We start from the raw sequence: 144179 nt of genomic DNA, 5'->3' as shown, positions 1-144179 counted from the left end.
GATGGTTGAGCTAGTTAGACAGGGATGTGAGATCCCGGAGGTAGATACACTATCCTCCAACTAGTAATAGGAGATAGACTAATTGCATTACTGAACTCCTATGGCCCAACACCAATGACCTGGACTTTATTAGATGCTTATGGATTGAATGTTAAGCCCTTGCACCTCAAACAGCTCTATGGAGAGGTGACTTTAACTTGATCCTAGATAAGAATCTCAACTTCTCAAATGCCACAACATGCACTCACCACTCAGAAAAAGATGCTCTGGTCCCCATAATGAACACCTATGACTTGAAGGATATCTGAAGAACATGATCCCTCACCCAGACGGAGGGCACACATATCTCCACAGCACAGACGACCTGCGCGATACTAGATCACTGACCATGCACATCAGACATTTGTGGGTGAATGATGGAAATTGAACAACTCCCGTGCACACTCTCTGACAGTGACCACTCACTGATCAAACTGATCATAACCACTCTGGCCTCAAAACACATTGCATTCAAATGGCGACTGCTGCCTCAGTCTCTTATCAATACTGGATATGCAGCAGACCTAAAAAGGTACTGTTAGAAATTGGGTCTTTGGTTGACAGTCAGGTTACCCCCTGTTCAAGCAAGGACCCTCACTCTAGTCAGTGTAAAAGAGAATCACCCTCAGCTAACCCCTGCTTACCCCCTTGGTAGCTTGGCAGAGCAGTAGGCTTAACTTCAAAGCGCTAGGTGTAAAGTATTTGTACCAACACACAGAGTAAATTAATGAAAACACTACAAAATGACACAACAACAGTTTAGAAACATAGGACATATTTATCTAAACAAAACAAGACCAAAACCATAAAAATCCACAAAACACAAGTCAAGTTATCAATTGAACCAAAAAGAGTCTTTAAGTACTTTTAAACACACACTAGCACTGCTAGTGTGAAAATGTACTGGTGCACGTCAAAAATAACCCGGCACGGGCAAGCATGCATCAAAAATAACCCCGCACGGCGGTACGTGAGTCGGAAATCCAGCCGCACGATGATCCGAAAATCCCACAGCGCAGGTTGTGATCACCCAGCCTCCGTCAGCGATGCTGCGTGTCGTTTCTCCTGCTCCGTGCATCGATTTTTCGTCACGTTTCCTGCGAGCATAGTTTCTCAGCTGCAGAGCCGGCGGCGCAGCGTTTTTTTTCAGCCGCAGATTGGAGTTGCGTCAATCTTTTCCCTGCACGGCGCTCTGTGCATGGATTTTCTTCTCTTTAGACTGCCAGCTTCTCCTTTCAGTGTCCCAGGAACTGGATGGGCACCACAGGGCAGAGTAGGAGTCTCTCCAGAGACTCCAGTTGCTGGCAGAGAGAAGTCTTTGCTGTCCCTGAGACTTCAAACAACAGGAGGCAAGCTCTAGATCAAGCCCCTAGAGATTTCTTCTCAAGATGGAAGGCACACAAAGTCCAGTCTTTGCCCTCTTACTCTGGCAGAAGTAGCAACTGCAGGATAGCTCCACAAAGCACAGTCATAGGCAGGGCAGCTCTTCTTCAGGTGTAAGTGACTACTCCTCCCCTCCCTCCTAGCACAGATGGCTCATCAGGAAATGCAGACCATACCCCAGCTCCTATTGTGTCACTGTCTAGTGTGAGGTGCAACCAGCCCAACTGTCAAACTGACCAAGACAGGGAATCCACAAACAGGCAGAGTCACAGAAATGGTATAAGCAAGAAAATGCTCACTTTCTAAAAGTGGCATTTTCAAACACACAATCTTAAAACCAACTTTACTAAAAGATGTATTTTTAAATTGTGAGCTCAGAGACCCCAAACTCCACATGTCCATCCACCCCCAAAGGGAATCTACACTTTAATCAGATTTAAAGGTAGCCCCCATGTTAACCTATGAGAGGGACAGGCCTTGCAACAGTGAAAAACGAATTTAGCAATATTTCACTGTCAGGACATATAAAACACATTACTATATGTCCTACCTTAACCATACACTGCACCCTGCCCTTGGGGCTACCTAGGGCCTACCTTAGGGGTGTCTGACATGTAAGAAAAGGGAAGGTTTAGGCCTGGCAAGTGGGTACACTTGCCAAGTCGAATTTACAGTCAAAAACTGCAAACACAGACACTGCAGTGGCAGGTCTGAGACATGATTACAGAGCTACTTATGTGGGTGGCACAACCAGTGCTGCAGGCCCACTAGTAGCATTTGATTTACAGGCCCTGGCACCTCTAGTGCACTTTACTAGGGACTTACTAGTAAATCAAATATGCCAATCATGGATAAACCAATTACATACAATTTTACACAGAGAGCATATGCACTTTAGCACTGGTTAGCAGTGGTGAAGTGCTCAGAGTTCAAAAGCCAACAGCAACAGGTCAGAAAAAAATAGGAGGCAGGAGGCAAAAAGATTGGGGATGACCCTGCATAAGCAAAAAAGTCCAACAGGTACATTCACAAGGCATGTTGTGGGTAGCCTTCAAAGCGTTTATGAGAAACATTTGCATTGTGAAATAACATGGCATCCACAGCGCTCTTTATGGCAGCCTTTTGTGACTTGAAAAAGATTTTAAGGATCTACAAGACTAAAAAAGCAGTATGGTGCCGGCACATCAACTTACTGTTCGGGATTAGGCTCAACCACACTGAACAGCAGAGCTAGAGGTCAAACACGCACACAAGTGAGCTACAGCTAGGGAGTGCAGAGAAGCAGAGAGACCAAGCAGGAATCTCATTGCAATGGCTCAACCACCACATACAGGACACACAAGCAATAGCAAGCTTCCTGAGGAAGGATGGCATGATATCGCCCTGTTCTGATGCAATAGTGACTAAACTTGCAGACTATTATTCTGGGCTGTGCTCATCGTGTATGTCCTGCCTCGCAAAGGAGTCACTGAGTACTTTGAGCGTGTTGCTCTGGCCTGGATTGAGGCATGGTGGAAGCAGTTCCTGGGGATCCACTTATGACTGAGGAAATCAGGGCCTCAATAGCAATGCTCCGTATATGCAAAGTGCATAGGGGGATGGGTTTCCAGTAGAATTTTACACATCACTATTTGCCCCTTGATTCTTACAGATATATAATGATGCACTACAGCAGGGGGACATGCCCTCCACGCTCCTCAAATCAATGCAGTAAATTTACTTAAACTGGGTATCTGGACTCCTACAGCCCACTGCCCTTAATAAATCTATCTGCAAACATTAGAGCCAAAACTCTAGCCAATAGACTAACTCTCTTGATGCCTTCTAGAATACACGGGGAAGGTGCCGAATACAGTGCGCCGTTTTGTTTCACTGGCATTGTTGCTGGCACAGCGACACGTGTCCTTTATGTGGGACGGTCATCATAGTCTTGGTGTTCGACACTGGGTGCAGTATACGTTGTTTTGTAACAATCAGCTGGAACTATACTACACTGTGATAGCCCCTACACAACACCGCAGAAACATTTGGGTCCGCTACAAACATATCTTTTAAGTCAATATATATGATACAGTCGGGAGCTAAGAGCACAGAAGTGTACTTGGGACAGTGGCACTGTATCACCACTGGTGGTTGGATTTGGGGCTGGGGACCAGCGGATGTCGCAGTCAGAGATGCTGATCAGGCCCGTAGGATGAGGGCCTAAACTACATAACGGTGGATAATAGACTGTGCACAGTATGCACTATGCAAGAGTACAATATTAAATTGAGATTGCCTTGCACTGTCAGTAAATATGCTGCTGAGCAGTGCTTGTTTGTTATTTCTTTTTTCTTTATTTCTTCCCTTTTTTCTTATATTGTGTAAAGCTCATAAATGCAAAAAAAAGCGAAAGCACTGAGAACAACAGCCACTCGCATTCTGTTGATCTCATATATTTGCAGTCATTTCTTACCGGTAATGGCATGTATTTAACGTACAGTGGCATATTATCAGAATTGTCCGTTTTTTTCGCGTAGCAAGTCTAATGTGAAAATCCAGAAATTAGTCAAATTATGCCAGCGTAGTTTAAATTTCACCCAGCCCCATATAGCAGTTGAAAGGAGTCGTAAATGATTTTGGGGGAACATACCCAATATAATGTTATTCGAGAGTCAAAAAGTTAATAACCAGGATGTCTATTAAGTCCGGGATAGGAGAGATATCACATACTCAGCTACGCTCTCGTTGTCAGTTTTATGGCACTCAGAACTCCTTGGTGAAAAACATCCCCGTTATTCTCTGTTACCTATGTATAATATTATATACCTTCCATAAGATTACTTACCATTTGCAGTTACATTCTTTTCCGTGACATTCAACCGTGTGAGTAGTGCTGAAATGTGGAGTAATTATGAACGAATGATTTTGACGCGCTCCTGGTGTCCTTGTTTGTCTTTTAGCAACGCATGCGACATAGTTTATTACCATATGTCCGATTTGGATCTAAATGCCTCCACTATTCCTTTGGCAAGAAATATAGTAGGCCCTAGTCTTCCGTTTGATTGGTTTATACCTGGTAAACAGAAGCCAACACTAAAAAACATACATTTTCTGACAGTGAACACACCAGGAATCAATTGATTTGAAGTCTTGGGCGGGACTCTCAGAAGAATGTAGTGCTTTTTTGTACCTTAGCATGGAAAGTCTTGAAGCACCATGTCCATAAGGGTCGACTGGCCAGTACATCCAGAGGAAAGGAAGCCCATTCCTTAGCTAGTGGTGCACTCGAGAATTTATGCTTTGATCATTTTTTACTTCAATCCTGAAATTATGTAATAGAAATTAGAGAAATAATACAAAATAATGAAGGGAAAAAGGGATAAAAGTAACATAGATAAGAAATTAAGTCAGATCATTAAAATTTTACCCAAACACCCTCCCCCCGTCATCAAGTTATATGTGATCAAGTTAGACGTAGGTAGTCAACGGGTGTCTGTAAGAGGCAGGTGAGCACAAAAGGAGAGGTGTTTAGGGGACTGAAGTGAAACAATGGGGTGTTTGGATGAGAGGGGTTTCCGCCGTAATTTTTGAAGAAACTGGTGATCAAGTGAAAAAAGGAGGCATATGAGTAATTTGAATGTTTGCAAGCAAAATAGGAGATGAATAAGGGTAATGAAGGGGCGCGGGTGTGTCCTCCTTGCATGTTTAAAAGTGAAGAATAGATATGGAGATAAAGGGGAGTGGTAGATGACCATAAAGTATTTAAAAAAGAAGAGCATTAAGTTCAACCAGTGCTTAATTTGTGCTTGTTTTTTCCGGTGCTGAGCACTGACACTTATTTTTGAGGGCCGGGGCTTAGTCTTCTGCCTCAAGCATTTGCTGCGAGCAAAAGACACATACGGGGAAGACGGAGGACGGGAAAAACGAAAAAGCGTCACAAAGAAAGATAGTAGAAAGCTGCAAGAGTGAGCTGAATGGGCAGGGAGTAGCTTTATAAGGATTGAAGAGGCCCGAGATGGGTTCAGGATTACGGCGCCTCAGTATTACGTGTTCACACATTTAATTGCAGCAGCCGTGAGTTTAAGAGGAGGGCTTTGGGCCCCGGCACCTCTTTATTTACAAATTAAGCACTGGGTTCAACAGTCTATTTGCACAGAGCACGGAACAAAACTAAATTATATTTGGAAATGTATAGATATGTACATTTATTAGTACAAGGTTATTCACTTACAGGTGAAGATGTGCATATAGGAAAGTATTGAGAGAAATACATTGTGGAAGATTTTGTCCTACATCTTTCACCGCCACACTTCTATTCTTGACTTGAACATCAACACACGAAGAACGTCTACCAATTCAAAATGGAACAGCTAATAGGAATGTGGATTGAAATGAAGGTAGAAATTCATGCATGTTCTCATCGAATAGCACAAATTTACAATGTGCATGCAGGAAGATATAAAATATGACCTGGATTTACAGCACACTCAAGCCAAATAACCCAGTAACACAATTGAGGCAATATTAACCGAGCCACCAGTAGGACATCACACAATTAATAATACTCAACAAAATAATCAAAGCTATGGAGGCAGACTGGCTAGATTTCCCTGCTCCCATCTTTAGATTTGCCTTTTTCTGTTTTCAATACTTAAGGTGGCACCCTGTGTTTGAGTCTGTTAATTTTACATCTATTTTTTTGCTCCAAGGGTAACCACGTGCTTTAAGCAGGTTAACACACCATATCATGAATGACATCCGTGGAATAGTCAAGATAATAAAATCAAAGACTTACAATTGAAGGCACTCCCATTAAATTCTCACACCCTGGGGGTATATTTACGAACCCTGTGAGCCACCAGTATGTCACTTATTGTGACACACCAGCGGCGCATAGTGTGGGCCCATATCTGCGTCAGGGAGGTGTCCCTTCCTGCACAAAAACAATCCTGCATGCAACAGAGGCACCCTTGCACCATGGTAACTTGCTGCGCTGTCCTGTTCCACTATTCTAGTAAATATGCCCCTCAACCGTAAACATTTTCTTTGACCATAACTGTGCAAATTACTTCTGTCTTGTCACTCGCATATTGTATTCGGCGAATCTGTTCTCACATTAGCTCCAGGCACATGTAGCACACTTATTTATTACATCGCTATCTCGGATTACACGTTTTAACATATATAGAGTTTACAGGAATCCTATATCGCTACAAAAAGCTAATTCTCTTGATCTACTATCATATTGCCCCTTGGTAGAGCAGTAGTTGTCATATTAGGACGACATGTGAAATTCTGTGTTGGCTGCTCTTCCTGCCTCAGATTATATTCTGGTAAAAAAAAATTCTCACTGTTGCAGTCTGGTCCATTTTTAGGAACCATGATTTATCATACATCTTGAAATCACACAGTACCTTTAGTGGTTACTTCAGAAGTGAGGACGAAGTTTAAAACTCTACAATAATTTATAAAGTTTAGGCCTCTGGTTAACAAGCAATCTCTTTAAAGTAACGAGGGATCTGTAGTCGGAACGTTTTTTTTTTAAATATATCTAAATTTAGAAGCAAAAGACCCAGGATTTCAGGAAATGCTTCATTCAAGTACGCATTCATATAACAACAACCCACACAGAAACATGCATGCCAGCACACTAGGAATCACTGACATTCATCTATATGCACACATACACACACATATTCATACCTGCACACACGCACTAAACGCACATAAACACGCACACATATTTCTCTCATATCTTTAAGATAATTCCTAAAGCTACTTTTTAAAAGAAACATATATTATTTATTTTTATTGTGTTCCTTCAGTAATAGAAAATTATAATATTTTAATACAAGTTGTATACAAAACACAAATATAAATAAAATGTGCAAGTAACGACATAACATACAACAGCATATTATCCAATAGGGTATTCCATTGGAAAAAAAAACGTTTGCCCTGAAAAATGATGGCATTGCATGTTGCCTTGATGTGATCTGCCTAATAGAAGTTCTAGAATTTAGATTCATAAAGGTGAAAGCGGGTTTAATACTTATGCCGTACATCAGCCCCAATTACCTTGCAGAAAGTATAATATCTGATTTCTATTACATAACTTTGGGCATTTCTTTAAGCTTTTATGACTCATGCTATCTCTTGTTTCTTAGCAGGTCTTATAGAGCATGTATTCTCTGGTCTTGTTAGAGACTGACCAGGGGATCAGGTTCAAAGTGCTCCCTGATCCACAGATCAATGCCTGGCCTTGGCCAGCAACATCTGAGCAACATGAGAAATGCTTGCAGCCTTTATTCCTGGCCACCAACCGACGCCCGCAGGTATTATGCTAATGCCAAAGATAGATGTTCTTGGAAAAGGCAATACACATTTTATATCCTTCCTTCTTTTGGTCTCTGCAATGTCAATTCACCCTAAGGAAGGTGATATGTGAGCAGTGGCAGAACAGTACTTCCTCGGTTGCTATATTGAGCTAAACAGTAAGAAAAGTAACACGCTAAAATTATATAAAATAGATAGATAGATTGATAGATAGATAATTAGGCTCACAGGGTCCACAAATATATGCAGTATAGATTGACTACATGTATATGTGCGTGTATTGCCCGAATTGGAAATAGTGTAGTACTGGATACAAGTCTCTGGTTTACTGTAATGTGAGTTATATAGTGCACAGTTTTAATACCAGTAAACTTTTAAGTGCAAGTGCAAACAGCAGTGGTTTATTTGTTAAAGAATGATTGCTGGTCCCCAAAGGTCAGCTCAGAAGCTGTTAACGGTGCATTTAAATGTTGGTTCTTCCAATACCAGGGGTGTGTAGTTTTGCATCCACCTCATGCCTCTTTAAACCACTACCAGATACTCCCAGGACCCTTTATCTCACTCTTGAAGGTCCATGCATTCTCCTTTAACAATGTTTTTTCTGTCTTTCTCTTCCTTATTCTTTCCCTTTTGTTTGATTATCTCTCTCTTATTCTCAGTAAATGTCTGATGTAGGAAAATAACTGGTTCCCAGAAATAAGTGCTGTTATACCCTCCAGGAACCACTTGCGCAAATTAAGCACAGGCAAAAAGTCCTTCAAGGTAGAGACTGAGCTCCATGGGTGTGAGTTACCGACATACATTACAAATAGGCTACTACTTAAATCAAAGATCTGCTGCCAAAATATGAAGAGAAAAAATAAAGCTTATACTTACAATACATTATTCACTGGTGGACGTTTGTACACATGCTGGCATTAAAAATTTGCCATTTTGTGCTATCAGCAATTTCTACTTAAACTGGAGATTTATAATCTGTATATATATCCAAAAGTCTGGTGAAAATTCATACACATACATGTTGTATAATGTATAATGTATGTGTTACTTAAAGTAGCATTATGATAGTAAGCATTATTCTAATTATGTACTTCATTCTGCTCCCAAATATATATATAAGTGTAAGGTATTTTTACGAACTACAGATGACTGTGCGTAGGACCTGTTTGTGCGTACCTTATCAGTGGCTAGTGTAAGTAAGTTGATTTAAAAATCTGTGTCAAATGAGGTATCTAACAGGTACATATTACTAAGGTAAATAATCAGCAAACACTCTTTTGAATGGCATTCAATGTTTAATACATTGCTGAGTGCATTAATGTCTATGGAGCTATAACTGGGCTAATACACAAGGGTATCTTACACTTGTGAGTTTACATTTACATAAATTACTGATCACATTCATGTCTACAGAGTCATTGCATTTATTACACATATAATAATATTGAAAAAAAAGGGCATAATATCAACTAAATTTGGGGGATCTGTCCTGCATGTTGTGAAAGGTTACACCCATCAACACATCAAAGGGCATAGAAAGTTGGGTCTTAATGCACCTCACAGAGGTACAGGTGTTTGACCCTCGGTGTTTGCACCTCGCAATTTGCATTTTTTTATGACTCGCAAATTGCAAGTATTCATGTACAGCATCAGAGACACTGTTTGTGATTCACAAATGGATCACAAGGGATCTGCTTCAATAATATGCGTTAGGCAGGTCGCAATTTGCAACCCATTGGGAACGGCCAGCACTCACCGAGATGGTGGCCCGCTAAGTCTGTGAGTGATTTTTAAATAAAGCATTGTTTTTAAATGCAGCCCATTTTCCTTAAAGGAATACAGTATTAATATAAAAAATAAAAAAATGAACAGAAAATATTTCATTTTTTGACCACTGCTTGCTTTAAAAACATGTTCCCGCCCCGTTCACAAAGGGGAAGAGGTCCCTTGGGATATATATTCCTATTAGCCAATGGGTTACCGCCTCCATCAAGGAGTTGCTAAAGTGTTAATGTTTTGCAACAGCACTCCTGGTCACAAAATATTCATACATACCAGTGCGACTCGCTATTAGGAAGGAATATCCTGTACATGCTCCTTCCTAATAGCGACCCGCAAATCCTATTTTGCGAGTCAGTAATAGCTACAGACTCATAAAATGGGATTGGTACATGCAAAAATGTATTTTACAAGTAACAATCGGCTCGATGGGCCATGTGCGACAGATAAAAAACATTGCACATCTGGCCCAGAATGCCTTACAGGATGAAAAGCGTATAGCAAAAAGTCACACTCATTGAATTATGTCATCATTGATTTAATCAACAATGCCACTTAACATATCCATGAGTGACATAAGATGTGTGGTCATAAGAAGTGAATGGCTGGGCAGAAGTTCAGTGAATTATAACTGGTGATTGTCAGTTTTTATTGTTTTTCAAAGTCAGTTTTTAAACCATTTTAACAGGTAACTAGAACCTTACTGAACCTTTGACTTTTTTAGTGAATCTCAGGGTTCCTCTAATGAGCAGTAAGATCATATTACTATACCTTCCTGTACAGTCCCTTTAACTTTTCATTTCTTATCAGTGAACTTCAGACTTTTTTTTAACCATACTCAACTAGCAGCTCACTTGCACACAGACCTTAACCATGTGCAGTGGAAGGTTGGACCAGGGCTGCCCACCCACCTCGGTCAGCTTGCTGCCCCTTTCTCTTTCCTACCTGCAGTACATTCTATGTCTCTGTGCCCCTGCCACCTGCATCCTGCTCTCACTGGTCATCTACCCCTGACTATCTCCCCTTCCCCTGCCCTCTATTCTCCATGTGATTGCCCCTGCCTTCCTGCCCTCCTTGGTCAGTTGTGTTGCCTTGCCCATGACAGCCTGCCTTCTTGTTCAGTGTGCTGCCTCTGCCTCCCCTTGTCTGCACTCTGTTCATATCTGCATGCACCTGCCCCCTGCCCTTTGTGGTCAGTTAGCTGCCCCTGTCCATCAGGTCTGCCATCAGAGGTCAGCTTGTGGCCCCTCCCCATCCTACCTGCACTTCATTCTCTGTCTGCATGCAACTGTCCCCCCCCCCTATATTGTTCATGGTCAGCTTGCTGCCATTGTCCCTGCCTCCTTACCCAGCTCTCTGTGTCTGTGCCCCTGCCACTCCCCGACTGCCCTATGCAGTCCCCTAACCATTTTAGGAATTGTGATGTATTCTAAAGTGGTTTGTAAAATGCTGATCCTGTTGTTGTATTTGATGAACCATGTCTGCGACAAAAACGTGTTCTCTCATAATTTCTCATATAGGTTATAGAAGGTCCTCCAGAATCTAAAATGAGAGCACATTTTCAGCAAATTCACATTGTCTACCTCAGCCATGTGAGAATAAAATCTGAAATGTTGAGTAAATCATAAACTACCAAGAGCAGCAGCCGCCTGTCAGCTGATGCTCATTGTTTTACTGCAACCCCTAGAGTGTTCTAAACAACAACTAGAGTGCTGACAGTTTTACTTATGACAAAAGTGTGTCAGACCTCAAGTGATCTTGATGGAATAAAAGATGTAAAACAATTGCTTTAGAAGTGAACAAAATCAGGGGGGTTTATTTTCTCAAATATCATCCTCATCCATTTCAGTTAACCATTCTGACATGCAAACTGAAACATAGTTTCAACACGAGCAATAGCCTGCCAGTTAACTCCTCGGTGATCAACTGCAGCTTTACCAGAGTGTTTTAATGATAAACTAGAGTGCTAACATTTGGGAGGGGGGTACGTGCAGGTACTTAGACAACTGATGGTATAGAGAAGGGGCAGGGCAGGAGCAGCGAACTAACCATGCAAGTCAGACAGCAGGGGCAGTAGAAGCAGAACACACCATAGAGGGCAACAGTGATGGAATACGAGGGTGCACCAATGGCAACTGAGGGTGGAGGGAGGGGGACAGAGCAGCAAGCTGACTAAGCTGGGCAGGCAGGAGGGGTAGTGAAAGAACAATGCACTATGATGTTTTAAGGTGATGTTTTAAGGTGAGAGGGGCTCAGGGTCAGAAGCAGCAAGCTGACCATGCAGGACTAGAGTGAGGGGATGTGGCAGCACAACAGAGCATTCATGGCAAGCAGGCGGACTAGTGGCAGTAGAACAGACCATGGTGGGCAAGAGGGAGGGAGTAGGGACACACATAAAAACAGGGCAGAGACAGCAAGCTAACTATGGAAGGCACACAGGAGGAGCAGTGGCATCGCATCAGACCATGCAGGGCAGCAGGGAGGAGCATGGGCATGGACTCAGGCAACAGAGAGCAGTGAGGAAGTGGGAAGGGGCAGCAAGCTAACCAGCAGGGCAGGCAAAAAGGGCAGTAGCAGCACAATGGCCATACAATGCTGGGGTGAAGAGGCCGTGGTATGGACAGAGGAGGGCAGGCAAAAGGGGCAGAGGGGCACCAATCTGACCACAGCAAGCAGGACAGCAGGGTCAAGGTCAGCAAAATAGACCTTGACAGGCACGAGCGGGGGGCAATGGCATGCACATGGAAAAAGGAGGGAAGAGTGGTAAGCAGAGGCAGCAAGTTGACCACAGAGGACAGGACGTAGGTGCCAGAAGGCATAGGTCAGGAGTGGGGGGTCAGGAGCACATAGATAGAGAACAAAGGGCAAGCAGGAGTGGAGCAGGTACAGCAAGCTGACCATGGAGGGTAGATTGCTGTGGGATTGCCATCAGCAGGGGGGGGCTGTGCCAAGCCCCTGTTGCAAATGGCTGAAAACTGTGCACAGTGGAGATATTGGCTGAATCTGTTAAAAAATAGGTTAGATATACATTATAATCAGGTATAGTAATATGATCTTCCTTATCATTAAAAACACCTAGAAATTCACTGAAAAACAAAAAAGTTGAAGTAATTATAGTTAGGTGGTCAAACGAGTAAAAAAATAATAATTCAAAACTAAAAACACTGAAATTCATGAGGTATAATTTATTAAGCTAACTATAATTGGTGGTCCCACCATGCACTGCATATGACCTCATATGTCAGCTATGACATGCCAAATGACATAGGGGATGACAACACTGATGGCCCTTATTGGAAATGACGCCAACAATGCAAGGCCCCTCAAAGCCTTACCCCACAGCTGAAATATTCATCAGAACCAACACCAAGCAATGCAAAGCTTCGCAAAGCAACACTGCTCAGACTTCAAACAAAGGACATACCATACAACTCATAACGGACCAAACTCAATCCTGTGCCCTACCTGTGCTCCATGGTGACTAGCCTGAATTTGTGGTGGTGCACGACCAAATATCCTCAATTGGCACCACCTTTACCTACAATGCATAAATTCTGTATCTTTGGTTCTACTGATTGAATTTATTTTTCTGGTATCATTTTATTTATTAAAATGACTCTTTTTTCCTAAATTGGTTTTGGCTTTTTCTTGTGTTGTGTTGTCCAATTTATTACTCTTTCAGTGCTCCACAAATACTTCAGGCATTGCCCGGTAGTAGAGGATGACTGCTTTTATGACAAGCTACAAGAGGAGTGAGCACAGAGTAGTGAATTTTGTGGTTCACCCTGACAAGGATTGCAGTTGTTGTCTGAGTAAGGCTTCCACCTCCATCAACAATAAATAATCATAATAATAATAATATCAATAATGATGATAATTATAATAATAATAAATAACTAGAACTATAGTCCCTCCCACTACTGATCAAGATGTCCCTCTACAAGTTTTGAGCAGCACCGCTGACACCTCTGTGAGCCTGGGGAAGGTGGAAAATTATCTTGCGTTAGTTCAACTTACATCAATTGGAACAAGTACCACAGAAATTGCTGATCGATTTGATTCAACTTCTACACAGACGGATGCCATCATTTACAGTGAACCTCCTTCAAATACGGCTCCAGTTTTTCACAAACTGCTTCTGGATACTTTGCCAACATCAATGACACCTTTTTGGACTCATTTGCCTCTTCTACACCTGGACTTCCAAAAACAGGTAAGCTGATAAATTGGCTTAAATAAATGACTTTATTTTCCCATGGATCTATCTGTGGCTTTCCTTGACTGTATTAGCTTTCCTCCTTTGGATTGGCTTTGCCATTACATTCTTCCTATTGATACATGGTCTTTACCTTCCTGAAAGATCAACAGTTGAACTGGTAGATGAGGTACTAAAACCCAATTTTTCTTCTCACAAGGTCCGCAGAGACTTGTCTTTCATGAACATTTCCACAGTATCAATTCCTGATGGGATTGTTTGGGATGAAGGCACATTTTTTATTTACGGCCTCACGGAGGTCATTCAAATACCATATGTGTTTAAACTTTCTATGAACGATGTAACAATACCCAGAGTTGTTTCTGATGACTGGGATGTGAAAACAGTTGATTCTATGATGACTGAATTGCAGTATTTGACTGTATTTGAAAGTGAGGATGTGTTAGACCTGACAGCCTTAGGGTGGTCACCCCTAACTTTTTGCCTGCCTCCCTCCACTTTTAGGATACAGTTTTTGTTGGTTTTAGGACTCTGCACACTTTACCACTGCTAACCAGTGGTAAAGTGCATATGCTCTCTCCCTTAAAACATAGTGACATTGGTTAATACCCATTCAAAAGGCCAGGGCACTCGTATGAAATAAGATAAGAGTCTGTGAAGTTAGGTTCTTGGTCTTCGGAGAATCAATATATAATCCAAACAGAGTTAAAGTTCAGTGTCTTTATTCTTGTGCGAGGTTTTCATACATGTTCATCACATCAGAAAGATTCCATATGTGGTCATCACAACAACATCCAACAGCCAACACGTGTTTCGTCTCAGAGAAATTAATCTCATTGACTTCCTCAGGGCAAAGTATAAGTAAGGTGTTATCATGAATAAATGGCTTATCCTAATCAAGTAAAACTCTTCAAGATAATGTACGATCTAGAAGTATAAGATATAGAAGAGAAACAGAGTAAGGTCTCAGGAGTGTGTGTGAATAAGAATAAAGACACTGAACTGTAACTCTGTTTGGATTATAGATTGATTCTCCCACAACCAAGAACCTAACTGCACAGACTCTTATCTTATTTCATACGAGTGTCCTGGCCTTTTGAATCAGTTTGGTTTTTCCTATTGGAGAAACACTGGAGGTGCTGGGAGGACCCTCCAATCGGGAGCAATGTATTTACTATCTATTGTTAAAGAAATGCTTTGGTGATATTCTGTTAGCGCCTATCCCTATGATTTTCCCCCCTTTTCTTCACAACTATTGGTTCATACCCAATTGGCTTATTTAATATACTTGTAAGTCCCCAGTAAAGTGCACTCACTAAATGGCCCAGGGCCTGTAGATTAAATGCTACTAGTGGGCCTGCAGCACTGATTGTGCCACCCACATACGCAGCCCCTTAACCATGCCTCAGGCCTGCCATTGCAAGGCCTGTGTGTGCAGTTTCACTACCACTTCGACTTGGCATTTAAAAGTACTTGCCAAGCCTTCAACTCCCCTTTTTCTACAGATAAGTCTCCTCTAAGGTAGGCCCTAGGTAACCCATAGGGCAGGGTGCTATGTAGGTAAAAGGCAGGGCATATACCTGTGTAGTTTAAATGTCCTGGTAGTGTAGAGCTCCTGAATTCATTTTACACTGCTATGAGGCCTGCTCCTTTCATTGGCTAACATTAGGGCTACCCTCATATACTGTTTGAGTGGTAGATTCTGATCTGAAAGGAGTAACAAGGTCATATTTAGTATGGCCAGAATGGTAATACAAAATTCTGCTGACTGGTGAAGTTTGATTTAATGTTTCTATTTTAGAAATACCACTTTTAGAAAGTGAGCATTGTTCCGCACTTAAATCCCTCTGTGCCTTACAATCCTCATCTGGCTGGGTTACTTGATAGCTCCCTTGTGCATTTCACTCAGACAACCCCAAACACAGGATGCTCAGTCACACCTGCACACATCTGCATACTGAATGGGTCTTCCTGGGCTGGAAGGGTGGAGGGCCTGACACTTACACGTCAAAGAACAGTGGCCTGCCCTCACAGAATGGACTGCCAAACCCCCAAATGGAACCCTGGCAGACAGGATAGAACTGAAAGGGGACCTTGTGCACTCCTAAGCCACTCTTTGAAGTCTCCCCACTTCAAAGGCACATTTGGGTACTCAAACAGGGCCTTTGACCCTTCCAAATCAGACAATTCTGGACAAGATATCACTGGTGAAGAAACTCTGAACCAGACCCTGCAACCTGACAAGAGAAGCTGCCTTGCTGCCCAAAGGACTCTCCTGACTGCTTTTCTGCAAATGACTGCTGCCCTCCTGTCACCCTGCTGCCTTGCTGCCCTCTGTCTTTGCTGAGAAGTGCTCTCCAAGGGCTTGGATAGAGCTTGCCTCCTGTTCCTTGAAGTCTCAGTACCCAAAAGACTTCCCCCTGCAAAAAGAACTCCTTAAATGGTGAAAATTTTACGCACACCCTGCCAGAAACAATGCACAGCCTTCATCGCAGTGAGAAAAACACCGCACGCCAAACTGGAGTGCCACAGCCCAGCTCCCTGAGAAAAGTTCCAGTCACAACGATGGCACTGTATTATGTAAAGAGTAAAGAGTATTGTGGTGACATGTTTTTCTATAATTGTTATGGACACCATTTCATTCACAGATCAAGTACCCCAAGGACAATTTTTAATTACACACAATGGGAACATTGTCCAACTCCACCACACGGGAGTTCTAAAACATATTCTGAAATAAATTGCATATTTCTCTGGGCACAATGTTAAAAATGCTGAGTCATATTATTTCAAGTTGTTATTTATGGAAAATGTACATATATTATTGACATATACAAATTACATATACAAGTCCTTTGTTTCCCAGTTGGCTATAGAAGGCTATGAATACTGGTTTAAGTCAATTGACTTAAAAAGTGTGTGGGGAACAAAAAATTGCCAAATAAGGGGAAAGGAAGCTTTATTCAGAGCAGGCCTGATACCTGTTCAAATGACATTTTTAAATGAAACTGTACAACAGATAAGCTGTTTAGGCTTAGCAAAAACTAAGGAATTACATGCGCTAAGTATTCCTGCCCCTGCAAAATTTTACAAATGGCAAAAATACATAAATGCAACTGAAGATCAGCTCGATGAATGGGTCAAAAATTACACGTTTAATTCTTCACTTTAACGTCCTGGTGGGTGGTTAGTGTGGCCAATTGATAGCAATGGGTGTCATAAACGTTTTTTAAACTGTACAGGGCTTTTAGAACAAATAGGCCTGACCCTCGCTATGTGTCATCTAAACATGCGGGTATAGTAACAACATACAATGTAGGGAAGCCATGCCAGCAATGGTTGAGGACTTCCTCACTAAATACATTTGCGGTCATGTTTTATTGTCTCTATCTAGCTGTTCTTTGCCTAGGCCAGCACTGTGTTCTTAAACAAGACATTGTTTTCACTACTTTCACCCATGTACGTTAGAGGGAGATTCCAGCTAGATGACCAAGACTGCATGCTGATTGCTGAGTGCTTCACTGCATCTGCTTATGTACACTACAGGCCTCCTGCTCAGGTATGAGGGATGATGTCTTCCCAGGTGAACCTGAAGGGCAGAATTAGAGCTTAATATGCTGTGCTTTAACATAGCCTAGGTAGGAGCTATTCTTTACGATTTTAGTGACAACATGGTAGCATTATTTTTATGTTTCACTCTCCTTGTCACAACTTTAATCGTGTCCTGTTTCATCATCCTAGTTTTTGCAATATATGCTTTATTATCTAAGACAGCTATAACAGCTGAATGTCTATGGGTTTGTACGTTTAAAATGTGAGCCGAGCTACAACGTCCCTGTAACCTTTGTTTTTTTAAAGTAAATTTCTATGTTTTTTAATTCTATTTCCTAACTATATTGTCCCTGTAACTTTTGTTTTTTTCAGTGAATTTCTGTGTTTTTTAACATAAAGTAAGATTAGCACAGCCTTTGGCCATGCACAGCAGAGGTTGGCTGCAGTGCCTGGCCAACCCACTATAACCACCCAACCCCATGCCTTCGGCCATGCTTGGTGGTTGTTGGCCACAAGGCCTGACCTGTGACCATCCCCTTATATAACCACCCAATCCTGTGCCACTTGCAATCAGAAATGCTCTGATAAATTGAAAAAAAAAAATTGACAAGTTAAAAGAGTGAGATCACCTTTCTGTATGTACCTTAAATATTTGAAGTTGAAAATAATTTAAAGCTGAGAAATGACAACTGACACACCTAGCTTGAAACCCTCAACCTTCAATGTGAGGGTCTGATACCTTAACCACTAGGCTGCTGGTGACTCCTTAGGGTGCAGTGTCCAGACATATCTATGACATTTAAACCACAGATTATTCATGGTAAAAAGATGTAAATGTTCCATTACTAATAATATTTAGAATTAAAAACACAAGTACATAAACAGACACACTACCATCAGATACTAGGATTTGAACTTTCAACCTACTGAGCGACAGTCTAAGAGCTTTACTAGTAGGCCAGAAGTGACTCTGTTCAGATGTCCAGGCATGCATCAAAACCGAAATGTCACATTTGTACCAAACATGTTTCTGGTGATACGCTTTGAAGTCATTGTATGGAGAGACCATTGCACTAACAATCTCTCTATCTCTCTCTCTCTTCCATCCTGTTTTGGAATGAAAGAGAGAAGGTGAGAGAGAGAGCGAGAGAGAGAAAGTGACAGGACCGAAGGGGATCCTCAATACCCCTTCAGTCCCAACCTTCTCGCTGCCTCCTACGGGAGCTAGCATTGTCCCTGCACACAGGGAGCTACTATAAATAGCAGCTCCTTGCGTGCAGTAGTAATGTTTGCATCTCTTTCCCTGCCCACTTGTTAGCGGGCAGGGAAAAGGATGAAATCCCCACTTTCAGCAAGCAGGAGCATTTTGACAGCTCCCGTGAGGTGTCAGCTCCTGCCAAACAAAAGTAAACAGCTACTTCCTGAAGGTGGGCACCTCAGGCGGTATCAGGAGCCAGCCTTGGACAGTAGCAGTCCCCAGGGCCATATAACTACCTAGCATATATATATTTCCAATTTGATTTGTAAGGGCAGTGTACTCTCTGTGCCGGTGCTCCGGTATTCTGTCGAGGTAAGACCACCTTCAAAATCTGTTTCAACAAAGGAATGAGTGGCACTCTGAAGCAATTTTTTTTCTCTCTCTCTCTGTCTCTCTATTCACTTAAAAAGCAACAGTTACAGGGACCCTGTAGTTGGGCTCATATTCTAAATATACAGAACCAAGGAAATTCATGTTTTATAGTAAGAGTTATTTCAAGTAACTATAACTCGTACCCCAAGCTAAGTAGAACTCGTGCCCCTGCAGAGCACAGTTTTTTCATTAAAAAATGTACTGGAAATATTAAATTGATATTATCAAGTGTGTTATCAAAGATGTCATGGGTGCTGTAATTTGTGGGGTCATTAGTGCATGTTGAGGGCGTGAGTTATAGTTACCTTAGGACACAAGTTATAGTTACTTGCGATAACTATAACTATAACAGGTGTATTCCTATGGTTTTGTAGGTTTAAAATGTGAGCCTAACTATAACTTCCCTGCAGTCTTTGTTTTTTAAAGTGAATTTCTATGATTCTTTTAATTCTATTTCCTGTCTATAAAATCCTTGTAACCTTTGGTGTTTTCAGTAAATTTCCCTGTTTTTTTTAACGTAAATAAATTTGAATTACTATATGTTAATCCAACCACTGCTGTGAACAGCCTTCAGCCAGACCCTGTGGCCAAAACCCTACTACCACCCAAACATGTACCACGCACAGCCTTTGGCTATGTGCCATGGGATTAGACCCTGAGGCCAAGCCCCCTAACCACACAGCCTCATGCTGGACACAGTGTTTGGCCATGGACAGAGGGAGTTGGCTGCAGGTACTCGTGGCCCCAGCCAATTTCTGCCCAGTGGACCCCATCTTCCAGAGCCTGGCCTTCTAAATTCTTTTTTTTTTTTAGAGCCGATAATTGGCCCCCTTACTCTGGCTGATTTTCAGTCCTGTGGATCCAGGGAAATGATGACAGCACACATACACTTGAACCCTCAACCATCAGTGTACTCATCGGAGACCTTAACCACTAGTCCAAAAGTGACTCATTAACCTGGGGTTTCCAGACTTAACTATGAACCCAAAGATTTTGGGTGGAAACAATCTTCAGTGTTACATCACTATTGGTTTTTAATTGTCAGAACACTTGAAAATAAACAGACACTTTCATACAATGAGTTGAACCTTTAGCCTACTTAGTGACAGTCCAAGAGCTTTACCATTAAGCCAGAAGTAACCATGATCTGCTGTCCATCTAAACGTAACTATAACATTCTTACTAAACATCTTGCTAGTCTGACTCTTTAAAGTCATTCTGTAGAGAGATCATTGCAATAACAGTCTCACTCTGTCTTTTCCATCCCATTATGGGATGGAAGAGAGAGAGAGAATGACTGGACCACGGGGGAGCCTCAAGGCTCCTCCAGTCATAGGTGGCTCACCACGTACTGGTAATTGGGAACTGGTGTTGCTCCCACAACCAGGGATATTAGCTCCCTTCTTGAGGGAGCACTGTTTTCATCTGTTTCCCTGCACGCACATTTGTGTACAGGGAAACAGATGAAAACTCTGTGTTCAGCAAGCGGGAGCTGTTTGACAGCTTTCACTTGCAGAAAGTGGAGTGGTTGCTCTTATTTGGAGGGAGCTGTCAAAGCTCCCGCCAAGTGAGAGCAAATAGCTATGTCCCAGACGTGGTCCCCCTGGGACTTAGCAGGAGCTCCTCCAGTGTTGCATTTACCCCGGGTAGGTGATGGGCCCAGAATGGACCCCCTATCTTATTTAAAAGTAGCCCAAGGGAGTTGGCCATCCCAGAGGCTGCAGTGGAGCTGGGGGGCCCCACATTTCATTATATATTCTGCCCCGGGGAGGTTGCAGTATCTGGAGCTTTGGGGGGTCGTGCTGCCCCCCCACATATAATTAGATGTCAGACCCGGAGAGGTGAAGGCCCCTAGGACTGTAGGGTCGAGCTGGACGGCCCCCAGCATTTTATTATATATTCTGCCCTAGTGAGGTGGCAGCACCATTGGCTGCAGGGGGACAAGGCGTCCACCCACATTTCATTATATAGCCTGCCTCTGGGACGTGGTGGTCCCCGGGGCTGCGGGGGGCGGGCAGCCCTCTGCATTTAATTAACTGTTAGCCTCAGGGAGGTGTCACTGTCCAGGGCTGCGAGGGCCCGGGCACCCCCCCCACATTAAATTAGATGTTAGCCCCAGAGAGGTGGAGGTTCCTAGGGCTGTGGGGGCGAGCTGGACACCGACTGCATTTCATTCTATATTCTGCCCTGGTAAGGTGGAGGTCCCCGGGGCTGCAGGGGGGCAAGACGGCCACCCACATTTCATTATGTAGTCTGTCTCTGGGAAGTGATGGTCCCCAGGGCCCCATGATGGCTGGGCGGTCCCCCACATTCAAAATTTCTAAATCCTCGGGACCTGACCAACCTGGGAGCTTCATTTAAACAAGTGCAGGAGCCCCCGCTTGTTTTCTTGGGGGGAATTTCCATTGGATCCACAGATCCGCTGCAACTCCTGCCGAAATGTCTTTTAAAAAAATGCTTTCTTGCTTTAGGGGATCCCTCTGGGATCCAGCACCAGAGCTAATGGGTCAGGGTGTACCTACCCAGGCCCCTTTTCTTTTTTTTAATCGTATTTTCTGGGGCTTGGCTGAAGCTGAGTCCCAACCTGGCTGCCAACCCTTCCTTGGCCCGTGATCAAGGTTGTGTGACTGAAATGCGTCAGGTTTTAACAACAGTCTCAGCTAAATAAATCTGCGCAATACAGCCACTGGAGAGTGCGTTCCTTTATTTCTTTTCTGGTTTATAGTTCAGACCATGTTTCCATAGAAAAAGCATTTTTTGACTTGCCTACATCTTTGGTGCCGTTTAAAGAATATTCAAAAAATGTTCCCTAAAAAGTCTTCCCAAGAATCTTGTTGTAGATGGAACATTTAGGGGTGGTCCATCTTAGCGGGGGAAGATACAAAGAGGGAGGGGTAAAAAAAAAAAGTGTGTTTCCCATTATAATTCCCAAATAAGTGTTTTTAACATGACTACAGCACGAACCCCTGGATAGAATTACACCAAATTTGGTAGTAAGGTAGCTTTTGGTCCAGAAAGAAGCCTTTTTCTTGTGTGGCGTAAATCAATTCAGTAGTTTTTGAGACATTAAAAGAAACTAAATATAGATATAAATAGGCACCAATAGTTCATGAATATACTTGCGATGTAATCGCGAATACCGGTGCCATAGAAAGACACTGATTGTGTGGCCGCAAACTGATCCAAAGGTTGCGCCTGCTATTTTGTGAAGCAGGTATTGGTCTCTGGGGCTGAAATATGCAGTGTAGACGCCCAGCACAGCCCCTGTGCAGCGTCACAGCAAATTCACAAGTATCAGAAAACACACAAAAAAAACACATTGGTACACTGAACCACCCACTCAAACAGCCATGGACATTCTCACAGAAGTACTCACACACTAATGCACCCACTCACAGACCCACTCAGACACTCATGCATCCAGTCACAGACCCACTCATACACTCATGTACCCACTCACAGACCCACTCAGACACTCATGCACCCACTCACAGACCTACTAAGACACATGATGCACCCACTGGCAGACCCACTCAGACACTGGAACACCCACGAATGGACCCTCACAGACACCTATGCACCCGGTCGCCACTAGGTAGTTATAGTAAGGAACTAGTCTGCATAGAAAGAGCGTTTTTTTTGTCTTGCTAATAATTTTTGAGCCGTTTGATAAATCTGCACACAATTTTCCAAGACAATACAATGCTCAATTTAGCTGCTGTTTGGAAAGTTTCGAGGTGATCTGTCTCGAGGGGGCTGAGATAAAGGGGGGTCCCAATCCAGGTTTTCCCCATTCATTTTACCATGGGGATTTTGCACAGTGATAGCGCCAAAACTACTGGACGGAATGACACCAAATTTGACAGAAAGGTAGCTCTTGGTCCAGAAAGAACCCTTTTTGTTATTTGATGTAAATCCATTTAGTAGTTATTGAGAAATTAAAGAAAATTCGAATTTGTATACATAGGGCAGTGAAGGATCTGCAACCCCTCCCTATCTCATGCTGAAATCTGATTGGCTGTCAAAACTTTTACCAGGAAGTGTTGGCAGCAATGTTGGGACTCAGCTTGAGTCGAGTCCAATGTAAAAATCTAAAAAGGAAAGGTGTCAGGATACAGCCACTCGGACTTCTTAGCTCTGGTGGTGGGATCCCAGAGGGACACCCCGCATCAGAGTTAAAAAGCTTTTTTTAAAAAATTTACATTGGAGGTCATAGCGGTTCTGCCATAAATTAAACAACAAAAACAAAGTGAGCTTCCTGCACTTCATCTTTTTCAGCCCCTGGGTGAGCCAAGTCCCAGGGGCACAGTTTATTTGTAACAGTGGGGGTAGCACAGCCTTCCCTTTAGCCCCACCTACCCGCACCCTGAAGATCATCACCGCCCTGGGATTGCATGTTTTATTTGTGTGGGGGAGGCCCATCAGTCATGCCGGTTCTGCAGTAAATAAAAAAAAAAACTAAGGGGCATATTTATACTCTGTTTGCGCTGAATGTGCGTCAAAAATGTTGACACACATTCAGCGCAAACCGTGCACCATATTTAAACTTTGGCGCCCGCGATTGCCAAAATTACACTGTGTGTGTCATTTTCTGGATGCGTGAAACCGTCTTGCGTTAATGACATGCAAGGTAGACGTTCCCGTCCAAAAAATGACTTAAACACCCGTGCACCTTATTTATCCAATCGCGCAAAAATCCTGCACAGCCGGGAGTCAGAGTAGGAAAATGACGCACAGCCCGATTTGCGTAAAAAAAACGCCTGGGTCAGCGCAGGTGTTAAAATGGGGCAAACACACCTGTACTTAATGAAAACACACAGAAGCAACAGCAGAGCTCCAAAAGGAAGACATGGAGGTGCTTTTCATCCAGTATGCACGCAGATGCAGACCACAGGACCAACAACAGCAGCTTCCACAACACCAGCAGGAACTCCAAAGGCAACGCAGAAGGCAGGAGAAGATATTTTGCACCAGAACAACCCTTCTGGGACTCAGGCAACAAGACATCATCCAGAGGTACAGACTCAACTGGCAAGCCATTCAGCAGCTGCTGCGCAACATTGAGCCACAGTTGGCACCCAGCTTACAGACACCTTGCACCATTCCACCAGAAACCAAGCTGCTAGCTGTACTCCACATGTTGGCAAGTTGGCTCCTTTCAAACCACTGGTGCCCTGGTTCCTGGGATCTCACAGCCCTCATTCTCCGCCTTCCTACCCAAGGTATTGGATGCCATTAGCTCCCTCACACCCCGCCACATCAGCATCCCCAACACGCAGCAGAAGCAGCAGGAGACAAAACAGGGGTTTTACCAAATTAATTGCTTCCCACACGTGCTTGGTGCCATTGACTGCACACATGTACGCCTTGTGCCACCTCCTGCAACCGAGCATCTATACCGCAACAGGAAGCACACACACTCCATCAATGTGCAGGCCATTGTCGATCAACGTGGTTTGATCACCAACATCGTGGCAAAGTGTCCTGGGAGTGTACATGATTCATTCATCTTCCATCACTACACCATCAATCAACACTTCCAGGATGGACGATATAGAAATGGCCTACTTGTTGGTAAGTACAGAAACCTACTTATATACACGCAGTACAGCAACCCTCTAGGACACACAACACATACACCACAACATCGACACGTGGCCAGGCAGACACTGAGGTTGTGACACTGCTAGGCATGCGTGATATCCTGACCCATTTGGATATAGACCTATGGACAAATGACAGTACCAAATAACAACAGATACCACTCCACAGACACAAGGGAACAATTTAAAACAACACACCAACAATGACATGGCCTCAACTGGCAGTACAACATGGAAGATTAATCTTTCAATATCACATCAGTAACACTCAATCAAACACCCTTCCAACCAATACGTACTGTGTAAGGGGTGTGTAATGTGTTATTCTGCAGGTCAAACACCATAACACACATAGCATGATGGTGACTACAATGAAGATGACATGGAATAATTGAGGCTGTACCAATATCTCACACCACTCCTGCTCTCACATTGCCCACTAGCAATAAGTAAGTGGATTATGGGAAGAACACATATTGATGTGACAATAATTAAAAGCACATTCCCACACATACGCATTAAGACAATTTCACACACACACAACAGATGTACAAGCATACGGCCCTTCTGACACTCAAAATGACAACCTCACAACCAAGTTAGCCAGCTGAACTAGAACATGTTCTGATGTATAGGTACACGTTACAACCTGAGTCGACATGGCAAGGGCAGAGAAATAGGTCTGCTGAAAATTTGTCACACATGTGAAATTTCTGCATAGTCAATTGTCAACACGTTAGTGCTGACAACATACGGAGATGTGTTGTACATTGTCACCTAGCCAAGTCTAAGGGTCTCACTGATGTGTAAATAATTCAATTGCATATGTGAAATTGGATGGGATGTCCAGGGTATATAGATGCAACTGTGTTACCACCACTGTGGAATTGATTCTGTGTATTGAAGTATCATCTCTCCCCTAGTTAAGACACAGAGACACCTCTTTCACATGACATAATGCAAGGGAGTACACAATGTACTGCAACGCTACAAAAATACTGTTGACATCCGGACAATCAGCCAAACACAGTTCAGATAATGAAACAACCCAATGCTGATGGTACATCCTAGAAGCATAGGATTCCACACAATAACACAAACACAGATGAGTCACAGACAACACAAGAGAACAACTGTCATGCAAAGTGATAATCATGGTGTAAGCTACATCAACATGTTCTCACTCATTTTCTCTTTCAGTTGATCAGGGGTATGGGATCCATCCAGGGATCATGACTCCATTTGCAAACCCAAGCACTGCAGCAGAGCGTGCCTATAATGAGGCACACCGGAGGACACGCACCATAGTCGAGAGGACCTTTGGAATCCTAAAGTCAAGATTCAGGTGCCTCGACATCATGGGAGGCAGCCTCCTATATTCACCTGAAATGGTGTGCAAAATCATTTTGACTTATGCCATCCTGCACAACATATGTGTAAGAAGGAACATTCCCCTATATGAACCCGACCCACAAATGCCTGAAGAGGAGGAAGAGGAGGATGCTGTCCATCAACATGAGGGGGACCATCCAAACACAGCAGCAGGATTGCGTCGGAGACAACATATTGTCCAAAATTTCATTTAACTATACTCATCCATCACCACTGTCTTACCATATGTCAATAAACACCTTTTCTAGTCACTATATCATGGTCTGGATGATCATTTTTGCATAACATTATTCCTAACTATCAGAATCAGAGTGTAACCTCATGGAGCATTGCAGAAATGCAGTTTAGGATACAGAAAAATGCACATCAATTTTTATGCGTATGAATGTACAGCCAAATTCACAGACACTGCAAATGACATACATCCTGTACATTTCACACCTGAAGGGCAATAGCAGAGGACCACAGCTATTTCACACATACATGTTGGCAGCATGGTTCATCGCAGCATATCGCACACAACTAAGACACCATCAGTCAATAAGGGAAAATAATGCCTCATACATGAGGCAGTGATGTGCTATTGCATTGGTGACAAGAAGGTATGAGCAGACCCTTGTAAGCAGTAAGTGTTACATCAGCTATCTTTGCAAGGAGTATGTGTGACAAAATTTCCATTTAAGCAGCAAATTGATAGCACAAGTGCCCCAGGTATGACTAGCATTGCTCACAGGACATCCCCTGCACATGGCAGCCCAGGTCCTAAGTCCTGCCACATCCATGTTCTCTGTCTCACTCCACCCTTCTTCAGAGGTCCCTGGAAAGGGAATATGTATACCCAGATAACCCCTCATCTACACACACCAAGACTCACAATGTGAATCCAGTGTGCTTCCCTCTTTAGTATGGTATGTCATAGTCATTGTACTTCTGTCTGCATGGCCTTCTGGTTAAATAATGCACTGCCTTGTAGTCTGTAGGACGTGTAATCACCTGGATATTGCTTCCCATGTGAAAGGTACTGTTGGCCCTTTGAACTTGATTCCCACCTACAGGACATGTGAGAGACTGAAGCTGTACACACCTGTGAGCACCTCCATGCAGAGCAGCCATTTGAACAGAACATGCACTGCCATTGCAGCTACCTGGAACAGCATAGAAGTTGCCCTTTTATGTGTAACACTGGTATGCATTGTCGTAGAAATCACTTGTGTAACACAGCCCTTGGGTTACTGTGTTAAGTTCCAACAACAGGACAAACACAGTTTTCATTTTCCACAGTGTTGGTCCACCTTTGAGCAGTCTCAGTCTGCTCACTGTGTACTTGCCTTGTTAAATTTATTGATCCTGATTGACCCTGCATCCTGTTAGCCCGACGGTTCCTGTCTTTGCGTTACCATAAAGGTTCCCTGTGGCTATATTTGTATCATAGTTGCTTTCCCAGCCCTCACTTTCGTCCTGGGGTAGTGTGTCAGGTGGGTCTACAATGCATAGTCAAATACATTGTATAGCATAATCAGTTTACTTATCGTACCAAGGGGGTGGAACTTGACTACAAATAGCCTAATCATGGCCCATCCCTTGTCTGGGTTTCATGTATGCATGAGTGACAAATAGTGACAGTGTACCATGGCTGTGTGCATGGACTGGGTATGGTGCCTCCAGGACAACAAACAACGTCAAATAATGTGCATGAAATGTCAACACATGTTAGGACCCTGACAGTCCACATGCTGATTCACATTGCCCCCCACATATTGATGGGGCTTGCGTGCTGAATAGCTGTGAGATTAATCAGCACAGAGGCACTGATGTTCCCGGATGCAGTGGGAATTTTAGTGGCCAACCTGTGTACAAATGTTGTGATGAAACTTCCTGATCCATTAACTTTGTCAGCACATCAAGGTTGCCCTGTTGTCAGTCTCATAGCACGTCTGCAGTGCCATAGCTGGACTATTCCCATGTGTGTTCTCAATTCCTCATTGGATTTTCTTCGAATCAGTTGTGAAGGATACTTTTTAGATGCAGGAAATGGCTCCACAGACTCATGACTAGACCTGCACGTAACTGTGACTGGGTACTGTTGGTTTGGGGATAGTTGGGCTGTGTTCTGTTATTTTTTTTGCATTTCACTGTCCTACTTTCCCTCCATTCTCCTCTGTACCTGATTATTCCCTTTTTTTGGTGCAAGCATGTTGGGTAGGCCTCGTCTTGGCAGGATGGGAGAGGAGGAGCTGGGTGGCTTTATTTGGCTGGTGTGCCACTTCCTACCCTTAATGATTGAAGCAGGTGGCCATGTGATACAGGGCTTTCACACAGAGGCAAGGAGGCTCCGGTGGGCAAAGGTCCTGTACCATCTACACCGAATCTACAACACACCGTGCAACGACCACCAGCTGAAACACTGTTGGGCTGAACTGGTTCCCCGAGAGCAAGACCTGCTAGACCAGCTGGGGATTGTGATTGGTGGCCCTGTTGGTGAGTACAAATCAGAGTAATGTGCACATTTAAATGCTCTGTAGTGACAGTAGCTGATTTGATCATATGCTGCAGGCAATGTTTTTGAACATGTGGAATGCAAGTTAAACATACAGGCCCATATTTCTACTTTATTAGCTTCGCATATGCGTAATTTTTTGAAGCAAAATCTGCGCAAACTTACAAAATACAAATGTATTTTGTAAGTTAGCGCTGCTTTTGCCTCAAAAAGCGGCACAAATGCTGCGCGAAAAAAAAGTATGAGTATGTGCCACAGTTGCCTGTGAGATATACAATAATTCCCACACATTACCTTCATTTGTTGATGCAACAGCTAGACTAACTTACAAAACACAACAGGAGCCTCTAAATTAGTGCTGCCTTCACGTCAATTGATGATGCAAATGTGGCTCTAACATATGCTTCATGCATGGTCTGTGAGTGTATCAGGAAACACATGTTTTAAATTCAGATTTTGACAAGAAATGTTGTGTTCCTAGATGTTTTCAGATACATGTCTGAACTGGATTGTGACCCATACGTAACAAGTTATAGCTGACCTCAGGTAACACCTTAGACTGATATTAGGACTTTGGAGTGCCACATTTAAATTAGGGATGGATGCCAAAAGGTATGCACACAGGTTCATATCTCTATGGTTGGTGCAACTTACGATAGCTGTGGCACAGAAAATGAAGAAAATTATACAAATGGAGGGCTAACAACTGTCCCTGGCCCTTTGTACATTGTACCTGTGTGTTTTAAATTGGTCTTAGTCACAATAGCTGGGTGCCTGTATTGCAGTCCTCCAGGACAGTGGCTTGGCATGTCTCTCATGGATACACATGATGAGAGGAATACACTCCATGAATTAATCTGCTAACTAATGGTGAGCATGTTTGCCACCACATGATAGTTAGGGCCACTGCATGTGTGGAGATATGTGTGTATCGCTCACAGGAGTCTGTACATGTTTGCAGTGGTATGTAGGATGCAGTATCATCATGTCTGAGAGGCTTGAATTTCTGAGTTAATATTACACATACTATTTGTATTTGGAAGTGTTGTTCAGTGCACAGACATTGCACATATTTCTCCCTTACATGCCTTACAGGTGGGCCTGCACCCTACACTATCGGAGAGGTGGCTTGATTTGCGGACCCTGTCATCTCCAGTAAGTGTTGATATTTCTGTTCTGTGTTGTGTTTGCTGATGATGTGTGATTGAATCCTGTGTCTTGGACACATAGCACGGTGTGATGCGCTGGTCAATGATCGTATATGTTCCTTGAGTGGAGTATCAATTTTTCCCCATCTTCGAGTTGGCCAATCATTAGCGTATTGTCATAATTTGGGATTGTAGGTCAGTCCTGTAGGCACGGCCATGTGAATAGGGATGAGTTTTGTGGATAAAACTTAAAATCAGAAATTGTAACAGAGGACTATATTTGTGATTTAATCAACAAGTCAGACCCTGATTGTCACAAAATAGGGCTGCCAAAGTCTTACCCACAAGTTTCAGCTTCCCTATTCACTAATGAACATGTTTGACTGTATGTTTGACTTCCTAGCAGCATCTAGCTCCACATGTTGTGCTACGAGTATGAGGCACTTGAGTACAATGGCCTAGGTGTGCATGCAGCTCATGGCCAGATGTGTGCTTGCATCTAGCCTGTTGTTAGTCATGTGTCACTGGTAGGAATTGATTTTGACAATGGTCTGCATTTCCAAACATAAGTGTGGATGGGATTGTCCAAGGTTTGGGTGTATCCTAGTTGGACTTCCTCCTTACCTGTGGTGGGCTGCCCAAACCCATGTACAGCTGTCCAAACCTTCCTGGGTGTCCTTGTTGTTTGAAAGTATTTGTTGCCTGCCCCCCCTGGCACAGACGTAGGGTTGTGAAAAGTATACCTAGGACTGATGATCCAAGTTTAGTACACAGACATGTAAATCTGTAAGTCACTTGTCCAAACCTAGGATACCTACTCATGATTAGCAACTGCATTCTATCCTGGCAATTCCATTTACAAGTCGCAGATCTTGTGGCCGTTGATTGTCATCAAGAACAGAGGGGGTTATTCTAACTTTGGAGGAGTGTTAATCCGTCCCAAAAGTGACGGTAAAGTGACGGATATACCACCAGCCGTATTACGAGTTCTATAGGATATAATGGACTCGTAATACGGCTGGTGGTAAATCCGTCACTTTTCCGTCACTTTTGGGACGGATTAACACCTCCTCCAAAGTTAGAATAACCCCCATAGTAATTAGTTGGCCTGTCAGTGGTGGAGGACTTGCAGCATTTTTTTACCTGACAAATGGCTGAACAATAATGCATAAGTCATTCAAGTTGTTACCCATCTTTTAGAGTATTGCTGTGCTGTTTGATAGGACATGTGTAGGCTGCATTGGCATGTACTTCCTCAGGGACAATCAGTGACCTGTATGGGCTGTTTCTGGTATATTAGATGCATTGTCTGATTTACTTCCGGAGTCATATCACACAATGAAGTACCTAAGGTTTGGTTTTCTATTTGTTTTAGTAGCTGTCAATATGAATCCCATCCAGATTCAGGAGTTTCAGTGCAGGGCAATGCGTTACCGCCACAATCTGGATGTGGAGTCGGGGTTCCGCAACATGGGAAGGCGTTATTGCCATGAAAAAGCCTCCGGAGCGTGGAGGGCATTTGCCCAAGGGGGCCCTTCCGTGTCCACCACAGCCACCAGCACCACTACCACCACCCAGGTGGCACTAACATTAGCAGGCACCTTTGCTGGACCGTCAACCTCCACTGCACCAGGACCTCTCACAGCACTACCTGAACCTCCTCCTACAGACATGGCACCGACAAGGGGACATACTTCCTACACTAGCACCCAGACCACCCCTGCTGCAGTCATAGACTTTTCAACGGATGCAGCTGAACTTGGACCGTATGTTGTGGAAAATGACCAGGCTGCAGCAGGAGGTGGCAAAAGTAAATCGGAGGGTGCGTGCCATCAAACAGACCCTGAAGAGAGCCAACTTCTAGACAATATACACTCTGCCATGAGTCTCCCATAAGCAACCATGTTAACCAATGAGGAGTTACACAGCGGTTTAGACCACCTATCACCACAACGTTTTATGCCGATGGGATGAGTACACTTCAATCTGTCCAGTGCATGCAGGACAGGCAGCTGCCATTTTCCAAGTGCAATGTGTATTCAGGGTGCCTTTAAGGTGCATCATGAGTGACATATAGTGACCTGTACACTGCTGATAAACATCTGCACAGTCAATGCTGCACATCATGATTTCTACTCCCTCCCATTTGCAGGTACAGTGGAAGGTTGAAGATGAGGAATGCTCCGGTGTACAGGCCCCTAGTCGACCTTGCCACCCTGGAAGAGCGACACGTCATACAGACTTATCGTCTGAACCGTCAGACCATCATGGATCTGGTGTCCCAGTTGGAGCCGGAACTATTGCCTGCCATTCAACATCCCAGTGCTATCCCTCCCACAGTACAGGTGTTGTCAGTCCTCCACTTTCTTGCCTCAGGGTCCTTCCAGATGACAGTGAGTTTGGCAGCAGGGATGTCACAGCCCATGTTCAGCAACTTCCTGAAGGATGTCCTATGTGCCCTGCTACAACATATGGCCAGCTACATCAGGTTCCCACATAGTGCTGATTTGCCCACTGTGAAGGATGCCTTCTATGATCTGGCACTTGTCCCTCATGTGATAGGGGCCATATATGGCACCCACATTTTCCTGGTGCCACGCAGGATGAGTGAACAAGTATATAGCAACCGTAAAAACTTCTATTCCACCAATGTGCAAGTAGTGTGTCTGGCTTACCAATATATCACACAAGTGACAGTCAGGCTCCCTGGGACTGTGCATGATTCCTACATTCTACAGAACAGCACCATCCCACACATGATGGTGCCACTAAAGAGAGACCGGGTCTGCCTTATCAGTATGTATCCTCATATATGTGTGCCCTTCTGCTCTCAACACACTTCACACCCTACACTACACCCTCCTGGTCCTGACATGGAACACACCTCTGTGCACACATGCGACTCTGGCCATCCCAACCTTCCTTGGCTACTGAAACCTGTGAGGCATCCGACTACAGCTGCTGAAAACATGTACAATGAGGCCCACGGTAGTACAAGACGGGTGACTGAGCTGACCATCTTCTACATATGGGCCTCTCTGGCAGTTTTTTGCATCAGAGGGGTGTGCAGCAGAGATGTGCAGACACTCAAATCTAGCCTTCAGCAGACTAATGGTCAGCTCAGTCACTTGTCTTGTACTACCATGGGCCTCATTGTACCTGTTTTCAGCAGCAGTGGGTGTTGCTGTGGACATTCCACAGCAACACCCATTGCTTTCGATGGTGCCTCGGATTTACAAGTTGTCGTAAGGCAGCGCCAAAAACTAACGCCACCATAGGGGTGGTGATAGCAAGGCAAAATGAGGAGGAATGCATTTATTCCTCCTCATTTTTTGCTTTTTCTACATTTGCTGCATTCATAGAAGAAGCAAAATGCCATGGACAATTGTTTACGTGCAGGAAGGGACACCTTCCTGACCATAAACAAAAATTCAAAATGAAGCTTAGGTACTTCTATGTGTGCTGCATTTTGCAGCACACATACAAGTGCCAAATCGCCATTATAGATTCCCTCAACGCAGACAACCTTGCACTTTGGTGAAAGGATGCTTGCGTTGGCAATAGGCATCTTAGTTCAGTGCCAGCTTTGGGGAAAATGCAGACACACCCCTGTGTTTCAAAAGTGGTGCAGTGGTGTTATTTTTGGCGCAGCACCACACTGCATCACTTTAGCATAATTCTGGGCCCAAATTAATAACTGGAGGATGATGAATTGCCTTTACATGTTTTTATTTTAAGTGGTTGCTGATTTTATTTTACCTTACGGATACTTTGTGGGAACTGTCATTGGGTCTGTCAGAGCCCTTTTCCATCTTTTAGGTGCCATTTTTGCCCGGTCCCTCATTAGGCACGGTTTAGAAATTATGAATTGATTGTTTCTGCTCACTTGGACTTTTTATTTGCGACTGAAACATGGGCAACAGAGGATTCAGGGCTGGGCTTTGTAACTGTGACCCCTCCTGGTTACTGTGTGACTAGACTGAACAGAACTAGGCATGGGCAGGTGTGGGGGGTGTTTAGCAATGATATTTAGGGATCTTTGGAGTGGTACCCTGGAGTCTATCGGCACTGGTATATAGGGATGTGAGGTTTGTCAATTTACGATTAAAAGTAATAACACTACCATGATGGAAGGTGTCCTGTTATATCCACCTCCTGGCCTGAAAACTCAATTTTTTCTAATTGACACAGGATACTGGAACCATATATTAGAGGTAAAAACATCATTTTTGGGGGGAATTTAACCTACATCTAGAGGATAAACAAGGCCGGCATATTAAAACATTTCCAGATCTTATGACCACCTTTGGCCTGACCCAACGGTTGTGTTCACCTACTCTTGAGGCAGGTCACAGACTGGATGGGACATTTGCCAGTCTGGAGGTTTTCATGACAGGGGAGTGTTCATAGATAAATTGGTTAGATCATAGGCTGGTTACTTTTAGGATGCAGGTGTCAGAACCAAGTAGTCACCGCCATAGCAGGCAAAAGAGCAGAAGAAACTGAGAGGAAATTAATATTGAAGAATATAGCCAGGCCTTAAAAAAATGTAAAATGACGACTATGCTAGAATTAGGACCCCCAGGAGAGGATTTTAATAAATAGGTCAAGGCAGCAATGGAGGAGGTAGTCCCCTTGACTAAAGGTAGTACCAAGGGAAGGAGAAAACTCTTGGCCCCATGGTATTCTGAAGGGTTAAAGGAGCTACAAAGGCAATGTAGGAGGAAGGAAAGGAAATGGAAGTTGCACATGCATGGGGTACAGAAACTTAGGTTGAAAGAGCTACTGCTAAATATAAATTGCCAATCAAGGAGGCCAAATCTGCCTTTTTTGCTCAGAAGATAAGCGCTTCCCTGAATGGCCCTAAGGAATTGTTTCATACTGTACACTCCCTCATGTCCCTGAGGTTGCAGCTTGATGTGGAAGATCCCTAAGAGTTCTGTGAGTAAAAGGCTCTGTACTTTAAGGAAAAAAAATTGAAGATTCATGGGGAGTTTCCCACCTCTGTGGGGGACTCCAGATTCCAGTTAGCTCAAAAGGAAGCTGGGTCTGTTCTGGGACTTCCTGTTTCTGAGGGACAAATAAGATTCACCCCCGTCTACCTCTATGATCAAGTCCCTGCTTATGAGTACCAACTCTGGCTCACCGAATAATCCTTGTCTGCAGAGGGTTCTTCAGACGGTTCCTTACCTTATTGTGGATGCTTTGGAAAATACTTCCTCAGAGGTACTGCAGATGGGGCTATATGCCTAGGCTTGGAAGGAAATCCCATTAAAAAAGAAACCAGACAAGGATCTCAGCGATTTGAAAAATCTTTGCTCAATCTCCCTTTTACCTCTCCTGGCTAAGATCTTGTAAAGACATTTAAAGCAGGAGTCATCTAAATTCCTTCAGGATCACGACTTCCTGGACCCTTCTCAAAATGGGTTCCGGAAGAATCATAGTACTGAATCCGCTCTTCTTGCCACAGCAGATACCATCCGTTTGAACGTGGACCAGGGAGGTTTCGCTGTACAGTTTCTGTTGGATCCCTCCGCAGTCTTTGACACCATCTCCCCTGCTTTGATGGTACAAAGGCTGTAGCAGGTGGGTTTGAGAGTTGAGGCCTTGTAGCTGCTGGAATCATTCCTGCTTGATAGAACTATAACGGTAAGCGTGAGTAATTATAAGGCCACATCCTTCCAGCTTCACCCTGGGGTGCCGCAGGGGTCCTCTTTGAGCTCAACCTTAATCAACCTTTATGTAGCCCCCTTGGCTAAACTAGTTCAATCCTTTGCATTCCAGGTGTCGTCGTATGCTAACAACACCCAGATCATTGTGTCCTGTGTGACTAACTGGGGGGAGGTTGTGGAAAGGTACTGGGCCTGCATGCAGGAAATCCATGGCTGGATGAATAGGAATTGGTTAAAATTAAATGGGGATAAAACAGAGATTGTTGTGTTTAGCAGGGATAGATCCATTTGAGTTGAATGGTGGTGGCCTGAAACCTGTGGTGCATCCTCAGTCCCAACAGGTGCGGCGAAAAACCTGGGTGTGATGTTTGATAATACCTTAAAGTTTGACACCCAGGTCAACAGACCTATCAGCTCTTGCTTTGGGATGATTCGGATTTTAAAAAAGATCTTGCCTGTGTTGCTCTAAGAGCTTAGGGTGTCAGTGGTACTGGCCCTTATTTCATCCCGGCTGAACTACTGTATTGCCTTGTATCTGGACATCAATCAGCACCCTTTAGATAAATTACAAATCATACAGAATGTGGCTGCTCTGCTAGTTTTAGGGCTGCGCAAATATGCCTCTATGCCTGAAGGGCTACGTCAACTTCATTGGTTGCCCATGAGGAAATGGGTATCTTTTAAGGCCTTGTGTCTGATGCATAAAGACTTACATGGCCACGGTTCGGGGCACCTGATGGTGTTGGTCAAATGGTATGTCCCTAGGAGACCACTGAGGTCAGCGGATTATCACATGGTGCAGGTACCACGGGTCAGGAAATCTAGGTGGGGGGGCCTTTGCAGTAGCAGACGGTAGACTGTGAAACTCTCTCCTGGAGGACGTCTGGGGTAATGAGGGGTTCCTAGGTTTTTTGGAAACAGCTGAAAACCCGGCTGTTCTCACGTTAGGTGAAATTACAGCTGCAGCTTGATACCAGGGCAGACCTCCTGGCTTCAATCGTTGTCTCTGATTCTCCTTTGCTTCACCATCGCTTCAATACCTTTTGGTCCTATGCACTTTATAAATGCTATAACATAAAATAAATACATTCCTGCTCACTTTTCTGTGGGTTTTCTTTATTATAAACTAGTTATGCCACAGCACTCAGGAGATAACTGGGGTCACAGGGGAAGGCTTCAAGGCTAGGATACAAACTCTGCACTCCCATTGTACATCAGAGTGCCAGAAGGCTCGGAAGTGACAGATTGCCAGGCCTCAGCTCCTGCAGGTTGGTATTGCATTATTGGGCCATGCTGAGGGATTCTTGTGCTTTGGCGCAATCTGGTGACCTTCAGGCATCACTGAAATGCTGTAGGAGCAGTCTTCTTCACCTAGCAGCTCAGTCTTTCACTTACTGCTTTTAAAATGTGGTTAACCTCTACCCAGTGCTGGTGAATGCTGTCAGGAGGCAAGGGGGGCGCTATAAATTGTATCCTGTGCATCAGGTCCTCAAAGTAGGACCCTAAATTGTCTTCCTGTCTGACCACAGAGCTGCCCTGTGCCCTTTCCTCCCTTGAGGCCTGTCAGGCTGGTGCCACTCCTCTCAGCCTCACCATGATGTCCAGTCAGCAGACTCACACCTCCTTCTTGCTGGACATGTCAGTCCTGTTCATTATTTACTGCAGGCATCTGATGGGCCGCTGCGCAGGAAGACTGGATTTCTCTCCTGCTTTATGGGGACAAGTGTCGGGTGCTCTGAAATGGGGAGGGCAAGAGTCCGTTCTGGCCATGGCCTGGGTGGCAGGTGGGGATCGTCCACTTCATCACCTTGTAGTGTTGTGGGCCTTGGGCCCACATACTAAATAAATTAGTGACACAGAGACATAGTGGGGATACAGACAACTGGCCAGAGGGCACGTGTCCCTTTTATAGGCAGATTCCTGACTGGTGACTCCTGTGATGGATGGGTGTGGGGTGACTGTCAAGGCCAACTCATAAGGAACTGGCTGGTAATACAGCACTTGGACTAAACACTAGAACGTGTCCCACAGGACATTACACAAGGCATACAAATGTTTTAAGGAGTATTGACAATTTACACAATTTGGCTTTTTTTCAGGAAACTGTGAGATGATAGTTTCCATGAGTCAACAATCATTTTATGTTGCATGCAGAGCCTATGTGAAACACATGCTAACGTTTTGCCTCTGCTCCACACTGATGTGTTGGTGGACAGGAGCGAGATGGAAAGGGCATTTGGAAGGCTTCAGGTGTGTTGTGATCCCCCAAACTTTTAGCAGCTACATTGGGGTGGGGTTCTTGATGGGCCTCATCTGTCTGCAACTGGGCAGATAAAGGCTCATAATTAACATGAAAGTGTGGGCATGTGAGTGTGGGAGTGAAAGGATGTATGTAAGGATGTATGTGTGGGTGAAAGGGTGAATGGATGGATAAGTGGAAGAGTGGGTAAATAGATAAACGCTGGAGGAAGGATGGGTGGACTAATGGATGAGTTAAAGGATGGATTGATGGATGAGTGAGTGAAAAGATGGATAGATGAGTGAAAAGATAAATCAATGGATGGATGGGTGAAAGGGTGGATAGATGGATGAGTGAAACGATGGATGGACGAATGAAAGGAGGGATGTAAGAATGGATGAGTGAACAAATAGATGGATCAGTGAAAGGGTGAATGGATGAGTGACAGGGAAGATGAATGGATGAGTGAAAGGAAAGATGGATGTGTGAAAGGAAAGATGGATCTAAGGTTGAATGAGTAGAAGAACGGATGGATTAGTGAAAGGTAGAATGGATAGACGGATGGATTAATTATGAATGAAAGGTGAATGGATGGATGGATGAGTGAAAGGATGAATGGATGAGTGAAAGGGTTTATGGATGAATGAAAGGCTGGGCAGATGAGAAAAAGGATGGAAGAATCAATGAATTGATGGTTAATTGATGAAGGGATGGGTGGATGGATGAGTGAAATGATGGCTGGCTGAGTGAAAGGATGGATGAATGAAAGGGAGGATAGATGGATGGAGTGAAAGGGTGGATGTTTGGAGTGAAAGGGTGGATGGATTGGTGAGCGAAAGGATGAATGAATGAGTGAAAGGGTGGGTTTGGGTTTGATGGATAGGTAAGGAAATGGATGAATAGTCTTGGATATGGATAGGCAGACAGATGAACAGAGTGACGAAATGGTAGAAGGCATACATAAGGATAAAAGAATGAATGATGACAGAGTGTAAATCTGAAATGGTGGTTATCAGCAGGTTCATGGAAGCATAAAATGAAGAATGGATAAATGCTTGAATGGAAGAGACAAGATCGTTTTTCTGGGGATGGTCGAGGCTACATTCTTTGCTTCCTTTGTTGCATAAGAGTCTTGGTTTCAAGTGTGGGGTACTTTCATTTTCTGGCTACTCCCTTGCTTTAGGTGGCATCAAAGTTGAGGACATACAGCCGCACTGCATACTGAAGCTGAGTAATTTCATAAGTTTTGTGTTCCCTTTGGAGGTGTTCAATCAATCGACATATTGCCAGTAACTAAACAGAAATCGAGCCTTGGTGGCTTAACACTGCATGTTTGTCTGTGTGGCCTCTTAGAAGAAGTTAAACCCATTGCAAGTGTTAAATTACAGTGCGAGAACTAAGTTGAATGCCTGACAGGACAAGTCAAAGATAAAAGATTAAATGGGGCCACGGAAAGTGAAGACACGGTTGCAATGCCTGAAGTGAAGAGAATGTAATTGTTTTGGTTGATTTGTTATTGTTATTATTTCAATGTGATTTTCTTCCAATCCACTGTCCCTTGATCTAAAGCGTTCCTCGCTTGTCCACTTCAGTGGGCAATGCCGTAGCTACTCAGATGGATCGTGGGTTCTTACTAGCTGAGTCCGCTTGACGATTAGGACATGTATTTTCCACACCTTACTGTACAATTAATTGGACCCCAAGCACAGAACTCCCTTTAAGGTATTTGTGTAAATCAGACGTGTTAAGTGTGCTGATATATATGTAATGAGTCCATGATGAATTCTGTATAATATATTTCTTTAAAGGAATTAATAGAGGCTTAATAAAAGGAACATGGTCGACTAAGGTTGTAGGGAAACTCTATCCCATTGGTAACTGCATGTACAAGTTTTAACCATGTAAAGGACACCCATCAGAAAAGGGTTTATTTTTAAAACCCTATCAGAAAACTATCATAGGTGCTTCCTGAAATATGGTTAAGCCAATCCTGATTTATATGGACCAGGATGGACCCGATGATGAAGCATGCCACTATTAGAGTGGTGAGTGTGTATAAAACAACTATAAAAAGACTACCGTGCTTGGGTTCATTGTTGCTCCTTCACCCCAAAGTGTGAAGTAAAATAACATACTATGTATACAGGATACCCGAATGTTCATAGAGTGTTTACTTTTCTCAGCTTTCTCCACTACTGCCCCTCCTTGTTACATTCCTTTTTGTTGTTTTTATAAATGTGTTTTCTTTTTCTAGAGTCCTCTGCAGCTTAATTTGCTGCTTGGCTTGCTCCATTCTTGTGTTCAGCACAATTTTTATATTCTTTTAAATTTATCACTCCAAAATGGGTGACTGCTCTCTTGAAATGGCAAATTGAACAATAACTAAAATGGTCAGTGCATCATGACGCATGCATCCATGCTTCATTAGCATAGCATCTTGACGCACATGTGCCCATACATCATGGTGCATGAATGGGTATACATCATCACACTTTTAGTTGCTAATACATCATATGCCAACGACACCAGAAATAGCTTTCTGTGCACATGCAAGACTTTTACAAGCAAGAAAGGTGCAACAGACCTTGCTATCTGTTTTCAACTTTCAAGATTGTCAAAGTTAATTGCTAGGTATTCAACCTCATTTCTGTTTGGTTACAAAAGGAAATCAATCATTCTACCCATAGTTCCATTAACTAATCCTTCTTCAACAAGTCAGTTATGCTGCAAAATCACTCTGCAGTTCTTACAAACACATAAACACTTTTCTAATCCTGCAGTTTTGGAAACAGACTTTTCCAAAGAACAGAGTTTTGATTGTAGTTTTCCGGTCAAAATTAATGTCACTCCCCGGTGTTCTATTCAATGAATTGATATCAATTTCAATATTTGTTCTTTCTCCAGTTATAGTAATTCCTTCATAAAAGAGGTATATTCCGAAGAGTAGGCATTAGACACCCAATGGATTTTGGTTGTTGAATAAATTCAATCATTAGCTGTACTGTAGATGTTTTAGAAGGCAACATGTTCTTTAAAAGTTGGGTTTGTGAGCAATGTTTTCCTATTTTTGACAATATTCCTCCTCTAATATCCTTCAGAATATTTCCATACTCCATAGGAGACGCTTGACACATGTTTCTAATTAGTTATTTGCATTGGAAATTCAAATAAATGTTCACATTTCCAATGCTTCATAGAGAATTATGAGTTTCTTCATTTAAGTGCTGTCATTTCGCAAGGGTGAAGTTGTACTAAATCACCAAAAAACAATTAGAGGCTTTCCTCCAAAAAGGACATCATAGTCTGTCTTCAATATCTGTTGCATTCTTAAATGCGCAAAAGTGAGCATTAAGTTTGAGACCACGTTCACCTCATCGGTGATTAAAAGTTTCAATTTTTTTTAAGACTCTAGAAACTTTGTGGCAAGCTTCACCAGATAACCTTTGGTATTCCGGTTTATTAATGTGTCATAATGGCAGCATAAGTAGATGATGCAAAGTAATTCCTTTCATGTTGTGTGAAGCTAATCCAGTAGGGCTATTACTATGCACATCAAAATGGAGTCTGTAATCTTCTATAGATAAGAGGATAGACCTTGTATTGAAAAACATTTTCCAGTGCCAGCTTATCCATTGACATACAAAAGAATTGAATTAAAAGTTGAACATTTACATTGATTATTTTCGTGGAGGAATCCGTGTCATATTTTTCTTTAACTTCCATATGTATGTTTTTCTGGGCATCACTGAGTTGTCGTAGTAACTGTTACAAGTCAACATGTTCTTCTTTTTCATGTTGCATTTCTGTCTCCACCTCTTTCATCACTATGGCAGCTTCATTTTCGATCATGGGCTGTACAAGAGGATCTTGACTTAGAGGTCCATAACTCTGGCTGCTTTATGAACTATCCTTTGCTATCTCTCAGAGTAACCAGATCCTCGGGGTCTGCGCACGTTCCCAACACGTCCACCACTGAACAGCTCCAAGACTCTGATAGATAAATCACAGAGACTAAGAGAGTTCAAGAGGGGAAGAAGGGATTAGGGAGGGAAACAGCTGGGAAGGAGACTTGTAGTAAGAAAAAGGTTAGAACACACAATATGAAAATTATATCTCCTGAAATCAATACTAGACCATGATTCTAAGCATAGTCATTCTGAAAACATGAACAATCTAAGAATTAAGTTTAAAATGACTAAGTTTCAAGATGGGAATCAATATGGGGTAAATGAAAACTTTCTTATTCAGATACTTTCCTTTACATGAGAATCAGAAAAACATTCTGACTAAATTTTAAACCAGTCATTTAAATCCTTTTTTGAGAATGCAAACTAGAACCATACAATATTGCATTTAGAAACTCTTATCTTCTGTGTACTCTTAAAATGTTTCAACACAAATTGCGCATATTGTACATTTATATATATATATATATATATAGTAAACACCATAAAAGGAATGTGCACCATGAATAACACAATATGGATTCAGGAAAACAAATCACATAACTTGTCAACTCGAATATTACATGATAAATATCTTAGAATAGTGGCATACAATAAACAACATGAATTAAACTCGAAGAGAGAATCGTGCGATTGCCGATTCGAGTGTCAACATGTAAAATGCCAAGAAATGACAGTACGCAATTAATATCAAAGTCAAATCATCATTAAACGAATTGCGCGTCTTGCCGATTCGTAAACCACGATGTAAATGCCAAGAAATAACAGCATCCTAAAAATGCATTGATAGATCTAAAATGTTGGGTCATGCCATTGAAAGGCAACATCTTTTGGTTTTGTTAATACTTATTTCTCTAGTGAGCTGAATAATCATGCAAGCCAACTGGAAAGGGACCATGTCGTTTCAAGCTTTTGTCAGCATCTTAGCCTTGCTCATGTCAGGGTGACATCACAATCAACCCCCTTCTAGATGAGAGTGACTAAATCTCTCTGCCCCCAAGAACTATGTTGATTCGTAGAAATGCCAGAGTGATTGTAGACTAGTTACTCAGGTCTTTTTACCTGTTTCCAAGTGAGGATACTTGCCTTTTTACCTGCACCCTTTTGGAGATGCTGCCTACAGACTCTTCCCACTTAAAGTCCATCCACTGCCCACAACTAAGGTCTGTTTTCTTCATCATAGCTGGGACATTCACTAAGAATATATTTGTTTTTGTGGAAGGATTGGTGAATGATGGTGTCCATTTCGTCCCTGTATGTGTGCTTAACAAAATGGTGGTCTTCTTTGTGTTTGAGATATCTCAGGACTTGCAGCCTTAACATGACAGGAAGGAGTGTTATTTAACCATTCCCTTTATAAGGTGTAGGTTTTACGTGCCATGGATGAAACTCACCAATCATCCATTTTCTGGGTTGACGTATGCAATGGGCCATAGGGACATATGTCTCAGTTTGAGACCAACACTTAGTAACCAGCATGAACAGGTTACAGAGAATAAGAACTGGAGATACTTAGCTTGAAGGTCAGTAAAATTGTTCAGCAAGAGGAACAGTATGCTCCTCCAAGATTGGAGAAGCCTTCAACCCTTTTGAATGTTGTTAACGTTTTGGTTGGTAGGCATCCTTCCTTGACTATGGGAGAGGCATAAGTGTAAGCTCCTCAATTAGTGTTTGGTAGGTATTTTTCATCAAAGCACTGTGGAGACATTCACACCAGGGTAGGAAATTAAACACAGAACAGCTGTGGAATTTCCTGTAAACTAGTTCTGACTCTGGGAAACCTGTTGAGTAATTTTGCTGCTTCTGCCTGCGAAGAGAAGGAGTACTAACCTGCACCCTGAGTGACTGGAGTGAACCAGCCAGGATGAATGGAATGATACCCTGTCAGACCTCGCAAGACTGTTATATCCTTCATATCTTGTGGCCTGCATTGTGTATATGAGCTGGCATTCTGTTTAGAACTAGAATGTTTACTGTTTTTTGATTGTGATATTATTCTAGTCAGTTAAGACAGGAGGGTGTTACACTTAGTACTTTTGCTGGCTCTCCTGCTTTTCTATGTTGAAAAAACATCTCTTTGCTTCTACAGCTGTGCAAATGTCATCTTTGCAATAGTGTGGGTATACTACTATATGTATAAGTATGTTCCTCAGTGTGTCTATGTACTTGTCAGTGTCTAGAAGGGTGTGTGAATGTATGTGAATGTGTGCTTATGTCTGTCAGTGTATGCTTCGGAGTGTGTCTGGCTTTGTGAATATATGGATGAGTGTCTCTGGGTGAATTAATGCATGTATAAGTGTGCCTCTGGGTGTGTTAGTGTGTCCATCATTGTGTCTCTGGCTGTGTCAATGTATGCATCAGTGTGTGGTTGTGTCAGTTTATGGATGAGTGTATCTGGATGTATCAATCTATATATAAGAGTGCTTGTGTGTATCATTGTGTTTTTGCGTGGGTCAGTGTATATATTAGTATGTACAAGGGTGTTTCAGTGTGTGCATGAATGTGTAACTAGGTGTGTCAGTGTATGTATGAGAGTGCCTTTGGGTGTGGGATTGTGTATGCATCAGAGTATCAGTATCAGAGTATCAGTGTGCACCTTGGTATATCATTGTATAAGACAGTGTGTACTTGGGAGGGCAAAATGTTTTTATGTATCAATGTAAGTATAAGTGTGTGCTTGGGTGCAACACTGTATGCATCAGTGGGTGCCTGGGTGTGTTACTCTATGCATGTGTGCTTCCCTGGGTGTGTTTGTATTGGTCTGCATTGTTGTTGTAGAATTATGAACTACTTTTTCAAAGTATATGCATGGATGATGTATAAATACACCAAGATTAAATCAGTTACCTACATTACTGCCAAAAAGACATTGTTTAATCTGTAATGAAATAGAGAAAAGATAAATGAAAGTTAAAGTTTCAAATTATTAATTTATTTACTGAAGCTTCACAATCTGTAATGAAAAAGTTATTGTTAATAACAAAACATAGGAAAGTTATATCATTTTACAGCAGTTATACATATTATTTAAGCCTCTCATGTTCACTTGTCCACTGTTCTCAGCTTCTATACATTTGCAAAATAAATGAAGTGTGTATTGATAACCATCCTTAAACATTAGGGGGGAAGTCATATCAAATGTGAAAAAACCTCAAAGGTACAAAGGATGTTATGACAAATTAACATTACTAACTAAAAATATTTAGCAAACTGTTTTACCTATACTTGTTAACTAATATAAAGTATATTATAGTTTTATACTGTAATTATTGTGTATGAATCATAGTGGTAGGTACAAAGGTGTATAAAGGTCTCATCTTGGTAGGCCACATGATTTCATAAAATCTGGTACTCTATTCAACAGGAGTAATCAGTGGTGTGATTATTTGTATAATTTTCCAGCTGTTCTTTAAACTGAAGATTAGCTGTCTTCCTTTTTCTCTTATGTAGATGTTTCTCCTGGTTTAAACTTTGTGATCTGTATTTCACATTTAGTGCTATCTTTGTTGTTTCCTTGTAAGAGTATGTAGATTTCAAGATTTAGCATCCCTTATAAAGACATCCTCCTTGTTAGGCCATACGATGTATTATGTTGTTGTATTAAAAGTGACAGAAGTGTACTATTTTGTTTCTAAAGTAGTAATCCTCCTTAGAACTTTGGTTCAAGAAAGAGAAGGTAAGAGTTTGGTAGGTTATAGGGTAATCTCTGCTCGAACGTGAGGTTGTAATCATTACAGTCTGTCCATCTAGTTGTATTTTTTGAGTAGATGGTATTGAATCCAGATGTAATACTTACTCCTTCATCATGAAAAATACTAGGAACACAGCTATATGTTTTACTAGAAATAGAGACTAGTCCAGCTGTAAAATTTGTAATTTGAGTTTCCAAATTAGTTCCATCTGCAGTGCATCACTGTAGAATTAGGATGATTTAGCTGCCAGTTCTTGTTAGATAGAAATTTGATAGAAGATCTGAGTTACATTTTGTGCAGGAATTATTCTGTGATGCATCTGTAAACATTTTCCCAAAACTGACAGTTTTATAATCTGGTAGAGCTGAGTAGATGAATAATCCTGAATCTATTTCTGTTTTTGAAGAAAAGGAAAAATTTTCACAGCCATGCTGCCACAAGTAACTTAGTCAAAATAGGTTATCAGTAGCTACCATCTCTTCTTCTAAGATAACAACCATCAAGAATTCTTGAACATCTTCTTGAGTGGTTTGTGTGAAATGTATAGATCCAGTGTAGACATTTACAAGATGTCTAATATGAAATGCAGAATATGTTTTTGTTCTATGACTGCTGAAACATTCTAACAAAGTAAAGAGTGCAGAGCACAATCTTTTATCCTTTTTCTGTTGAATTGCATAGCCTAGAAGAGGTAAAGGGAATAGTGCATTGAGAACTACATTGGCATGAGACTCCAGAGAGGTTTGAGAACTGGTAACCAACAATATCATCAGTAGTTTTAGTAATTCTTTCTCCACTACTTATTTCTTCTCTTATTTTCCTCTTTTTCTCAGGAATGTTAGTATGATCCTTTGGAATCTTTCGCTTTGGTAACATTCTAGGCTTTTGTAAACTGGGTACTGTCTTAAATGAGGAGCATACAGGCTTCTCAAATGGTTATACTCTATCACACAACTTAAAACAGTATTTACTTTGATGTCATCAAACTCTATCAGATACAAACTGGACAAAGTTCTAACCCATGACAAGACTGCATATGACATACCTTCTTTGAATACAGTGCTACCAATGTTAATAAATGCTGCATCTACACTTAAACCATGAGGCATATGTATTGTTACATCATATGCTAACGACACCAGAAATAGCTTTCTGTGCACATACAAGACTTTTACAAGCAAGAAAAGTTCAACAGACCTTGCTATCTGTTTTCAACTTTCAAGATTGTCAAAGTTAATTGCTAGGTATTCAACCTCATTTCTGTTTGGTTACAAAAGGAAATCAATTATTCTACCCATAGTTCCATTAACTAATCCTTCTTCAACATGTCAGTTATGCTGCAAAATCACTCTGCAGTTCTTACAAACACATAAACACTTTTCTAATCCTGCAGTTTTGGAAACAGACTTTTCCAAAGAACAAAGCATTGATTGTAGTTTTCCAGTCAAAATTAATGTCACTCCCCGGTGTTCTATTCAATGAATTGATATCAATTCCAATATTTGTTCTTTCTCCAGTTATAGTAATTCCTTCATAAAAGAGGTATATTCTGAAGAGTAGGCATTAGACACCCAATGTATTTTGGTTGTTGAATAAATTCAATCATTAGCTGTACTGTAGATGTTTTAGAAGGAAACATGTTCTTTAAAAGTTGGGTTTGTGAGCAATGTTTTCCTATTTTTGACAATATTCCTCCTCTAATATCCTTCAGAATATTGCCATACTCCATAGGAGACGCTTGACACATGTTTCTAATTAGTTATTTGCATTGGAAATTCAAATAAATGTTCACATTTCCAATGCTTCATAGAGAATTATGAGTTTCTTCATTTAAGTGCTGTCATTTCACAAGGGTGAAGTTGTACTAAATCACCAAAAAACAATTAGAGGCTTTCCTTCAAAAAGGACATCATAGTCTGTCTTCAATATCTGTTGCATTCTTAAATGCGCAAAAGTGAGCATTAAGTTTGAGACCACGTTCACCTCATTGATGATTAAAAGTTTCAATTTTTTTTAAGACTCTAGAAACATTGTTGCAAGCTTCACCAGATTACCTTTGGTATTCCGGTTTAATAATGTGTCATAATGGCAGCATAAGTAGATGATGCAAAGTAATTCCTTTCATGTTGTGTGAAGCTAATCCAGTAGGGCTATTACTATGCACATCAAAATGGAGTCTGTGATCTTCTATAGATAAGTGGTTAGACCTTGTATTAAAAAACATTTTCCAGTGCCAGCTTGTCCATTGACATACAAAAGAATTGAATTAAAAGTTGAACATTTACATTGATTATTTTCGTGGAGGAATCCGTGTCATATTTTTCTTTAACTTCCATATGTATGTTTTTCTGGGCATCACTGAGTTGTCGTAGTAACTGTTACAAGTCAACATGTTCTTCTTTTTCATGTTGCATTTCTGTCTCCACCTCTTTCATCACTATGGCAGCTTCATTTTCGATCATGGGCTGTACAAGAGGATCTTGACTTAAAGGTCCATAACTCTGGCTGCTTTATGAACTATCCTTTGCTATCTGTCAGAGTAACCAGATCCTCGGGGTCTGCGCACGTTCCCAACACGTCCACCACTGAACAGCTCCAAGACTCTGATAGATAAATCACAGAGGCTAAGAGAGTTCAAGAGGGGAAGAGGGGATTAGGGAGGGAAATAGCTGGGAAGGAGACCTGTAGTAAGAAAAAGGTTAGAACACACAATATGAAAATTATATCTCCTGAAATCAATACTAGACCATGATTCTAAGCATAGTCATTCTGAAAACATGAACAATCTAAGAATTAAGTTTAGAATGACTAAGTTTCAAGATGGGAATCAATATGGGGTAAATGAAAACTTTCTTATTCAGATACTTTCCTTTACATGAGAATCAGAAAAACATTCTGACTAAATTTTAAACCAGTCATTTAAATCCTTTTTTGAGAATGCAAACTAGAACCATACAATATTGCATTTAGAAACTCTTATCTTCTGTGTACTCTTAAAATGTTTCAACACAAATTGCGCATATTGTACATTTATATATATATATATATAGTAAACACCATAAAAGGAATGTGAACCATGAATAACACAATATGGATTCAGGAAAACAAATCACATAACTTGTCAACTCGAATATTACATGATAAATATCTTAGAATAGTGGCATACAATAAACAACATGAATTAAACTCGAAGAGAGAATCGTGCGATTGCCGATTCGAGTGTCACCATGTAAAATGCCAAGAAATGACAGCACGCAATGAATATCAAAGTCAAATCATCATTAAACGAATTGCGCGTCTTGCCGATTCGTAAACCACGATGTAAATGCCAAGAAATAACAGCATCCTAAAAATGCATTGATAGATCTAAAATGTTAGGTCATGCCATTGAAAGGCAACATCTTTTGGTTTTGTTAATGCTTATTTCTCTAGTGAGCTGAATAATCATGCAAGCCAACTGGAAAGGGACCATGTTGTTTCAAGCTTTTGTCAGCATCTTAGCCTTGCTCATGTCAGGGTGACATCACAATCTACCCCCTTCTAGATGAGAGTGACTAAATCTCTCTGCCCCCAAGAACTGTGTTGATTCGTAGAAATGCCAGAGTGATTGTAGACTAGTTACTCAGGTCTTTTTACCTGTTTCCAAGTGAGGATACTTGCCTTTTTACCTGCACCCTTTTGGAGATGCTGCCTACAGACTCTTCCCATTTAAAGTCCATCCACTGCCCACAACTAAGGTCTGTTTTCTTCATCATAGCTGGGACATTCACTAAGAATATATTTGTTTTTGTGGAAGGATTGGTGAATGATGGTGTCCATTTCGTCCCTGTTTGTGTGCTTAACAAAATGGTGGTCTTCTTTGTGTTTGAGATATCTCAGGACTTGCAGCCTTAACATGACAGGAAGGAGTGTTATTTAACCATTCCCTTTATAAGGTGTAGGTTTTACGTGTCATGGATGAAACTCACCAATCATCCATTTTCTGGGTTGACGTATGCAATGGGCCATAGGGACATATGTCTCAGTTTGAGACCAACACTTAGTAACCAGCATGAACTGGTTACAGAGAATAAGAACTGGAGATCCTTAGCTTGAAGGTCAGTAAAATTGTTCAGCAAGAGGAACAGTATGCTCCTCCAAGATTGGAGAAGCCTTCAACACTTTTGAATGCTGTTAACGTTTTGGTTGGTAGGCATCCTTCCTTGACTATGGGAGAGGCATAAGTGTAAGCTCCTCAATTAGTGTTTGGTAGGTATTTTTCATCAGAGCACTGAGGAGACATTCACACCAGGATAGGAAATTAAACACAGAACAGCTGTGGAAATTCCTGTAAACTAGTTCTGACGCTGGGAAACCTGTTGAGTAATTTTGCTGCTTCTGCCTGCGAAGAGAAGGAGTACTAACCTGCACCCTGAGTGACTGGAGTGAACCAGCCAGGATGAATGGAATGATACCCTGTCAGACCTCGCAAGACAGTTATATCCTTCATATCTTGTGGCCTGCATTGTGTATATGAGCTGGAATTCTGTATAGAACTAGAATGTTTACTGTTTTTTGATTGTGATATTATTCTAGTCAGTTAAGACAGGAGGGTGTTACACTTAGTACTTTTGCTGGCTCTCCTGCTTTTCTATGTTAAAAAAACATCTCTTTGCTTCTACAGCTGTGCAAATGTCATCTTTGCAATAGTGTGGGTATATTACTATATGTATAAGTATGTTCCTCAGTGTGTCTATGTACTTGTCAGTGTCTAGAAGGGTGTGTGAATGTATGTGAATGTGTGCTTATGTCTGTCAGTGTATGCTTCGGAGTGTGTCTGGCTTTGTGAATATATGGATGAGTGTCTCTGGGTGAATTAATGTATGTATAAGTGTGCCTCTGGGTGTGTTAGTGTGTCCATCATTGTGTCTCTGGCTGTGTCAATGTATGCATCAGTGTGTCATTGGTTGTGTCAGTTTATGGATGAGTGTATCTGGATGTATCAATCTATATATAAGAGTGCTTGTGTGTATCATTGTGTTTTTGCGTTGGTCAGTGTATATATTAGTATGTACAAGGGTGTTTCAGTGTGTGCATGATTGTGTAACTAGGTGTGTCAGTGTATGTATGAGAGTGCCTTTGGGTGTGGGATGGTGTATGCATCAGAGTATCAGTATCAGAGTATCAGTGTGCACCTTGGTATATCAGTGTATAAGACAGTGTGTACTTGGGAGCGCAAAATGTTTTTATGAATCAATGTATGTATAAGTGTGTGCTTGGGTGCAACACTGTATGCATCAGTGGGTGCCTGGGTGTGTTACTTTATGCATGTGTGCTTCCCTGGCTGTGTTTGTATTGGTCTGCATTGTTGTTGTAGAATTATGAACTACTTTTTCAAAGTATATGCATGGATGATGTATAAATACACCAAGATTAAATTAGTTACCTACATTACTGCCAAAAAGACATTGTTTAATCTGTAATGAAATAGAGAAAAGATAAATGAAAGTTAAAGTTTCATATTATTAATTTATTTACTGAAGCTTCACAATCTGTAATGAAAAAGTTATTGTTAATAACAAAACATAGGAAAGTTATATCATTTTACAGCAGTTATACATATTATTTAAGCATCTCATGTTCACTTGTCCACTGTTCTCAGCTTCTATACATTAAATAAATGAAGTGTGTATTGATAACCATCCTTAAACATTAGGGGGGAAGTCATATCAAATGTGAAAAAACATCAAAGGTACTTAGGATGTTATGACAAATTAACATTACTAACTAAAAATATTTAGCAAACTGTTTTACCTATACTTGTTAACTAATATAAAGTATATTATAGTTTTATAATGTAATTATTGTGTATGAATCATGGTGGTAGGTACAAAGGTGTATAAAGGTCTCATCTTGGTAGGCCACATGATGTCATAAAATCTGGTACTCTATTCAACAGGAGTAGAGTTTATCAGTGGTGTGATTATTTGTATAATTTTCCAGCTGTTCTTCAAACTGAAGATTAGCTGTCTTCCTTTTTCTCTTATGTAGATGTTTCTCCTGGTTTAAACTTTGTGATCTGTATTTCACATTTAGTTCTATCTTTGTTGTTTCCTTGTAAGAGTATGTAGATTTCAAGATTTAGCATCCCTTATAAAGACATCCTCCTTGTTAGGCCATACGATGTATTATGTTGTTGTATTAAAAGTGACAGAAGTGTACTATTTTGTTTCTAAAGTAGTAATCATCCTTAGAACTTTGGTTCAAGAAAGTGAAGGTAAGAGTTTGGTAGGTTATAGGGTAATCTCTGCTCGAACGTGAAGTTGTAATCATTACAGTCTGTCCATCTAGTTGTATTTTTTGAGTAGATGGTATTGAATCCAGATGTAATACTTACTCCTTCATGAAAAATACTAGGAACACAGCTATATGTTTTACTAGAAATAGAGACTAGTCCAGCTGTAAAATTTGTAATTTGAGTTTCCAAATTAGTTCCATCTGCAGTGCATCACTGTAGAATTAGAATGATTTAGCTGCCAGTTCTTGTGAGATAGAAATTTGATAGAAGATCTGAGTTACATTTTGTGCAGGTATTAGTCTGTGATACATTTGTAAACATTTCCCCAAAACTGACAGTTTTATAGTCTGGTAGGGCTGAGTAGATGAATCATCCTGAACCTATTTCTGCTTTTGAAGGAAAGGAACATTTTTCACAGCCATGCTGCCACAAGTAACTTAGTCAAAATAGGTTATCAGTAGCTACCATCTCTTCTTCTAAGATAACAACCATCAAGAATTCCTGAACATCTTCCTGAGTGGTTTGTGTGAAATGTATAGATCCAGTGTAGACATTTACAAGATGTCTAATATGAAATGCAGAATATGTTTTTGTTCTATGACTGCTGAAACATTCTAAAAAAGTAAAGAGTGCAGAGCACAATCTTTTATCCTTTTTCTGTTGAATTGCATAGACTAGAAGAGGTAAAGGGAATAGTGCATTGAAAACTATTGGCATGAGACTCCAGAGAGGTTTGAGAACTGGTAACCAACAATATCATCAGTAGTTTTAGTAATTCTTTCTCCACTACTCATTTCTTCTCTTATTTTCCTCTTTTTCTCAGGAATGTTAGTATGATCCTTTGGAATCTTTCGCTTTGGTAACATTCTAGGCTTTTGTAAACTGGGTACTGTCTTAAATGAGGAGCATACAGGCTTCTCAAATGGTTATACTCTATCACACAACTTAAAACAGTATTTACCTTAATGTCATCAAACTCTATCAGATACAAACTGGACAAAGTTCTAACCCATGACAAGACTGCATATGACATACCTTCTTTGAATACAGTGCTACCAATGTTAATAAATGCTGCATCTACACTTAAACCATGAGGCATATGTATTGTTACATCATATGCTAACGACACCAGAAATAGCTTTCTGTGCACATACAAGACTTTTACAAGCAAGAAACGTGCAACAGACCTTGCTATCTGTTTTCAACTTTCAAAATTGTCAAAGTTAATTGCTAGGTATTCAACCTCATTTCTGTTTGGTTACAAAAGGAAATCAATTATTCTACCCATAGTTCCATTAACTAATCCTTCTTCAACATGTCAGTTATGCTGCAAAATCACTCTGCAGTTCTTACAAACACATAAACACTTTTCTAATCCTGCAGTTTTGGAAACAGACTTTTCCAAAGAACAGAGTTTTGATTGTAGTTTTCCAGTCAAAATTAATGTCACTCCCCGGTGTTCTATTCAATGAATTGATATCAATTACAATATTTGTTCTTTCTCCAGTTATAGTAATTCCTTCATAAAAGAGGTATATTCTGAAGAGTAGGCATTAGACACCCAATGGATTTTGGTTGTTGAATAAATTTTATTATTAGCTGTACTGTAGATGTTTTAGAAGGAAACATGTTCTTTAAAAGTTGGGTTTGTGAGCAATGTTTTCCTATTTTTTACAATATTCCTCCTCTAATATCCTTCAGAATATTTCCATACTCCATAGGAGATGCTTAACACATGTTTCTAATTAGTTATTTGCATTGGAAATTCAAATAAATTTTCACATTTCCAATGCTTCACAGAGAATTATGAGTTTCTTCATTTAAGTGCTGTCATTTCACAAGGGTGAAGTTGTACTAAATCACCAAAAAACAATTAGAAGCTTTCCTCCAAAAAGGACATCATAGTCTGTCTTCAATATCTGTTGCATTCTTAAATGTGCAAAAGTGAGCATTAAGTTTGAGACCACGTTCACCTCATCGATGATTACAAGTTTAGATTTTTTTTAAGACTCTAGAAACTTTGTGGCAAGCTTCACCAGATAACCTTTGGTATTCCGGTTTATTAACGTGTCATAATGGCAGCATAAGTAGATGATGCAAAGTAATTCCTTTCATGTTGTGTGAAGCTAATCCAGTAGGTCTATTACTATGCACATCAAAATGGAGTCTGTAATCTTCTATAGATAAGTGGTTAGACCTTGTATTAAAAAACATTTTCTAGTGCCAGCTTGTCCATTGACATACAAAAGAATTGAATTAAAAGTTGAACATTTACATTGATTATTTTCGTGGAGGAATCCGTGTCATATTTTTCTTTAACTTCCATATGTATGTTTTTCTGGGCATCACTGAGTTGTCGTAGTAACTGTTACAAGTCAACATGTTCTTCTTTTTCATGTTGCATTTCTGTCTCCACCTCTTTCATCACTATGGCAGCTTCATTTTCGATCATGGGCTGTACAAGAGGATCTTGACTTAAAGGTCCATAACTCTGGCTGCTTTATGAACTATCCTTTGCTATCTGTCAGAGTAACCAGATCCTCAGGGTCTGCGCACGTTCCCAACACGTCCACCACTGAACAGCTCCAAGACTCTGATAGATAAATCACAGAGGCTAAGAGAGTTCAAGAGGGGAAGAGGGGATTAGGGAGGGAAACAGCTGGGAAGGAGACCTGTAGTAAGAAAAAGGTTAGAACACACAATATGAAAATTATATCTCCTGAAATCAATACTAGACCATGATTCTAAGCATAGTCATTCTGAAAACATGAACAATCTAAGAATTAAGTTTAAAATGACTAAGTTTCAAGATGGCCGGATACCTTAAGGGAATCAAGATGGATTAAATGAAAACTTTCATATTCAGGTACTTTCCTTTACATGAGAATCAGAAAAACATTCTGACTAAATTTTAAACCAGTCATTTAAATCCTTTTTTGAGAATGCTTACTAGAACCATACAATATTGCATTTAGGAACTCTTATCATCTGTGTACTCTTAAAATGGTTCAACACAAATTGCGCATATTGTACATTTATATATATATATATATAGTAAACACCATAAAAGGAATGTGCACCATGAATAACACAATACGGATTCAGGAAAACAAATCATATAACTTGTCAACTCGAATATTACATGATAAATATCTCAGAATAGTGGCATACAATAAACAACATGAATTAAACTCGAAGAGAGAATCGTGCGATTGCCGATTCGAGTGTCACCATGTAAAATGCCAAGAAATGACAGGACGCAATGAATATCAAAGTCAAATCATCATTAAACGAATTGCGCGTCTTGCCGATTCGTAAACCACGATGTAAATGCCAAGAAATAACAGCTCACAATGAACAACAAAATCAAAGTACAATGAAACAAATCACGTGTCTTTTGCCAATTCTTAAGCCACCATGTAAATGTCAAGAAATGGTAGCGCGCAATGAACAACAAAGTTAAAACACCATAAAACAAATTGCACGTCTTACCGATTCTTAAGCCACCATGCAAATGTCAAGAAATGGTAGTGTGCAATGAATAACAAGATTAAATTATCATGAAACGAATCACACGTCTTGCCGATTCGCAAGTCACCCTGCAAATGTCACAAACACTCAAGCGCATATTTCACACGCGCAAAGTACTCTGTCAAATCATAAAAGAATTAGGCCCAAGAACATTAGAGTTCTCGATAACGGCGTCGGGAGGCCAGCCCAACCACTGTCTTACCGCCCAGAACAAGGATCATCTCCAAAGGAAGAATGAAAGGCAGATGTCTGGAAGATCAAATAGGCCACTGGGACAGGAGCTCAGGAAGTAGCTGCTGCTCTGCACCAGGACATCTGAATAGTGAGCACTTGGAGCTGGGCTGGATCCTTTTTATAGAGTCTTGGCCCAGCCCACAACCACACCCAGGCATGTTGCAGGGAAAGTCTCTAGAAGGCCCTGGAAAGGACCACACCCTAACACACTCTGAAAGCCTACAGCAATACATTGCAAATGAACAGCATATGTAAGCACATTAAAAATAAGTCTTCAGGATTGAACTCTGCAATGCAAAAGGTTAAACAACAACATATCAGCACAATGCATAAATTACGTTGTTTTGAGAGTGCTGGGTTTTTGTATTCTAGTCGCCCATAGAGCGCGCACTGCCCTGGTGTTGACAGTACTCCCCTCTCCCAGACGCGCTCTAGGGCCTGGTTTGCCTGGATTAAGACAATGAAAGCATCTCACAAGTACTGAAGCATGAACATCAGATGCGGAAACCCATGAGTTACTTTCAGGACCATAACCTTTCCATGAGATTAAGTACCATAGATTACGCCCTATCAGTTTAGAATCCAACACTTTCTTAACTTCATATTCTTCTTCTCCCTGTACTAGAACAGGAGCTGGATGAGGGTGGACCTTTTGGATTGCCCTTTTCAATAGGGAAGTGTGGAACACTGGATAAATCTGTACGGATCTGGGCAATTGTAGTTCATAGGTTACCTGATTGATTTGCTGAAGGACTGTGTAAGGACCTATAAATTTGGGATTAAACATGTGCTTCCTCTTGAAGTCTATATGTTTTGTGGAAAGCCAAACTTTGTCACCTGGTTGATATTGTGGTCCCTCACAATGTTTCTTGTCATAATGCCTTTTGTATTTTTGTTTGGCTTTTTCTAAATGTTGTTGAATCTGTTTCTGGGTTTGATGCAAATGCTGAATGGTTTCTGACACAGCTGGAGTAAGAGAACTTTCTTGAGGAATTGTGATGAGCAGGGTGTCAGGATGATAGCCAAATAAACCAAAAAAGGGTGTAACGCCAATAGAAGTGTGGAATGAGTTATTGTAAGCTACCTCAGCTAACCAGAGCATAGATGTCCAAGAATGAAGTGCTTTTTCAGAGTAGGCACATAGGTATTGTTTCAAAGTCTGATTTATTCTCTCTGTTTGACCATCTGTTTGAGGATGGTGACTAGTAGATAGCGTAGATGTCACTTTGAGTGTATTACTCCATGTTTTCCAGAAACAGGAGGCAAATTGCGACCCCCGATCGGAGAGAATAACATTTGGCAGTCCATGATAACGAACCACTCTGTTCAATAAAACAGTTGCCAATTCACTAGAAGTGGGCAATTTTGTACAGGCAATGAAATGTCCATATTTCATGAGACTATCTACTACCACCAGAATTACTGAATGCTGTTGAACCACTGGCAGACCGTTAATAAAGTCTAAAGAAATGTGCTCCCATGGACGACTTGGGGTTGGAAGTGGATGTAACAACCCTTTCGGTTTTGAATGACTTGTTTTAATTTGAGCACGAACTTTGCAGTTGTTTACCATTGCTTTTACATCTTTTGTTAGGGTAGGCCACTAAAAATAGCATCGGATCAGTTCAAGAGTTTTAGGAGTACCTGGGTGACCTGCCGTCAGACTAACATGCAACCAATGAAACACTATCTTGCGAAGTTTGGTAGTGGGTACGAACAAACGAGCATCATGAAAGGGTAGTCCTTGCATGATTGACCTTTTGGGATCTGCTTGGGCCCATGTTACCATTTTTCAACAGTGAAAGAGTTGCAAATTTCTTCAAAGAAATCTTCAGTTTTTATGATACATAGAACCTTGTCAGGAGCAATGTAGCTCTGGAGGCTTGAAATGCAGGCAACGCGGTAGACTCTTGACGGGACAAGGCGTCAGCTTTGCGATTATCTTTACCAGGCTGGAAGGTTACTACAAAATCAAATTCGGCAAAAAACAGCATCCAGCGTAATTGCCGAGGGGTCAAAAGTCTGGCGGAACTCATGAATTGAAGATTACGATGATCAGTATATACTGTGACAGTGTACTTGGCACTCAACAAATGATGTCTTCATTCTTTAAAGGTGTCACAAATCGCCAGAAGCTCTTTTTCAGCAATGACATAGTTCTGTTCAGCTTCGTTCAACTTCCAAGACATATAAGCTACAGGATGAAGTTGACCAGTGTCTTTATTTCGTTGTGATAATACGGCTCCTATTGCTATATCTGAAGCATCAGCTTCCACTATGAAAGGTCGATTTGTATCAGGATGAGTCAAGACTGGGGCAGTGGAGAAAGCTTTCTTCAAAGTCGAGAAGGCTTGATCAGCTTCTGGGGACCATACAAACTTTTCTTTCTTTCTTAGTAGCTTAGTGATTGGAGCCACTGTCTGGGAGAAATGATTTATGAATCTCCGGTAAAAATTTGCAAACCCCAGGAAACATTGTACATCCCGAACAGTCTTTGGGGCGGGCCAATCAGATACGGCTTTTACTTTCTTTTCTGCCATCACCATACCTCGAGGGGTAAGAATAACCCCTAAAAACTGAACTGTGGTAACATGAAACTCACACTTGGTTAGTTTGCAATATAAATGGTGCTTTTGAAGGGCTGCAAGAATTTTCTTGGCATGTTGGACATGTTCGTTTTCATTGTCAGAGTAGATCAAAATGTCATCGATGTAGACTATGGCAAATATGTCGAGGTACTCTCTAAGAACGCCATTCAAGAAAAATGTAAATGCTGCTGGAGCATTACACAGACCAAAAGGCATGACGGTGTATTCAAAAAGGCCATATCTTGTCTTGAACGCTGTTTTCCATTCGTCACCCTCTCTCATTCTGACCAAATGATAAGCACCTCGAAGGTCAAGCTTCGTGTAGATTTTTGCTCTCTTTACTTGTTCCAATAATACCGGAATTAGGGGTAAAGGATATTTATTCTTGATGGTGACTTTCTTCAAACCCCTATAGTCGATGCAAGCTTGAAGTTCTCCACTAGCTTTTGAAACAAAAAACAAAGGCAAAGCTGCAGGAGGCTTAGAAGGGCAAATGAAGCCATTCTCCAAAAATGGATCTAGGTATTTTCGTAAATGTTGATTTTCATGTTCTGACAGGGCATATACACGACAGTTGGGAAGTATCGCACCTGGCGCTAGATCAATTTGACAGTCATAAGATCTATGAGGAGGTAGAGTCTCTGCTCCTTTCTCATCAAATACATCTTTGTAAGATGAATACTGTTTGGGCAGCTGAATTTCTTTCTCCGCGGCAGTAGCTATGTAAGAGTTACAAACTTTTGGTACTAGAATCTTTTGGAGACATTGTTCGTTACATAGCGCAGATGAGAACACAATTTTTCGTTCTGCCCAATTGATCTCTGGATTGTGATGAGTTAACCATGGTTAGCCGAGGATAATCCCATATTGGGGAGCATGGATCACGTCAAGAATGATTTTCTCTTTGTGTTCCTTTCTTTGATTCTTATCTTCACAAATCATCGACAAGGGGATAGTCTGAAGAGTTACTGGACCTCCAGTCAAGAGTTTTCCATCGACTGCCTGGATGATTTCTGGGGTCTTCTTTTGGATACATGGGATCCCCCATGCACGAACCAATTGGACATCAACAAAGTTCCCAGTATCCCCAGAATAGACTAGAGCTTTTTTTAAATAGATCTTTTTCTTGACCTGAACTCTTATTTCGAGTTTAAGATGTCTAGATTGTGAAGAGTCCGCGGTGACACCCAAGAGCAACCCTTCTCTGCATCTCAGGTGTTTTAGTTTTCCAACTTGACTGGTGCATTGGCTGCGACCTTCTGAAACTGGACCTTGCTTGTTCTTTGGTTTGATTGGACAATCTTTGGCAAAATGACCCTTTCGCCCACAATAAAGACATTGTCCATTTTTTCTGCGTAGGTCCTTTTCATCTTTGGTCAAAGGTCTTCTGATGGTTCCAATTTCCATCGGTTCCGGCGTTCTCTCTTTCGGAGTTCTTGAGTCTCTGTTATCATGAACACGCCATGAATATTTTTCAATTTTGTTGCGCATTTCTTTACGTTCTGCTAAACGATGATCAAGCCTCAAGACAAGGTTTATTAATTCTCCACAGTCTGTAGGTTGTGGGTCGATTTGCGCTAAGATATCTTTTAGTTCCTCTTTGAGTCCTTTGTAAAACAAGACCGCTTGTTTTTCTTCAGGCCAGGATGTCTCGGCAACCAGCCGGTTAAAGTTGGCTAAATACGACACTAGGGGGGTTATTCTAACTTTGGAGGAGTGTTAATCCGTCCCAAAAGTGACGGTAAAGTGACGGATATACCACCAGCCGTATTACGAGTTCCATAGGATATAATGGACTCGTAATACGGCTGGTGGTAAATCCGTCACTTTTCCGTCACTTTTGGGACGGATTAACACCTCCTCCAAAGTTAGAATAACCCCCTAGGTCTTGATTCCCTTGGCATAAATCTAATAATTCATGATCTGCTGACTGTGTTACAGTTCTACGATCAAAAACTCTCTCAAACTCACAAACAAAATTTCTCCAGTTATACAACAAGGGACTATTTTTACGCACAAGAGGAATTGCCCAAGTAGCTGCATCCCCAGCCAAATATGATAACAAGAAAGCTATTTTGGACTGGGCATCAGGGAAAGTATGTGGTCTGCAGGTGAAGTGTAGTCCCACTTGAGCCAGGAAAGATTGTGCTTTCAAAGGGTCACCTGAGAAACGTTCTGGGGGAGCTAAAGGAATTGCAGAAGGAACATTTGGGGAAATGTTTGTCGGATTACTTCCAGAAGCCTGAGAAGAAGTACCTGTCCAGGACACACCTGTGGGACTTTGTTCTTTCTTCTCTACCTTATCTTGCAACTGACTCACTTTCTCAGCTAAGATAGTTGTCAATTCTTTGGATGATACCACCTCTGCCTGGAGCTGGGTGATAGCCTTGACTAACTCGTCCAGCATGGCCATGCTGAGAACATACTCAAACCAGGAGGATAATAATTTGTGGGCTCACTATTCTGTCAGAGTCACCAGATCCTCGGGGTCTGCGCACGTTCCCAACACGTCCACCACTGAACAGCTCCAAGACTCTGATAGATAAATCACAGAGGCTAAGAGAGTTCATGAGGGGAAGAGGGGATTAGGAAGGGAAACAGCTGGGAAGGAGACCTGTAGTAAAAAAGGTTAGAACACACAATATGAAAGTTATATCTCCTGTAATCAATACTAGACTATGATTCTAAGCATAGTCATTCTGAAAACATGAACAATCTAAGAATTAAGTTAAAAATGACTAAGTTTCAAGATGGCCGGATACCTGTAGGGGGATCAAGATGGATTAAATGAAAACTTTCTTATTCAAGTACTTTCCTTTACATGAGAATCAGAAAAAACATTCTGACTACATTTTAAACCAGTCATTTAAATCCTTTTTTGAGAATGCATACTAGAACCATACAATATTGCATTTAGAAACTCTGATCTTCTGTGTACTTTTAAAATGTTTCAACACAAATTGCGCATATTGTACATTTATATATATATATATAGTAAACACCATAAAAGGAATGTGCACCATGAATAACATAATATGGATTCAGTGTCACCATGTAAAATGCCAAAAAATGATAGTACGCAATGAATATCAAAGTCAAATCATCATTAAACGAATCGCGTATCTTGACGATTCGTAAACCACGATGTAAATGCCACGAAATAACAGCTCACAATGAACAACAAGATCAAAGTACAATGAAACGAATCGCGTGTCATTTGCCGATTCTTAAGCCGCCATGCAAATGTCAAGAAATGGTAGCGTGCAATGAATAACAAGATTAAATTATCATGAAACGAAACGCGCGTCTTGCCGATTCGCAAGTCACCCTGCAAATGTCACAAACACTCAAGCGCATATTTCACACGCGCAAAGTACTCTGTCAAATCATAAAAGAATTAGGCCCAAGAACATGAAAGTTCTCGATAACGGCGTTGGGAGGCAAGCCCAACCACCGTCTTACCGCCCAGAACAAGGATCTCCAAATGAAGAATGAAAGTCAGATGTCTGGAAGATCAAATAGGCCACCGGGAGAGGAGCTCAGGAAGTAGCTGCTGCTCTGCACCGGGACCTCTGAATAGTGAGCACTTTGAGCTGGGCTGGCTCCTTTTTATAGAGTCCACACACAGGCATGTTGCAGGGAAAGTCTCTAGTAGGCCCTGGAGAGGGACCACACCCTAACACACTCTGAAAGCATACATCAATACATTGCAAATGAACATCATTAGTAAGCACATTAAAAATAAGTCTTCAGGATTGAACTCTGCAATGCAAAAGGTTAAACAACAACACATCAGCACAATGCATAAATTGAGTTATTTTGAGAGTGCTGTGTTTTTGCATTCTAGTCGCCAATAGAGCGTGCACTGCCCTGGTGTTGACACTATCTCAGTAACAATTATTTCCTCTTGTTCAATTTCATCATTTAACATTTTCAGGTGGTGAGGAACTATTGGACCCTGAATGCTCTCTTTGATATCATTGAAAGAGTCTTCATAGCAGTCATTCTGTTCAAGTAACTCTGTTTCAGAACGCCAAGTTTTGAATAGCTGGGGAAGTTCTAAGTAGATAAATTAGTTTTTCTCAGAAGTTTGACAAGTTTTCCATGGTTTATTAGGGTACCTTTTCTATGCCAAACCAAACAACTATCGCAAGCAGCTACACCATATTTGCCTTCATCAATGTTTTCCGAATCATTATTTTTCTACCTAAAGTGCTGCAGAATTTTGTAAAGAGACATATTTTCGAAGTATATACTTCTTCTAGGATAGAAGGTATCCAACATATTTGTTTTTAGAATATCTATACTCTCTGGATCAAACTCTGCTAGGTACTACATTTCTCGGAAAGATTTCAAGACTCTCTTTCATGTGTTAGCATGGCCTAGACTAGCCCAAACAATTTCTCTAGACTTTGAGAACAAGCTAGCTGAACTCAACCTGTCACAACACTCAAATGAGCTTATCTCCCTATGATGGAACATTTTCAAGCTGAATATGTATAATTTCTTCAATAGAGATTGTTCTGTAGAAATCTCCTCCAACGTTTCATTCATCTCTGTTTTCTCTAATTTTGTGATTTATGAAGTGACATAGCGGGCTACAGCAATGGAATTGTCTACATCAAACTGTATGTCCATATTCACATTCCACAATTTCAGAATGACAAGATTAGAATCATTAATATATTTGGAGGCCTCTGATCTTTCCAGATTATATGTATTTTTTGGTGACTTTCTTGTCAGTGTATGACTAACTGCAGATATAAAGCTGTTCACTCTTCCTTTGAAAATAATAGACCTTGGAAATCCAAAACAACACTTTGTATAAAAGATTCCTCTACATCTGTATCTTCAGTGGCAATACTTGCCACATGTATGTGTTTGGAAGTATAGAACTTGCTGTTCTAGGTTTTTGTTCATATTCTTATCTTCGATGCTGCATGTAACACAATCTTCCATTAATGTGACAGTACACCCTCATCAGTATCAGTATCAGTTCCAAATTTTATTGCATACTTTATCTGTAGGAGCATGAGTTTATGAGGAGCACATCTTGCCTGGTATTTTGTACCAAAAAAAATCTGTAACTTCTCCAAGAGGTGGATTTGTTTATATCGTATAAAAAAGAGCATCACTTGAAACTTGAATTTAAATACCTACATACATTAGCAGGATCCAAAGATCAAAATTCTCCTGTTGTCTTGAAATTGATATCATGAACATTACAGTTTGCATGTCTTAGAAATTAAAATAAATCACCCCATGCATATTTTGCACAACTAAGTGTTACAAATCAAGTAGGTGGACATAAGCTTCAGAGCATACATTTAAGTTCTCCATGACGGTGGTACTAGTATTTATTAGTCCCACAATGATGTGCCATCGAATTAATTAAGTAATACTCTAGATTTTTCAAACTCTCTTGCAGAAAGGTTTTGTAGATTGACTCCTGTCTTCAGAACTTAGTTGACAGCATAAGAAACTCCTGACAAGTCACTCTCAAATAACGGATGGAATATATAAGGAATACATGGTCGAAATCTAGGGTCCTCCGAATAAAGTCTTATTGACCTGTTTTGAGTTGCTGGTATCTGTACATATCAATTGTCATAGCGGCCACCTACTCCTATAGGAGATAGCTATGGAAAGCAATAAACCTTTAAACTTTTTTTCCCCATCACTCATTGGAGACCATCTAGCTTGTTTCATTTGTTTCATTTGAAACAGATCAATAGCATCCCTAATGATTTCTTTTGAATGAAGTTATAATGCTCATATATTTCTTCTGACTTCTGCTTATCCACTTTTTCTATTTGTCCACTTACTTGCAGCGCTTCGCCATTGATACAACTTACATCTCTAATAATATCTACATTTTCATTTAAAAAAAAAAAAATCTTTGAAGTATATTGTAGCCTTTTGTACTTTATTCACAGTCACTAATTCTTGGCAGATTTTTTTTAGTTTTTGTGGTAACCCCTTTCACTAGAATTATGAGTAGTTCATCTACATCTTTTTCAATACCCACAGTGTCAATTTAAAAAAAACAAAAAACAAATCTGGAAGTAAATACACAACTTGTACTATAAGTCCTTTCTGTAGTTCTGTTGGTTGGCCCTATTTTTGGTTCCATTCGTATGATAGCTTGAAATTAGTGCCCAGAATTGATTCATATACGTTTAGGGCCAGATGTATCAAAGTGTTTTACCCATTCTGTGTCTATGGGAAAATGTGTTGGAACATATGGCACTTAGGGGCATATTTATACTCTGTTTGCGCTGAATGTGCGTCAAAAATTTAGACGCACATTTGGCGTAAACCTTGCCACATATTTAAACTATGACGCCTGACCCCGCGGACGTCAACAAACCTCAGTGTGCGTCATTTTTGGGATGCGGGAAACCACCTTGCGTTAATGACATGCAAGGTAAGCGTTCCCGTCCAAAAATGACTTTACCTGATGTGCGCCGTTTTTTAACACCTGAGTGGGGGCAGGCGTGAAGGGACCTGTGGGCTCACTTCCATGGTCTCTGACAATGGAAGCAGTCCAGAGGTGCCCTTCCCTGCCCCCAGGGACACCCCTTGCCACCCTCGCCCACCCCAGGAGGACACCCATGGATGGGGGGACCCATAAGTACAGGTAAGTTGAGATAAGTATTATTTTGTTATTTTGTAAAGAGGCATAGGGGGCCTAATTTGGGCCCCCGACATGCCACTGTGCCCAATGGCCATGCCCAGGGGACAGACGTCCCCTGGGCTTGGCCATTGGACAAGGGGGCATAACTCCTGTCTTTGCTAAGATAGGAGTCATTTCAATGGGGGTTGTGCGTCAAAAAATGGCACATGCCCGGTTTGAGCCATGATTTTTGACTCAAACCTGACTTGCACCATTTTCCTCTACGCTGGCACTGCCTGGTTTGAGTATTTTTTTTTTTACTCTGACCAGCCCACAGCGCCGGCTAACGTCAATCCTTAAATAAGGCGCCTGCATGGTGCGTAGGAATGGCGTTAACCTGCGGTAAATTTTTGGCTGGCTCTGGTTTGCGTCAAAGAGTATAAATATGAGACTTAATTTCTTAAGTTCTTGTGGCATTGGTACTAGATCTAAACTATTATGAATTGCTCTAGGGGTTTTATATCATTCTCTAATTTGTCATAACAATACTTCCATATTGTTTGCTTTATGTCTAGATCAAAGCGTTCTTCTAAAAATAGACATGCACCAAATTCCTTCCACTGTCTTGCTCAGTTTTAGAAAATACAACTACATTACGAGTTTGCATTCTGTAGTGAGTGGGATGCCAACAAATACAAACATGTTCAGGTTGCTCAGAACACAGTACATTGAACTTTCCTATCCCTTTCTACATTTTTCAACACTAATCTGTGTATCCCATTCCTATACACCTCCTGTCACTGCCTCATTTTCCCTACTCTCTTCTACAGGGCCAATGAAATGAAGCTGACTATCTTCACAAACGTTCTCACCCTCTGCCATAGTACCATGTAATAAAGCTCTATTCATGTCTCCTAAACATACAGCAGGGCCTCCTAACAAAAGTTTGCATTCTATAGTGATGTACAGCTAACATTTCAAAATGCTGAAAGGTGCTGTGGCACACTTTCTTTGACAGACATGCTAGTGGATGTCCTTGTAAATTTGATGAAGTTCCTACTTTGCATCTATTCCTTGTAATACACCTATTTGCTCTTCAAACCTTTGCAGGGAAATGTACGAAGAAAACCTCTGAGTAAATCACTTGATTCTTGCCGTGTACTGCATATACTACTACAATTCCATTTATACACAGGTGCTTGCCTATGCCTTCCCTCTACGTCTTCAGCTATAACTTCTTCTAAATTTCTAGGTACCATCTGCTCTTTTGGAATAGGACTACCATCCTTCATCTCAGAACATCGTCCAGATGTTTCTACATCATGCACTAATGTGTTCTCTTGGAAGTAACTTTCCTCATTAAAATAAGGTTTTGTCCTGGAAGTATGCTTCCATTCTCCACTGAAAACTTTACAGAAATTACTTTTCTTTATAAATTGTTTCCCTTGGGTTCTCTTCTTCATACTCAACATTATTATATCTAGCGATCTAATTCTATTCAAAATCAAAATAAATAGTTTCCTCAAGAGGACAAAGGCCTTATCCTCAACACATTCAACATATTCCTTTTGTTTGGGTAATTCTCTTCTCCTTTAGTAGTGCTTCATACATTTTATAAGATTCTGAATTACCCTATAACAAAATATTCAAACCATTATTTCTTTAAAGTGGTTCTGTCTTTTGCTTAAAGTATCTCCTTTATCCTTCAATGTTTTACTCCTAATAGAATGCACTTTTCCTCCTTTCCTAGAAGGTTAAAAACATTCATTTGTATTTTCTTGTTTTTGATTACTTTCCAGATTTCCATATACTGTTATCAGAAAGCTTTTTGTTCTCCTACTACTTTTTCATTTGTGAGGACATAAAGTTTTCTCCTTTGCTTCCTTGTTACAGTATTTGATGGCATTGTGGTTTAAAAAAAAATCATAAGTGGATTCTGTAATGAGAAAACAAAACAGTATCTTTAACTTTCTATCAGATATTATTAAACTATATTTGAAACCATTTAACTGTTATTATAAATAACTGTTTTAATCACATAGGAGCATTGCTCATGCCCTACCTACACTGTAGATAAAGGATAACATTTCTGTTGTAAGAGGTCAGTTCAAAACTTGTAAAGCAGGTTTTCTACAACCAAGTTCAGCTAATATTTAAACCCACAGTTTCAGGCTCTGTAGTACTAGGCCTGAGCCTTATTTAAAGGATTACTTTTTTGGATGGGAAACTATCTTGTCTGAGCAGTTCCCTATAACTGTGTGCGAGTGTATCAATTACTAACTAGTTGTGATAATGGAGTACACACTGGTGTTGTTGGGATCGATGTATCAGTCTCTCATTGAGTGTCTAACTACGTGTCTGAGTGCTTATGTTCTCTTATAAGTAGGTGTATGAGTTGCTGTTCAGATTGGACCCTGGATGTATAATGGGGAATAAGAGTCGCCAGTGCACATCTAAATTTGTGAATCTCTCAACTAGATGTGTCACCTTTCAATCACATAGCATCATGCTGTGTGGCCGATGTACAACCTAAGTGAGGGGTACAGTTTTAGAATTGTCAAGCATGTTATCTAGTGCCAAGTGAAGCTGATGTTTAAAACAAAAAACTTAATGTAAGCAGTAGTAGGCCTGAACCATGTTTAAACAAGTACTTTTGTGAATCAGAGACTGGCTTCTCTCACCAGTTGCCTACAAATGTGATTCAATGTACCATTTAGCAACTGATTCCTGTTACACTATGCACACCTGCTGCTTGGATGTGTGCATGAATGTATGAATGTCTCTTTAAGTGTCTGATTATGTGTCTGAGTGCTTCTATTCATTATGTGACTGGGTATCAATTTCCAACTTGTATTTATAGTGCAGGATACAGAGCAGCCATTTCAATGTGTGCATGAATGTTTAAATGTCTGTTTAACTGTCTGACTGAGTGCATCAGTCCTTCTATCTAATTATAAGTAGCTACATAAGTCACACTATAAAAGGGATTCTCCATTTATATAAGTAGATATAGTTGTGTCCCACTTCAGATCCATCTCAGTGAAAGTCTGAAGTATATGCCCCACCTTTTAATCATAGAGGATCATAGCTCATGACCTGCCTAGGCGAGGGGTGATATTTGTGCAGTAGGAGGTCAGTTTAGGACTTCTCAAACTGTTTTTCTACTGCCCAGTGTAGCTGATGTTTAAAAGTACACACTCTGGGTCAGCAATATTAGGCCTAACTCATTTAAAAAGCACCATTTCTCTGGGTGTGAGAGTATCTTGTCTAACCAGTTGCATACCTATGTGAATGTGTGTATCAGTTAGTGTTAGAAATGGGGTCTTTGGTTGGAAGTCAGGTTGCCCCCAGTCCAAGCTTGGACTCTAACTCTAGTCAGGGCAAAGGAGAAACACACCCGATTAACACCCACTCAACCCCTTGGTAGTTTGGAACGAGCAGAAAGGCTTAACCCAGAGGCAATGTGTACAGTGAGGCATTACAAAATAGACACCACACATGTTTAGAAAAATAGTAAACATTTATCTAAATAAAACAAGACCAAATACAATAAAAATATACATACACAATTATATATATGACTTGAGCAACATAAAACACAAAAAATAGAGGCTAGAGGCACAAATGCTGAAATCTGATGTTAAAGCAGTGTCATGATGACGTTATTTGCAGAGTAACATGGACCCGCTCAGGTAAAGGACCTTTGCAAAACATGTCGAAAATGGGTTGGTGCACAGAGTCAGGGAAGGAGGCGTTGTTAGATCCAAAGTGGCATCAGTTCCAGTGCTGCGGGGCAAGGGAGCGGAAGCATCACAAAGAGGCATCAGGTCCAGGCTGCGGAGCTATGGAGGTAAGGCATCGTTGGTTGTGGGGAGTCGATCCATGGGCTCCTCGAGCAAAGTCAAAGTCTGGCAAAGTCAAGATGCTGCAGGGCAACCTCACTGGGTAAGGATCACATCACAGGTGCTGCAAGGGAGTAGGGTGTCACGGACCTCAGGTGTACGACACTTCCATTCACAATTTCATGTGGACGTCAGCAGCTGCAGTGATGTCGGGCCTACGTTGACGGTGGGGTGGTCATTCCTTTGCAAGGTCCACGGATCCAGGTGCAGACAGCGTTGTGGGTTTTGTGCAGTGGCATCCTTAGCGAAGTCGCACAGAATTGTCTGGCATTGTTTCACAAGATTTCACCAGAAATATACTTACAGGACCCAGGAACTGGAATGGCAACCTCTGACAAGCTAGAGTCCACAGCATGCAGCCTCAGAGACTGGTTGGTGAAGCCTTTGCTGTCCTTGAAGCTTCAAAAGAGGAGGCGAGCTCAGTCCAAGCCCTTGGAGATACCTCTAAAGCAGGAAGGCACAACAAAGTCCAGTCTTTGTCCCCTTTCAGAGGCAGAAGCAGCAACTGCAGGATAGCCCAACAAAGCACAGTGACAGATGGGGGCAGCACTTTTCCTGAGCGCTTCAGCTCTTCTCCTGGCAAAGGTTCCTCTTGAATCCTTGAAGTAATCTAAATTCTGGGGTTTTGGGTCCAATACTTATACCCCTTTCTGCCTTTGAAGTTGCCCACCTTTACAGGATCCTGCCTTGCCCAGGTCTGGCTCCAGACGCATACCATGGGGTTGGAGACTGCTTTTTGTGAGGGCAGACACAGCCCTTTCAGGTGTAAGTGACCACTCCTCCCTTCATCCTAGCCCAGATGGTCAATCAGGATATGCAGGTTACACCCCAGCAACCTTTGTGTCACTGTCTAGTAGAGATGCACAAACAGCCCAACTGTCAGTCAGGCCCAGACAAGGAATCCACAAACAGGCAGAGTCACAGAATGGTTTAAGCACGAAAATTACTACTTTCTAAAAGTGACATTTTCAAACTGAAAATCTAAAACCCAACTTTACTATAAGATGTAATTTTACATTGTGAGTTCAGAGACTCAAACCCCATATTTCTATCTGTCCTCAAAGGGAAACCGCACTTAAAAGATATTCAAAGGCAGCCCCCGTGTTAACCTATAAGAGAGATAGGCCTTGCAACAGTGAAAACCGAATTTGGCAGTATTTCACTGGTAGGGCATGTAAGAACACACCAGCACATGCCCTACCTTTAGCATACACTGCACCCCACCCATGGGGCTACCTAGGGCCTACCTTAGGGATGCCTTATATGTATAAAAAGGGAACGTTTGGGTTTGGTAAGTGGGTACACTTGCCAAGTCGAATTGGCAGTTTAAGACTGCACACACAGACACTGCAGTGGCAGGTCTGAGCCATGTTTACAGCGCTACTTATGTGGGTGGGACAATCAGTGCTGCAGGCCAACTGGTAGCATTTGGTTTACAGGCTCTAGGCACCTCTAGCGCACTTCACTAGGGACTCACTAGTAAATCAAATAAGCCAATTATAGAAAAGCCAATTGCAGATACAGTTTCACATAGGGAACACTCACACTTTAGCACTGGTCAGCAGTGTTGAGGTGCCCAGTGTAACAAAAATAGCAAAAACAGAGTCCAGCACTCAGCAACAACCTGGAAAGCAGAGGCAAAAAGTTAAGGGAGACCACTCCAAGGATGCCAGGTCTAACAGACAGCTTCTAGGGTTCATATTGCAGTATGCAGAGCTAGTCTTTGAACGTATACACGAATGTATAAATGTCTCTTTAAGGGACTGATTTCAGAGCCCATAGCGCCTCCTTGTGCCACATTAGCATAATTAATTTTTTTGCTGATGTGGCCCAATGAGGTCAAAATTGCAGTGCCAAATTTACAATGTGGTGCAATACATGCATTGTGCCATTTTATAACCCTTTGCACTACATTATGCCTGTGCCAGGCATAATTAATGCAAAGTGGCAGTTCTCCCTTGAGGGCAGCCAAAACAATGGTGAACGAAATCTAAGAGATTTCTTTGCATCTTTTTTTGTCACTTTTAACTCTGAGCAGGCTTTAAAAAGAGTCACACCATTGTTTACAAAGGGCCTCAATGGGCTTTGCAGGATTAGCAAAGCTCCGAACTAGCGCAAAAAATTCTGATGCTAGTTCCCTAACTACTGCCATGGTGCACTTTATCTGAGGCACAGTGCATGTACTGTGGTGTTAGGGGGGTGCTAAGGCGCACAAGACAAGTGGCGCTGCACTGGGGGCCATTTTTCTGAAATCTGTCCCTAAGTGTTTAAGTGTCTGTCTAAATGGTTCTATCCATTTACAAGTACTATGATTCTCCATATATAATTGGGTATGGGGTGTCCCAGTGCACATTTAAATCAAGCACATGTTTCACCTTTTAATCACATAGCACCATGGCTCATGGCCTACCTGCAGCCTATGTGAGGGGTGACACTTCTGTAATAACAGGTGAGTTTAAGGCTTTTCAAACAGGTTTTGTATTGGTCAGTCAAACTGAGGTTTAATATCACACACACAGGGTGGGCAGTTTCAGGCCTAAATCATGTATAAAGCCCTACTTCTCTGGATGTGATGCTATCTGGTCTTGAACACTTATGTGAATGAGTGTGTATGTTGCCAACTGCTTTCTATAGTGCAGGATACAGAACCATTGTTTCAATGCATGCATGAATGTATAAATGTCTGTTTAAGTGTCTGACTGTGTGGGTCGGTCCTATCCAATTGTAAGTAGGTACATGAGGAGCACTATAAAAAGGTTCTTCATATATGACTGAGCATATGGGTGACCTAGTGCAGATCTAACTCAAGCTCGTCTCACCTTTTAGTCACAGAGCACCATGGCTCAAGGGCTACCTACTTCCTATGAGGGGTGACATTTCTGCAACAGGAACTCAGTTTAAGACTTCTCAAACAGGCTTTCTACTCCACGATGAAGTTGACTTTTAAAACTACACACTCAGAGTCAGCAGTAGTAGGTCTAACCCACTTATGAAGCACTACTTCTCTGAATGGAATAATATCTTGTCTGACCAGTTGCATACATACATGAATGAGTGCATCAGTTAGCTACTGGGTTTCATAATGGAGTATGCAGAGCTACTGTTTGGATGTATACATGAATGTATGAATGCCTCTTTAAGTGTCTAACTATGTGCCTGAGTGTTTCTATCCATTTATAACTAGTACACGAGTCACAACTTAAATCCGATTCTCCACATGTATAGCTGGGAATAGTGGTGTCCCAGTGCAGATCTAACTCAGTGAATGTTTCAGGTACGTCTCACCTTTAAATCTCAGAACACCATGGCTCCTGGCCTATGTACAGCCTAGGTGAGGGGTAGCATTTCCGCAGTAAGAGATCACTTTATGACTTGTCAAGCAAGGTTTCTACTGCGCAATCAAGCCGACATTTAAAGCTACACACTCAGGTGCTCATTCTGAGTTTGGTGGTCATTACCGAAGACCGCTGTGCAAACGGAAGCCGATACACCACCAGCGATGGTGGAGTGAAGACCGCCTCATTATGAGAGACCCACACAACAATGCCAAAAATAGACCGAAAAAACAACACCGTCGGCCGAAACAACGGTATGAAGGAGGTGGCTGCACCACCACCACCGCCACGCTAAGAAAATACTGCCTGCCAAATATCGAGTCACAAATCAGCACTGCAGAACTCAACACAGTGGTAATCCATTGGTGATCCAAACAGCTGTGGGAAGAAAAAAGCCACCACCGCATTAACACTGCACCAGATGGGATAACACCAATAGCAACACCTGAAACACATACACACACCTGTCCACAGCACTACAAAACACTTCCCACACATACTCAGAACACTTTGCAACTAGAAACCCTGACATAGCGATAAAAGAGCACACTGAAAGGAGGCACTGCACCTGGATACCACAGGCACCATAATACTAAGCATGCAACACACAACACACCAGTGCACACAAACACCAGAGAGCACATGCACATACCATTACACATATTCCAACTACAAACAGCACACCCAGAATCCCTGCACACCATACACCCCTACCTACGACACAACCACCATGGTGCCACAAAATAAAAACTAGATTCACAGAAGAGGAGCTCAAGGCAATGGTCGAAGAAATTGTCAAAGTGGAGCCGTGACTGTTTGGAGCACTGGTCCAGCAGACATCCATAGCCCTGAAGAACGACTTATGGCAGAGGATAGTCAACAGGGTGAATGCAGTGGGGTACCATTCACACACAAGGGAGGAAACTAGGAAGAGGTGGAACGACCTTAGGCGGAAGGTACAGGCCATGGCTTCCAGGCACCAAGTAGCAGTCATGAGAACCTGTGGAGGACCCCACCTCCTCCCCCAGAAATGGCACAGTGGGACGAGATGGTCCTGGCCATTCTACAGCTGGAAGGGCTGACAGGAATTGCTACTGGACTGGACACTGGTAAGTCTGCTGTACTCTCTGGCCACCAGGTCCCTGTGCACAGCATGTACCCCTACCACCTTCTCACCTTCTCACCCCCTCAAACCACCCGAACGTGCACAAACCATCTATTGGCCCTATACCCACCCTTGCATGCCACAGCTCCCCACGGACGCCATTCTCTCACAGCCCCAACTAGTGCATGTGTGCCTCGCACAGCAGTAAGTACCACAACTACCACAATGCAACACTCTCTACCCTTGCCTGACTGCTACGTCCATATCACATCTCTGCAATTGCATGTTAAACAATGTCATTCCCTATCACCAATATGTGGTAGGAATGCACATCAGTACATGACAATGACAGTAGCCAGACAAATGTAAACTGTATTTCAAAATAGGGCCATTGCAACCTTCCACTGATGGGAACACAAGTAGTGGGTTGGAAACTGTCAATGCCGTTACTGTCCTGCAAATACAGTAAATGATGGCATACACCCATTTGTGTCACCGCTACAATACCATCATCTGACACAATACCTCTCATCCCCACAGGTCTTCCAAGAACTGACACACAGCAGAGGAGCCCAGTGACAGGAAGCCCAGGCCTGGATGCAGCACCAATAGGGGAGGATTCACCTGCAAGACTGGATTCGGACAACAAACCTGGCCCATCAGGCATGAGTTGCCAGTCCACCACCACCAGCTTCACCCTGCCCACAACTCAAACCACCTCCCCTGTGGCAGCCAGTGCACAGCAGAGCCCACCTTCCCATACCTGTGTCCCAAGGTCACATCGATCATCAGTGTGCCCCAAAATGCAGGGGCAAAAGTCAAGAGTGCAAATCCAAGACAATGACGGTCCTGGTGTCAGTCGGAGGGGCACACTGCACCAGGGGCACAGGCACAGGGGGCAAGGGCCCGTGGGAGGCCAATCGTGGGACAAGGGACTAGGCAGTTACAGGACACGACTGGCCAGGAGGCCGTATCAAGAGTCCTGGGAGCCTACCAGCAAACACATGACCAGTTGGGCCAGATATTCACCACCTTGCAGGACACACAAAGGCTGCAGGAGGAATACCACCAGGAGGCTAGGCAGCAGTGGCAGGCACACAATGCCACCATGGCCTCCATATTAGGGGAGTTCAAGGAACTTAACTGCATCCTGCGGACATTCTCCACCCAACAGCAGGCATCATCCAGTAGTCAGTCAACACCACTGCCCTCAACATCAGCACCTGCTACTGGAATGGAGCACCAAAGGCCACCAGCACCCCACCCCTGCAGCGGAGTAACCCCTTGTAAAAGAGGTCACCCATCCAGACATTCTGCAGGACCTCAGGCCAAGACCATTCCCCCTACCAGGAAGTGATCCCTCTTCTGAAATGTTACCCTTGTGTGCCACTGTTACACCCTGTTTGGTGTCCAATACCAAGGTCACATCATTCTGAGGCAAATGGACACAGGACCTAAGAACCTAACAGCTGGACCACCCACTCTGATCATCACCTAGAGCACTATCCCACTCCTCTGGACTGTGAAATATTCTACACTAAATAAACACCTATTATCACAAGTTATGGTACATGTCTCGTTATTGTTTGCATTGACAAATTTGTTACAGAACAACAAAAGAATACACATGTCTACACAACAGTAATGTCAAAGTAACTGATGTAGTGAGATACTCCAGCAGGTGCGTAAGTACATCCATATTGTTTAAACATCCACTGTCAACTATGCCAACAGGCAAATCAGCAAGCAAACTGCAAACAGAGATGTCACCTGAGGAGAGATAAATAAATGGAATGAGGTACAATGTTGCATGGAATGCAATCCACTGTCACATAAACACAGGATGAGTGTCCCAGCAGCTATGTTACACCATATATAAGGGTCTGCATTGGCATTCACACACGTGTGGAACAGGAAAGATGAAACATAGGTAACTTCCTCAATTGCACAACTTCCTGAGTAGTCAGGAACAGGTACTTGCCACACAGCAGATGACAATGCATGACATGCCTATGCAGCAGGAGAAGCCTGATAAGTCCCCCTAACATAACCCCAAACAGGCAGCCTGAGGACACTAAACCTTTAGTTCAGCTAGAAGGCTGTACCACAATGGCACCAGGACTCCACAAATGAACTTAGCAGCTGTGCATTTTTCTCTACCTCTCATGGTGAGTCACCTATCGTTCAAGATCATTAACCAATATGTAAAGTCCCACACATAACTTGATGCATGTAAATACTGGCTATAGATTGGCTTCAACAATACATCTCCCATGCACAGATGATATGTAATGCAGACATATCTGTACATCAAGGAAAGTAGTAACGTCTCATGTCAGTCCTGTTGTCATGTGGTTCATGCTTGTCAGCCTCCCCCTCAGCATCAGAGTCACCAGCCACAAACACTGCTCCATCATTAATGTCCCCCTCCTCCAACAGTGGGATGTGCCTTCTGAGGGCCAGATTATGGAGCATGCAGCATGCAACAATGATCTTGCAGACTTTCCCTGGATTGTACTGTAGCGCACCACCAGACACATGGAGACAATGAAATCTAGCTTTCAAGCGACCAAACGTTCGTTCAATCACACGCCTTGTCCGGCCATGTGCCTCATTGTACCTGTTCTACCCTAATGTAGTTGGATGTCTCACAGGTGCCAGGAGCCAGGGCAGGTTGGGGTATCCGGTGTCACCTGTGTGGAAAAGGAAACATGGCCATAGGTAAAATTGCTAGGCGGAGTGCTGACAGTGTCATGAGGGGTATAAATGTCTGACATGGAGAGTAGTACACATGCCTATGAGCCAGGCCCTTTCTCCCTGTAGCTGTGACATCTTTGCAGGGACAATGCTGTTCCTCAGGATGTAGGAATCATGTACTGATCCAGGGAATTTAGCGCTTGCATGTGTAATATATTGGTCTGCAAGACACACCACTTGTACATTGAGTGAATTTGTACTTTTCCTGTTTCTGTAGACCTGTTCATTGATCCTCGGAGGTACCAGGGCAACGTGAGTCTCATCAATGGCCCCAATGACATGTGGGACATTTGAGATGTTGAAGAATGCTGCTTTTACTGTGTGAAAATCTGGAGGTAGCGGGAACCTATCGGCATATTTATACTCTGTTTGCGCCGGATTTGCATCATTTTCTTTTACGCAAATCCGGCGCTAACATTTATACTTTGGCGCTAGACCCGTCTAGCACCAAATTTATGGAGTTGGAGTCATTTTTTTACTGTGGAAACCTACCTTGCGGTAATGAGATGCAAGGTAGGTGTTCCAGGGCAAAACCCCTTTGCGTCTTATTTATACTCCCATGCAAAAATGACTCATGGGAGGGGGAGGGCCTTAAGAAATGACTCTAAACCAGTTTAAAGTCATTTTTTAACGCCTGGGTCAGGGCAGGCGTTAAGGGACCTGTGGGCTCATTTCCATGGTCCCCGACCATGGAAGCAGTCCACAGGTACCCTTCCCTGCCCCCAGGGACACCTCCTGCCACCCTCGCCCACCCCTGGGGGACACCCATGGATGGGGGACTCATCTGCGGTAAGTAGAGGTAAGTATTTTATTTTTATTTTTTAAAGTGGCATGGGGGCCTAACTTGGGCCCCCCTACATGCAACTGTGCCCAATGGCCATGCCCAGGGGACTTCTGTCCATTGGGCAGGGGGGCATGACTCCTTTCTTTGCTAAGACAGGAGCCATTTTAATAGGGGTTGTGCCTCAAAAAATGACGTTATTCAGGTTTGAGTCAATATGTTTGACTCTTACCTGGCTTGCACCATTCTTTGACGCACAACCCCCATTCTTCCCTACGCCTTCACTGCCCGGCTAGAGTCATTTATTTTGACGATAACCAGGCCACAGCGCCAGCTAACGTCATTCCATAAGTAAGGCGCTCGGCTGGCGCGCTGGAATGGTGTTAGCCGGCGGTAAACATTTTGACCTAAATCTGCGCTAGGGCTGATTTGCGTCAAAAAGTATAAATATGAGCCCTAATGTACCTGTGCACATGCTTGAGCAGGGCATCCAGCACACCCTGCAACACCTCACAGAACTTGGACTGCGAAAACCCTGCAGCCAGTCCCACTGTATCCTGAAAAGCCACTTGCCATGAAATGAAGGACTGACAACACCTGGACTGTTGGAGGGATGGCATGGGGATTCCGCAAACCCGGCAGGAGGTCTGGCTTCATCTGGGCAACCAGTTTCTTGATGCACAAACGGTTTAGTCGATAGGTCATGATGATGTGGCGCTCTTCCATGGTTTCAAGATCTACGAGTGGCCGGTAAATTGGTGCATTCCTCATGACTCCATTGTGGCCAAATCTGTGCGGGGCACATACAACAATCTGGGAATCTCTCAAAATGTAGGCTATTCAGTATGACACACAACAGTCATTAGTTAATAGTCATACAAGTTGCCTGTCATGTTGTGGGAATACACATTACTCCACCCTCCGTACCTAACCAGACGATGGCACATAATTCCTGTGGTAATGGATGTATACAGGACGTGTACACCTACAGCTTCCATGTGTTCCACTATACTGATCATTTATGCTGACAATTGTTGTGACAAGTGTGGAAATGTCACTAGACATGCACTACATGTGTCTATATTCACCATGCCAGACCTGAAGTATGTATCTGTGATAACATGCAGGTAGTTACGCTGTGCAAACTCAGGACAGTAATGTTATAGACTAAAATGGCATCCGCGTGTCCGGCATGCATTGGACTGCTGGAAGTGACCTTGAACCACCGGCGGGATTCATCATGGCGGAGTGCGGTCTGAACCACTGTGCAACTCCACATTGGTTAACACTGATGTCAATGGGAGACTGGGACCAATAACGATCACCGCTGGTAGTGACGGTCATGACCGCTGCGGTCATAACCACCATTTTGTGTGGGCCAGCTCACTTGACTCCTAGCATTCGGGATAGACAGAGCTTCATTTTGGGTGCTGCTGTGTCCTGTCTCTTGGAGCAATGATGGCACGCACCACAGGGGAAAGGGCCCCAGCCTTCTCAACAGAGGAGCTGGACAAAACTTGTGGAAGGGGTCCTACCCCTGTATGGGTGGTTGTACAGAGCTCCAGGACAACAGGTCAGTACAAAGTCCTTTCTCCCACATGTTGGGTGGTGTTTGACGATGTATGTGTGTGCACATTGACATGTCATGACTGATCAAGTGCGTAGCATGTACGTGATATGTGTTGGATATTGTCAGTGTGAATGAGCAGTGTTTGCTGTGTGTTGCCAAAGCTTACTGCTGGATTGGTATTATTTACATCATGTCCCCCCTTTTCTCACTGTTTCCCATTCAGGTCAGTGCCCACCAAAAAAAAGGGTTGTGGCCAGCCATCGCCAAGGAAGTGCGGACCCTGGGGGTCCATTGCCGGCAGAGCACCCACTGCAGGAAGCGGTGGGAGGACCTGCGATGCTGGGCCCGGAAGACCGCAGACACCCAGCTGGGGAGAGCCTCCTAACGTGGGAGGGGTGCATGTGGGACCCTGACCCCCCTAATGGCCCGCATACTGGCAGAGGTGTACCCTGAGTTGGATGGGCACTTGAAGGCAGCACAGCGCCCACAAGGGGGTAAGTGTTGACTGTCAGGTGACTACTGCATAGTTGTGCTCTGTTACCCTCCTTGGACGGAATGAATGTAGTCAGATGTGATTTAAGGAATGTACAGTCCTGGTTGCACACCCATCAAGTAGGAGTGTGTGACGGTCGCTATGTTGAGCCATGTAGGATAAGAAGTGGTGGTACTGTGACACATGTTCAGCTGTAGGTATGGGTCTCTCAAGTCTGCCATCATGTCAATGGCTGCATCCTCCATCTCTGCATGTACTGTAGTAGTACGAAGTGGTCATGATGGCACTGTATATGGGTAATGACAGGCATGTTATGTGAAGGTTGCAGTTGCATCACTTCCTATATCAATGGGTCCTCTGTACCACATGCACTCCTCACATTCCTTTCAGTTAGTTAGTGTTCTGGGTCCCTCTCTTCTAAGATTACTATCATCCTGTAATGGATGACATGTTGTTGTGTATAGTCCTGGGCTTGATTCTAGGAGTAGTCATTTTGGCATTAATGTGCATGTAGTTGTCTTCATACAGGAGTTTGGTCTTAAGGATTGAGATAGGTTTGGACATAGCTTGCATGCCTCTATTTGGGAAAAAATTGCTAATTGGTCTATTGTTTCGCAGGCATGGACTGTTATCTCCATTGTTTGTATGTGAAGTGGATGTGTTGGTTCATAATTTTTCTCCCTTTCTGGTTCTGCCACCCTCCTTTTCTCTCTCCTCCTCTGTCTTTGTGTGCATTAGCATCATCTGGCGAAGGAGGAAGGGCACCAGTGAATGAGAATGCAGCAGCCCATGGGACCCAGGAGGCGGCCAGCAGTGAAGCCGAGGGGACCAGTAGGACGGAGGTGAGAGGAGCACCACAGGGGAGACTGGAGCTACCAACACATCTGATTCAGATACCTCCTTCGATGGTGGCTCCCTGGCAGTAGCGGACCCTTCTGGTACCACACCAACACCATTGTTGTCCGCCAACCCCCTTACCAGTACCGCCCTCCTCATTGCACCCCACCCAGTTGCCCGTGCCCGCTCACCCAGGAGGGTGGGCCTCTCCTTTGCTGCAGGCACCTCTGCCCCTGCCCCAGTCAGCCCTGCTGCCCTAAATGAGGATGCTATTGACCTCCTGAGGTCCATCTCTGTGGGGCAGACAGCGATCGTGAATGCCATCCAGGGACTGGCATCCTAGATGCAGCAGACAAATGCGTTCCCAAAAGGCATTCACAGTGCCTTGTCTGGCCTACAGAGATCGTTTCAGGCTCTGGCCTCCACGTTGATGGCAGCCAGTGTCCCTTCATCTTCCGTCCCCCCTTCAACTACCTGTTCGAAATCCACAAGCCCTCTCCCTACACCCGACAGGGCACACCTACAGACAAGCATACACCCACTACAACAGACAAGGTGCGCAAATTCAGACATGGGCATCACAAACGTTCACACAGGTATGCACACACAAAACACACATCTGCAGACACAACAACAGACACTTCTCCCACCACCTCCTCCCTTACAGTCATATCTCCACTCAGACCTGCCAGCACTGCATCATCACACACATTGGTCCTGCTGTCATTCCTGTCATCCTCTCAATCACCACAACAGCAGACTCACAGTCACACACCCCACACACCACATCCACACTCACCACAACTACTGTCTCTGCCACCTGCAGCACATCCACCTCACTTGCACACACCACCACAACATTCACTCACACATCACCCATTCCCTCTCCCTGAATCTCTGCCCCTCCCAAAAAATGCCTACGTACCCACTTACCCACTCAGCATTCTGCCACCACACACATACAGACACTGCACACACCAGCATCCACGTACAGCACACAGACCCGTCAGAATGCACTCCCTCTACCTCCACTCCCAACCCTCAATCATGTGACCACCCCTGTGTACCTAAGAGAGTTTTCCTTACCGCCCGTGACCTCTTCGCTACTCCTCACCCACCCCTTCTTCCCAGTAAACAGCATGTCCCCCTGCCCCTCTGAGGCCCTTCCACCTCCCATTCGTTGGGTACCCCCTCTGGTGTTTCCCCTGCTCCTCCACCCAGCAAAAAATCCACTCCTCCCAGTGCCAAGGTCACCCCTCCCAAGCCCAAGCTGAAACGTGCCCCTTCCACATCCAAGCCTCCCCTATCACCCCCACACCACTGAGGTGCCTGGCTGTCCCATTGCTGCTCCTATGAAGTGGAGGCCTATTTTCAATCAGGAGTCAATTGGGCCCATATTAAGGGACAGTGTATCCTGCTGAAATAGGCATTGGACTTGCCATTGGCACATTTTGTATATAGTTTATTTATTCGTTGAATACAACTGTACACATTGCTATGGTTGGCAAGATAGGATTCTTGTTCTGGTTTCCTTCTACATGGTGGTGTGACATCTGTGTGCAAAGCTGTGGGAGGTCTGTGTCTGTGTTGTTGCATGTGCTTGGTAGATGGTTTGGTCCATGGGGATGTGATTTGTGTGTCTGCTTGCTTGTGTGTTTGTATGGTGTGTTTTGTGCGTTCGTTTGTGTAGTGTTGCATGTGTGTATTTCATTGATTGTTGGTTGTACGTGTTGTGTCACCTGTATGATTGTTTGGATGTGTGTTCACAGCTATTGATTGTGTGTCATTGCTACATGGAGTTCATATTGTGTGTGTATGTGAGGTGCCACACAATGTGCCCGCCTACGCCAGTGTTGAGGTGTTGGTGGGGTAGTTGTCATTGTGTGGTTATGGGGTGTGTTGGTGGTGTTGTTGTGCGTTGTGCTGTATGTTTGGCACGTATCTGCATGGCTTTGTGTTTGTATTGGGTATTTGGCATTGACGTATGTTGTGTTTACGTATGTTGTGTATGCGTGTTTGTGGCCTTCATTGTATGTGTGAGGTATGTGTGTTCTGTGTGGGAGTGTATCACTGCCATTTCCCTCCCCTCTGTGCTAGGTATACTTACGGTTGTCATCTTCGTCGTCGTCAGTGGTCCTGAAGGTGTATGGCAAGATACAACGTTTGGGAAGACTAGCAGTTCATTTGCCATGGCATCTGCGGTGGCCTCTCTTTGCCTGGAGGTGGGTGCTTCCTTTTGTACTTTCTGTTTCTGCCAGGTATTTCATGGTGGTAAGGTCCCACCAGATATCCTGCCGGAGTGGTTACTCAGAATATGGAGGGCGGGACGTTGGCTGCCACGTGCCTGAAGTGCCTTCCGCCCGCGGATGCTGCTCGTCAGCAGCGGCGGTGCTGGTGGTGAGTTGTCTGTATTGCATTGGGTTCACCGCCTTACTCGTTATTTGGCAGTCTGCACCGCCACCCTGCCGGCGGTCACAAGACCGCCATCGGTGGGGCAGTCCAGTTACCGCCAAACTCGGAATGAGCACTTCAGTGTCAGAAGTTCTAGACCTAACTCATGTATGAAGCACTACTCTGAATGGGAGGCTATCTTTATCAGCAGTTGCTTACATATGGGAATGAGTTTATGAGTTAGCAACTGTTTTTCGTACTGCAGGATGAAGGGCTGCTGTTTGAATGTATGCATAAATGTTTGAATGTCTTTTTCAGTGTGTGACTGTGTGTGTGTGTGAGTGCTTCTATCCTCTTATAAGTAGGTATGTGAGGTGAAGTCTCACTGCTTATTGGAATCCGGGGATCCCCCCCCAATGAGTCATTACTGGAAGCCAGGGACTACAGCCTAAACATTGTTGACGATTTATGATGCAAAAGAATCACAGAAAATCCAGAAACAAGCATTCAAACACACAAATGATAAACTTTTTTTTATTTGCAAAACAAATATAAATAAAAAATGTAATTTTAATAGAAAGGTTGGAGCTTTCCTAAATTCAACTGAAGCCACACATCATCCATACTATATTCTGTTTGATCCACCTGCACTTTTCCTATGAATCAATATGAGGATAGTAATTTAATTTTTAGCCTCAAATTTCAAATTCCTTGACATTTACAGTATGTTTTAAAATGTTCAATTCTGGATTTAGCCACTTTATTTATATTAATCTGTTAATACTATTTAATTTTCTAAGCAGTCTTGGACCCTCTGAGGAGGCTTCATAGACCTCCAGGGGTCCCGAGACCACAGGATGGGAACCACTGTGTTAGTGCACATCTAAGTCAGTGGAAATCTCAAGGACATGCCTCACCTTTTATTCACACAGCACCATAGATGAGACCCTACCCACACCCTAGGTGAGTACTGACTTTTCTATATTAAAACATCAGACTCGTCAAATATATTTTCTAGTGTCAAGTGAACCTCACATAAAAAAGTACACACTCAGCCTTAACAGTCCTAAGCTTGACCCATTTTTAAAGCAATAACTCTTTTACATACCTACTCCGTTACTAAGGAAAATCTAGGACATAGCTTTCAACTTTTATAAACACATGATATAGTGTTACAGTATACAATTTTTACTTTGAATACTTTCAAATGTATTAGAAAATGTTAAAACTCAGCTTAAGAATTGCATGGCACTCTCACACTAAACAACCATGAATGGCAACCTTTTCAACTTTGTCCTATCTGATATTGCAATTCTTAGCTACTTAAATGATGTCTTACATTTGTATCTCTTCATACTGTAGCCTTAAATGGCTACTGGACCTTAACTCTTTCTAAGCAACTTAAAATGGTAGTCTATCTGTCATTATTCACAAATTCTTCACTACCCTCAGCTAGGACCCTCTGTGAAACTTTGTGACAAATTCACAAATATTTACGGGGATACAAAAACATACTAAACATAATTTTTTGTAAAACTTTGCAGTTATACTATGTTTCAAATACAACTCCTCATGCAAGCATGGGATTGGCACAGTGCTATCCACGCCGAGCTAGATAGTGACAACGTCTTGTGCCATTTGTATAGCAAAGTCTTTAACCATAGATTTGAAACAGTGTCAACCGTGCCGAGCTGTAAAATGACAAAAGCCATTTATTTATATATATATATATATATATATATATATATATATATATATATATATATATATATATTTTAATACCAGAATTAAAATTACATGATTATAAGCCAATGTTTTTATTGAGATTTTCAACAGGTAAATGATCATACAATTATAGGGGAATACATCTATTCCCAGCAACAAGACTCCATCTATTCAGATCTTCTCAACTGTTCCACTACACTGATCCTTTCAGGAATCACTGTTGTCCTCCCACCGTCTTCTACCCCAACTTCCCTGCAAAATGCAGCAGTGCTAATACAGACAACGGGGTGGGTCACTTCTCTCATGGCTTCTGCTACAGTGTCCCATGTTCTTGCAATATCTAGGGATATCATCCCTCTTTTGGCCTCCCTGAGAAGGGTGTCTCCCCCATTTTTCTAGTTCCCTATGCCAACTACTCGGGCCTGTCGGGCTCTTCCCATTCATTGCAATCAACCTCTTGGCTAAGATATAAGCTAGGTTGTGGAACCAGCTAATTACCTTCATTTTAGATGTATGTGGGAACCATCCAGGTAGGCAATGACCCATTGTGCAAGGAACCAACTGCTACTGATTGGGTCACCTCCCCCTAGAACGTCCCAGTCTGTGGGCAATCCCAAAACATGTGTTTAAATTCTGCACCAAGAACACTACATCTTGGGCAATTCGCCCCTTCTGTGTTGAAATGCCTATTGATCTGACCAGGGGTTAAATATGCCCGATGTAACACATAGAAGTTAAGCCAGTGATGTTGAATACCTGCAATGACCGAGCGATAGAGCAAAAAGTGACCCCCCCCAGCAGGTCGAACTCTGCCCTAATGTCATCGAATGATATCATTGTCCCTTCTTTAAATATGGTACCCACAGTCAGCACTCCTGCTGCATACCAGGCTTAGAGCCCATCCCAGTTACCCCTATGCAGCAGTGCTAATACAGACAACGGGGTGGTCTGGGGATTAGGGAGTCTTTATCTCACATTTGCACAAGTAGCTTGTTCAGCATTGTATGATTGTTTTCAATTCAGGGGAGTCCTCTCCCTTGTTATGTCAGATTCCCAATAATAGCTCCATTAATCTCGTCAGTGGAGGGGTGAATGGCTTCACCAATGCCTCGGTATATTGTCTGCTTGTTATCCATTGTGTGAGCCACTGGAGCTGCGCTGCTAGGTAGTAAGCTTTGAAGTCAGGGACAGCCAACCCTCCGTCCATAGATTGCCTTTGAAGTTTAGCCAGGGTCACTCATCTTCACCTACTGCCCCATAGGAATAATATTACTAGTGCATCCAATTCCCTAAAGGTTGCCCTGGGTATCCATATCCGCAATACTGTAAAATAATACAGTTGTCTAGGTAGTACTATCATTTTGAGAAGCGCTACCCTACCTGCCACTAACAATGGTAGCGTCTGCCAAAAGGCCATATTGGTCTGGATGGATCTCAAGGCTCTCCCTCCATTTCCCTCAAGGATGTTGTTAGAAATGAGTTTCTGGTTGGCTAGGGAATGTGCCTAAGCCATGCAGAACCCACCCACTCTAGTCAGGGCAAGGGAGTTACACGTCTAAGATAACCCCTGCTCACCCCCTTGGTAGCATGGCACGAGCAGCCAGGCCTAACCCGGAGGCAATGTGTAAAGCGTTTGCACAACACACACAACACACGTGACGCAAAATGTATACCACAAAGTAAACACAACACTGAACTATGTAAAAATAAACTGTATTGTACAAAACATAATTAGACCAAACATTACACGTTAGTAATACCCTGCTACCTTAGCAGTTGTCAGAACATTACACGTTACTAATACTCTGCAAGAATAAGCAGTTGTCACAATGGAACACGTAAGAACTCAGGATTCTGCACATAAACAGTAGTCAGGAATTACAATAAAGAAATGCCCTTGTCATAGAAAATATCATAAAAGTCTATATCAGGAACGATATAAAATTATATGGCAAGTCAGGACATCAGATCAGCGTAGGATGTCCATAAAAGAAACATCAACACATGTATTTTATATCACACCCAAAACAGGTTAGCCCACCAGCCCTATCAAGCCCCTAACAGAAACATCCAGAGAGAGTTTTGAGGCAAGAGTACCTGTTCTGAATCTGAAGGGCACCTGCGTGCCACAAAGCATACAAGGGGGCCCCTGGCGCTCCTTGCGCACAACGGGGGCCTCGTCGTGATGGTTATGAGGAGGGTGACGGCACGCACACCCACCGGTTTGAATATCAGGCCCCTCCTGGGACCCACGTTCTTATGGGTGGCCCCGGGCCATCACTGGCCCTCCAACCAGGGGGGGGGCAAAATAGGAGACCTGCCGTGCCAGGGGCCTCCGTCGAGGCTTTCACTCCGCCTGTGGTTTCTAGGGGCCACAAGGAATGCAGCGCGAAGATCTGGAGCCTCCCATTCCTATGGCAGTGACCGGGTGTAGGGGGGACGTTCCCCTTGCCTCGCCGGAGTCCTGCTCTTCAGGGCAGCCGTGGAATCCAGAGGAGACCTCCGATGAAGTCTCTCAACATCCTGGGTCTGCTGCCGTCCACTCACCTGCACCCATTTTGGTGCGCAAGTGTATTTCAGTCTTCCCGGGCCGTGGCGGTGATTGGCTAGTGTAAACGCTTGTTGGTGCCCCGAGATCGCTCCTTAGAGCGTGCTCCCCCCCGGGGCACGATAAGAGCACGCTCACTCCTTTCTGTTCTCCTGATGGTGCCCCGGGGGCACTGAAGATAGCGCGACTCTTGTGCTTTGCCAGCAAAAGCCCGGTCCGTGGCGGTGATTGTCATAAAGGCAAAAATAGTGCAGCTACGAGCGCAGGGGCATTCTTAAGGAGCCCAGGCCACGGCGATGAATCTCCTGCAGGATAAGGCGCTTAGAAGCACAAAGTAGCACACAGGAGCGATCTCCAAGCGCTAAGCTGTTGAAACAGCACTCCTCGTGCTGGGGAACGGTACAGGGGTCAGGGGCAACAGCACCCTGCCTCTAGAGACAAAAGGGAGGGTAGCACAGTGCTACCACGGCTCAACAACAGGCCAGCAAAAGGGATGCAGTTGGTGACAGTTCCTCCTAGTGACCAGGCAGGTCACAGGTCAGCACAGCAGCAGCAATCCAAGGTGGGTCCTGGTAAGTCCATTCAGCAGCGTCCTGTGTCCAGTTTCTAGTAAGTTTCTGGAGTACCAAGAATGTCTACATTGTGGGGAAAATTCCCCTGTCCTTACACTCAGTTTACAGTGTCTTTGTCAATGAGGAGGAGAGGGGGTTATAACTAGTTACAACTGGTTCTGGAAGTGCCCCTTCTCTCCTCCAGCATAGGCTCCAAACATCAGTGGGGGGTATACGACCCTATTCTGCGAGGCCAGGGCACAGCCTTTATAAATGCAGATGTGCCCCGCCTCTCCCTTCTCTCAGCCCAGGAAGACTATACAATATGTAGATGCACCTCTGTGACACCTCCACCCTCCCTGTGTACAAGCTGTCCAAAAAGTATGCACAAAGCCCCAACTGTCAGTCTGCCCAGACATAGATTGGAGTCAATCTGCAAAAACACCAGAGTCATGCGCACTTTCTAGAAGTTGCATTTCTGTAATAGTAATAAAAAATACACCTACACCAGTAAGCAGCATTTCTCATCACTATTTCAACCATACCAAACATGTCTACGCTACCCCTCATAAAACAGACAATACCCCTTACACATAAGGCAGGGCATTTCTAATGCAATCCTATGAGAAGGTAGCACTCACAGCAGTGAGACACCAAGTTAGGCTGTTTGCCACTACCAGGATAGGCCACGAAACCTGGCACATGTCCTGCCTTCTACATACATGGCACCCTGCCCATAGGGCTGGCTAGGGCGTACCTTAGGGGTGACTTACATGTAGTAAAAGGGGAGTTCTGGGCCTGGCAAGTACATTTAGATGCCAGGTCCCTGTGGCAGAAAACTGCACACACAAGCCCTGTGCTAGCAGGCCTGAGATAGGTTTGAAAGGCTACTTCAGTGGGCGGTGCAAGTAGCGCTGATTGTCCACTAGTAGCATTTAATATACAGGTCCTGGGTATAGGGATACCAATTTACAAGGGACTTATAGGTAAATTAAATATTCCAATTAGGTATAAGCCAATCATACCAATTTTACAAGGGAGAGCATATGCACTTTAGCACTGGTTAGCAGTGAAAAGGTGCTCAGAGTCATAACGACAGCCAACAAAGGTCAGAAAAATAAGGAGGTAAAAGGCAAAAGTCTGGGGAATGACCCTATAAAATGGCCAGGTCCAACAGATGTCTTATGGGTTGTGATATATTTTAACCTCTAAGTAGGAAAGACAGCGTGGTTCCCATATTACAGTATTCAGCTCGGGGTTGCCCTGGCAGATCCCAGGGGGAACAATCGGGTCTTGTCCCAGTTTACTCTAAGCCCAGAGATATCCCTGAACTTGAACTTGAATAGTATCATTCGAGCCCAAAAAATCAGCAGTACAGAGCTATGCGGTGCCTCCACCCCACCCGCTCGTATAACTGGGCCTCCCTCCCCACTACAAGCCACAGCTGCCAAAGGCTCTATCGCTATCGCAAACAGTAACAGCAACGGAGACAAGGGGCAGCCCTGCCTAGTGCCCCGCTCCACTGCATATCTTTCTGATATTGTCTGACCGGTGCAAACTCTAGCAGTTGGTTTAGCGTATAGTTGCCATACCCATGCAATATAGTCATTCCCCAAACCCATCCTTGCCATCACCGCATAAAGGAAGCACCACTCTAGGCTATCAAAAACCTTCTCAATGTCCACTGCCCGTACTCCCGCCATCATGTCATCACAAGAAGAGTCACTCATGACCGCCAATGGTCGGCATATGTTACCTGCTGTGTTTTATCCTAGGACAAAGCCTGCTTGGTCTGGGTGGATCAGCTTGGACATGTAAGGGAGAAGTCTTGTCGCCAAGATCTTACTAAGAGTCTTGTAGTCCATATTCAGCATGGACGATGGTCTGTATGTTCTGCATTCTGTCGGATCTTTACCAGGTTTTAGTAGGGGTATTACCACTGCCTCTCTCGCTGTTGCTGGCAAAATTCCCCTCTCTTTTGCAGACATATAGAGGGTTTCCAGCCTTGGGGGTCAACAGATCAATGTACATGGTATAAAACTCAACTGGGATGGCATCAGTCCCCGGTGTCTTACCCCTAGCTAATTCTTTAATGGCCCCCCAAATCTCTTGTTGAGTAATTGCTACCCCCAGTTGCTCTGCTATTTCAGGTGTAAGTGTGGCGAGTGGTATCTGTTCCAAGTATGCATCTGTGGTTTCCCCATCATACCGAAGGGTGCTTTTATAGAGCTGCTCGTAAAAAGATAGGAAATGTGCATTAATTTCTTCCTGTTTATAAAGACTATTCCCCATACCCGTTTTAATTTCCATAATGATCGATCCTCTCTTGGTCCGTGATGCCACCCATGCCAGCATTTTGCCCGCCTTATCCCTCCCTACATGAGCTCTTGCTATGTAATTCCTATAGTCAAAGCAGCGAAGGCGCTCAACACATTCTGCTACTGTTTCTTTTAGTTCTAAAATTCTATGCTGATGGTCTGGCTGCTCTGGTTTAGTCTTTTCTCCCTCTCTCAGTTTTCTCTCCACCTTTATGGTGTCTCTGAGTAATGTTCTATGCACCCCCACCAAGCTCGCTATGCACCTCCCCCTCATTACTACTTTAAAAGCATCCCATTCTATCAATGGCATACTGCTTGTGGCCTCGTTATCCACAAAGAATTGAGCAATATGTTGTTTCACCTCCCCCTGATATTGTGTATCCTCCAACGATTCTGGTTTTAATTTCCATGTGGGAATACGGGGGAGAGGCAAAACCTGCCTCAATGATAGCAATATTGGGTTCTGATCCGATATGGTGCGATCAAAATATATAGCATTATGTATTTAAGAGAACGCATCTGGTGTGCAAAAGAATGTATCTAGCCGGTATATGTAATTCATGTGAGTAAGAAAAATATGAGTGATCTCTGGTGTCTGGGAACAGCCTTCGCCATGCGTCGATCAGGCCCCAATGTGATTGCCAGGCTGTAAATTGCTGTGCCACTCTAGTGATTAGGGAGTAGTGAAATGGGGGGTAGGAGCTGTCTTTAGTGGGATCTGCCATGCAATTAAAATCTCTTCCCCGTATTATTGATTGTTGTCGGAATGGGGCCAGGCGGGTAGAAAGTTGTGCAAAAAATTTTCTCTAGTCCGAGTTGGATGTGTAAACATTAATCAGTACAAGCTCCCTGCCCTCCCATCTGCCTCGTATACCTATGTAACGCTATCCTGGGTCTATGAGGCTGTCCAGCATTTGGAACAGAACCCTTGCTTGTATCCATATCAGGGTTCCTCTGGCATAAGCTGAGTGGGTAATGTAGTAGACTTGGCCCCTCCACCGTTTCTGCATAGCCTTCCCTTTTGCTTGTGTTAATTGCGTTTCCTGTCGCATTGCCACCTGGACTCCCCTCCTCTGTAAGTACAAGACTACTTTATACCTGTTAGCCATTGTGTGCATGCCCCCAACATTCCATGAACTAAATTTATATGAGTCTAATGTAACCAGACTACTGTCTAGGTCATGGTCGTTTCTGCACCCATCTTTTCCATCCTGACACCTGCAACTGTAACCTCCCGCACCACACACTTAGATCCATAGCTAATAAACAATGAGACTCATATTTCCCTATGTAACTAGCCCAGCAATTAACTTTGCAACTCCCATTCCCCAGGGCAAAGAGGTTATTACCTCTCATCCAAACCTAAACAGTTACGTCAACTAGTTTATCAAATCTGGGAGCGGTCCTCTAGTTTGTTTAGAGGAGTCTGTCGTGTCACCTGTTTTTCCCCCCATCTTACTTTCGTGACTGTGTTGTTGTGTCTGAACCCCCTCCAACAGGTTCTGCCTTCTCAGTCACTTCGAGGCAAAAGGATAACTCCTGGTTATGTCATGGCAGCTGCATGGCGCCGATACGGATCACCAAGAAAATCAGGGGAAATTGGGTCAAATGATGCAATCCGATGTCCCAAGCATCACCTCTGGTCCCGCCTCTTCAGACGTGCGTGTGATGTCTGAGTGTCGATCCGACCCTGATTGTTCAATCTCATTGCTCAACGTGTGGGAAGAGCTGGGGTCCGCTCCTGGTAGGTAAGCAACTGCTTTCAGTACCTTTTGGTGTTCCTGTAGCACCTCTTTGTTAGAAGGTGCTGACAGTCTGTGGGTCACTCTGTGCCGGGAGCACCTATGTTGTCATTGCTGTAGGCTACTTGGGGGATGGATCTCATTAGATGAAGATTGAGAGTCTATCCACTGCCATATTTCCTCGGGTAAGGTAATGAATTGTGTTCCCCCCTTAGTCATCACCCTCAGTCTTGCCGGGAACGTAATTCCGTACTATATCCCAATTTGCGGATCTTTTTGTTTAGCTTCCCTAAAGGTGGACCTTTGTTTCTGCACTTTCTGCGAAAAGTCTGGGAAAATGCGGACTGTGTTATTGTCTACTGTGCGGTCACCATTTATCCTCACTTGGTTCAGCAAACAGTCCCTGTTCCTATAATGCAGCAGATGTGATATACCCAGCCTTGGTGGGGCCCCTGGGGGCAGAGGGCGTGCCGGAACCCTATGCGCTCTCTCGAGTGCCAAGAAGGGCGAGAACCTGTCCTCCGCTACTTCCTCTTTAAGCCAGTGCTCCAGAAAGTCCAGCATGTTATTCTTTTCTATGGGCTCAGGAAATCCCATCACGCAGATGTTGTTTCTTCTTGAACAATTTTCTGCATCCTCTGCTCATAGTTCCAGGTCGTGAATTTGCCTCTCCATCTTGCTAATGGTCTTGGTTGCATCATTAATCATTGGTAGGATCTCTTTAACTAGCTCCTCCTCTGTAGATACTTTTTCTGCCAGGCGATGGTGGTCATCTCTGAGTATAGTCATGTCTGTCGCCAAGGCATCAATTTTCCCTTCTAAAACTTCACAGGAAGCTGTAATGGCTTATAGAATATCTTGGAGGGTGGGGTCTCCAGCTTTCTTCATGAGGTGGGCGCTTTTGGTTCCCTGAGGTCCAGATGAGGCGCTTACATTAATGTTGTTTTTCACCACAACGTCTTTCTTGCGCCCTGTTTTTCCCATATCTGGGTGTCTGCTGGCCTGTGCGGCTCTTCCCAATGACGGCGTCAAGGTCTGTCCACCATGTGGGATAAAGGATTCTCTTCCTGTTTGCCGACTCTCCAGGCTTCCGAAAGCCTAGGTTTTTCCCAGCTACTGCTGCCTACCTCTCCTCCTGCCCTGTGGCACTACAACGTCTTTCTTCACAGGTGAAGCACAGGCCCATTTTGTCTCCCCGTGCACCGTGGCAGGGAGATGCTACTCCGCACGCTTCACTCTTCTCCAAGGTGATTATGCTGAGGTGCGCTCAGTGCTTCCTTTCTGCTGTGCTGGGGTCGCCGCTGTTATGGGGCACCCAAAGTGCAGTGAACCGTCTCCCTTTACCAGCGAGGACGTTGTGCTGTACTCTATTTAGGGCAAGGGATGGGGTCCGCTTCACCCCCCGCACTCGGCAATGCCTCTTTACCTTTTCTTTATCTGGTCCCCTTCCTGTACAGTCGGTCGCATCTCCCCAGGGTCGTCATTGTTGGACCTACATCCGCTAGAGCGCTGCCTTATTCTTCAGTAGCAGCGAAGCGCAAGGCCCTCCCTGTCTCCCTGTGCAGTGCGTCGCCCGCTGGACACAATGACAATCAGAGATGCCTTTCACTCTCCGCTTCGCCCTGCGTGCTCTCACCGGCCCTTCATTGTTGGTTTGTGGCCTCAGGCTGCAGCGCTCGCGTCAGAGCCAGGTGCCCTCATTTTGAGGGTCCTGGTCGCCATCTTGGGCTCCATGCGGTCTCCACAGCGCCAATGATTCTAGCTAGATCTCCGATCACCTCGTTCGTCTCTCGTCTTCCGGCTGCCTCATGGACCCCTCCCTCATTCTCCGCAGTATTTGTGGGGGGGACCAGGGGCTCTCTGGGTAGCACGATTCTACGAGGTGGGGTATTACCGGCGGGAGCCTCACAGAGAGACTTCTTCCACCATCGGCATTCGGCCACGCCCCCCGACTAGAGCCTTTTCATGTTCCTTGGTACTATCACACCTAATGTGGTGTATGGGGTGTCTGAGATACCTGCACAGGTGGAAAGGATCCTGGGTATTATTTTAGGTGTTTTGGTACTGTGGATGCCAAAGATTATCACTGATCCAGAAATATTTCAATATGGCACCCCTGGTCCACAGTACTTGCCCAAATACCATATTTTGTTCAAGTTCTAGACGTTTTGATCAACCCTGGCCAGGCCCTGTTGCCAAATCCCATTGAATGTGGATAAACACTGTTCATAACAGGAGTTGACCACTTTGGGGCAGGGAGTGGCCATAGAGCAGACCCTGCAGTCTAATGCTGCAGAGTAGTGAAGGCCACGCAGAGCAGTGGTTGCGTAAAAGAAGGTTTACAGTAAAAAACCATAGCAATTAAATGAAGACAATATAGCTTAAAACTGAGGGTATTTCTCAAACGGCTAGAATTCTTCAGTTATCTTAACGAATGCACACAGTGTCCACCATAACTCATGTCACCCACTATGCATAAAACACAATCCAACACAAAGAGCACCCATTTCCAAAACGGCATAGTAAACAAAATGCTGACTACAAAAAGCAAAACCTGACGGACGAAGTGAGTTATGGTATGCGTTGTTATTTGTTCCAAGTGTAGTAATAAAGGCACATGCAGTCATTTATTATTACAGTGCAAAGGTCATATGCGTGTTTTTCCATAGTAGATCCTCTGGGTTTTCAAGACCTGAATCTCTGGTATCTTCACTGCTCACACTATGTGCCTATGCAATGAGACAGATTCTGTTTAAGTACACTTTGTGCATCTGCATACATACATTTATTTCTGTGCAATATTCATCCAACTCTAATACAGTAATTGTGATTTGTATTTTATTGCATAAAGCAGCACTGATTTTTTCCTATTTTACATCAACTGTAATGTATGCCTTTACCTATGTTGCCGTGCAATATTTTTAGAATATTGATATTTCCTTTACTAGACTCCACACATGCCAGCTACACTTGTAGGTCTGTCCGGGTGTATAGCTAAGCATTTTGTTTCTATTAGCTCAGGTCAGACCCGGAATGTAATAGTATACGGTCTATGACTTTGGACTGTTTTTGTCGTACCCTTGAAGGTGAGCACTTATAATTTCAATCTCAAGGCACAATAATACCTATTATAGCTTTGGTGTTATTGTAACGAATCTATGCAACCCATGGAAATAGGTCTGCTGCATGATTGAAAATATGTTCAGAAAATTGAATTTCTAAGTGTCAAATGAGTAATAGGAGACAATTCTTAAAAAAGTTAAGGACAGAAGTTCAATATCTGAAACATGATTTATTTGCACAGCAGATGCATACCACTACTTCATTAATTTCGCCCAGTCCTAAAATTTGAATGCTAAAATTATTTGATAACCTCTCTTTGTAATGTGACATTGACGTTTTCCCATTTATATTCCTTCTGCTGAGTAATCTTTTTTCATTTCCACCTTCAAAAAGCTGTATTGTGTTCCACCGCCATCGTACGTGCATTTTACAGAAGCATATTTTATCGGAATGGAGAACCATTTCTTTTACTCTTAATTTTAAAGAGGTACAACAAATAATTAGAGATGCCCTGCTGTGAAATATATGACAGTCTAGAAAACGTGGTAACTTCACAGCCATTGATAACTGGAAGTAGCCCCGTAAGTAAAAATTGCCCATTTCGACAGAGGAAAATGCAGCCCTCTTTCTGAAACCACTGTGCTGATTAAGAGCTCAAGTGATGCTAGGTAAAAGAGTGTGGTGCCATATCTCTGAAGATGAGTACATTACCAAAGCGTTTCTCCTTACAAGAAACTATATGAAATAAGTAGATGACATTTTAGATGGTCATAAAGTGCCAAATTGAGAGCTATCAGTACTTGAAATTTAGGCAAGTTATAGCTACCACAGGAGAATGCTTTTTGTGCGACAGAGTTGCTATCACCATTCCTTAAATTCATTATTTTAATTATGAAAAGCTGTGTTTTTATTACAAGGAGCTAAAAGAAATACCTTAACAATCACCTTGGCTACTGAAATACATAAATGTGTTATGCTCCATCATTATATGCTCAAGTAGTGGTAATTTACCTTTGAAGTTATTTTTGCCTAATAAAGAATACTAATATTGCTAACATTAAAAATAGCAGAATGGGGCTCGCAGTGGAATGATAAATAACCACGAGTGGTGTTTCTTCTGGAATAATAAAATTTCAATTTTCGATGTTTTGTATGGATAAAAAGTTTAATAGGTGAATTAACCGCTTGCCTTCTGAGCCTTAAACCACCCTTCACCCCTCTCCCCCAGTTGTGACACAGTTTTTAATGTTTGGGGCACTTCACTCTTATGCCTCAGTAAATATTAGTCCTGATGTGCCACTTTTCTTGCGTTCCTCTGTGCCCCCCTAACAACACCATGGTTGCGCACCATGGCGATTTTTACCCCAACAGTGTCAACATTTTTGGCGCTGTTGTGGGGCTTTGCTGTACTAGCACTAAAAACTTTGACGCTAGTGCAGCAAAGCACATGGGGGTCCAGAGGCCAATACAAGAGCATCACTTTAACACCTGCCTTGGGTAGGCGTTAAAAATTGATGGAAAAAACGGTGCAGTGAAATCTTGTAAATTTCACTGCTGCATTTTTTCAAGCCTCCCTGATGGGGAACGACCCATTGCATACATTATGCCTGGTGCAGGCAAAATGCAGCACAAGAGATTACAAAGTGGTGCAATGCATGCATTGCACCACTTTGTAAATATGGTGCAGGGGAATGGCCTCCTTAACGCTGCATTAGCGTAAAAAAAATTACACTAGGGCTGAGGAAGGCGGCAGTAGGGGCTTGCGAATATAAAATTGGTAGGGGCTTGCGAATATGCCCCACAGTCTTCCACCATGTTCATAGCTATGGCATCATAAATGGGTTGTTCCAAGTAATTGATATGATGATCATGTTTATCAAAGTGCTTTTTCATTCTGTGTAATCTATCTGTCAATGAGACCATTTTTGCATCAATTGCATCCAAGAAGTGCTTCATGTACAGAAGTAAGGCACATAAAATAAATATGATGGCTGCAAGTGGGAACCCTCAAGTGAGGCATCATGCTTGGCAGGTTTATGAATCACAAGCCAGTTTCAGCTGTTTACTGTCAATTTGATGGCTCAATCAAAGGGAGCAAGCAGATCCAAAATGCATTCCATTCAGCCACCCCATCAAAGCGGACTCAAGTAGAGGGATAGCGGGCAGAAACTGTGCAGGTTAAGTATCAGAGCAGAGTACTAGTAATAGGACCCTATCTCAGTAAAAGGCACAACATGCTTTACAGTGTTGACTTGCTCAGCATGGGAGGGTAGGCCAGGGAAGATGATGTGGATCGACAATACCTTGGAGGCCAGTCCTGCCACACTTCAGATTATCTGTAAGGGATTAAAAGGGCACAAACAGACTCACTTATTGCCTCCTATTGCCTCACTTAACCACCCTATCAATCAACCCCATTTTACTACTATCCCTTCCTTTCTCTTCTGTTAGATCTGACATGCTTTAGGGTGGTCACCCCTAACTTTTTGCCTGCCTCCCTCCACTTTTTGGACTCTGTTTTGCTGGCTTTTAGACTCAGCACACTTTTCCACTGATAACCAGTGCTAAAGTGCATATGCTCTCTCTCTTTAAACTTGGTAACTTTGGATCATACCCAATTGGACTATTTAATATACTTATAAGTCCCTAGTAATGTGCACTGTATGTGCCTAGGGCCTGTAGATTAAATGCTACTAGTGGGCCTGCAGCACTGGTTGTGCCACCCACTCAAGTAGCCCCTTTACCTTGTCCCAGGCCTACCATGGCAAGGCCTGTGTGTGCAGCTTCACTACCACTTCGACTTGGCATTTAAAAGTACTTGCCAAGCCTAAAGCTCCCCTTTTTCTACACATAAGTCACCTCTAATGTGTGCTCTACGTAACCCCTAGAGCAGGGTGCTGTGTGGGTAAAAGGCAGGACATGTACCTGTGTAGTTTACATGTCCTGGTAGTGTAAAACTCCCAAATTCGTTTTTACACTACTGTGAGGCCTATTCCCTTCATAGGCTAATATTGGGGCTGCCCTCATACATTGTTGAAGTGGCAGCTGCTGATCTGAAGGGAGTAGGAAGGTCATATTTAGTATGGCCAGAATGGTAATACAAAATCCTGCTGACTGTTGAAGTCGGATTTAATATTACTATTCTAGAAATGCCACTTTTAGAAAGTGAGCATTTCTTTGCAGTTAAATCTTTCTGTGCCTGTCAATCCACGTCTGGCTAGGTTTAGTTGACAGCTCCTTGTGCATTCACTCAGACACACCCCAAACACAGGGTACTCAGCCTCACTTGCATACATCTGCATTTTGAATGGGTCTTCCTGGGCTGGGAGGACTGCCACACCCCCTACCGGGACCCTGGCAGACAGGATTGAACTGAAAGATTACCTGGTGCATTTCTTAGCCACTCTTTGAAGTCACCCCCACTTCAAAGGCACATTTAGGTATAAAACAGGGCCTCTGCCCTACCTCATCAGACACTTGCTGGAGAAGAAACCAGAACCAGAAACTACATCCTGCCAAGAAGAACCGCCTGGCTGCCTAAAGGACTCACCTGTCTGCTTTCTACAAAGGACTGCTGCCTTGCTGTTGGCCTGCTGCCTTGCTGAACTCTTGTCTGGCTGTAAAAGTGATCTCCAAGGGCTTGGATAGAGCTTGCCTCCTGTTCCCTGAAGTCTCAGGACCAAAAAGACTTCTCTTTTTCACTTGGACTCTTCGTGCGCAGAAAATTTCGACGCACAGCTTGCTCTGCGGCGAGAAAATCGCTGCACGCCGACGCTGCTCGACGCGACGCCTACGGGGCGGCCGGAACTTTGACCCACGGCTTCGCATGAACAACGCCGCCTGACTTCCAGAGGGGAAATCGACGCAACGTCTGTCGTGAGAAAGAAAATTCCATGCACAGCCTCGCGGAACGACGCGCAGCCGGAAAACAAGCCGAAGAATCCACGCACAGACCCTGGGACATCTGGTAATCCCGCGATCCATAGAAGGAGATGGTCCGCGTGCCGGAAAATGACGCACGTCTTCCCCGAGTGAAAAATAACGACGCAAGTCCGTGTGTGAAGGGGCGCAACCGACGCACACACCATTTTTCCTCCCGTAGAACGACGCACGTCTCCCCGTGTGAAAAATAATGACGCAAGTCATTGTGTGTAGTGGCGTAACCAACGCACACAGTATTTTTCCACGCATCTCCTCTTCTGCGGCCCTCTGCGGAGATTTCCACTCCAAACCAGGTACTTTGTGCTTGAAAGAGACTTTGTTTGCTTTTTAAAGACTTAAGACACTTCACATCACTTTTTAGTGATATCTCTAAAATTTTACATTGCATCTTTATTTGTTTTTGACCTGCAATTATCCAGATAAATATTATATATTTTTCTAAACACTGTGTGGTGTATTTTTGTGGTGCTATATTGTGTTATTGTATGATTTATTGCACAAATACTTTACACATTGCCTTCTAAGTTAAGCCTGACTGCTCGTGCCAAGCTACCAGAGGGTGGTCACAGGATAATTTTGGATTGTGTGTGACTTACCCTGACTAGAGTGAGGGTTCTTGCTTGGACAGGGGGTAACCTGGCTGCCAACCAAAACCCCCATTTCTAACAATGAGTTTTTCACACCCTTACATAATACCAGACATCATATTCATAACTGAACACTGTTTAGGAAAGGACACTGCCCAGGTCTGAATAAAGCTATCCCCTCTGCTCATCAAGCCATTACACATAACCATGAAGGAAGAAGTCAGACTCTAGTCATTTCACTTAGAAAGACCATAACTACTACTAAGATGGAAGAGGTAATTCTACAAGGTGTTGAAGCCAAACCTGGTCCCACTTTCACCTGACACTTCCTAGTGCTCTACAGACCTCCGCCCAGCAATGGAGCTTTTACTGAAGTTTCTTGGACATAGTCTCAGATAAACAGAATTGCCCAATACAGCTACTCTTGGTGACCTAAGTATCTGAATTCATAGGCCAAATGTACCTCATTCAGCTCCCAGTACTTCAAAGCAGATGTCTTAAGTCCAATGTGAAGCAAGGCAACATATTTCTGTACAGACATAACAGAATGTACAAATAATAGATGAAGAAGGCCACAAAAATTCACTACTCAAGCAGGAATTAAAAGGCTAAACACCCAGCCAAGAACCTTCATAAAACTCTATTGCTATTTCACTAGCCAGAGAACTGTCAAACTTTCATCCTATTTTCCCAAGACTTTAGCAAAAAACTAACAATGCATTATCCAAAGAAGCAGACACACTGGACTCTAATAATACTAACCAAGAGAAACAGCTTTTCTCATTGTATTCAACCAACAACATTCATAGCAGTTACTCTGTTTGTCTATTCCAGCATTCTAAGATAGTATACCCTCAGAAGCTGAAGGCTTACTAAAGGCTTGCAGCCCAACTAGCTGCCCTTCTGACCTCCACATATTTTCAAGAACATCTTTCCAACAACATTGGCATCTATGACAGCCATAACGTTTTATCAACATTTCCAAACACAACTACAGACCAATCTCTAATATGCCTTTCCTTAGTATACATATGGAGCAGCCTTTCACTGGATCTCAGAATTAATCAAAGAAAACAAACTCTTCTGAGATAGGCAACCAGGATACCACCTGGGGAGAGGCACAGTATCTGCCCTAATCACAATTTGAGAGATCCTCAGAAACGTAGCTGACGAAAATGGTGTCACCACAATACTATCCCTGGCTCTTTCAAAAGCTTTTGACACAGTACAATTACATGTTCCTCAGACTGAAAAAAGTTGGCATGCATAACTTTTTTCTTCAGATCCTTACTGTTTAAAAACTTGAGTTCCACAAGGATCTATCATGTAATCTCTACTTTTTAACATATAGATGAAACCATAACTAAATCTTATGAACAGATTCAAACTTACCTGCTTCAATTATGCAGGTGACATACCAATAATTCCAAAACTGGAAAACCCTAGGGACCTAGGAACGTTGAAAAGTAACCCCTGCCTCATAGCCATAGGCCAATGGATGAAGTGGAATCACCTCAACCTGAGTGCTTCAAAAACTGAAATACTGACCCATGATAAATGCATGATTCTATATCTTTACGACCAGATAGGCTGGGACCCCCACCAAAAATAGCCAAAAGTGTGAAGAATCTGGGACATTTGTTTCACTCTATTCCTTTCATGAATACTAAAATGCATAGGCTATCCCACTCTACCTTCTATGCAACGAATACACTTAGACATCTTTCCGCAACAAGTATTTTGTCACAAGCTAGAATCAACAACATCACTCTTCCTCTCAAAACCTGACTATGCTAATAGGCCATACCACATCACTCCACTTTCAACTGTCAGAAGGATGGGAAATAATCCAAAACTCTTCTGTATGGCTACTTCTAAATGTAAATTTACAAACCCACATTTCTACAGTCCTGAGGGCTTACACTGGTTCTCCATAGCAAGAAAATCCTCTTTCAAACTACTTCGCCTCACTTGCAGAGCTAATAATGGCAAAGGACCAAGATATATTGAAGACAAAATCACCAAGTATTTCCAAGCAAATACCTTATTTCCTAGGCTGGCACCGCAAATCCACGGTTATAGGAGAAATATCATTGGTAGTACTAGTTTATGTGTGCCAGCAGCAAAACAAGCTAAGACCTAGTTATTCCAGTGTTATCCAACAGAAACTGTACACATGATCATTTCCTACTCACAGACAGATACCTTTTGGGGTGCTTTAAAATCAAGGAAGTGATAAATCAGCAGACTCGCTTCACACACCACCCCTCATATCAAGGAGAACCTCCAGACCCCAAAACAAATTAACACCCCTGCATCTTTCTCAAAGAAACACATAAAAGTATCAACATTTCAAACCCCTTTGATTGTCCACTACTCAAAACTTCAAGACATATGTCTAGTTATATCTAACAACCCACTATCTTAACATACCTTTCCAAACAAATTGTAATTACAAAGTCTGAATGTTTCTGTGATCAATATGTATGTGAAAGAGAGCAGATGGTGTTGGCAGGGATCCACCTAAGACGAAACAACTTAAATCACTTGTCAACAGTTAATCAACTTTCAGCCTTTTTTACTTACTACTTACTTTGGGCTATGGAGTAGAGTGATTCCCACCAACAAGCACTTCAATGCCTCGTCAGAAGTAGGAGATATTACATAGTTAGCTCTGTCAGTCTTACGGTGGTCTCCCCCCAAACCTTTTGCCTTCACCCTACCATTTTGTTGTATTAGTTTTTGTGTCCTTAGGACTCTGTGCCGTTTAACATTGCTAATCAGTGATACCTTGCTTTTGTTCACTCCATAAAATGTGGACAAATTGCTTACATGTAATTGGGATATTTACTTTACTTATAAGTCCCTAGTAAGGTGGTATTCTATGTATCCAAGCCATGTAAAGTAAATGTTACTAACAGCCCTGCAGCAGTCATTGTGACACTTACTTAACTAGCCCTTTACAACCTGTCCCTGGGTTGCAATTGGAGCCTGAATGCAGTTTTAAACTGTCCATTTGACTTGGGGAAATGCCCCATTGCCAAGCCTTGAAGGCTGCTTTTATTAAATATATTCCACCCCTAAGGTAAGCCCTGGAAGCCCATAGAGTAGGGTGCAATGCAATTTAACAGTTTGACATGTACTTTCACGTTTTACATGTCCTGGTAGTAAAACATGCCTACATTAGTTTTTCACTACTGTGAGGCATACCTCTCCCATTGGATAACATTGGGTTGCCTTATTACATTTGTTAAGTGCTAGGTTTTGATTGAGAGCAAGTTGTACTTTCATGTTTGGTGTCTGAAAAATTATAACCAAAAGTCTCTTTAATGTTACAGTATGTTTTTCACAATTTAAAATTTTGAAAATGCAACTTTTAACAAGTTGGCATTTTCCTGCCCTGTTTGATTCCTGCAAGCTATTCTTGGGTCACATGACTGGTTGTATTTGGCCAGTTGGGCTTTGTTTATTCCTTGCAGACAGCCACACAATAGATGGAGTGTGTGTGCTTGGATGGGCCATCATTGGCAGGATGGGGGCAGATCTGGTCACAGACCCATTTGCAAATCAATGGGGTGTGCCCTGCCTTCACACACAAAGGACTTCCCACCACCCTTAGACTAACTCTTAAGTTCACTTTTTGGAGCTGCAGAAGGACCTGCTGCTGTAGCCTGCTGTGTACTTCAAAAGACTGCTTGCTGTACCTGGAATGACTGCTCTGCTGCCTGAAACCTGCTTTGAACTCTCAGAGGCCTGGCCTGCTCCTTGAGCCCTATTATTTATTTTATTTTTATTGCTTTTTAGCCGTAGAGCAGAACGCAACATTAGAACACAAATTACCATTAAAATTCCCAGAATTGCATAGCAGACTCTGAAATAAATGTGTTAGCCCTGTGATCTATAATAGAGAGAAGGGGTTTGATAGTTAAGGAGGTGCCATGAGAGATGTTTGGGCTCGGAAGGATGGCCCTCCACCCACCTGAAGTACCAGGTAAGTGCTGAAGGGGCTCTGAATGTATTTGAGGTGAGTTCTTACAGGCACAATTGCCCAGTAGTCTCACTCATTCCAGGCAGTAGGACAGGTCTCAGAGAAATGAGCAAGTTTAGGGCAGCTGCATTGTACCTGAAATATTGGAACCTTCTGCTTTTCAATGAGTGCATCATTGCCGTCAGGCAGTGAGACCAGCTGGAACATCTTTGACATATCCCAGTAGGGTAGTGACTGGCATTTGGGGCACAGGTTCACAGGTTCACAGTCACCAAGTCCAAGCAGTCCAGGACTGCCGTCCAGAAATCAATTACTTCGGTGAGGAATGTCAGCATCTGCAGCCGCCCCAGTTTGCACGGCATGCTTTGATGTCAGACCCATCTGCCATAGGTGCCCCTTCCTGCACGGAAACAATCCAGGCAACAACACAGACACCATGCACCATGGTGCAAGGGTACTTACATTGGCGGTAGGCAGCAATTCATGTGCCAGCACGGGGAAAAGACAGAAATGCACTGTATCTTGTTAATATGGTGCATTTCTGCCCTTTTGAATTGGCGTAAGGCAGCACAGCAGGAAGGCTTGCAGTGCTGCACTACGCCAGTGTTTAGTAAATATAGTCCCTGATCTTTTATGAGGAAGTATTTCTGCTTTCTCATGCTCCACCAGAAGGCATCACATTTAGGGTGATCCTATATCACACTGCTGACATGCCATCCAAGCACAGATGACATTTTCATATAACAAGAGTGAAAAGTATACTGCAGCTAAGAATACAGTTTGTCTCTAAAACAATGCACTCCCTAATAGAACAGAGCATCGTTCTTTCTGGAAGGCCGAGAGAAACCGAGAGAGGGACACAGTAGGAGTCAGCAGAATTAGCAGAATTCGCTCAGCAGCTAATTCTAATGAGTGGTCTGGGAAAGGTTCAAACAGGAAGACGGATATTATCCCTGGTACTTGGGAATGAGCACACTCACCTTTAACAGTATTTCATTTATATCCATGATATAGTGTGCCTGTTAGAATACTGGAGAGGACCTTATGGTGAAGGTGCATTCCAAGCAACAGTCTGACTACTGTGAGGATTATAAACGTTCCAATCTGGGTTCATTGATCATTGAAATGACATTAATGAACAAGTTTTAAGAAAGGAAAGGTATACTGATGTTCTATGGCCATCTGGTTTGGGATGTCTGAAGCCCCTCCACAGCTTAGGAAATACTGAAACCTCCATTGAAAGATCCATTTGGGTCTCACTATAACATTAAATTCTTCAAATTTACTGGGTTGTATGCTGAAACTGACACTGGCTTAGAACTTGTAAACAATAGTATTTGGAGCCTCATCATAGTATTACTGTTTTTTTGGAATACAGTTTCTTCCCAGAACTATAGTTCTGCATTGCCCCACCCATAACATGCATCATGGACATAAGGGACAGTCTGTGGGTATGTGGGGGGACCCTGGAGAACACCACAGATGCTGCTTCCATGACATGTATCCAGCAGAAACACTTCATGGCTCCATGGAGGGTGTGAAGGGTGTTGTAGTAAACCTCTGTGTGTGGAGTGGAACAAGGTGGTGTCTCCAGAAGTCACCCTTGGCCATTGGTGCTCACTCTTCCTGGTGTGCTCCAAAATGTAAATAGTAAAAAAGATGCCCTTGATAACGCGTCCCTTTATGTCAATTTTATACACATCAGGACTCGTTTTAGGCCAATGAATCTTTTGACCCAGTGGTGAGACACCGTAGAACGAGATAACTGATCAATATGTCAAGCAATATGTCGATGATGGTATCAACATATATCACCACAATAAAGGCATTTATTAATCTGTCGGCGCAACCATGACCTTTCAGCCATGAATAACCACACCTTTATTGGAGTTTTGTGAATTTTATTCCCTATTGATTACAATCTAATAATAAGAGTGTCAATCTCAAAATCAAGAAGCACAAGAGCAAAGTCACAACACACGGCTATGATAAGACTTCAATAATGCAAAGATCACGAACATGAGAACACCAACATAAGAATTGCATAGGTCAGAGTACATAGAATTTCATACACATCTCAGTTCAGCATAGCACAATGTCAGTCACGTCTATTGCGTCAGTCAAAGTGATCGCCTAGCCTAACCACTAATTAGCATCAGCATGTTGGTCTTCATGCAAAATAATTTTGAACACAAATTTGGAAAACATCTGACTAAGGTCTCTATCCAAAAATACAGCAGTTGGTACCTAGAAAGGAAAAGCAAATAGACAAATTACGATAGCAATTGTCATAATTACCCTCCTCAGAGTAAGTCAGCATACAGGATCAGTTTTCGTCTTCAGGACATCAGTTAGATAGCCGACAGTCTACTTCATCTAGAGGACAGGGGACACTTCCCTCATAAGGAGGAGAAGTGTAAAGGGGCAGTCTATGGACAAGGATGGTTTTGTCTAAGTCTCAAATCACCCAACAGAGTGACAAAGTTTCTGGATACAATCGATATCATTCCCTAACTTATTCCCCAACTGTTCTGTGTGATGGGTTTTTATCCCTTTTTCACAATACATTCCCCCAAAATTCTATTGGATAATCGCTATACCCCACTATCTTCAACCTATCAAATTATACATTAGGTCATCCAAATTGACACTTCACGATAATTTATAACGCTTTGATTGGTCTTCATAATTGACGTCTTCGTAGGTGGCACATCCGGGGGTTACTTCATTCTTTGGCACGTTCTTCAGGTCAAAAGTTCTCTTTTCCATGGTTAATCGTCCTTGAATGTTTCTAATATTGTTGCAAAACGTATAAAACTTATACTAAAGCAGCTAGCATGCGGATGAGAACAGGGCAAATCTTGCAACTTAAAACAAAGGAAAAGAACACATGCTAGGTCATGGCCCTTTGCGAGTCAGTACACCGGAAAAACAGAAAAATATGCTTTAATATGAGAGCTACACAGCTAAAACTTCAACTCACGCTAACTTAAGGCCTATGGGTTTCAATACAAATGCAATATTCGTAAGTGTCAATATATTCGGTTAATTATAATACATACAATTATTTCTTGCAGTTGACATTAGTTTATGTGCACGATAGTAACTTCACACTTATAAACATGTTAGGAATACATTTAAGCAAATAATATTTTATGATTGTTTTTGTATGCAGCATTGTTAGGTATAAGCATTTCACATCTAATATGTAATATTTAAACTACGCTCTCTCAGTCCCTCCTCTGATGACGCTCGTCATCACAAAAATCTTTCTTTTTTAACTTTTCACTTTTAATTTTTCACCTTGCGCATGATACGCATTTCAACATCTTGCCCTTTATGTGAGCTTTCCCAAATTTCATTAAACATTTTCTCTCTTTCACTTTCTTCATTTCTCCTTGTTCTTTTGGTCCAATTTCTCTTTATGTTGTCATTGATTTTGCATGCCCCCCATAATCCTAATAGACAAACCAGAACAATTAATAGACCCATCAATATTTTTGCAAGTACCCCATTCCAAATGTTGGTAAACCAGCTCCCCACTCGGGCAATTCCCTTTCCAAATTTCTCACAAACACCAAGTTCTTTCAAATCCTTTAAATCTGCACTATCTCTTGTAAGGTTAGTAAGCATACTTCTAATCTTTTTACTGTTATCTGGGATAAATGAGCAACAATGACGCTCATTGAGCATCTTGCAGACCCCTCCACCCTTAGCTAAAAGAATGTCTAAAGCAAGCCGATTTTGAAGAGTCATAGCTCTTTCTGCAGCAAGTTCAGTATCCATCAGGAGTATAGCCCCTGTAAAATTTGTCAGCATGTTATCCACTATAGTAGACAACTTTTGAATCTTCAAAGAATTCAAGATAACCCCTACTGATGGGATTATAGCTCCAAATATGTCACCAATGACAGCCGCCACTGATTCTCGTTTTTGTCTTGGATGTTGTATCTCAGACGTCTTAGGTATCTGTTTTAAGTCATCAATTTGGTATATCTTTGGGAATACTATCCCCAAATAACATGTCCCATACCATCCCTTAGGGAGACGGTAATAAGCATTTAGCCCACAGATGTAATAGATTCCAGGAATCGCTGGATCTTGTCCATTTAGCATAAAGGTCCATTTACTCTGATACAAAAACACATGCCTGCATTCACTCGTTCCCACAAACAAACTATCCTGTTCAGATTTTGGCCTATATATATAAAGCCTACCTACGTGTAATGCATCTATCGCTAACTTGCCTTGTGTCTTGATTGCAGTGTAAGCATAATCATTTGCATATGTATGTTTTTCTAATCCTTTTTCTATTCTTTTTTTTAATGCTTTGCGTCTATCATCTGTGTGATCTAAGAAGCTTTTCTCTACAGGTGACAATAAGCAAGTCAAATTGTTGCGATGTGCATAAGCAGTCCCAAATGTAAACGTTGGCTCAAAGAATCCTCTAACTATTTTTATATCATGCTCTTTAGCTAATTTATTTAAAAATTCAATCACAGGCACAAAAGAAAACACAACATCCAGATTTTAATAAAAATATTGCACATGCTCTTGATTATAGAATCTTGTTAATAGCAAGCTGCAACTAATCCCATAGGTTAAAGGGAGGCTATGATAAGTAACTCCCTCCTGCACAGATGAAGGAATTTTAGTACATACATAACAATCTTTCGCATCCATGGTTTCCACATACCCGTTTAGTAAGCGATGGAAAACATTAGTAGAAAGTTCCCCCTTTGCATTAGTTCCCTCATGCATGTGTCTTGCGTCTTGCTCAAATCTCTCCCACGGTGTTAGTGTGGTAGTTTCAGGTTTTGAAGTAGCGGCTGGTAATCTCATAGCTTTGCCCGTGAGGATTTCATGGGGGGATAGTCCAGTTTTCTTGTCTGGGGTATTTCTCATTGACGTCAGCACTAGAGGCAAGGCATCTGGCCACTTCAAATTAGTTGCGGCACACATTTTTGCCATCCTTGATTTTAAAGTACCGTTCATTTGCTCTACTAATCCTGATGCTTCAGGGCGATAGCTACAATGCAGCTTTTGTTCAATGTCGAGTGCAGCACACAGGAGTTTAATCACCCCATTGTCGAAGTGTCTACCCCTATCTGATTCTATAGAAACCGGAAATCTGAACCTTGTTATCAGTTCCCTAAGTAGTAGTTTGGCTACTGTAAGACTGTCATTTCTACGTGTGGGATATGCCTCAATCCAATGACTGAAAACACACACAATCACCAACACATACTTCAGTCCTCCGCAAACAGGCATTTCAATGAAATCCATTTGCATTTTGTTAAATGGACCTCCAGCTCTTCCAACATGGCTCAAAGTTACCACAGTTCCTTTTCCCGCATTCATCTGTTGACAGATGATGCATCTGTGACAAGTAATTTCTGCGGCATGTCTGAATTTTGGGTTAAACCAATCAATTTTAAATGACCTAATCATGGCGTCTCTTCCCAGGTGTGCCTGCCCATGATAGAGCCTTGCAAATTGTGATAAAAGGCTGTTGGCAAAACTTATTTTCATTCATCTGAAACCCATAAATCATCAGCTCTCTGTACACATTGCATTCTTTGCCAAGAGCGTTTTTCTTCTTTACTTGCACGGCTCTGTAATGTTTTTAGTTCATCCAATGTATCAACTACTCGCAATGCTAGGTTTAAACATGTGTCATTCTCCGTTTGTGGTAACAATTCCCATTGTTCCTTGAACGATGTACAGTTCAATGCACAAAATCTTGCGACTTGATCTGCATAGCCGTTTCCCATGGACACATGGGGGGTTATTCCAACTTTGGAGGAGGTGGTAATCCGTCCCAAATGTGACGGATTTACCACCAGCCGTATTACGAGTTCCATAGGATATAATGGACTCGTAATACGGCTGGTGGTATATCCGTCTCTTTACCGTCACTTTTGGGACGGATTACCACTTCCTCCAAAGTTGGAATAACCCCCAAAGTCTTGTGATCTAATGTGAGCACTGTAGTTTACCACTGCAATTTCAAGAGGTAACTGAATCGCATGCAACAAATCCTTTATTTGTTCACCATTTTTCACAGGAGAACCAGATGAGGTCATAAAACCCCTCTGTGACCAAAGTTGGCCAAAATCATGTACGATTCTGAATCCGTATCTACTTTCAGTATAAATGGTGACTTTCAAATTTACAGCTGCGTGGCATGCCTTAGTAAGGGCGATTAGTTCTGCGACTTGTGCGGAAAACACTCTTTCGAGCCAGGAGGTTTTGACGATGCCGGTTATAGTACATACCGCATAACCAGCTCTCAGTGTTCCGGCAGAGTCTCTGAGACAGGACCCATCAACAAACATGATGCAGTCATTTTCTTTCAATTGAGTGTCCTGAATATCGGGACGAGGTTTGGTGCACAGTTCAGTCACCTCAAGACAATCATGTTCAAATTCTTCCCCATCTTTGATTTCAGTATTTTCATTTGGAAGTAAAGTTGCCGGGTTCAGTACAGTGCATCTCCTAAGCGTGACATTCAGTGACCCCAGTATGACTGTCTCATACCTAGTAAGACGTGCATTTGTCATGTGCTGAGTCTTAGTTCGAGTTAACAAAATTTCGACAGAATGTGGAACCATTACTGTTAGAGGGTATCCCATGACTATGCCTTCGCATTGTAAAAGGCTCTGACCAACTGCTGCAACTGCACGCAAACAACCCGGTAAGGCTGCTGTGACAGGGTCCAAGGTAGCTGAAAAATATGCTACAGGGCGATTTGCATCTCCGTGGACCTGTGTTAAGACAGACAAAGAACAAGCATCACATTCATGACAAAACAACAGAAATGGTTTCTCATAGTCTGGCATTCCCAAAGCTGGTGCCCTGCACATGCATTCTTTCAATTCCCTGAATGATTCAAGTTCTTCTTTTGTCAAGGTTATAGTATATGGTTCATCCTTGATTTCCTTTCCTGTCAGTTTTATTAATGGTTTTGAAATGATTGAGAAGTTGGGTATCCACTGGCGACAGTAGCCCACCATTCCCAAAAACATCCTGACATCTCTTTTTGCTGTTGGAGGGTTCATTTGCAAGACTGCTGTTATCCTTTCTTTTGATATTCTCCTGGAACCCTTCTCAATCAAATGTCCCAAATATTTCACCTCCTTCTGACAGTATTGTAGTTTTCTGGATGACACCTTATGTCCATTCTTTCCCAGATGATTTAGTAATGCAATGGTATCATACTTGCAACTGTCCCTTGTCTTGGACGCGATTAGCAAATCATCAATGTACTGCACAAGAGTTGAGTTAAAAGGCAGTACCAGTTGCTCCAAATCCTTCTTCAATATCTGATTAAAGATGGATGGTGACTCAGAAAACCCCTGAGGAATTCTGCACCAACTGTACACCTTATCCAGGAATTTGAAACTGAACAAAAATTGGCTGTCCTCATGAAGAGGTACTGAAAAGAAGGCTTGTGATAAGTCTACTACAGTGAACCATTCAGCATCACAGGGGACCTGAAACATGATCGCTGCTGGGTTGGGTACCACAGGGCAACACTTTATCACGATTTCATTTATTTTTCTCAGATCCTGCACGATTCGAACTTTTCCACAAGGCTTCTTTAACCCCATTATGGGAGAGTTACATGGACTGCTCACAACTTCTTTCAGAACTCCCTGTCTGAGAAAGTCTGTTTATTTGTGATACTTCGATAAGAACATCTTGAGTCATGTGATATTGTGGCACTTGTGGGAACACAGCATTTGGTTTTATCTGAACTTTGACTGGTTCCACCCCCTTTATCAGTCCTACTTCTTTTCCTGTCAAGTCCCACACTTTCTCCGTTACTGTCCCTTGCAGTTCGACAGGCAGTTCGATCAAGGTACGCATTGGGAATATAGTAATCAGAGGGTAGTCTTCATTTGTCCCTGTTTCTTCCTCTGAGAATTGATTTTCATCTCCCTCGTCATCACTATTTGTCTGCACCTCAATTCCATCATTGGAACAGGTAATTGAGCATTTTGTCTTGCACAGTAAGTCTCTTCCCAGTAGGGATACCGGACTTGAATCACATACAACAAATCTATGTAGTCCCTGGAAGTTGCCAATTTCAACCTGTACTGAATCTGTAATCGGGTTAGTCAGGTACTGATTTGTCACTCCAACCACTCGTATAGTACGCCCTGACAGTGGTAATCTCGGAACTTCTGCACTTCGGACTGTGGAGCGTGTGGCTCCTGTGTCAACCAGGAATGAAACCTTATAACTGTAGGAGGCTGGACTGGCTTGTAGTGAGTACCTAGGGCTACTTGCACCTTGCACCAGGCCCAGTTATCCCTTATTAGTGTATAGGGTGTCTAGCAGCTTAGGCTGATAGATAATGGTAGCTTAGCAGAGCAGCTTAGGCTGAACTAGGAGTGTGAAGCTACTACAGTACCACTTAGTGTCATATGCACAATATCATAAGAAAAAACAATACACAGTTATACTAAAAATAAAGGTACTTTATTTTTATGACAATATGCCAAAAGTATCTCAGTGAGTACCCTCAGTATGAGGATAGCAAATATACACAAGATATATATACACAATACCAGAAATATGCAGTATAGTCTTAGAAAACAGTGCAAACAATGTATAGTTACAATAGGATGCAATGGGGACACATAGGGATAGGGGCAACACAAACCATATACTCCAGTGGAATGCGAACCACGAATGGACCCCAAACCTATGTGACCTTGTAGAGGGTCGCTGGGACTATTAGAAAATAGTGAGGGTTAGAAAAATAGCCCACCCCAAGACCCTGAAAAGTGAGTGCAAAGTGCACTAAAGTTCCCCAAAGGCCAAAGAAGACGTGATAGGGGAATAAGGCAGGAAAGACACAAACCAACAGTGCAACAATGCTGGATTTCCAATCTGGGGTACCTGTGGAACAAGGGGACCAAGTCCAAAAGTCACAAGCAAGTCGGAGATGGGCAGATGCCCAGGAAATGCCAGCTGCGGGTGCAAAGAAGCTTCTACTGGACAGAAGAAGCTGCGGTTTCTGCAGGAACGCGAAGGGCTAGAGACTTCCCCTTTAGAGGACGGATCCCCCTCGCCTTGTAGAGTCGTGCAGAAGTGTTTTCCCGCTGAAAGAACTCCAACAAGCCTTGCTAGCTGCAAATCATGCGGTTAGCGTTTTTGGACGCTGCTGTGGCCCAGGAGGTCGCAAATTGGACCAGGAGGTAGAGGGGACGTCGAGCAAGACAAGGAGCCCTCTTAGCAGCAGGTAGCACCCAGAGAAGTGCCAGAAACAGGCACTACGAGGATGCATGAAATGGTGCTCACCCGAAGTTACACAAAGGAGTCCCATGTCGCCGGAGACCAACTTAGAAAGTCGTGCAATGCAGGTTAGAGTGCCGTGGACCCAGGCTTGGCTGTGCACAAAGGATTTCTGCCGGAAGTGCACAGGGGCCGGAGTAGCTGCAAAAGTCGCGGTTCCCAGCAATGCAGTCTAGCGAGGTGAGGCAAGGACTTACCTCCACCAAACTTGGACTGAAGAGTCACTGGACTGTGGGAGTCACTTGGACAGAGTTGCTGGATTCGAGAGACCTCGCTCGTCGTGCTGAGAGGAGACCCAAGGGACCGGTAATGCAGCTTTTTGGTGCCTGCGGTTGCAGGGGGACGATTCCGTCGACCCACGGGAGATTTCTTCGGAGCTTCTAGTGCAGAGAGGAGGCAGACTACCCCCACAGCATGCACCACCAGGAAAACAGTCGAGGAGGCGGCAGGATCAGCGTTACAGAGTTGCAGTAGTCGTCTTAGCTACTATGTTGCAGTTTTGCAGGCTTCCAGCACGGTCAGCAGTCGATTCCTTGGCAGAAGGTGAAGAGAGAGATGCAGAGGAGCTCGGATGAGCTCTTGCATTCGTTATCTAAAGAATCCCAAGAGACAGAGACCCTAAATAGCCAGAAAAGAGGGTTTGGCTACCTAGGAGAGAGGATAGGCTAGCAACACCTGAAGGAGCCTATCACAAGGAGTCTCTGACGTCACCTGGTGGCACTGGCCACTCAGAGCAGTCCAGTGTGCCAGCAGCACCTCTGTTTCCAAGATGGCAGAGGTCTCGAGCACACTGGAGGAGCTCTGGGCACCTCCCAGGGGAGGTACAGGTCAGGGGAGTGGTCACTCCCCTTTCCTTTGTCCAGTTTCGCGCCAGAGCAGGGCTAAGGGGTCCCTGAACCGGTGTAGACTGGCTTATGCAGAAATGGGCACCAAATGTGCCCATGAAAGCATTTCCAGAGGCTGGGGGAGGCTACTCCTCCCCTGCCTTCACACCATTTTCCAAAGGGAGAGGGTGTAACACCCTCTCTCAGAGGAAGTTCTTTGTTCTGCCATCCTGGGCCAGGCCTGGCTGGACCCCAGAAGGGCAGATGCCTGTCTGAGGGGTTGTCAGCAGCAGCAGCTGCAGTGAAACCCCGGGAAAGGCAGTTTGGCAGTACCAGGGTCTGTGCTACAGACCACTGGGATCATGGGATTGTGCCAACTATGCCAGGATGGTATAGAGGGGGCAATTCCATGATCATAGACATATTACATGGCCATATTCGGAGTTACCATTGTGAAGCTACATATAGGTAGTGACCTATATGTAGTGCACGCGTGTAATGGTGTCCCCGCACTCACAAAGTCCGAGGAATTGGCCCTGAACAATGTGGGGGCACCTTGGCTAGTGCCAGGGTGCCCTCACACTAAGTAACTTAGCACCCAACCTTTACCAGGTAAAGGTTAGACATATAGGTGACTTACAAGTTACTTAAGTGCAGTGTAAAATGGCTGTGAAATAACGTGGACGTTATTTCACTCAGGCTGCAGTGGCAGGCCTGTGTAAGAATTGTCAGAGCTCCCTATGGGTGGCAAAAGAAATGCTGCAGCCCATAGGGATCTCCTGGAACCCCAATACACTGGGTACCTCAGTACCATATACTAGGGAATTATAAGGGTGTTCCAGTAAGCCAATGTAAATTGGTAAAATTGGTCACTAGCCTGTTAGTGACAATTTGAATGAAATGAGAGAGCATAACCACTGAGGCTCTGATTAGCAGAGCCTCAGTGAGACAGTTAGTCACTACACAGGTAACACATTCAGGCACACTTATGAGCACTGGGGCCCTGGTGAACAGGGTCCCAATGACACATACAACTAAAACAACATATATAAAGTGAAAAATGGGGGTAACATGCCAGGCAAGATGGTACTTTCCTACAATAACCCATCACCTTTCCTTCTACATATGGGCCTCTCTGATCCACCTCTAAGGATGCCGCAAGCCTGCACTCCTCACTGTCCGAGCTATCATCTGACCAATCCTCATTCATACTATTTTCACCTCGTAATGGGAATTGTTGCACAGTATTGTTTTGACTTGTTACCTGGCCTGTGACCTGCTGAGGAAGCATGACCTGTTGCTGTCCCATCGGAGCCATTGGTAATTACATTTGCTGTCTAGGCACCATAGGAATCTGCTGCTGCACTGGTTGTACTTGTATTGACTGAAAACGCAGCATTTGCATCTGTTGCATGGGCTGTACCCCTTGCAATTGTACCAAATTATTCTGAAAATTCGGGTTCTGATGACTTATTTTTGGGCCTCGTGTATTTTGTAATGTACCAACATTAGTGCTCTGCTGAACTGCACCATCCTGTACCATATTCGGGCACTCCCGTTTCCAATGCCCCACGCCCCCGCACGCGTGACATGGTGACATCTTTTTCGCCCCTCGAACATCATTATGAATAACAACAGTATTCATATCAGAACCGCGGTTAACAAACCCTCTGCCTCGACCTCTCAGCTGTGTCTGAAACACACCATTCATTTGTGGTTGTTGCTGTATCATCTGTTGAACTCCATTTCCCTTTATTCCTGCCTGTGCAGCCCTTATCTGCATCACCATCACCTTTGCCTTCAACTTTTTCTGCTTTACCTCAATCTCATCACTACAGTATTTTGCATACTGCAACACCTCATCAATCGGTTTAGCTTGCCAACAAATCAAATGATTCTTAATCATTTGGCTAACTTCTGGTCTCAGTCCATCAACGAATCTGAACACAAGATGGTTCATATCCTTCGGTTCAATTGTCTCTGTACCGCTGTAATGCTTAAACGCTTTTAACAATCTCTCGTAGTAAGCATGTATTGACTCTTTAAACTCCTGAGAGGTCCAATCGATTTTCTGCCAGTCAGTCACTTTCGGCAACACCTTTTGTTTCAAAAATTCAATCACCTTATGATAATACTTCATCACCTCTTCCGAAGGTGCCCCGGTCACCTTATCTCTTGCTGGCTCCTTTGTCGGCCAGTCTACCCCTCTCTTGCACTCAAGCCACAAATCAGGCAGGACAATGATCTCAAACAAGGTGTTCAAGTCTTCCCAAAGACACTTTGCAAGCTTCACAAATCTATCTGTTTGTTGACACCACTCGATCAGCTTCTCCCTCAATCTGGGATAATCATTAGTAAAGGATAAAATATCTCCTCTAGTCCAAGGCACATGAACTAAGACACCACCGGGTGTCTCTCTCATAGGTAATATTTTGACTGATTCCAAATCAGGTGAAGTCTTTGCTTGATTAGACCCTGGGCTGTCACCTTTTCCCTTATCTCTTTTCTTTGCCCATCGTCCTTCCCATTTCTCCAATGCACCCCAGATTTGTGCGCTTTGCAACAGTTCTCTCAAATGTGCCTTCATTCCTGCAGATCTCATGGGCTCAAAATCTTTTGAATCAAAATCTAATCTGTAACTTCTTTTTAAATGCTCAGTGTTTCCGATATCGATATTATATTTGTCGGCTAAGTTCGCTAATTTCTGATGTACTTTGCCTACCTCCTTGGTAATCTTGGGGCATAAGTATCTCAACTCTGCCTCTGTGTAGGACTCCAATCTATTTACTCCCATTGTCCCCTCTATCAACTCAGCAGCTTCCGCCCCTAATCGTACAAGGTTCAGGTATTCATCTTGTTTTTCTTTCTCCGGTTCAACTGTAACCACTGCAGTTTTCTGTGATGTATAAGTCTTTTCTAACCATTCATTTAACTGTTGAACCGTGAAACCTTGCAATGAAATGTTCCCTGCATGCATCATTGGAGAATGTGAGGTATTTGTGCTCATGGTTTGGGGAGTTAGAACTCCCAGACCTGCTTGACGCATTGCTTCGAGAGGTGCCCCTACTGGACTAAGGTCCATTAAGGGCCTTGGCTGTTCAATTACTTGTTCTCCGGGGGCCATTATCTGTGGAGTTCCCATAGACCCTCCTCTTATCGCCTCCTGAGTCATCACTCCCTGGTCACACACACCCATTTTACCCTGTGCATACAATGGTACTGGTGGACCTACAGTAATGGGTAACGATATAGCAGCAGGTGTCTGACCCGGACCCAGACTTCTTGGAGCAGTAACTCCATAGGTCTGTTCCAATGTACCCGGAACCGGCACTAATGGTGGACCTGCTACAGGGTTGTATCCTGGTATTAGCTGTGGTTGTGGTTGAGATATTAATTTCGGAGTTGATTCAATTTGTATTAGCTTTGGCTTCGTGTATATCGGGTCTGGCGGCACTATCAAGTTTGCGGTTGTCTCAAGCACTGGGACGTCGGGATAGATTCTCTGTATCTGCGGTGGAGGCTGTAACTGTATCGGTATGTCTAGTGTAGTGGGTACACTGACACCATTCTGTATCGAAGCTGTATCGCTAGTCTGTGCCATATCAGTAACTCCCTTTTCTTGCGTCTGGTTCCCAGGATCCAAGCTAGTACTTGGAGCACTGTCGCTCACCGCATATGGTGGCGGACGATCATGTAATAATCTGTCCATAAATTCCTCATCGTCTGAATCATCTTCCTCTTCCCAAGATCTTTTATTCTCTTTAGATTTCCCTGAATCTTTGTCTGTTTTGCAATAGGCTTTCATTCCCTGCGTCTCTTCTCCCTGTGTTATTGCTGGGAATAATTTCAACCCATCTACAATTCCCCGTCTCCACATTTTGTTCTCATCATCCCACCTAGCCTCTGCATAGGATTTCTCTGCCCTTCTCAGTCTTCTCTGAAACCTTTCTTGTCTATGTTTAAGAGCCATCAAGTCCCAAATTGCCAAAGCCTCGTACTGAGCTGGTCTCGGAGGTGGTTTCTGTGTACTTAACATCCACCTCAAATTTTCCAGTACTTTTGGATTAAATGTCCCATGTTCTGGGAAAGCTAGACATCCCTCTTTCTCTGTTAATTTGCGCCACTGTTTCATCCATAAACAAGGCGCGACACCCTTTTCCTCCATGACTATATAAGCTGGAGTACCCTCGGGTGGTGTAGGCTCCCCATCAGTTGCAACAATATATACGTCTCCTTTCAGAGCGCTCTTGAATGCTTTAACGAAATTCATTTTGTGATTCTCTTATTTTGTATTTAATCAAAAGTGACTTAGTTCCCAGGACACTCTTCACCGCCTTTCTCAACCTATTGCCTCTCATGGACGGCAGCCAATCCGTGCGCGACCCCTCTCGACGACTGACCTATCTCAGCGCGGCACCACTGACGTCACACTCACACACACACTGCAGCTGACAAAGTCTTGCGGCTCGTCCGCTCCTCACTAAACCCATACAAACCCACACAACTAATACAAATTATTGCGAGCACCTTAAATGAAAACACAAATCAGCCGGTTTACTACAGGAAGGGTAACACATTTGCTTCAGAACCTTACAGAGATTTCACTTGAAGCCTCGGCCGCTACTCTCTCCTTATCAGTTCCCGCATACGCAAGCAGAATTCGACCCGCAAATCCTACTCTCGACTTGTCAATGACTCCTTCTAGTGCACTTTAGAATTTGTCAAATCTCCATCGAAGGTTTTCATACACACATTATGACTCAAACTGGACTTGTCAACCACGCCCGATTGACCTGTTAAACCGCACAGATTACAACATAGACCATATTTTCTTCATAATCCGGAGTCTTAGACCTCGACAGGTCCGTACACAACGACCAACCACGTGGATAATTTTTTGAGCATTAAAGCGCTACATTCACATGAAGTACACCGACTTCCCTACTCTCATACTGTGGAGTGCGCCTACTCCTACTAGACAACATTTAATTTGGCCTAAATACACACAAATCGTCACAATCACCGGCAAAATGTATAAGCTTAGGCAAGCGCAATGACCCTAACCACATACACTATGGCGCTGAGAACATTCCCCAACTCATTCAGGCAGGCTCTGAGATCCCGGGAAAGTCATGGTGAACTTAGAAACCCATCATACCTCCAGTTTGAATTATCACAGAAAAACCAATTAAACAATGAATCTCCGTCCTAGGGTCCCCAAGGGCCAAACCGTCGCTCTGCTACCAGAACTGATAACGCGTCCCTTTATGTCAATTTTATACACATCAGGACTCGTTTTAGGCCGATGAATCTTTTGACCCAGTGGTGAGAAACCGTAGAACGAGATAACTGATCAATATGTCAAGCAATATGTCGATGATGTTATCAACATATATCACCACAATATACTTTACTTTGGATAAAGGCATTTATTAATCTGTCGGCGCAACCATGACCTTTCAGCCATGAATAACCACACTTTTATTGGAGTTTTGTGAATTTTATTCCCTATTGATTACAATCTAATAATAAGAGTGTCAATCTCAAAATCAAGAAGCACAAGAGCAAAGTCACAATGGCTATGATAAGACTTCAATAATGCAAAGATCATGAACATGAGAACACCAGCATAAGAATTGCATAGGTCAGAGTGCATAGAATTTCATATACATCTCAGTTCAGCATAGCACAATGTCAGTCACGTCTATTGCGTCAGTCAAAGTGATCGCCTAGCCTAACCACTAATTAGCATCAGCATGTTGGTCTTCATGCAAAATAATTTTAAACACAAATTTGGAAAACATCTGACTAAGGTCTCTATCCAAAAATACAGCAGTTGGTACCTAGAAAGGAAAAGCAAATAGACAAATTACGATAGCAATTGTCATAATTACCCTCCTCGGAATAAGTCAGCATTCATGATCAGTCTTCGTCTTCAGGACATCAGTTAGATCGCCGACAGTCTACTTCATCTAGAGGACAGGGGACACTTCCCTCATAAGGAGGAGAAGTGTAAAGGGGCAGTCTATGGAAAAGGATGGTTTTGTCTAAGTCTCAAATCACCCAACAGAGTGACAAAGTTTCTGGATGCAATCAATATCATTCCCTACCTAATTCCCCGACTGTTCTGTGTCATGGGTTTTTATCCCTTTTTCACAATACATTCCCCCAAAATTCTATTGGATAATCGCTATACCCCACTATCTTCAACCTATCAAATTATACATTAGGTAATCCAAATTGACACTTCACGATAATTTATAACGCTTTGATTGGTCTTCATAACTGACGTCTTCGTAGGTGGCACATCCGGGGGTTACTTCATTCTTTGGCACGTTCTTCAGGTCAAAAGTTCTCTTTTCAATGGTTAATCGTCCTTGAATGTTTCTAATATTGTTGCAAAATGTATAAAACTTATACTAAAGCAGCTAGCATGCGGATGAGAACAGGGCGAATCTTGCAACATAAAACAAAGGAAAAGAACACATGCTAGATCATGGCCCTTTGCGAGTCAGTACACCGGAAAAACAGAAAAATATGCTTTAATATGAGAGCTACACAGCTAAAACTTCAACTCACGCTAACTTAAGGCCTATGGGTTTCAATACAAATGCAATATTCGTAAGTGTTAATATATTCGGTTAATTATAATACATTCAATTATTTCTTGCAGTTGACATTAGTTTATGTGCACAATAGTAACTTCACACTTATAATCATGTTAGGAATACATTTAAGCAAATAGTATTTTATGATCGTCTTTGTATGCAGCATTGTTAGGTATAAGCACTTCACATCTAATATGTAATATTTAAACTACACTCTCTCACCCTCACACTGCCTGTTATCCAAAGTCAGACTGCAGTCAATGGGCACATCCAAACGTGAATAGCTTTGTCAATGGACGAAAGGAGTTAAGCTGCTCCCTCGTTATAAATATGCTATTCTGTCGTCTGCTCTACACGTCAATAACTGATTCAAAGAAGCAAAGGCTGAAAGCGGCTGTCTCATATCCCCTCTATGAATATGCATCACTACTTTATGATATGTGTTATTTTTGTTTTTTGACCTGAACACAAGAGGCTAGCAGACTTCTAATGCTGTCAAATAAGGTTTACAAGGAGGAGCCATACAAACGTCTGCACAAAACAAAGGACACCTAGTCGAAGTGGAAATAAAATGTCAGTTGGAAGGATGGTGGTAAGTTACCCTACAATTGTTACAGAACCTCTTACCTATACTTTCCTATGTGCTCTCTAGAACAGCTTATATTTCACTGAAAAGTATTCTCCATTAAAGTGCGTCTTTTATTTGTAAAAACAATTTCACACGTGTAATTCTCACAGACTGACTTTTTCACACTCACACCCACGCCTTAGCAGCAGTTAACCTCATTCTGATTCAGTTCACTTTAGCTCAATTTTCAGCATTTCTAATTTTCAACATTTGCTTTTTTATTAATTCGATTGGTGTCACTTTTACAATCAAGACTCTAAATGTGCTGGGACGTCTGCATATATTCTGTTCCTCCTCCAATGATTTGTAGTATTGCGGGTATTTAAATCCACATTTGGATTGTCGTTGATTGTATCTTCTGATATGTTATAACTTCTCATCTCTCCATGTGGCGGGCTGATTCCTCAAACGAAAGTGAAACTTGCATGTTTCCTCTGATTAAATATATGAGTTCGTAGGTCTCCAAGTCACGTTCTATGAGTGCTCAGAAAGTTAATTTGTATTCTTAGGTAAAACTCTTGTACAGTTTAATTTCTATACTTTGTTTATAGAGAAATAATTTATATTGAAATTCATAACCACTATGTACAAAAAGTGAGAGTTTCCTTAACTGCACTTGTTTTAACTCATCTTTGTTTTCACATTTTTGTGATCAATTGTTCATTTACATAAATAAAAGATGAATTACATCAGAGATGATTTAAATGTGAAACAAAGATAAACGATATGGGTTAATCAGAGGAAAGAAATTATTGTGGAAAAGAGCAATGTATTAATAAAACGTGTCAATATACTTTCCCAACATATTTGAACAATTCACTGATGGAACTTGCCTGGCGCACAAAGCCATTTCTGCAACTCAGAGGTGACAAAGCATACATGCCTGTTCGACCTGACAGCCTTAGGGTGGTCTTTCTCCCAACTTTATGCCTACCTCCTCCACTTTTCTGCCATCCTTCCTGCTGATTTTAGGACTGTGCACTTTACCACTGCTGACCAGTGCTAAAGTGCTTGCAACCCCCCCCCCCCAAATTATAGTGACATTGGCTCAACACCAATTATATTTGATGTACTTATAAGTCCCTTGTAGCATGTACTACATGTGCCCAGGGCATGTAAATTATATGCTACTTGTGGGCCTTCAGCACTAATTGTGCCACCTTCTCAAGTAGCCCTCTAACCATGCCTCAGGCCTGTCAGTGCAAAGCCTGTGTGTGTAGTTTTCCTTTGTAACGTCGACCTGGAAAAATAACCCTTTTGTCAGGTCCAAACTTCCCCTTTTTATATATATGTCAGCCCTAAGGTAGGCCCTGGACGACCCTGAAGGAAGGGTGCAATGTATTTTAAAGTCAGGACATGTACTTTTACGTTTTACATGTCCTGGAAGTGGAAAACTTTCAAAATCGTTTTACACTACAGCAATGCCTATCTCTCCCATAGGATAACATTAGGATTAACCTATTACATATTATGGGAATAGGTATAACTCATGTTGGGTGTTTCTAGACTCACGCTTTGAAATCACAACTTATGGTGAAATCAGATTTTAAACTGTAGTCCTGAAAATGTCACATTTAGAAAGTTGACATTTTGTACATCAGCCATTTGGTGCCTACTGCCTGTCTCCAATACATGTCTGGGGTGGGCTGAAAGCTGGGCTTGTGAATTCCCTCTCGACAGGAAAAAAACAGACAAAAAAAAACACAATTGATGGACGGAATGTGGAACCAATCAAACATTCACCCCCAGTCACAGATCTGGGTTTAATCCATCAAATCTTTTGTTCACTATGCCACCCCTGTTTTGACCCAGCCATATGCAAATCAGTCTTGACCCTGTTCCCCATAAGAACAGTCCAGCCCGAACTACCAGGCCAGGTCCTCCCTGGACCAGAAACAAGCATCCTGGAACCAGTTTCAGGATATCACCTTTCATCAACCAGGCAAGTTTGAATCCAGTGGAACAGTGAGCCCAGGACCAAGGTCTAGGCATACCCGGCACACTTATGACGAAAAATGCAAATAAACACAAATAATGGACAGATTGCAGAACCAATCAAACATTCACCCCCAGTCACAGATCTGGGTTTAATCCATCAATTCTTTTGCCCACCATGCCACTCCAGTTTGGACCCAGCCATGTGCAAATCAGTCTTGACCCTGTTCTCCTTGGGAACAGTCCAGCCCGAACTGCCAGGCCAGGTCCTCCCTGGACTGGAAACAAGCATCCTGGGACTGGTTTCAGGGTATCAGCCTTTATCATCCAGGCTAGCTTGAATCCAGTGGCACAGTGTGCCACTAGACAGGGACATAGAAAGGGAGCTTAGGTGTTACTGATAGGCCATCCACACCCTGATGGGCCATCATGGGCAGGATGAGAGGAAGGGGCTGACACTTACCCCTGAATAGGCAGTGTCATTTCCCCACGCAGAGGGCTGCATACCCCCCCTGTAGTGAGTCTACAGCCAGGGCAGGAAGGGAGGGCCTCTGTGCACTTCAAAGATCTTTCTTTGAAGTCTCCCCCACTTCAAGGGCACAATTAGATATAAGTACTGGACGGCTGACACTACTAACTCATTAAACTTCTGGACCTGTGGATACACAGCCAGGAAGAAAGACTGCTACAAGGGCTGTCACTGTGCTGAGCTACTACTCTGCTGGGCTTCTACCTTTCTGTGCTGACCTGCTGTTTGCTGCCTTCTTGCCTGGGAGTGAAAAGGACTGGACAAGCATCTCTACAAGTCAGAACTCAAGGGCCAGCTGATTGGTCTCCTGTTTTCTCAAGTTTTAGGAACACAAGATAATTCCATTCACTCTGCTACAGCACCTGGACTTGGCTTTCTGCAAGTCTTGCCCTGCCAAGTGGTGCCAACCCGGTCCTGGGCCCTTAGAAGTGGGTATAAATTGCTGCTTTAACCAGATCTCATGCATCCTTATCCTAACTGGTGCATCTCAGCTTTTACGTGAGTTGGAATTAGTGCATCCTCATTGTTGCATGGTGTGGATCCAGTGCATCACTTTTGGAAATAGCGCATTGCCTTCAGAATCAATGCATTGTCTATTGCTGGGAGCATCAGCTGTGCATGGCATTCGGAACTAGTGCATCGCACTCAGAACTGATGCCTCACCACAGGTGCATGAAGAAAACCAAAACATCACTGCATGGCTCAACACCAACGCATCTCTTCGGCTGCACCTTGTCTCATTTTCCACGACAACGCATCCTAGTTCAAAGAGTTTTTGTTCAGTGGGCCCCAGTGGGTCCCTGTATCCAGCCCACGTTCCATTGATGTAGAACTGAACTTTTGACTTTGCCCTTGTCGAGCACAACAAAATATCCAATTTAAGCAACTAGTGCTTCTAAGCCCTATTTTGTATTTATTCTTTAAAAACTAAATTCTCAACTTCCACTGGTTGGATTTTTGTTGTTGTTGTTGTTTTGGTCTTTTATCATTTACTAAATTACTTTCTAGTTTTCTAACCTGGTGTGGAATATTTTTGTGTGGTGTTTTCACTGATTTACTGTTTGAAGTGTTGAATAAATATTACATCCATTGCCTCTTAAGTTAAGCCTGACTGCTCTGTGCCAAGGTGCAGAGGGTGAGCACAAGTTAATCTAGGGTGTGTTTGTGAATTACCCTGACCACGATTATGGTTTCTTCTAGGACAGGGTGCATATTCTGCATACTAGAAACCCAATTTCAAACAAAGCCTAAATAAGTTTCAGGGACTAGCTAGATAATATACATATATGTTTGGCCCCAATAATCATGTGAGGAACAGGACAAAGTTCTCTGAATGTCCTCCATCCATGTGGAATGGCATGAAAAAATATATTAAGAGAAATGCAACTGATTGTATCCTCCTTGCATCCCCCATTCAGCAGTGAAAATTAACTCAAATCTATCTGTGTTCATGTTCGTTTTAGTGTGTGTATGTGAGTGGGGGTGAATATATACAGTGAGTATGTTTGTCTCATGAATAAATTGCACCTATCCCTCAGCAGTTGGGTTAATACCAGGTTATGTTCCCAATTATCCCTATGTCAGTTTTCTACCTGACATTCACCTCCATAACTACTGATACAGGGTGCATCCACAATTCTGGTGAGGGGCAGAAATACTTTAAATTACAGACGTTTGGGAAGTAACATGTGGGAGTGATATTTTATCAGGTCAAGCTATTTTTAGGACCTACACCCTGTCTGGGGAGTTGACAGAGAACAGGAGTTCTGTTCAGTCAGAAAGTGGAGGAACAATAAAGATGCCTTTAAATCTTGTTCTTGTACAATTTGCTCTGTGTTTGGAGACAGAGGGAAAAAATCAGTTTGTCCTACAATTAATTTTTATTCTCACTGCAGGATTATGTCAGGTTTTTATCCTAACACACAACATTTTAATAGTTAAGTCATTCCCAAAGTTTAGTTAAGACATTTATATAATATATTTCAGTAGTTGTGAAAACACATTTTTTTACTTCTGTGTGATAAAAGAAAATGCAGGATGAAAACAAATCAGGACACTTGGTTATGTGCAAGGAATAAATATGATTTCTGAAACCAATTTTCGCAGATTGTTAATACATTATATAGTTTTATCAGTAAAGCTGCTAGTTAGTGGGAAGGTTTTTGGACATTTCTTTAAAGTGAGTGTTTAAACCTAAACTGAGAAACACTCCTGCCCTGATGGCAATGCTATTAGTAAACTAAGAGGCAAATAATGGATCATGTGTTCCCTATTTGTGGGCCAGATTCCTTATATACATAAAGGAATGTTAATCTTATATTTATTGGCTGTCCGCTTCCCCAGTATTCTGGGGTATTATTGGGGATAGAAAAGTGTTTAGCAACAGATCTTCAAATCATTAGAAACAACAAATTAAAAAGCCCCTTGTCTACAGTTCATCCTTTCTGATTCTGTTCCTTTTATAGTCTATACTTCTCTTGATGTTTCTTGTACAAATATTGCAATGGATTTAGGCCATTTGCTGTGCCTTGTTGTGCATAATAAGTATGAGATAGATTGATATTAGTAGGTGAGTTTTCATAGTCTTCTTTGCTGGGCTTCTTTTTGCTTTTATATTTATATTTATTTTTTAGTATTATTTGCACTTTGTGGGGACTTGTTCGGGTTTCTTATCTGTCTTGTTACTAGCTCTTTTTAGTTGTCTGAGTAGGAGATTCATGGTAGGGTGCTGCATGTATATCTTTATAGGGCACATGCATTTTCAACTAACCACATAGATGATAGATGGTTCATTTGAATTTGGTGGTTTAACCTTCACACTGGGTGTGTCATGTATTTACACATATCAGATTTGGGATTAAGCAGTTCATTCATTGTTTCTTTTATTAATTTATTTAGAGTTTGACTCTATGGACGGGACCTTTCTTTCTGTATATTTTAAAGCTTTGGACTATATATTTGTGCCCTGAGGAAGGTGTGTGACCTGTTGGCCACATTACACCGAAACATACGTCGGCACGTTATTTCACTGCACTGCACGTTGATTATCTTTTTCAGGATTCCTGACGGAACCTGTACAGGAGGTGGGTTCTTTTTACCTTTTCTTCAGTTTGTCCCTGTCCTGCTCCTAATTTTTTGGTCCAGGGTACCCTTTTTTGTAGTGACATAGTGTGCAGTGGCATAGAGTTGAGTAGTGCAGAATAGAGTGGTGTAAAGTGGTGCAGCCTGGAGTGGCATAGAGTTGAGTGATGAAGGCAGTGGTGCAGAGTAGAGTTGAGTGGCATAGAGTGCAGTGGCATAGAGTGTAGAGTAGAGTTGAGGAGAATAAAGTGCTGTGGCTTGGAGTGGTGCAGAATAGAGTATAGTGCAGTGAAGTGCAGTGGCATAGAGTGCAGTGTGATGAAGTGCAGTTGCATGGAGTGCATTGGAGTAGCATAGAGTTACGTATTGCTGAGTAGAGTGGCAGAGAGTGCAATATTGTAGAGTACAGTGTCCCGGTTGTGTAGAATGGAGTGCAGTGGCATAGAGAGCAGTAGCATCCAGTACAGTGATGCAGAGTAGAGTGCAGTGGCATTGAGTGCAGTGACAGGGTGCAGTTGCGTAGAGGACACTGGCATAGAGTACAGTGTTAAGAGTAAAGTGGCATAGAGTACAGTGGCATAATGTGGAGTGGTACAAATTGGAGTAGAGTGGTGTAGAGTTCAGTGGCATTGAGTAGGCTGTTTTAAAGTAGAGTGAAGTGAGGTTAAGTGGAGAGGTGTAGGGTAGAGTGTGGTTGCGCAGAGTGGCATAAGGTGTAATGGTGTAAAGTGAAGTGGTATAGAGTGCAGCGGCATAGAGTACAGTGATGCAGAGTATATTTGAGTGGCATACAGTGAATTTGTGTAGAGTGCAAGGGCTTAGAGTTGAGTGTTGCAGAGTAAAGTGTATTGGCATTGAGTGTATTGGCATAGAGTGCAGTGGCATAGAGTGCAGTGGAGTGGAGTGTTGCAGAGTGGTGAAGAGGACATAGGCGTAGATTGGATTTGTGCAAAGTATATTGGTGTTGCCTAGACTTGAGTGGTGTAGATTGCCGTGGCGAAGAGTGAAGTGGTGTACAGTGGAGTGGCGAAGAGTGCATTGGCATGGAGTAGAGTGGTATAAGGTAGAGCAGAGAGGCATAGCATTAGGTGGCATAGATTGTGGTGGCACGGAGGTGTGCAAAGTAGAGTGGAGTGGTGTGGTGTGGTGTGGTGCTGAGTAGAGTGGAGTGGCCTAGAGTAGAGTATTCATGGTGTGGTAGCACTCTGCCAGTACATACAACACATTTTCAGTTGAAATGACCATTACATTTGCACAGACAAAGTTTCACTAATAAAACTATACAGTGCACGGATGAAAATTTGTGGAAATGTCATCACCTATTGTAATGATTTCTTTTGATCATATTAAAGTATTTGTTTCTAAAATACTTCAGATAGAATGAACAAATGTGCTTCATTTGTGTTCCCAATTACAATATAATCTGAAATACTCACACAGTTCATTTAAATGTTGTTGTGAGCTAGAAAAACACGTTTTCCTACCCCCAGTATCCAGCATGTTTGTCACATAAATCCTCTCACTTTGAAGTCAGAGAAAGAAAAGTAAATAAGCACCCTCAGAAGACAGAGCTGGACATTTGACCTTGGTCTTTGAATGCACAACAAATGTGAGGGGATAAGCACAAGATTTATAGGCCTGTGTACAGAAAGGAAGTACTGTACACAGGTCTATAAATCTTAGGAAGGAAGGATACTGGGAAGGATACTGTAAATAAGGTTTGGGCAAGGGAAGGTACAAACTCAAGTGGGACAGCCTAAAACAAGTAAAGTCAGCAAATGGAAAGCAAGAGAGTGTGAATTACAAACCACAAAGCCAATGGCAAGCAATCAGCAGAATGCATTCCTAGGTCAGCTTTCTGTATGTCCCCAAGATGTCTTTAGCAAACCAGACAGCTACCTTGTGCCACAGTTGTCACTCCCCTCATCACAGCAAGCTGGCAGAACATGAGAGTTTACTTGCTGATAAATGGTGATACCGCAGCAGTCTGACTGAATAAATTGAGCCGTATTATGATGTCTCACAGCTTTTTGCGGCACCTTCCCTGTAAATGAAAACATTGCAATGCATGACTTACCTTGCAGACACTGCAGGTTGTGCACCAACAGAAAGAAGGGCCCGCAGCTCACCAGCTGTTCCAAAGGCCCAGTGGCACACCTGTTGCTCCATGCACCCTGGGCCACCTCAGAGAGTCTACTGGCTACCTCTTATTTGCTGCAAGCCTGGATGGAGTTCATATGCTCATTAATGGAGTTTGTGAATAAATGATTGGATTGTAGGTAGTGTGAATCTCTCTTTAGAAGGTGCACATCACTGCTATCCACTCGTGTTGCAAGCAGAGAACAGGGTCGATCAACTGTATGACTGGGATGAAAAATAGACCAAGGCACGAAAATTAAAATAGTCCCCATCAGAGAAACAGAGAGCTAAACATAGACCTACATTTACAAATCAGGCAAGTTTTGACCTTGTAAGGATACGCTGTATTTTTATTTTGTAAGGTAAAGGAGAGCAGGGGCAGCTCCTCCTTAAAGGCAGAGGAGCGTCGCTCCCCCGCCAGTAGAGACAGCTGCAAACCTTTTCCACCAAAACGATACTAAACTTTGTTTATTATCATTTTTCTGGAAAAGGGGTGGGGCCACGGGGGTGACGAGCAATGAGGGGGAATGCTCAGCACTCCCCCTCACTGCGCATGTATGTTTCGCCTGCCGTCTCGACCTGACCAAACATACATGCGCAGTAGCCTCTCTCAAGCCCGGCAAACTAGTTGCCGGGCTTGAGAGAGCCTGCCCAGGCTCCAAGTCTGCCTGGGAGGGCCCTGGCTGGGCGCTCTCAGCCAATCCTGACGTTGCTCTGAGCGGCGTCAGGATTTGCGCAGGGCATGCTGGGAGCCTGTGCCTACAGGCAGAGGAGCAGCGCGGTTCGGAAGGTGGTTGCAGCACAGGTAAGTTTTACATTTTTTTTAATTTTAATTACCTCCTCCCCCTATTAATCCTGCTTCCTCCCCCCCGCACGCCACCCCACGCCTTCACCATTGCGTGAGCCGCAACAGCAGGAGAGTGCATGCATTTATTCTTGCTGATGCAAATGCGTGTGGTAATATCAGGGAATTCAACAGTAGAAACCGGACCATCTGGCCATAAAACAGCCCACAAACGCCTAAGAAACTGACCAACACACTGATTTGTCAAACCAGCCCATCAAACAATGCCTCGATTGCCCTATAGACCTGTCTGAACCTGCTACTCCATGCAACCTCCATTGTCGACATTTTGGAGACCCATACATAACACACAAGTTCATATCTATACTGCAACGATCAATACTTCTTCAGTTGCATTCACGGCAAAGATGGTAGACCTCCTTCTCTTTCGCTGCGCATACGCAGAATGTGCTTCAGTTAAATCAGTCTATGCGCTTCACTGACTTAGCTGTCTGGTCCGCGGCACCGTTTTGCAAAACTAATTTTGTAATACTACTTGTAACTGCACATATGACCACCAGTTACGTCTTTCCTCTTCAGTGTAAGATGAGTTTACATGCATGAGGTTTGTTGAAGCCCCCTTCTTCATCAAATCCCAGCTCACGTTAGTTTCAATGCAGATTTCCACAGTAGTAAATTGGAGTGTATTTGTATAAGGATTTTCTGTAATACACCAGCGAAACGCCAGCTGGCTCAGAAAACAGGCTTTCTGAATGTAGAATGGTGTATTTTACCAAACATGATCCACCCGTCAGTTTTGATATAAAGACGCCAGCATGAAAGAACGATCATTCGATTTAGTTCTAAAATCTCATTTGGCAGAATGATTGGTTTTAGATATCTTTTTTGCAAAGGGTGAGATGCTGTCAGAGTTCAATTCTATATGTTTTAGTAAAACGCACATATGGTTTTCCGGAAAATTGCTAGTGTTCAGGCAGAGAGGACCAGAGTCAGGAAGGCACTTGTTTAATTAGTTATGTGCTGAGACTGCAGTAGCTGGGATATAAACTTTAATGGAATGTGTGAGTCTCGAAGACAGATTTTTAAAATGATTGTGGCATTATCTGAGAAAGAGGTGTATGTTCCTCTTCGTTTTAGCTACTGCTGCTGTTAATAAGGGCATTTTGTACGTTTTCGAGGTCCCAACACTATAATTAGAAGATCAAACATTTCGTCAAACGAATATTATGTAGTGGAAGTGTCAGCATAAGCATGAGAAGTGAAACTGTGTTAATATCCTTGGGAAAGAAGAAAATAACACGAACCACTTAAGCTAATGCAAGGAGTGAAAAGAATCAGCATTAAGAAATCTTTTCATATCCAGGTTTTGACAGGAAATGTCAGTGCTAAATGTCGGCGGTTAGCCAGTTTTATTTGCGGAGATGTTAATATTCACACTTCTATACAAGCCAAAGTCCACAGCAGAATATCATAACACGTGGGAAACGTCTTATTAATAGTACAATGAACAAATGGTTGTAATTGATTGAAAAATAAAGACATGGTAGGTAGTTATAGTGTGTTATGTTCATGTCATATTTTTATGCGAGACGCCACTTTATTCAAATGAATGCAATTTCTGGTCTTTTGCTCATCCTGCTCCTGTTCTTTCCCCCTCCCCAATCCGGGACCAGTTGCAAATCTTTTCTCATCACAGTTTCTGTGGAGCACCGAGTGCAATAATGTAGGGAACAGCTGATTAGAAAGCATGTATTGTGAATGAAACTTCCCACCAGGTTCTCTATTATCCTGGATCTTTCCATATATTTTGAAAGAATGTTTGTCTGAGAAATGGTTCATATTGAATTCTACTTCTCCGGCGAGCACTTGCTGAGAAAGCAAGCAGAAGAGTTCTCTGACCTTAAGAAATGGGTTTTGTGCCAAGGGGTATTATTACAAATTTGTTTCTGATTTATCCAGTGTTTGGTAACCATTATCAGGTCTCTCTGAATCTACAATTTTGCTATCTTGTTGTGTAAAATGTGAAAAACAAAACCTTGGTTTTGAAGGTTTGGGGTTACTTCTCATTTTCTTCCCAAGACTCCGAGTTACTTGAGACTTTCGCTCCTCCCTAAGAATGCTGTTAGCACTCTTTATGAGCTTTACTCTTAGAACTGAGAGGTCTTTACCTGTCTAATTAGAGAATATAATTAAATTTTCTGATTTTAGACTCTGTATTTCAGCCTTTATGGCATTTAATGCATTCTTCTGTATTATTTATATAAATAATTCTGTAATAAATATTTTAAACTTACCTGTGATCTAGAACTCAGGTATTGAGTGGTCCCCGTTCTTATTTGATTTCTACTCTGAATATTAAATAATTGATGAGTGTGGAAGGTGATGTCTCTTGCCTCTAGATCAATGGACAACATGGAGCCAAATTGCCTGATGTAAAAATAGGAGTGTCTTAATTATTGGCGTTTAGCTCCCAAAGGTACTCACCTTCTAAAGAGTTAATAAGTAGCACAGCCCTTTTATAGAGCTTTGAGTGTGGCTTGATCCTCGATTGTTCATGATTATTTGATCTATAGAATTTTTTTACAAATCTACAACTGCATAACAACAAGGTAATTGTAAACGTAGTCTTTACGAAAATTTACCAAATCTGCACATCAAGTGTTACTTTATGAAATAATCGGGTTGTTTATAGCCCTGATTCTTTCAATGTGAAGGGCATAGATGTCTTAATTGTACCTAGGTGCTCTTACAATACTTATGTGCCCCCAGAGGTATATAGTAAAAATTCCTCCATACGTATAATGGTTAAGGAATAATCTAATAGTTCTTCTTGTTAAACCTGTGTGCAATGTATTATCCATCTTTCATGGTTAACTAGATTGGTATGAGAGCCAGTTGCTTCAAAGATTCACAAATTTACCAAAAGCAGAATTCAACTTTAATTTAGCTAGTGGTGAGGTGAGTGTTGCAGTTGATGCTGGTAACAAGTTCCCTAGTGTTTAGGAATGAATTTCAGGTAGGTAGATAGAACTGCTTTGGCCTGAAGTGTTTGCATATGACAAAGCCCTTATACAGAAATATGTATTGATCCATAATTTGTCTTCAGGAGACTTGGGTGTTCTGTCAACGGATATCCATGGTTATTTCATCGTTCATAAATCAGAAATTTCCTTCCTGTGAGGCCATCCATGCAGAGGTCTTGCGATATTGCTCAACATAAATGAATCATAGACTTATTCTAAAATCTCCTCTATATCCAATTACCTATTGTGTAGTATCTATGTATGTATGTATGTATGTATGTATGTATGTATGTATGTATGTATGTATGTATGTAGGCAGACTTTGTATAACACAGATCTAGCCAAAAGGCAGCTGATTGCGGTAGAAAGCCCAAAAACAAACATACAATTTAGAAGTGATAGGCAATGTAGCTGAGTTCCGAGAGCAGAAGTGTACAGTTACTGCACTGTAATGTAGTGTTCTGTAAAGAGGTGCCTCTTCAACTTCTTCCTAAATTAGCAAAGCATTTGGTGTTTTATGTCGTAAGTGCACAGATGCAAAGAGCTTGCAACATTTTTGTTCTTTTTTAGACTACTTGTGGTCGTCTGGCTGCTACTGTGCCGAGAGATGATGATTTTGTCTGCAAGGTAAGCAGAACTGTTCGTCATGATTGCTATGTGAACTTGTTTTATTATTTAAAAAGTGGATGTGTTGACAAAATGTTTACTACTGTTGCAACAGAATTGGGCTGTATAATGGTGAATATTAGATCTAAAACTGATACTCCTACTGCATGCATATGAAGTCCTAGGGGTAATTCTGTAGCTGATCAAATCTTTATTTCCTGTCGTTCAGTTTCATTTATCACAGTTATCCTAGTGGTCTTGATTGACGTAAATGGCCATAACTTGATTGTGGTTACATTATATAAAACTGTACGCTACACATTCTGGTCTATTCATAGAAAGATACATTATGATGGGAAAAACTAATATAACATTTTCTTGTCATAAAGTTCTATTACATGTTCACAAATACATCTCACCTCCATAACCAATCACTTTCACAATTGTATTGTAGGACACATTTTTGAGAAGTATGAGAAGATGATCAAGCATCTAGTTACGAACAATCCACTAACCTCTGCTTTAATAGTACGCTATTTAGGTGTATGACATCGAAGGAAAATAAACCCATGCAGAAGGAAAGACTATGTTGTAGGACTCTTAATAGATTATTTTGGGACCATTATAGTAATTTTAATGATACAAATGCTATTCAATTTGAGCAAAACTGTGTGATTTGCAGTCAGCAGCCTTAGAGAAAATCAATATAGGAAAGGTCCAAAATTATGGCCTTTAGTAAGCATACTCCTAATTGTATGGGTTATATGTGTAATGAAAAAATCCAATTTCTGTATAATTTAACATATTTGGAGTTTATATTATCACAGAATCCGAAACCTCCAATATTTTTAGGTTCCCCACCCCTGCTTCTGATGGCATGTTATTGGCGCATCATGCATTTAAAAAACAGGTCAAATACGATTTCAGTGCATACAACACAAAGATTCTGCCAACCATCCTCGATGGTACTGAATGGCCACAACATAAGAAATATGCTTTTCTAAGAGTGTTAAGGGAATAATCTAAACATTTCTGGGCCTGATTTAAATCTTGGCCGATGGGTCACTCTGTCAAAAACATGATGGTTATTCCGTCCACTGTTTTACAATTTTCATCGGATAAATTGGAATCCTAATACAGCTGATGGTATATCTGTCACATTTGTGGCAGAGTAGCCCTGTCCAAAAAGATCTCAATCAGGCCCACAGTTAGGTGTACATAAAAGCCATTTGTTGGCCTGATTCACAAACTGCAGCTTTGTTTGAGTTTGTTCTTTGGGTAAGATGTCCTGGGGGCCAGCTGCAGAAATTCAGGCAGTTCCCGGATTCAAGCTGGAGCAGCTGCTAAATGTCTTGGAGCTGGTGCAGAATGGAGAAGTGGACCACTTGGAAACACACTGCACAAAAAGACCTAAAGGTAAGTCTGATGGGTCCCCTTGGAGGGTGTAGGTATCAAGGGGTTAGGGACCCCTAGACCACAGCTGGTTTTCCAATGCAGGGGCGAGGGAGACTGGGAGCAGTGCTGATAGGTCAGCCAAGGGTCGTGCATCCTAGGGTCCTTGGAACAATGGGCAGGACACTTTTAGGGTGGAATGCAGGTCAGCAGGGCCATTCTGGGGGGTAGATCCTGGGTGTCCTGAAGTCCCTCAACTGGTGCTTGCTTCTGGTCCTCGGAGTGGACTTTACCTCTGGGAGTCCGTTGTTGGGATTATGGCACGTCTCAGCCACTAGACGTTGAAGTGCCACCAAACTTGGCACACTAGCAGGATTTCTCCGCCCGGTCCATTGGATGAAATTTGGTCTGGTTGCTCTGTCCCGTTCATTGGTCAGCAGCCAGTCAGTGATCAGGGCTTCACTGGATTTTGCCTGCTGTTGCAGAGAGTAATACCTTCACTCTGGAGGAAGGTTCTTTGTAATTTCTAGAAAGCTGGAGGTCCTTTTAGGTTTCTTAGAGTCTGTCTGCTGTCTAGTCAAACCCTCAGTGGCGATTGTGCGATTGTGGTGTCCTGGATGCAGCAGGCAGGGTTTGGCACCGTTTTCTTCTTTCAGCAGCACTTCTGTTCTCAAGCCTTTTGTCTTCTTTGTCCGTGGCCTTCCTGTTTCTGTCAAATCTGATCTGCAGGTCTAGGGATGCCCACTAAATGCTGCATTTAGTGGGCATTTAGGGAAGTACCTGGTAGTGGCCAATGGGCCACTTAGTTTAGGGTGGCTAGACTCACTATGTGACCACTTCCTGTGGAAGAAGTCACATCCCCAGCTGCAATAGGCTATTTTCCTGCCATCCAAAGTGATGGAAAATGAAAAGTTGTGGTCACCTCACCTGTCACACCTGGGGGATAGTGCAGGCTGAGGGTGGCCACTCCTCCTACTTTTCCCACCAGTTGTCCCACTCAAAGTGGGGGTAAAACCATTGAGCCGGCGGAGTTGCAGGGGTGCGACGGGTGCAGTGGCACCCGTCGTGATTTTCACTGTCTGCAAAGCAGACAGTGAAAATCTGTATGGGGCCCTGTTGGGGGGCCCCTGCACTGCCCATGCCAGTGGCATGGGCAGTACAGGGGCCCCCAGGGTCCCCTTGACACCCGTTCCCGCCATCCTGGTTCTGGCGGTGAAAACCGCCAGAAACAGGCTGGCGGGAAGGGGGTCGGAATCCCCATGGCGGCGCTGCAAGCAGCGCCGCCATGGAGGATTCCCTGGGCCAGGGGAAAACCGGCGGGAAACCACTGGTTCCCCTTTTCTGACCGCGGCTTTACCGCCGCGGTCAGAATAGCCCAGGAAGCACCGCCAGCCTGTTGGCGGGTCGGAATGAGGCCCTAAGAATCTCATATAAGCAGATCAAGACAGTAAAAAAGGCCTTCATCTCCAAACAGATCGAGGAAGCTTAGAAAGATCCTAAAACCATCTTTAAAATTGCTGTCTTTTCTTCAACCTAGAGCACTAAACAGAGAAATTCACCCTTCCCAAATTCTATGTAACCAAACCTCCTCAAAATACTTAACATTAAATGGGAATTGAGTCCTAGCTATACAGCAAAGAATTGACCTTAAAAAACTCATCACTCTGAAGAAGGTCATTTTCAAAAATCAGCCTGACTCAGTCTCGCCAAGCAATCTTGTCCTCTTTGCCTCTTGATCCCTGCTGGTATTTATTCTACAAGAAATGGTAGATATTATGTATCCGGTAATCAATGACATTCTGAACAGTTCCTAATCTACAGCTGAGGTTAAGATTGACTGGAAATCCACTGTGGTGAAACCCTTGCAGAAAAATTAGGTAGCAACTTGTAAACAGTCAACTGACAGCATATTTGGAAGAAGCTAACATTCTTAATCCTTGTCAGTCTGTTTCCCGCCCCAGCCACTCCATGGAGTCAGACTTACTGGAAGCTGCTGATACTCAAAAGTTTGCTTTAGATGCTGGGAAGAATGCTTTGCTGATAATAGATCTGTCAGCTGTAACATATCCAGAATTGCGACATTTCTCATCTTGCCCTGGCATGGCTCAAATCATTTCATGCAAACTGTAAACAAACAGTTGTATTAGGTCCCTACTCATCAGCGGAAAAGGCAGTGACTTCAGGTGTCCCTCAGGGTTCATCTTTGAGCCCAGTTCTTTTCAACATCTATATAGCGCAGCTAATTTCTTTGATTTCTTCTTTTGGGATCACAACCACATCTTACACTGATGACACACAGCTTATCTTGGCTTTTGATAAAGCCTCTATTTGCTCTGAATCCAATTTTAAATGTTGTCTTACTGAAGTTATTCACTGGATGCAGCATAGCAATCAAAAATGTAATACTGATAAGACAGAGATCATGCTACTCGGGAAGGACAACCTTTTTGATCCTCAGACATGGTGGCCGATTTCTGTTTCCACAGCCAAGGTTGAAGGAGCGAAAAATTGAGGAATACAATTTGATGCTTCACTATCCTTTCATCCTGAAGCACTTTCTGTACCAGGAATGTGTTTCAAATTGATGAAGTCTTTGAAAAAAACCTTCAATTTTCTTCCTCTATCAGCAAGAAAAACTTAAGTGGTTGCAATGATAACATCTAGGTTTGATTATTGCAACAGTTTACATGCTAGAGCCACCAAACAACAATTCCGAGATTACAGATAGTACACAATGCTGCTGCCAGGCTGGTGCTGAAACTACCTCATCGCACCTCCCCATTAGCTGCTCTGAAAGCCCTCCATTGGCTGCCTGTTCATAAGAGAGTTCTTTTTAAAATTCTGTTGGCCACTTTCAGAGCCTACAGAGCCCGAGGTCCTAAGTATCTTCATGAGCAATTCACTCACTATATTACCTATTGGACCCTAAAATCTTCTTCAGCCAACCTCCTTAAAGCTCCCAGGTTTAGACTCAAAACTAGAGATGGGAAATACTTTGAAGTCCTAGGCTCAATAGCCTGGAACTGTCTCCCCTTGTGGTTGAGACTTTGGAAGCATGTTACAAAAAACACCTTAAGACATAGATCTTTAATGCCCTCGATGCTCTTTGTCAATCACTACACAATAATGCGGGCCCCCCCTGGCAAGATGTTCCTTCTATAAACTCCCAGGCAATCCGTTCAGTGCCAGGATGCTCCTTTGGCAGTGTAATTGCGCTTCATGAATGTCTATTCTATTCTAGGTAGGGACTAAATATAAAACTTCACAGGAAATAATGTTAAAATTAGTAAATCATTTAAAGTAGTTAAACATATAAATACATTTAATTTAATGAAAAAATATAATATGTTCAAATATTACTCATTTATTCTTCAATAACACAATAGGTTACTCTGGGCGGAAGACCGGCAGTGGTGGCGGTCTTCTGCCAACCGTATCATGACTGCTGGCAGCCCTCCACCCTTTTTCGGACGGAGAGCCGCCAGCAGCCATACTGGCAGTCGGCGGTGAAGTGGAGGCTGCTCCACCTCCCCTGCCACATTATCAGAACACCGCCCACCAAATTACCAGTATTTGGCATGGCGGTGTTCTGGTCACAGGCTGCTGGCGGCGGAGCAGCCCCTATGGATCCCGTTCCCTCCCAGAGGATCACCGGAACAGGTAAGGTGATCTTCCGTTAGGGGGTGAGGGTTGGGGAGGTGTTTTGTGTTGTGTGTGTGCATGGGGGTGTGCGTGTGAGTGTGTAGAGTGGTTGTGTGAGTGCGTGTATGCATGCGGGGGTGTATTGTGTGTATGGGAAATGTGACGTGTATGTCTGTGTGCATGTGTGCATGTATGTGTGTGTGCATGTATGTGTATGAGTGGTGTGAGCGTGCGTGTAGGAGGTGAGGGGGTGTGGGTGTTTCTGTGGGGGGTGGGTGGGGTGGGGAGGGGGTCCCACCACCTTTGGAGGTGGGAGGGGGGTCGTGGGTGTTGGGGGAGGTCTCTGGGGAGGGGGAAACCCCAATCAGTGCCAGGGAACGAATTCCCTGGCACTGATAGTGCCTATCACCATGGATTTAGTGGCGGTACAAAACCCCACGAAATCCATGAAGGTATGCGGGGTCCTGATACCGCCGGCGGTCTAGTGACGGCCGCTGGGCTGGAGACCACAGTCTCCAGCCCAGCGGTCATTACCACCCTAACGGTCGATGTGTAAAAGTGGCGGTTTTGCATGCCGGTAACCGTCATGGTCGTAATTCAAATTTTTTTTTTTCGCCGGCCTGTTGGCGGTATTACTGCCGCTTTTACACCGACCGCCACGGTTGTACTGAGGGCCTTTGTTCTTCCAGTTTGTTTTATCTCTGCGAAGCTGTTCTACAAGGAGGTATGGAAAAAAATGAATGTTAGGTGGGACAAACCTTTAACTGAACCGAATCTTAGCAATGAAAGCTCTGATTTTCGTCATTCATCTGTTTTTAGGCGTTAATTTAAATTCAAGATATGTTCTTGCAAGTGAATTAGTGGTTCTCAATTTTGTCAGTAGTTGAGCATGTACCCGTATCCTTCCAGGTTGGAAACCACCTATGAGGCTCCTGACCAATAAGCATGACAGTTCTATATTTAAAATAATGTTTTATATGTACATCACTGCTTCCAGCCATATGGAAACCTACAACGTCACTCAATTATCTGACTTTCTTCCTCAATAATAAGGCTCTTGGTAGTTTTTTTGGCTATTTCCTGCCACTATTCATTACAATTGAATGACTCTGTAACCGCATACAAATGATAACATGAAGAAGCTTGACGTGAACACAGTTACAATTTATATCAGGAAGCACACAATAGCAATAACTTTTTTTAATGAACTGAGCATGATTTCGAGCCTTTGTCATCCATTCGCCTCGTCAGTTGACCCAACAGCAATGTGGTTTGCTCAGTTCTTGTACTGATGCATCACTGAAGCTCCCTATCAGATTGAGCGAATACATGGAGGTGGAGTGAGAACAGAGGGAGAAACAACACAACCAGTCCTTGTGAGGTGGAGAGAGCATCTTCTTTGAAATTCCATTGTGTCCCCTGTGTTCCTTATTATGACCAGTCCAAATCAGTTAAAGCTTATGTTTAAAGTACACTCATGCAAAATCAACTTGCAGGAACCCATGCAGCCATTTGGAGCGGGGTTTAGCTTGAAATCTCTTGGGATGTGTGGTTTTAGGAGGTTCATTTTGATAAAATTCTATGAGAGTAATTCCTACTGCTGGATTTCATAGCGTTCTCCAATTCTAGTTCAACAGGCCTTTAACATAAGTGATATTTGTTATTGTTGAGGGGGAAAACACTATACACAAGTAACAACCACAATCCTTGTCAGGATGAACCACAAGTCACTAAATTAACCTGGCTTACGCTTGTGGTAGCTTGGCATAAAAGCAATCAATCTTAACCTAGAGATAATGTGTAATGTGTTTATGCAGCACACAAACAGTAATAAAGTGAAAACACAACACAAGAGAAATTACAAACCAATTTAGAAAGAGAGGATTTTTAATAATAATTATAATGACACCACAATTAATTCAATCCAATCACTAAAACTGGAGTTATGAAGTTATAAAGCTTTTAGTGAATTCCAGTGCTTGAGAGGTCACAGGACCAACTGTGGGAATCTGGTTGAGTGACACCAGGGTAAAGCCAAAAGTTAAGGCTAACCACAACGGAGTTTGAGTCGGATGCAAAGGGTTGATTTAGGCTTCGTCTTGAGTTGGCTTCAGACTTAAAAAAATGTCTTGAAGAAAACTCCATTTGAAGGTCGCACACAAGCTTTAGGGGTTTGAGTCCAGCTGGACTCATTTTAATTTTTATATTAAAAAAAAATATTACTTTTTTTATTTTAAATTGGAAACAAATAACTCTTTCTAAGTATATCAGACATCAAAAACAAAAAAACTCTATCTCTCTCCTTCTTACTTTCTTTCACTCTCTCTGTCTCTCTTTGGATGAATTCTCCCACTCACAATATCACTCAGACACTTATGCACCCACTCACAGTCCCATTCAGACCTTCATGCATTCCCTCACAGCCCCAGTAAGACCCTCATGCACCCACTCAGACCCACTCAGATAGTTACACACCCGCTCACACACCCACTCAGACTTCACACACCCACTAACAGACTCACTGACACCCTGATGCACCCACTCACAGACCCACGCACACACTGACAAACCCAGTAAAACACTAATGTATGCACTTTCACACCCAGACAGACAATCTGACAGCCACTCTCACCCCCAAATACACCCTATCACTCCTATTTTCACACCCAGGTAAGATGCGGCCAAATCCCGCATTTGCACGGCAAAAGTGCTGTGCACTTTGTGAGTTTGGGGTAGGTGGTTTTGGCCATAGTGTCTGGCTGCACGCATGATCTTGCGGGCAACCTTCAATGTGCATGGGTAAAGACTGTGAATGGTGCAAGGTTGGGGGCTTTCATGGGGTTGTTGAGGCCAACCTCCGTTGCGCATGCCATGCACCGCGAATTACCCCACAAATTACGGCAATCATCCCATTTTTCATAACATCATTGATAATATCAATGTAATATTTTCAGTAAAATTTTGGATGAAAAAACTTTACATGGAGGGTGTGGGAGTTATAGTTACCTTCACTAAAAAAAAAGGTTAGAAGGTTAAAGAGATTTTATAGTTAGGTTATGCATCTAGGTGCACAAAACTATAGGAGTTCAGCAGTTATAGTTAAATTTATTTCAAGTAACTATAACACAGGCCCCCGCCATGCATAGTTTTCTCATAAATAATTTTACTGCAAATGTTACAGTGATATTATCAATGCTGTCATAGGAGATGTCATGAGTGGTGTAATATCTGGGGTAATTAGCAGTGCCTAGTGAGTACATTAACAGTGCATTAACGTTTTCATTTGAGTCTCTTCTGAGTCCAAGTCCCAAAGTGGCTGCCAACACTTCCTCGTTAAAGTGTTGCCAGTCAATCAGATCTCAGCATGAGATCTCTGGGATCCTTCGGAGTCTCCTCATCCCTAGATATAAAATGTGGTTTTCCCGTAATATCTCTAAAACTACTAAACACCAAATCACAAAAAGAGCGCTTTCTGGACCAAGAGCTCCTTTAAGAAAATTTGGTGTGATTTCGTCCAGCGGTTCAGGCAGTAGTAATATAAAAAAAAAACAATGGAAGATGCAATCGGAAAAAGTGTTTTCATGCCCCCCTCTTTTTCTCTGCCCCCACTTTCAACACAGTAGCTGAAGTAAGAGGGAGTCTACATGGTCCACCCCCCCACAACCTATTTTGGCCCTGGGACCATCACCTCCCTAGGGCAGGCCAATGTAAAATAAGGGGGAGGAAGGCCCTACACCCAGCCCCAGACTGTTAACGGTCTCAGGGACCACCACCTCACTGGGGGAAGGCATTTATTTCCTAGGGGAAGGTGGGGCCCACGGACCACCCTCTTAGGTCCTTTTCAGGGGGACAACCATCTCCCCGGTGCCAGACCTATTTTAACCAGGAGCAGGGGGTCACCCGGGCCCCTGCACAGGCCTTTTTTAGCCCAGGGGACTACCACCTTACCATGGCAGACCAATTCGAAAAAGGGGAGGGAGGCCATGGGGCCTCTCTCCCTGGCCATTTTGCAGTGATATTAACAATTATATCATAGAAGATGTCATTAGGGATGTAATATGTGAAGTAATTCACAGTGTATGGCAAGGGCTTCAGCATGAGCTGGAATTGCTCTCACACGCAGGGAGCAGCCAAAAATGGCTTCAGTGAACGCAGGAAAAGAGATGGTAGTCTGCGCCCATCAGGCAGGAGCATTTTTGATGCTCTTGACTACTACCAGGTGCAGGCTAAGTGGGTCATTATGAGTCTAGTGGTCCAAGGATCACCAAACTCACAGTGATGGTTGGATAGCCTCACTCCAGGCACTCCAACCGCCACATTGCGACCCTGGTGGTCGGACCACCGTCACCACCGGGAACATGGTCTGACACAGTCGGGGTTCTGCTCAGCAATGGAGGTGCTGAACTCAGCGCCACCGTGCTGATCTCAACTCCACTTACTGCTATCCTTTCTTTGGCGGAGACCCCCATGGAAAGGCTGGTGGTAAGCCTGTGCTTCTTTGCAGGCAGTGCAGATTCCAAGGGGCTTGGGGTGCTACAGAATTGGCCTCAGCTCCATCAGGGAGCTGAGACAAATACTGTAGCACTGTTCCTGTTGGTCAGCCTGGCAGGAGCGTTGCAATACAATGTTCCCACTGGACAGCCTGGCGGGAACATTGTATTACGACTGGGGTGGATGCCACTGGCATTGTGGTGGAATCCTTCCCACAACACTGGTGGTCCTGTGGTGGGGCCACCAATGTCGAAACAAGACCTTTAGTGTTTGGTCTCATTTGGCAGGATCTTAAGCATTGCTCCCATCAAGCGAGAGCAAACACAGATTTCACTGCCTGCACCAGTGTGGGCAGGGATACCACTATATCTCGGTAGTAGACAGCCCAGGACATAGCAGGAGTCTGGTCCTGGAGGACTCGTCCCATAGGAATACACAGCCAGGCTCCCAGGAGATGTTGTCCCCAGAGCTGAACGCAGATCAGGGAAGGGACCTCTCTCCCCAGGTTGCATATCAGCCAGACCCTGCGGGATGGGGTCCCCGGGGCTGAAATCAGCATGGAAGGAGGCCACATGGCCCTCCTCCCCATTTTGCATATCAGCCAGGCCTCAGGGGATGAGGTCCTCGGGCCAAAATCAGCCCATGTGATCCCATCACAGAGTCTCCAGAGACCCCAGGGAGCCCACCCCAGGACTGAAATGTGTTTGTATGAGGAAGGGACCATGCATCCCTCCCTTCCTGAGCCGCTAAAGGACTTGTGGATCCCACCCCTAAGGCTGAAATTTATCAAAATAGGAGGGGGCAAGCGCTCCCCCAAGCCATTAAAGTCCCAGGGGACCCTATTTCCTGGGGCTGGTTCACTAGCCATGTTCCGGCTAGCCTATCCCCAGGACATATGGGTTTCTCTGCCTCCCCCAGCACAACCAGGGAAATTTGTGTTTGCATCCACTTGGCGAGGGCATTTTCAAAACTCCCACCAAATGGGAGCAAACACAAAGGGGGTCATTACGAGCTCAAGCGGTAACCGCTGGGCGGCCGCCAATGCGGCCGCACTCCCGCGGTGCCCATTACAACATCCACGCTGGGCCGGCGGGTGCAAACCTAGTTTACGGCCACCGGCCCAGCTGGGATGAGGCCGCAACATAGGAGCCGGCTCCTAATGGAGCCGGCGGTGTTGCGGCCGTGCGACGGGTGCAGTAGCACCCGTCGCGCTTTTCACTGTCTGCTATGCAGACAGTGAAAAGCTGCCCGGGGCCCTGTTAGGGGGCCCCTGCACTGCCCATGCTAGTGGCATGGGCAGTGCAGGGGCCCCCAGGGGCCCCAGGACACCCCTTACCGCCAGCTTCTTCCTGGCAGTGCAAACCGCCAGAAACAGGCTGGCGGTCATAATCCCCAGGGCAGCGCTGCTTGCAGCGCTGCCCTGGCGGATTATCACTGCCGGGGCTAAAACGGCGGGAAACCGCCGGACCCGGCGGTGCGACCGCGGCGCTACCGCCGCAGTCGTAATACGGCTTCGACCGCCAGGGTCGTAATGACCCCCAAAGTCTGTTTCCTGAGGGCGGGAGCTTTGAAAATGCTCCCAGCTGCTGGGAGGAGACTTTTGATTTATTTCCCTGTCCACACTGATGTGGGCAAGAAAACACATCAAATTAGCATTCTCACCCAGAGGGAGCAGCATTTGAAGCTGCACCCTGTGGACAAGAGTACTGCCTGCTCCTGTTGCATGCGGGGAGCTGGCTGGGGCCGCATGGGCCTTGGGGCTCCATCCGCAGACCCCAACAAGTATATGGTGGGTACCTTTTGTGGGCACCCAATCTTAAAAAAAATGCAGGCCCCGTTGATGGGGTCTCCATGGTCCATAGCGGCTTGGGGGAGGAGGGCCATGAAGCCCACCTCCCTTTTAAAAAAAAAACACACAGCTCTGGGGGATGAGGGCCCCATGGCCTTTATGAGGCTTTAGGAGGGGTGCCATGCGGTCCCCAACCCCTTAATTTTTAGAAATGGTCCTGGAGGATAGGGTCCCCAGGACCTAACAAGGCTCAGAGAGGGAGGCCACATGGCCCGTCCCTTTTAATTAAAAAAAAGGTCCCTGGGTAAGGGGGTCCATAGGGCCTAATATGCTGAGGAAGTGGGGCCACATGCTCCTTCTCACCATTAATGAACAAAAATGGCCCTATGTGAATAGTGTCTCTGGGGCCTGATTTGGCTTGGGGAAGGAGCCTTGCAGTTCCTCTTCCACTTTCATAAAAAAAAAAACCCTGGGGATGGGGTCCCAGGGATAACAAGACTCAGGAAGTGGGGCTGTGCACCCCCCTCCCTTTTATTCAATTGAGTGGCCCAAGGGGATTTGGTCCCCATAGCTTAACAAGACCCAGGGAGGGAGGCCACATGGCACATCCCCTTGAGTTAAAAAAAAGGTTTATGGGGGACTAGGGTCGCCAGGGCCTAATAGGCTGTGGAAGTCAGGCCACGTGTTCCTCCTTACCTTTAATGAAAAAAACATGGCCCTAGGGGAATAGAGATCTTAGTGCCTGATGTGGCTCAAGGGAAGGAGCCTTGTGGTTCCTCCTCCCATAAAAAAAAGCCCTTGGGTCCCATGGCGTAATAGGCTCAGGGTGGGTGGACATGCGCACTCCCCCCCCTTTAATTAAAAAAAAAGAATGCCATGGGAGATGGAGTTTCCAGGGCCTTAATGGTTGTGGATGGAGGCTATGAGGCCCCCTCCCCTTTCATAAAAAAGGCATTGAGGGATTGGGTCCCCTTGGCCCAATAAGCCTCAGGGAGGTGGGTCCCCAGGGTCTAATATGGCTCAGTGACGGGGGCCCTTTGACCAACGTCTCCTTTGAAAACAAAAAACCCGGAGGTTGTTGTCCACAGGGCCTACAAAGCTCAGGGAGCAAGGCCACTTGGACACCACTCCACCTTTAAAAGAAATAAGGCCCTGTGGTCAACACCCCACCACACACGGCCGGCCGTAGGGGAGTTGACTCTAGTTTCATGTGATAAAAAGATCTGTTTGTTATTTTTTTAAACTTAGAAATTCACTGAAGAAATTAAAAGTTAAAGTAGTGGTATAGTTATGTAAATTTGTCAGTCACAACATTAATGTTTTGAACTAAATAAAACACAGGAATTCACCGGATAGCTATGAAAGGTAACTAAAA

This window comes from Pleurodeles waltl, chromosome 7, assembly GCF_031143425.1.
Source record: "Pleurodeles waltl isolate 20211129_DDA chromosome 7, aPleWal1.hap1.20221129, whole genome shotgun sequence".
NCBI lineage: Eukaryota > Metazoa > Chordata > Amphibia > Caudata > Salamandridae > Pleurodeles > Pleurodeles waltl.
The sequence above is the reverse complement of the archived record's forward strand: the minus strand, read 5'-3'. Positions refer to the sequence as shown.